This window comes from Leiobunum rupestre, chromosome 8 (genome assembly GCF_980474605.1).
Source record: "Leiobunum rupestre chromosome 8, qqLeiRupe1.1.hap1, whole genome shotgun sequence".
Taxonomy (NCBI): domain Eukaryota; kingdom Metazoa; phylum Arthropoda; class Arachnida; order Opiliones; family Sclerosomatidae; genus Leiobunum; species Leiobunum rupestre.
This window is the reverse complement of record NC_143391.1, coordinates 33,494,813-33,607,044: the sequence shown is the minus strand read 5'-3', so window position 1 is coordinate 33,607,044 and position 112,232 is coordinate 33,494,813. Positions and strand designations below refer to the sequence as shown.

General features: G+C 38.1%; 7 protein-coding genes across 13 annotated transcripts; 5 read left to right on the top strand and 2 right to left on the bottom strand.

Annotated features, from left to right (window-relative positions):
* The first annotated feature begins 9,819 nt into the window (after nt 1–9,819).
* Nucleotides 9,820–84,712, top strand: LOC149933254 (ecdysone receptor-like). Of its 3 annotated transcripts, XR_016473133.1 has the most exons (10): nt 9,820–10,377; nt 38,115–38,792; nt 73,899–74,081; nt 76,058–76,198; nt 79,568–79,612; nt 79,997–80,271; nt 80,339–80,494; nt 80,582–80,804; nt 80,883–83,772; nt 84,238–84,712. XR_016473133.1 is itself a non-coding variant. In XM_090157035.1 (9 exons), the coding sequence occupies exons 2-9, from the start codon at nt 38,357–38,359 to the stop codon at nt 81,122–81,124; spliced, it is 1,701 nt and encodes a 566-aa protein (XP_090013161.1). In that variant the 5' UTR covers nt 9,820–10,377; nt 38,115–38,356; the 3' UTR covers nt 81,125–84,712. The 3 variants fall into 3 exon arrangements, 2 of the variants coding, with proteins under 2 accessions (XP_090013161.1, XP_090013162.1); XM_090157035.1 differs by having other exon boundaries at nt 80,883–84,712; XM_090157036.1 differs by lacking the exon at nt 79,568–79,612 and having other exon boundaries at nt 9,825–10,377; nt 80,883–84,712.
* Nucleotides 84,713–85,431: 719 nt separating this feature from the next.
* pasha (microprocessor complex subunit partner of drosha) lies at nt 85,432–88,916 on the top strand. The gene is made up of 2 exons (XM_090155696.1): nt 85,432–85,588; nt 86,092–88,916. The coding sequence occupies exon 2, from the start codon at nt 86,481–86,483 to the stop codon at nt 88,527–88,529; it is 2,049 nt and encodes a 682-aa protein (XP_090011822.1). The 5' UTR covers nt 85,432–85,588; nt 86,092–86,480; the 3' UTR covers nt 88,530–88,916.
* A 1,888-nt stretch (nt 88,917–90,804) lies between these two features.
* On the top strand, nt 90,805–100,609 carry LOC149933252 (myoferlin-like). 4 transcript variants are annotated; one of them, XM_090156371.1, is made up of 37 exons: nt 90,805–90,874; nt 90,949–91,194; nt 91,263–91,453; nt 91,520–91,602; nt 91,670–91,767; nt 91,821–91,889; nt 91,955–91,998; nt 92,069–92,145; nt 92,209–92,369; nt 92,429–92,528; nt 92,592–92,770; nt 93,023–93,132; nt 93,198–93,393; nt 93,470–93,769; nt 93,828–93,917; nt 93,985–94,146; nt 94,216–94,374; nt 94,434–94,485; nt 94,550–94,627; nt 94,712–94,872; nt 94,933–95,169; nt 95,229–95,372; nt 95,429–95,588; nt 95,651–95,709; nt 95,776–95,880; nt 95,941–96,063; nt 96,124–96,285; nt 96,358–96,449; nt 96,521–96,691; nt 96,748–97,024; nt 97,425–97,513; nt 97,859–98,002; nt 98,059–98,249; nt 98,303–98,556; nt 98,628–98,737; nt 100,277–100,424; nt 100,511–100,609. In XM_090156371.1, exons 1-37 carry the CDS (start codon nt 90,845–90,847, stop codon nt 100,535–100,537), a joined length of 5,079 nt encoding a protein of 1,692 aa, XP_090012497.1. In that variant the 5' UTR covers nt 90,805–90,844; the 3' UTR covers nt 100,538–100,609. The 4 variants fall into 4 exon arrangements, with proteins under 4 accessions (XP_090012497.1, XP_090012498.1, XP_090012496.1 ...); XM_090156372.1 differs by having other exon boundaries at nt 94,697–94,872; nt 96,521–96,645; nt 96,732–97,024; XM_090156370.1 differs by having other exon boundaries at nt 94,697–94,872.
* Nucleotides 100,567–101,822, bottom strand: LOC149933251 (glycoprotein-N-acetylgalactosamine 3-beta-galactosyltransferase 1-like). Its single transcript, XM_090157249.1, has one exon. It carries the CDS (start codon nt 101,737–101,739, stop codon nt 100,567–100,569), a length of 1,173 nt encoding a protein of 390 aa, XP_090013375.1. The 5' UTR covers nt 101,740–101,822.
* Nucleotides 101,823–101,955: 133 nt separating this feature from the next.
* LOC149933250 (uncharacterized) lies at nt 101,956–103,699 on the top strand. The gene is made up of 2 exons (XM_090155427.1): nt 101,956–102,085; nt 102,225–103,699. The coding sequence occupies exon 2, from the start codon at nt 102,316–102,318 to the stop codon at nt 103,162–103,164; it is 849 nt and encodes a 282-aa protein (XP_090011553.1). The 5' UTR covers nt 101,956–102,085; nt 102,225–102,315; the 3' UTR covers nt 103,165–103,699.
* LOC149933249 (aladin-like) lies at nt 103,649–106,047 on the bottom strand. 2 transcript variants are annotated; one of them, XM_090155424.1, is made up of 11 exons: nt 105,993–106,047; nt 105,801–105,921; nt 105,603–105,727; nt 105,377–105,530; nt 105,104–105,309; nt 104,839–105,043; nt 104,395–104,768; nt 104,257–104,324; nt 104,131–104,191; nt 103,991–104,075; nt 103,649–103,922 (listed from the first exon to the last, which is right to left on the bottom strand). In XM_090155424.1, the coding sequence occupies exons 2-11, from the start codon at nt 105,918–105,920 to the stop codon at nt 103,755–103,757; spliced, it is 1,566 nt and encodes a 521-aa protein (XP_090011550.1). In that variant the 5' UTR covers nt 105,921; nt 105,993–106,047; the 3' UTR covers nt 103,649–103,754. The 2 variants fall into 2 exon arrangements, with proteins under 2 accessions (XP_090011550.1, XP_090011551.1); XM_090155425.1 differs by having other exon boundaries at nt 105,989–106,035.
* A 23-nt stretch (nt 106,048–106,070) lies between these two features.
* Tgt (tRNA-guanine transglycosylase) lies at nt 106,071–107,409 on the top strand. The gene has a single exon (XM_090155426.1). It carries the CDS (start codon nt 106,197–106,199, stop codon nt 107,403–107,405), a length of 1,209 nt encoding a protein of 402 aa, XP_090011552.1. The 5' UTR covers nt 106,071–106,196; the 3' UTR covers nt 107,406–107,409.
* Nucleotides 107,410–112,232: the final 4,823 nt, after the last annotated feature.

The window sequence follows — 112,232 nt, the reverse complement described above, 5'->3', positions numbered from 1 at the left end:
CAGGTTACTGAGTTAGTATAATCCAAAGAAACGCTTTAATTAAATAACGTCGTCCGTCCAGTCTCATTAATAGCAATAGCAAATTATAGCATTATAAAAATTATTTTAGCGACATGTTAAAGTAACGTCTGCTTGCGCCTGTTATAAGATTGCGCCGTTACTCGGGCACTTGCAACCTTTGTAATAGGTAAGTAAATTGATCGTTCTATTTTCGCTTCTATATTTTAAATCATGATTAAATTCCGAAATATTTGTTCTTAAAACTATTTATACTTTACCATGATTGTACTTTTATCTTATTTAGGGTACCCTGTACGCTATGTACTAAGTTTATATACCAAACTAAAAGCAAAGATAATTTAAACTCGTACCCTAGATTCGAAATCACTCTCCCGCGCGTTGCCGATAGCGTTTACCCACTTTCCGCTGGAACTAAGAAAAAATTCGTTCCATGGTTTGCGCCTTACCGCAACCGATGGAGCACGATTTTTCTGAGGTCACGTGCCGGAAAAGGGTAAACGCTTCGTAACAAAACCGTTAATGGGAAAGCTCTCAGTATTCGAATCTAGGGTACGAGTTTAAATTATCTTTGCTAAAAGTAAACAGAAATTTAACTCAATATTTTAAAAGAAAGACAAAAGAGTCTGAGATCGAGTCAAGAAAAATTGAAAAGTCATTTATATATACGCCACAACCAAATGCGACATAACGCTTCCATTAGAAATGTTTAAATGTGCGAAATAGCTTTATTTTTCGTAATACATATTTTAAACAAAATTAAATTTATATAAAAAAATTATTTATTTACATTCAACACTAGTTTCAACATGAAATAAAATTTTCAGACCATACTAAACTACGCCACGGACTATATTATACATATAGCATTAGTGACGTTAGTCACGTGGTCACTAAAATATCACTATACGTTATCTGTAAATTCCCAAAGAACCCCCCCCCCCCCTCCCCAGAAATGAAATCCTTGGCTTAAATGGCCTTGTAAAAAAGGGCCCCAAAATCCAAATGCGCCTAGTGCCACAATTTCCCTAAACGCGCCGCTGGTTCTCGTGAAGTTAACATATTTTTTAACATAATTGGAAAAGAGTTAAATACATTTCTCATTCGGGTTTATTAGGAACTTGTCATGTTGTCTATGACTATTTCATTTTTGAGAACAAACTTATAGTGTCGGCCAAAGGCCTTAAACACCAAAATCTATGACTATTAAAGTGGGCTGCATTAAACTTGATAAATGCAGGATATTTATCAACATTTATAAAGATACGTGGAACTTCATTAACTAGCCAGTAGGTGGCGGTAGTCGTCCTAATTATTCGGGACTACGCCTTAAAGCAAAAGCCAGCCAAAGAAGCCATATATGACAACAGCCGAGGAAGCTGCCTACTGTTCCAGGCACGCACCGGCGCCCTCCCAACGGCAGCCAGGGAGTTCGAGATCCTTGGGAACGCACCAACATGCAAACTCTGCGCTGCCCCGTCAGAAACCGTGGCTCACATCTTGGAAGAGTGCCCGGCGTTGACCCCGGAGCGACTTTTAATACGCGAGTCCGAGCAAATGCCTATGGTAGTAGCCCCATCATCCCCGGATTATCTCCGATGGCTTGGACTAACTGAAGACAAACAAAAAACAGAGACGACGGAGGCCACCAAACACCTCTTGGACAGGTGGTGGTCGCTCCGCAAACCTACAAAAAGACCAACGTGGTGACACACACCATGTCCCCCCACTGCGCCCCTTATCCGAAAGTTTAAGTGAGCCTCCCTGATTTAAAAGGGACCAAATTCGGAGTGGAAAAGTGAACTGATAACTGAACTGAACTGATATAAGCGGTCTTTTTAAATTAGAGCACCCACATAGCAATAGCGATATCACAACCTAATTAGTTGGCACTCATGCTCAGAAAGGAAAATTGGTATCTTAATTTACATAAAAAAATTAATCTTTGGTAAAATATTTAAAAACTGAATTGCCATTCTTCTATTAAGAAGCGGATGTTATTAGAATGGCAATATAGATACATCACTGTCCTTAAATTTGAAATTCAAATTCAGAAATAAATGTATATAATTTTTTCAATGCATATTAGTGTCAGCAAGAATACATTAGAGGTACAGAAGGATATTGGAGTATAGCATTAGCTATCCTCACATACTTAGTAGTTCATCTTTTTATTCTTATTGCAGCATACATTTTAATAACAAAACATAGATATCGATCATCTATGCAAAATAGAGTGCCAAAGCAGACGAACTTTCGCTACGAAGTATGCCACGATGGGGGTTTGGAACAGGGTGGGAAATAAGGATTTTTTTTTAAAGTGGACAGGTGACCAGTGACCCCCCTGGCCTATAATAAATAAACTGGACCACGACCAGTGCACCTCGTCTGCTACATTAGAATAGCGTGTTTTAACTTTTAACCGTTTTAATAGCTTGAATTGAATTCGAATTGAAATGTACCAACCATAGATATAAGAAATGTATATAAAGGTCTAGATAAATTTCGGGGCGTCTAAGCCTAACATAAAATACGGAATTGACACCTAGCAGACACCGAGGAAGGCACGTGACCAAGAGCGCGAGCTCTCTTAGCATTTTAGTACTAAGTGCTTGACCTTTCCGCAGGCCGTAGTCTTTAGACACCATCTGTTGGTGACTTTTAGTATAATTTTTAAGCAGGAGACAATGGCTCTCGCGACGATAGCACGAGCTTTCTTACCGACAGATAGCGCCTTATAAGGATAGCCTGCAGAAATTACGCGTTTCTGCTAGCTGTCACCTCCGTATTCACTCCCTTTGAAATATTTTATCTAGACCTTTATACATGTATACGTTACCTATATCTATGGTACTAACATGCCGCAGCCGCCGTTACACAGACCTTCAAATCCAAAGACTAATAATATAACATTTGGACCTACCAATTTCAAAATATTCACCTCGAATTAATTAAGTGGTCCAGTGGACCACTAACCCCCTCCGATTTAATTAATAAACTGGTCATTTGCCCACTGCCACCGCCTTATTTCCCACGCTGGTTTGGAATTTAACCCAAATTACTTCATAGCAATCCGGGCTTTTTGGTGCGAACTGGTCACATTTATCTCAAAAATATGGGTGGGGAAATATATGACCACTCCCCCTCTTTGACAACGTGAAATTTCAATAAAGCTGCGCGCAACTCATTTCTGCCACCAGGTTTAATAGAAGCTAGGGGTAATTGGCTCTAGTTACATTAAATCGAGTGCGTGTCTGCCGATTGTTTTTAGATTTAATTCAAATTATCTCTAACCTGTCTGTAGAGTAAAGGCACTGTGACGTCATGCAACGTCATTCAAGCTTTTATGGTCTTAATATGGCGTGCATGGTCAAAGCTACGGAGTGCTACTACTCTAGGCGCTTCAATAAAACCTCTTCAAGGAAATCGCCTAGAAGTAATATATCTGAGAGCCAGGACCTGCGAGGTACTGTACTTATATAGTGCTTGTTGAAATAATGGAAACTTTTCACATGTAAACAGAACGTCGTATTTTTGTTAAGCTTTATTATGTCAAAAAAAGCTACCTGGTTAAAAGGAAACACTTGTTGCATACCGTACAGGTGAAAAGTTTCCATTATTTCAACAAGCACTATATAAACAGTGACTTGCAGGTCCTGGCTCTCGGACCTGTTTTATTGAAGGGCCTATGGAATGGGACGCGAGATTCTCTGTTCTCTTCTCTTATTAAAAACTCCCAAGACCTTAATGTTCACAGCGCCTGCGCGGACCTACATGTTAAAGGAAACTTAGGTAGAGTAATTTCATCGTTGCTTTTTCTCATAGTGACCGTCACAAAACCCCCATCCAAAGAAAGCCCTTGTCAAAGCTACGGGTTGGTACTACTCTGTTAGATATTGCCGCCTTTCTCATCCATTTTGGTAAAAGGTTAGTGATAGTTGTTCTGCGAAGCGACCCTGTTCATCATTGGACGCTTTTATAAATCATCCTCTCAAAAAATCGCCTGCAAATCACTGTTTATATAGTGCTTGTTAAAATAATGGAAATTTTTCCGAGGGGTAAGACACTCTGCGAACTCGGTGTACACTGCCGTACCTTTGACAGTGCTAAATGGAACTCGCGAACTCTTGAAAATATGTACCTCTAACAGTGCTAAACGCACGAACTCGGTGTACAGATTATCTGAGACTGTCTTACCCCTTCGAATTTTTCACCTGTAAACAGAACTTTTAAAGATGCTTTAAATTTTGCCTTCACAGGCGAAACACTACACTTCAGATACTGAGGACAAACTAGTAGTTTATTTATCTTTGAAGGCAGAATGACTACCAAGTTACGTGAACGGCGAGAAATACGAGTGATCTCAAATTTCAAAATACGTTCCTTAAAATGACAGACGATTTGTTATTATAAAACCGAAATGGTCCGCAGTTTATAAGCTTATCGCGTTCGCCGCTATGCGGCTCATCGTCGTTACATGGAAGCGCCAAAATTGCATCATATTCCCGTCGATAATTTTTCCATATGTCAACGAGGGTTGTAGCCCCTTTAAAGGGAGTATGAACTAAATAAAAAATAGTCTTCTAACACGCGCTACAAGTCCTACAACTGTTTTTTAACGTAACTAGAGCCATTACACCTAGCTTCTGTTAAACCTGGTGGCATTGATGTGAAATTCGCATATCCACCATGAACCATATCAATCAAGATGTCCCATATATGAATTTATATCCTTTAAAGTGTAAATTTGTTTAATTCCTTAAAAACTGACAATATCAAAACGTTATCTACCTTTAAAAAGGTGGCTCGAGACTATGTTCTTAATTTTCGTTAGATACTACCAATTAATAATTTGTAATTTTCTCTTTAAAATCTTTAACCTTTTTGCTCTCATAAATATCTAACCTATTTTTGACTACAACTGGAAACACGTGCATATAAACTGTCGAATTAATTACTACGTTTTTTGCTATTTTTTTTGTCCGAAGACTTTTAACCCAGCACTACTGGAACCATGTAAACAATTTCTGCAAAATAAATTATTATTATTATTATTAGTGTTCCCCTATACCTCTTCAGCCAATTTGGACTTTAGTTTCGGTGTTTTCCGCCAACGCATAATGGCACTGCAAACGAATATATAGCGTGTATTCCTCCGTTATCTCTCGTGACTCCAAAAATTACACATGCACTCGGAGACGCTACACTCCATTCAAAATTCAAAACAATTCTTTAGACCCCTTTTCGTTTCTCTTTGCCCACTCCAACTTCTAGAACGTTCCTACGCCCCTGTATTGTTGGATCACCTTATTTAAAATTTCTGCCACCAGGTTTAACAGAAACTAGGGGAAATTAGCGCTAGTTACGTTAAAAACGAGTAGCGACGTCTGATAGCGGAGGATTTTTCCATTTTCAATAATCTCTTTTAATTCCATGTTCTAGTTTGATCGGTCGTGTGAAAACGGAAAGCTTATATCGCGGGAGCTTTAAAGCATTTATAAATAGCATCACTCAGTATCGGTTTCTAAACCATTATTCTGAATTATATGAAAAAAGTGTCGCTTTTTCGGTATCTGGTTGGAATCCCATCGAAGCGTATCATTTCCTGCGGATGTCGGATTGCTCGATGGGGGATGGCGGAGCTTGAAAGGAAAAATTCTGTTCCACCAAGCATCACCTTGACATCATCTCCTCCGCTACTATCCCAGAGAGGGGAGCGGGCTAAACTCTATAATAGGCCTACTATATTGGAAGGGAAAGTGAATGTTTGACAGAAACACGCCGACCTTGAACTAGGAACCCTTCGAGATATAGGAGGCGCAGGAAGAGGTTTGTTTCCTAATATTTTCGCACATGACGCTACGAAGAAGTTCCTCAGTGCTCGCGGAAGTGTTTTCAAACTAACTTGGAAACTGTTTTGCTTGGAACTTCTCAGTAGCGTAGTCTGGTGGATGGCAATTGTTGATTTTATAAAATGTCTTTACGCTTGCCCAACTTGTTGAAATGTTGCCCTGGAATAGTTCAGCCAATGCCTAAGAATGAGTTCATAAACTCTTCAGTGGGAGAGAAAACGGATCCACAGCTGAAGCGGGGAGGCAACATTTCAACAAGATGGCCAAGGTTATTTTATAAAAAGAACTATTGACGCCAAAAAATAAACATTAAACATTTTGTTCATGCAACCATAAGATACAATAAATATAACAATTTGCAAAACTTATCACCGAATTAATTTTCAAAGTTTATGCGCAATCAAAGTTGAGGTCAGCTAGGTTGGGTCTAAAAAAGGTTCGGTAAGAAAGTTAGTCTTAAAACAATAGGAATTATCTTACTTATGCTATTATGTTACTTATTACACAACCATACATATCGGAGAGCACATTTCTACTTTGTTTTGCCATGAATTTGCTTAACCTCTATATTAAATTGAGATCTTTTAATAATAATAATAATAATAATAATCAGCTAGGCTAATGCCCAAAGCACCACCTAGTGACCTAAGGCGCAATATATCGACTAGCCGATTACAATGCGTAGGAGGGTGGTAGCAAGCCCGTCATGCCACGCGAGCCAACAGCTCCCTAAACTTACTATCACCGTTAACCTCCACGAGTTTTTATGGAAAGGGGAAACTGGACAGCTTGAGGGACATGTGGGAAAAACTGGTAAAAACCGGAAAAATGGAAAAAACTCTTTTCATGCTAAATTAATCATTGATATATCTATTAAGTGACTAATTTGGTCATTGCAAATAGGAGATATGAAAAAAAGGCCAGAAGAAGAGTGAATAGAATAGAAAAATATACTGCTTTTATTATTTATTTTTTATTGAATTTTGCCACTAGAGGTGGAAAAACCATGGAAGTACAATTTTCCACACGGTTTTTAACAGGAAAACAATAGGTGGAAAAATTTCCACCCTTGGTAAAATTTGCCAACCCTGGTTTTCACCCAGTGCCACAAGCTGGACTCGAACCATGTTCCTCTCGCTGCTAGGCGAAAGTGCTATCCTAAAGGCCCGATAAACCTAGTGGGCTCTATAAAAATTATCCACCTGATTACGTAGTTCACACTACGCCGAAAACAAATTTGGTGCTGTATGTAACTGTCAGGAATTTCCGTGAGCTAATTTTTTTCTCGAGACCAAGGCCTATTGAAAATTGAAACGCTGGCGTATTGAAAACTGACGCTTACTACGGCGAAATAATAAAACATTATTGAATCGGAACGTAAAATTGGATAATTATAAACACTCGTTACGTTTCTGAATTTATTTATTTTGAAATTTGAGATAAAAAAATCGTTTTCACTAGCATTTATCGCCATCAATGTAACCTCGTAGTATTTCTACCCACAAAGGGAGAAACTACTAGCTTGTTTTCCTTAGCGGAAGTATAATGTTTCGTCTATAGGTGGTTTCTTTTCGCCTGTTTTTGGACTAAAAGTGTACTCTTCTTACCCTAAAACATTTTGTACACTTGTTCCGGAGTATTAGGGCTACTCTTTTTACTCCTTCTGAAAAGGAGGTGCAAAGATAGTAAATCGGATTTAGTCGTCTGCTAGCCAAAATTTATCCGCTAAAAAGGCCACAGGCAGCCATTTTGGAAAATTCTTTTTACACCGACTCGAACTATTCGCCATCTATAAATAGAATCAGAGTAAAATTACGTCATAATGTTACTTTTCTTAACTAATCTGAAATTCCAAAACCATCGAAAAGAAACCACCTAATGTAGACGAGGTTCAAAGGGCTACAGAATCATTTGAAAATTTAGAACCCTTATGTCCCTTTAAGAACCAAAACATTTGCGCTACTTCAAAAAGCGCATTGTCAAATTCCGGAAGATTTTATTTCATTTTAGACCCTTTTCAGACTCCTCTTATATAAAAAGTAAAAGTTAATTTTTTATACTGAAATATATTATAAATAACGAACATTTTCTTTGTAAACCCGCTTTTTTAAGAAAATGGCTGATAAGTCCCTTGAGATATTTTTGTTCCATGGTCTTCTTTCAAAGTTGTTTACAAATGATATGGTAATAAATAGAAGGATATCCCTGGACGTTGAATGATCCTTTAGTTTTTAAGTACAAAGAACGATGTTGAAATATAACGAACGAAATGTGTCTAGGAACGTATAGTCTTTTGCATAAAGCAAATGTGGATGGAACTATTTTAGTATTTAGGCGGGTCTGCGGGGCTCTCCGATTACTACAAAAGTTTAGTGTCGTCGGCTTTCATTGTTGGTCGACTACAAAAGAAAAGGTCACCCATTCTTTTCCACCGGCGCTTTTTTAGGGGTCCTTCAAGGTCGGCCGGGCTAGGGCACCTTTTTTTCTTTTGGGTGGGCTACGATTTTATAGCTTTAGCAGCTGTGGCAGAAAATGCCCGCAAAAACACGACGCAAAAACGGTATTGGCAAAATTAAATGTTAGCTAAAACACCGGACAATGTATTTTCCACCCATAATATATTTAAAACTTTCTCGGAAAATGGCGTGTTTCTTTAGGTCGTGTGAATTTGAACGAGTTCAGAGTCTTAGAAACTAGAAATTAATAATATTTCCTAACGAGTAAAGGTAAAAAAACTGGGCCTACGCGTTTTTTTTGCGAAATAGAAATGAGAGAGCATAGGACCTAAAGGCTGCCAAGAGATTTCTAAATTGCGTGAGCCGGCTGCCCTTGAACCCACGAAAAGAAAGTTCAACTTTCGGTTATTCCATCAACTAGAGTTTTTCAGATTGTTAGATCGAATACGGTGATTTTTTAGACGGCTTTAGATATATATACGTTATTTGTTACGTTCCAAAATGAAAAGGTACACTATAGTTCTGTTAAAATCATTTTGAATATTTTTTGGGAAGAATCTGCAACGTTAAAGGGAATATAACCTGCAAAGCAATCTTTATGGAAGACCCCTTCAATTTTTCAAATTTCCCTGTACAGTGGCGCCAAACATTTTTAGAGCGAAAGGCAAGAGCGGCCAGAGCTGCAAGCTTTGGTGTTCCACACCAAATACCTGAGGTTATATTCAATTTAATTTAAATTTTGTCTCAAGTTTATCTGATCCCATTGTTTCCAAGGCGAATATACTTTAGTACAATGCCTTCAATTATAAAACTAAATCGCGATTATTTATTTGTTTTTATCGCAATCTAAAAAAACAAAGTTACTTTAATTCAGTTTTTATAATTTTTACACGAATTTGGTACCACGATTTTTCTAGTTTCTTTTTGAAAACATGTTATGTTCATTATTTTATTCCAATTTCGCCATCTTGTTGACGTCAAGCGGGGTTCGATGTTACTCCGTAATTTTGACCTCCTTTAAAAGTAGACAAAATTTCCTTTTTTCCCCCGAGATTAATAATAAAATATTAATATTTGACAAACGTATTATTTCCTAAACGTTTGACATATCGATTCGCATTTTAAGACCTAGTTTCCGGAGTTTCTTTCCGAGAATTCAACGTGAGAGGTTTGGTCACGAGGAACGCTTTTAAAGCTAGATTTTTATAGAATGTGTTTCAAAATCAATTTTTAGTTTTATTGCATTTTAAAAATGTCAAAAACACTTTTTATTAGATTTGTTTAACTTCTTTGCCCTATTTCATTTTTCTTTGCTTTAAAGCACGAGTTTAATTTATTTTTTTTTAATAATATTTGACTTGCCATTTAAAATTTACGTATTCACGTATTCTTCTATATTATAAAAGGTGGTTTGTTATTTAACAATATTTCGGGGTTTTAGAATATTTCGGTTTACTCGGCAGTTCACTAGATGGCGGCACGCATACTACACTAGGAGAGTTTCTAAGCGTCTCTCATTGGCACACGCAGTCAGTAGGCTGTCTGCTACAATTTCAAGTCCCCCCAGTTTCGTACGCGGCTTTGTTCCCCCTTCGCCAAACTAGGCCATACGTTCGCGGCTTACTACACACGGTCCCGGCAGACGCCGTAGCTGACTGAAAACCCCGCGCTTGTGTCTTCGTACCGAACGCGTTCTCTTTACTGCCGAAGATATCTACAAAACTGCCAAACATTCGAGTAAATTCCCCGCACACTTGTGCAAAAATCATCTTAATTTCGCGTTATATTAATCCCCGAATTGTGAATTTCAAACCGCATCAGTGGACCCGATTCGCGATCGTGATTTCGTCGTGCACTATCGTAGTATTTTCGGGATTTTAGCTATGGTGCGCGTAAAACACGGATAACGCGTAAGCCTCGGCCTACCCGTTTCACTCGCTCACTGACTACTATTAAAGGGGTCCTAATTAGTGGCCACCGGCTACATCGACGACTAAGGACCCATCGGACGAAAAGGCGTTCCTGCGAGGGATTCATCAACGCCATCCAGCGTAAGTATACTCATTGTTGTTGTATTTTATCTTGTTGAAGCCTATGCGCGGCTCTGCTTTGCCTATCGCGATCTGGGTCAATAACTTCTCAGCTTTTAACGCGTTATCGCCGCTTGTCGCGAATTAAGCTTAGTCACAACAATTTTAATTTCTACGGAACGAGCTTGTCCACTTTCCCACGAGTTTTATTGGAATTTAATTATTGGCATATCCGTCATCAACGAGTCGAGGGATAATGAAACTTGACTGCCATTCTTATATAGTCGAAAGAAATTAATGTTATAAAATATAGTGTTACTTGGTTTCAATTTCTCAAATTAGGCCATTGAATAGATAACGTTCTTTGTATAAACTTTACACTATGACGTATTGGAATGGTAATAATCTGAATCTGGACCTTTTTAGTCGTTTTACCCAAGGTATCACAATTCCCTTTTAATTGACACTACAAAATTTATAACGTAAAAGCGTTTAAAAATGTAAAATTTGGATTAACGAAGAATTTCTAAGGAACAGAAGTTTCGGTTCCCGTAAATCTCTGAAATTTATAATTGTCATTTTCCGGTTTATTAACTATTTTACACTTTTTCGTTTTAAACAAAAGGTATAGGTAATTTTAACGCTAAGGTACTGTGTAGTCTACATGCGCCGTTTTAAAAACAACGGTTGGATTTTAAATATGGATTCCATGTATGTACGTAAAAGCTATATACGAAAAACATTCTCGGGGTGAAAGAGCTTAAAAGCCTACAAAACCGCCAGTCGTCGGAATTCAAATTGCGGCAAACAGAGAGCGAGGGCGAAGTCCTTGAATCCGCGACGAGTCAAAGATGCAGCTTATGAATTGAACGCGCCGTGAAAGGGGGGGGGGGACATTGGCCATGTGAAAGGCAGCCAAATTGCGCGTGGATCCCAACTCGTCTACGGCGGCGCCCACTCTTTCTTTCCTTCGCTCGTCGCCAAATCTCTTCCGAGCCATCCCCGGACTCTCCTAAAGGGGGCTTTTTTCGGACTGTCGGGGCTAAAATAAGCCCCGGAAAAGGAGACCTATTACGAGTGTTCGGAGTAGGTCAAAAAGTATCGCCCTTTCGATAAAACTTTTTTGTTTTTATTTGATTTCCTTTAACTTTTCCCGGCCAATTAAGACCTCTTCATTTACTCGCTAAATTTTCCGTTCCATTTTCGTCTTTATTACGTACTCGAAAGTAACTGGGCAGTGCCGCCTAAAGCTTTTTAAAAATTACGATCACCGAGTAAGATTTTCCATTTTTTTCTGTCTAAGGTCTGAACCGCTCCTAACGAGTTCTTTTTATGAAAAAAATAATTTTCTATCGTTCTCTAATACGGCCCCATTTCGCTTTTAAATCCCCCCCCCCCTCTGTCATTTATTCGTGATTAAGAAACTACACGGTAGGGGCGAAACGTATTCGTTTTAAGTATAATAATTCCCCCCTCTAGTTTTTTTAAATCATCCTCATTTTTTGTCCTTGTTTCTAGTTGCCTCTTCGGGTTCTGGGACGTAACCTAGTCCCCTGGCCCGTTTCGCTCGCGGCTCGGCGCTGCCGCCGCTTGCGTGCATTTTTTCCGAACGTTTCACTCGGCTCTTTTCCCTCCCTTTTCGGTTTTTCCCGCCTCCCGACGCGCGCATTTCTTTCGGTTACTTTTGCCACTAGCGCCGTACCACCCCCTGCCCTCTCCCCCGATAGGCCTTTTCTCCGGTTCTCTCTATTCCATTTCATTCCCTCCCCCTCTAGATTTTTTCGCGCGCGAGCTTTTTTTCTCTCTCTCTCTCTCTCTCTCTCTCTCCTATTCCTCCGTTTCCTATCCACCCTTCTTTAGTCGTCCGTGGACCAGTCCCATTTTGAATTCCGAAGGGATGGAACGTTCCGAAAACGTTTTCGACGCGTTATTTTTTGCGTTGGATAAATTGAAGCTACACGGGCGGGCCTGGGACCATAGTCATGTACGCGGTAAGAGGCAATAAAAACGGCCGTTTTCGTAGAAAAAAACCCTACCAGCAAATAGACATTTTGGTTTAGGTAGTTTCGCCAGTTTTTATTTCGTTGCGTATCGAAAAAAAATTAGAAATTTCGGAAGATTTTTAAAAATGCCCGTTTTTCTAGTTACCGAATCCCTTTATTATAATTTTTTCTGCCGCGTATATTTTGAAGGACGAACGAGGACTATTAAAAACTCCCGATGTAAAGAATTGCGGGAAATGGTAAAAAGGGGGTGGATCGGTATTAGAAAAAAAATTGTTAAAAAAGGGGAGTGCAGTGAGGGGGACGAGCGAGGAAGGAGAAAAAAGTTGGAAGTTGCCGCGCGCGTCTGTACGACGGTGACAACTTTGAGGCCAACAACAGGGTGACCTTGTACCCACATAACCCACAGCGCCTAGGCTTAGCGAAACCTAATCTATATAAAACGCTGTTTCTCGTAATGAGCGTTCCTCCTCGCCGCCCTCCCAGATCTCAAATTAATGGTGACTGAGGCAACCTTTCTTTCTACAGTCTTTTTCTCATCAAGCCAAGCTTGGCTTTAAACTTAATTACCCCTTCGTTTTCTAAAAGCCAAGGTCTGTTTTTCCGGTTATAACCTAGGACGTACATTTTGCCCGCGACGCAGAAATTGTCATAGCAAAGGCTGAGTTTAATGGTTTTTTAAATGGATTTTCGAATGATCATTTTTAGGGAAGTTTCCTGATGGTTGGGAGTCTTATCCGAAATATATATAAGTTACGTTATATCGTTTTCGACTCTCCCCGAGTTGAAGGTCAGTCTAGGCGTTCAACTTCCTGTTATCTGGGTCAAATCAAGCCGGAACCCTCCATGCCTCTCGCGGAATTTCGACCGCGCGGATCGAGATTCTAATTTACGTTTTTCTTTTTACGATCCAAGTTTGCTTGACCAAACTAACCATTTAATGAAATCGTTATGCGCGGGTTCAATTCTCTTAAGTATTTTATAGATTACTTCTTAGTTGAATCTATCATGCTAATGAGACAAGCTAAGGGTCGTAAAGATGAGTCAATAGATCTTTATATAAAATCATCTCCAACTGTCTTGCCCCCTGCCGAACACTGCTGCCAGAATTTTGATGACAACTTATACAGTATAACGAAAAATGTTGTAAGTCCAGTTGCGGTAGCACAAACTTATGGAAGTACGTGAAGAGATTACACAGATAACGTGAAAGGATACTATACTTAGATCTTTTGATCTAGCGAAAATATTGAGTAGTCTATGAAATTTCAAAAAATCATTTTATACTAAGTCTTCTCTTTTGTTGACGCGAAAGGATACTACACCTTGATCTTAGCCCAAGGATGAAATTTACTATTAAATTTGAAAAAAAATATTAAATTGAAATAAAATTAAACTTAAAAAAAATAAAATTTAAAAAAAATATTAATTTTCAAAAAATAATTTACCTATACGAAGTCACCTATTTTTTTACAGAACTAAAATTTTTCAAAACTTATGTTATGGAATTATTCTTAAAAAGAGAAAAATATAATGCTAAAATTTCGAACTTATTAGTTAAAAAAAAACAAAATATTTCGTACATCCTACATATTAATCGTGTAAAGAATTTTGTGCGTTGATCGTGGCGGTATGGCGGTAGAAACCTTAACGTGTAGGATGATGCAAATTACGCGGCGTCCTACGATGATGAAGTAATTAGTTTGTGGCATTCATTAGGCCAAATATTTTTACTCAATGATGAAACATTTTAAAATATGTACGAATAATTTGGAGGTACAGGTGACGTCATCTCTTTAATGAAAGGCTAGTGCTAAGCTCGCTTTCGTATAATTCTGAAATGGTTCTGTAATTTCCTTTTCATCTTAAATTTTTAGCCATTTTTTTAAATTACAAATAAGATAGTTCTAAAAACACGCAACAATAACAGCTCTATTTAATTTTAGAATTTAAATTATTTAACATTTTTCTTTACTAATAACATCCTATATTTTTAGCAAAATCTCCCAAAAGTCCTATAAAAGCCTATAATTTTGATATTTTGCCCATTTCAAATCCCGCCATTCAGTTAATTTGCTAGATTTAGCTATAATTACTATACCAAGTCATTCTAGTCTATACTTTGGTTATTGTTAACATAGTTAGGTGGGGTGGCGGAGTGATTAGCACTTTCGCCTCGCAGCAAGAGGAGGTGGGTTCGATCCCAGCTTGTGGCACTGGGTGAAAACTCGGAACAACTCCTTCTGCGTTAAGTTTTCTCCCCACTGGTAATAGGGGTTTTTCCCCCACTGGTAATAGGGGTTTTCCCCCGAGCTCTTCGGTTTCCCCTTCCATAAAAACTTGTTTAGGTTAACGGTAGTAGTAGGTGTAGGGAGCTGTTGACTCGCGTGGCATGCAGGGCTTGCCACCACCCTCCTACTCATTGTAACCCGGCCACCTGAATTAATGGCTTCAAAAGTCGCTTGATGACTTAGGCCTAAGGTGGTGCCTTGGGTATTAGCCTAGCTGATTATTATTAGTATATTTTTGTGATAAAATGGTTAAATAGTTTCTATTTTTTAAGTGAAAATCAAAGATTTATTTCTCTAAATATATATTTGGTTTTTAAATGCATAAAGTTAGTAAATTAAATAGCATATCCTATAATTTTGTAAAAAATAGTGTTATTATAAAGTCCTATATTTTTAGAAATATAATCCTATTTTTCCTATAAAAAAATGGAAGATTTGAGTGGGGGCCCTGGATTACACCTCGTAACATCTTGTCGGTGAAAAAGTAGCGCTATGCAAGACGCGATTGTGTCGAATCCGCGGAAAACATGGCTTCTGTTGGTAGCGGGGATAGCTAATGGTAACCTTTGCTAAATGGATTAACCCGAGATGTCCTTGCCCCCCTGTGTTGGGCAGAGGGGTTCGGCGTAGTAATCGCCCCGGAGTGGCGCACGCGCCGTATTCTCTCCCACGCCCTCCTTTGATTTTCACCTGAGCTTGCGGTATTATTTTTGGGCGGCCACTTTTGGGTCTCTTGGATTGCGCGATCCCCTGCGACTAATTTTAGAAACGAGTTTCCCCTCTCTCATTCTCTATCTTTTCCCGATTCCCCTTTTATCTTTCGCGTGCTCTATACATTGGCTTTTCGTAACTCGGAAACTATCTAGGCACGAATTTAGCGGAGTACGCTCGATCGTAAGCCTTTAGTGTGTGTATATATATATATCTATAAATGCAATTATTCGTTGCTAGTCGAATTCGTAAGCCGTACAGGCAGTCCAGTGCTCCTGTAATTCGTATAAAAGCTTATATTATAAGACCAATCCTATATTATCATGTAATTTCTTGAAAGGTCCTATTAGTTTGTTAGTAATAATATATTTATAATACCTACTTACACCGAAAACTAACGCTAAGCTCATTGGTTTTCGACTACGATCCTGAATTGAATTTATCTAGTGATAAATAAATGAAACATATTCAATTCCGATAAGGAATTAAAACTTTTGTCTAGGCTCACTGGACGTTTTACGCATCTTATTAAAATTTAAAATAATTTACGCTGAATTTTATCTAGTCTACAGGATTTTTACCTTGAATTTTAACTCTACCTGGTATGTGGGCTAATTCTAACAATTGCCACACGTTAAGTAATTTCAAGGGTTATGACTTTTCTATGGTTAAAATACACCCAAAATGTTTGACATATAGGGGGAAAAAATCTAAATAGTCTTAGGTGAAAAAACCGCTCAAATTCAAAACGTGATGTTGGAAATGAGTTGTCAGCAGTCTTGTTACTACATTCGTCTGGCGTCCATCTTGTCTACATTTCTCGTGAATACCCCTGATATAGATGAAGACGTAACAAAGCTACTAACGTAAACACTGAGCTTAACAATTGCTAGAGCTACCCGCATAATTTGAAACCCGCTGCCCGCATTCGCGAAAATAAAAAGATAAAAACACCATTTCAAATGCGCAATTTATTTTTTAACTGGGTATTTTTAGACGGCATTAGGCCTAATGCGAAATTACAATTTCTTTTCTCTCTCAGCTAAAATTTTCTCTTTCTCGAACAAGTTTTTTCCTAGCTACTCCTCCCCCTTTGCGGCCCCCTTCGTCTGGTTTCGGCGCATGCTCCGAACGCGTAACATTAAATCGCTTTTCATAAAAAGTTGTTAGATGGGGTATTGAAATTGTCCGGGGGGGGGGGGGTGGTGGAAGTGAATACTCGGGCTCTTACGTTGCCAAATCTAAGCACCACCACCCCCCTCCCGTGGGGAGTTTTTTTAGCCATGTAAATGTAATGTCCGGTTTTTTAAAAACGCTGGCTGGGTTTTGTATAAAACCTGTTCCGTAGAAATAACAGGAGAGTGAATAAAAAAAAATGTTTGTGTAATAGGCCTTTCGACGGCCACTTGATACTTGGTCGACAGTTAGGTGAGGCTACGTCTCCGAGTGCAGCGGCGATGTCAGGTGGGGCGCGACTTATTTGTCTACTCCGTCGCTCTTGTCTATCGTACTGTTTCGTACATTCCGACGCCGTGGGTTGGCCATTCGCGAATCGTTAACAAAAATAATAAAACCACGATCTATCATTTTTTTTGAAGGGTCGCTTGAACAATGCCTTCCACCCCTTTAGTGCCCTTTCCGTATTTAATACGAAATTGTTTTTGTACGCCTAATATTTCGATGATGTCTGACCATAGACCTACGAGGAAAATCTGAGGGAAAATGTCAAGGCGATTCTTTTAAGCATTCACGACTTAAAAGTTTAAATCATTTATCGATTATTCACATTTTATAATTAGCAAATCGTTTTTTATTTAAAACCAAAACGAACGGGATTAGAAAAAAGGCGCTTGGACCAGTAAAGAGTTTTTAAACTAAACACATCAATGACTCTGCAAACGCTATCCCTTATTTGCAGAACAGTTACCATTAACCGTTCGAATATTTCCATTCCGTTTCCGTCAAAATATATTTTCCATCCGTTACCGTTCCGCAATTTTTCAATACCCAATTAACCTTTAGGGGTAATTGTTCACTTTAATAATGATGTCATCATACTGACGAGTCAATGGGGTTGTGACCCCCATAGTCTCTTCTCTGTACGCGGCTGAAACGCTTTCGATTCTCGCTACAATGTATTTTTCGGCTGTAGAGATTTTATCCCCGATGAATAGTTGATTTTTTGAAGGATATGTAGAGGTTTTCCTTCCGAGTTGATTCAACCGTGTAACATTACCCGTACATTAGAACCCCGCGTTACCTTACCGGTTTTCCCCAAAAATGCTACTATCCCTTATTTAATAGATCGAGTATAGTCTAGATACGTAGCAAAGGGAACCGATTTGAGCTCCATCTATTATACCATTTAGAATGAACACGTTAAAATGGCGTGACGATAAGGTTTTCTTTCGGATCCTTTTTTCCCCCGTGAAGTTTTTTTAAACGATTTTAAAAGAAATTACTTTGAGATAAGCGTGTGCCCTTGTTCTTGCCGAAGGTCTCCTCGAGTCTGTTAAAAAAAACCGCCTTTTATCCCCCCAAGAAAGGATTTTAAAATGGCTTTTGTTTTACGCGTATTCAGCTGGTGCGGAGCTAATAAAGAACGTTCGGGAAAAAATGGAGGTTGATTGATCAAACCCCTCCAATAGACTCATTCAGCGATTCGCTAAGAAGTATTAACACTTAGAGCCTGGACGTACAAGCTACTCTTTCTAGGGTCGTTGTAAGGGCTGGTTTCGAAAGGGTAAGCGTGTAGACGCGAAAAATTCGTGGTAAAGGTTTTTTTCTGCCTGTCCCCCTTTAAATTAACTTAGTGGGGCACAAATACCCTGGTGGTAGGCCAACCGCTGAACATGTTGGCCTAATTTAAAGCGGGACCGGCATTAGAAAACTTGTGTTAGGGCTTTTGAGGCCTGAGTTTTTTGCGTCGACGCGAAAAACTCGTGTTAGGGCCTGTCGAAGATTTTTGCGTCGACCTGAAAAACTCGTACTAAGGCCTAACGGAGATTTTTGTGACTCTCGTTCAACATATTTTAGGCCTGAAACTAGCAATAAGTCCATTCTAGTTGACTTGGTTTGACAATATAGTTTGTAGTTCACTTCTTTGGCTAGCAAGGCGAATCTGGTAACCGATCAACCGGAAATATTTCATTCACGTAGAGGGGAAATAAAACCGGAGGAGGCTCTTTTATTAAAGGTCTATTTTTAACATGGCCGTTTTGTTTTTATCTAACCTCTTTCTAAAATGTAAGTCTTTTATTTGGTACGACTGTTTGTATCTTACGAATCGCTAAGAGAGCGTTTCAGATTTAATTGATGAAATCTGTTGGGGGCCTCCCTCAATTATAGTAATAGACGAGAGTTTTTAGGAAAGCCAAGTTCATTATCGTTTGACGCGAAACAAAAAAGGCTTAGCCAAGGTCTTCCGACTAAAATCTTGAGCAGGAAGTCTCTATCAAAAGGAAATGGACTTTTTTTCCCAACTCCCATACAAAATTTGTAGGTTTAAATACGCACGCGCTGCAGTGAGAAAATCTCCCCCTTTTTCCCAACTTTCATCCGTACCCTCGCGGGGCCCCCTTTTTTTAAGGTCCTGGTCCGTAAAAATCGAGAGGTACTTTATTTCCCGACTATTTAATTTGGTAGCGGGCGATATAGGGGGCCCCCTTCAACGGCGCTCCCTATTTGGGGTTGGCAAGTAAGACTGACGTCGATTCCCAAATCTCCTCTTTCACGCTCGCTCCAACCCTAACCTTCGCCCCATTCGGCGCCTCGCGCTATTTTCTGCCCGGGTTCGCCATTTTTACACTTTCACCCGGCTCTATCTGATCTATCCGCTCTCCTCTTTTTTTGCTATTCACAGCCGATGGCCGAGGATCTATTTCTCTTTGCAAACACCTGCCGCTTATTAAAGTGGTTTTTTTCCGCGTGGCTAGTTTCCGATTTTCAGGTGTTTCACTCTCTTCTCCGTCAAAATACGCCGCTGTATAATCTGATCCGACTCCCCGTCGCTGTAATAATATTACCGGCTGAGGGCTGGGCCCCTAGATTGCGTGTAATCTAAGAATCATATCAATATATGTTTAGACGAAATTACAATTAGATTGAAATCGTCGGAAAATTGCGCCCGATCACGATCAAAGTAACCGACGCCCCTGAAAACATGTTACAACTGGTGTAACCACCGTTCCTATATTTCCTATTTTTTCCTATAATTTAACGTCCTTCCTTTTTCTACTATAATTTCATTAATTTTCCTATAATAGCCTAAATTTTAACTCAAAAGTCTGAAGAAATTAAAATAGTTGGTATTTTACCCTTAGAAGTCTTTAAAACGTCTTAGTTTTTTAATATGCTTATTTCCAACACTGTTCAACGATATTTTGCGACTATTTCTATCGGTTATAAACTTCTGTTTTAATGTTATATACCCTTTAAACAATGTTGACAACAGTTTTCTCTTATTTTAGAATCAATTTTTTCTTCCTATATTTTCCCAATTTTTTTTCCTATATTTTCGTAAAATTCCTTTAGAGAATTTTAAAATGTTCTGTGGTCAGCTCGTGAATGTATATAGACTTTTATAGAAAATGTTCTTACTAAACGTTATTACATAATCATAAATTTTACTATTTAAAACCCAAGTTTACAAAAAACTTATTTCTTTAATATAACTGTTAACTCTTACGGTTTACTTTAAAAATTAACTTATTTATTAACCTGTGAATGCTATATGAAATTTCAGTCTACTGAAAAGCATTTTCTTACTCAGTGTAAATGTTCTTTAAAATGTAATTTGAATATTAGAATTTATTTACAATAGAATCAACACTATTCAGCGATTGTTAACGATCATTACTTGTAATAATGGGCAATGTTATTCGATCTAAGACAACACTAAAGTCAACGATTTTTTAAAGTATTAATAATTAAAGAAATAGAATCTTCTTAATTCTTGACTTATTACGCTGCTGCAACGAATTTATTATCATAAATAAGCTTTGCAAGTTTATTTTGATCTTTATTTTACGCGTTAAAATTCCGTCTGAGTTTCGCGGATTTTTCCACGCGAGACTTTATGCAAATGCTCATTTGGAAAAAGATATCTCAATAGCGTCTACGTAAATATTGCGAGTTGTATAGAAGAAACTGGTAAAAATACACGGGCTATTAAAATTCACTGCTCTTCTACGAGCATCGGAAAAAAATCCAAAGGTTTTTTTTATAATTTTTTATTCGCCTTCAAACTTCTTTACTTTGACGAATTTTTATGCAAATGTTTTTCGCGCAAAAATATCTTCGACGGAAGATTTACGCGGAGGGATTTAGGATAAAGTTTCAATTCTAGCGCTATTCCCGAAGTAGCAAAATAGAGAAATATTGAAAGTTTTTCCCGAGGCTTAAGAATTTTCTGGCTAGGAATTAAGGGATCCGGTGGGATTTGTCGGATCGTTAAGTCGCGACATCTATCAATACAACGTTGAACCCCGTTCTCAAGTTCGCCCATCCATTTATTGTTTTACGTAGGATAGTCCACGGTTGGTGTAATCTCGATAGATGCTTTAGACGGTAGATTTAGTTGGTCAGCCAAAAATTATTTACCGTCAGTTGCGTCTGATAGCGAAATTAACGTCTATTCTGGATGTTTACTTCCGCTGATACGTTTATTTAATTTTTTCTTACTTGACTTGTTCGTCTAGCTCGAGGACTAGAAATAATTTGGGGTTAGCCAATCAGGGTTGTCACGGTACCTGGAAAACCTGGAATTCCTGGAAAAGTCAGGGTATTTGAATATGGGTTTAAAAATCAGGGAATTTTAAGATTTAGTCTAAAAATCAGAGAAATGTCCAGGGAATTTTAAAAATTAGTCTAAAAATCAGAGAAATCTCCAGGGAATTTTAAAAATTAGTCTAAAAATCAGATAAATGTCCAGGAAATTTTAAAAATTAGTCTAAAAATCAGGGAAATGTCTAGATAATTTCAAAAATTAGTATAAAATTCAGAGAAATGTCCAGAGATATTTAAAAATTAGTCTAAAAATCAGGGAAATGTCAAGGGGAATTTAATTTCGGTTGTAAATGGGAAACTTTTTCTATATAAAATATGTTAAAAAATACCTAATCTTGGCACAAAATAAGTCGGGGAATTTGATTGTGAAAAAACTGGCAACCCTGTACCGTAAGTTGAAAGGAAAATGATCTGATAGCGAAATTCACGTTTATTCTGGATGTTTACTTCCGCTGATGTGGTTATTATATTTTTTCTTACGTGACTTATTCGTCTCAGGGTGGGGGATAGCTCGAGGACTAAAAATAATTTGGGGTTAGCCAATGGTCAAACAGGACAGTCTCTAGAGACTTTGCCAACTTCCAAGAATGACCAGAGACCATCTTTTACCACTCTATTTCTTATCATCTCTTAACCGAATTATATTTGAAATAAGCTGGTGGTAACGACTCGAAGGCAGAGTGAGATGAAAGCTTGGATAGGGCATTACTTTCCAGCGCTAGTCTCGAAAATAGACCAGGAATAATCGAACATAGACCAGGAATAATGCCATCACGAGCTGATTCTGTAGCCCTTTAAGAATTTAGGTTATTATTATTATTATTATTATTATTATTAATTTGATTTATTGATGCAAACAAAAGATACAGATCAATATTAGCAGAAGTAGTACATCGTCCCTTTACCACATGAGAACATACTCGTGCGTGGTATGGAGGTTTATTTTATTTATAATTTTTATTCATAAGCAAATGTATAAAGAAGTTATTTATAAATTTATAAATATATACAATTTTATAAAGGATGTGTTATAATAGCTACTTGTAGTTAACAAATTATAAAAAAGTGAACAAAGAGAGCGTATACAAACAAAAAAAAAACAGAAAAAAATTTAACTACATTCTAAATTAATCTAGAGTTACAAAAAGTAGTAAAAGTTACGAAAGTTAAACGTAAAATAAATTATTTAGTTCGACGTATTCAATTTTTGACAACCACTCAATTATCAGTTTTTATATTTTCGGAGATTAGTACATTTTTTAATATTTTGGTTTAATTATCCATCCTAATTTAACACTGGATTACAATTTGTGACGTTGACATCTCCAATATGTTTTGGAAGACCAAAATTTACCAAAAATGAGTTTCAGGTGTGGTGTGGTCATTTATCCATTAAAAGCTTAAAATTTTACAGCCTCCGTCCGTTACAAAATTCGAAGCCTTTCACCTTTTACTTGGTAGATTTGCAATTAATTTAAAAGATGCCTCTTCCCATTATACTAATGCAGTCCCCAGCCAAATGCGTAGTATTTTAAAAGGTGGGGTTAAAATTTAATAAATTTCGTGGCTCATCTCCCATTGTGATCACATCCAGCGTTCCAGTTTCGGTCATTGTAGTCTATGCCGTGTGCCGACACTTCTAATTATAGTCGGAGAACAACCAGCAACAGTCCCAAGGATGTTCGTCTGACATCGATCGAATCTCGTCTGCTGCAAAGCTCTTTTGAAATAATTTCGTGGAAGGATCCCCGCTTATTATGATAAACAGAACTCTCATCCTACGCTCGATCTCAAACACACCCGATCTCCATTCCCCCTCCCCAACGGACATCTAAAAAAGAACTGTTCAGCCTAATATTTCGAATTGAATTTGCGATATTTAGGTAAGAGATCTTCCGCCTGCAAGGGGGGGGGGGGATAGTTATCTAGGGCGAGGCGAGGAATAATTTTCGGCGCAAAAGAATGGTCGTCATAGCAACGCTAGTAGCTAAGTGCTACCCAATTAAATTTGGACGGCATCCACTCTTTTCTGGATGATGGAAGGCCAGGGGCGCGTAAAGTCGCGAAGAATTATCTTGGTAATTTGGTTTTCAAAGCGCAGTCGGAAAGTATAGTGATGCCTACCATTCTTGCGCGAATAGCTAAGAATTATTAATTTATAATTACAAACTTAACAAAATTATTTTTGTTAAGACAGTTTTTTTCCAAAAAACAGTTTACAAACATTGAAATATGGTAGGAATTGTAACTACAATAGGCGGTTAAATAAACCCCTCTCTGACTGTCTTGCCCCCCCTGTTGTAAAATGCTGCCAGATCTATGCATAGGAAATTCTCATCTTTGGCAGTATAAAGAGTAACCATAGACAAACCTATTATATGTCCAGTAGCAGCGGCACAAACTCTATAATCGGCTATGAATTATCTTTTATTTAAAGGCCGACTACATAAATCTTCGGTTAACTCTGTCTTTCGCTGGAAGTAGCCTGACTGCATGACACACGTGTATTACAGTAAGCCTACTTCCAGTGAAAGACAGAGTAAACCGAAGATCTATGTAGTCGGCCTTTAAAGGGCTATTACCTTCTTTGTTGATAATTAATTTAATTCGCTTGATAAAGAGCATGACGGGGAGACCTCGTACCAGAGCAAAATATAAGTTTCCATTTTGAAATTACTTTTAAAACATGGATTTTCCGATTTTTAAGGTTAAACCAATGAATGTTCAAAACCTTTGGTGTTGCGCTGGGTATCAACTATAAACGTAATGAAGTACTTAGCCGGCAGATGGCGATTTTTTATTCCGTAATCGTCTATTTAAATAAATTTCCAAATGGTCTCATTATATTTAAGCTTACGAGAGTTGGCATAAGGCGCGTAGCGAGAATAGGGCGCGGTACGTGCGGAGACGCTGGGATCGAATAGGAAAGGCTTAGCGCGACAGCGCAGTGCACGCTAGAAAGAGAGAGCGCTTTCGCTACAAAGTGGGTCACACTTCGGAATTGCCCGTACTTTTTGACCTCATCCCAAAAATCGATATTTGCCCCGCATTGAGATATCAAATCAACTGGGGCAACTCTCCCTCTTTTTTTCATACGCTATTTATGTTGTAGGCTAAGCTTCGCCTTCCCCCACATCCCATTTCTCTCGTATTGTTCGTTCGCCTTCTAATTTACCTGCACTTCGTATAAGCGAGGATGTCATATTACGACTAAAGTGGGGCAGCCACCAATTACTGGCTCGTCACTCGAGATGGCTCGTTTTGCTCTTCGTATTTGTCGCGCTACGTATATGATTAATTCTTATCGATTAATTTACATTTTCGCCTTCATTTTTCTCAGACGAAATTAACGGTCTAGACGAAACCTAGACGTCCATTGTACTTGAGTCACTGAGCATTTTCATCATCGTACTTAGTTGAGCTTTCGGTCGAAATTTTCATTGAACAGGGTTGCCATGGTACCTGGAAAACTTGGAATTCCTGGAAAAGTCGGGGAAATTTTAAAATTAGTCTAGAATCGGGGAAAAGTCGGAAATTTTAAAATTAGTCTAGAATCGGGGAAAAGTCGGAAATTTTAAAATTAGTCTAGAATCGGGGAAAAGTCAGGGATTTTTAAAATTAGTCTAAAATCAGGGAAAAGTCGGGGAAATTTAAAAATTAGTCTAAAATCAGGGAAATTTAAAAATTAGTCTAGAATCGGGGAAAAGTCGGGGATTTTTAAAATTAGTCTAGAATCGGGGAAAAGTCGGGGATTTTTAAAATTAGTCTAGAATCGGAGAAAAGTCGGGGATTTTTAAAATTAGTCTAGAATCGGGGAAAAGTCGGGGATTTTTAAAATTAGTCTAAAATCAGGGAAATGTCAGGGAATTTAATTTAGGTAGCAAATAGAAAACCTTTACTAAAATTTAGGGTAAAAAATTTAAAATTTTCGCACAAAATAACACGACCTGGAAAAGTCAGGAAATTTGAAAATGATTCCAAATGGTCGGGGAATAGTCAGGGAATTTTAAAATGGTCCAAAAAAGTAAGGAAATTTTTAAATGACCCCAAAAAAAAAACGGCAAATAAATTTTGGAAAGATGTATTAAAAATACATAATCAATATTTTTCAAGATTTAACCTCAAAACATTCATTTTTCTACAAAAATGGTCAGGGAAAATTTGTCAATTTGGTCAGGGAAAACCTAGAAATGTCAGGGAATTAAATTCCGGAAAGTTTGTACAAAAGCTGAATAAGTCAGGGAAAATGTCCGGAGCTGGTCAGAGAGAACCTAGAAAAGTCAGGGAATTTGATTGTGAAAAAACTGTGGCAACCCTGTTGAAGTAATTGCGTTTTATACGGTGGCTAACTCCGTTATTTATAGACTTTTGGTATTATTATTGCTTTAAAGACTGCTATATTTCAAAAGTTTTCATCAAAATTTTCATTTTCTCACAAAGCCATTTTTTGTACTAAGGATTTTGTTCCAGAAAAAATTGCAACCTATTTTTTGGGGGTGGTGGACTGTTTTAAGAAGTGTTTACCGGAAATAAAATCTCTGCCTACTTTAATTTGACGGATGGAGTAGACAATATCCACTCTCATTTTTTTCCTGTTTTATTTTTCCCAACTGTCGAAACAGGAAAAAAGCTTTTTATGTAACGTTAAATTTATGCCTTGCCAGTCGCGGTTTTTGGCTAAACGCGAAAATTATTCTCTCCCAAACTAAAATCTTCTTCGACTGCGCCTTTCTTCCGATATTTATTTTCGATCTCATTTTATCGTCGGCCCTCCCGTTTTACTTTCTCGACATTTTTAGTCGCGCTTATTTAGAACTTGAAAGGAAAGTCTTGAAATTGTTACCCATGTGGTGCAGTCAGTGATAACGAGTTCATTTATCTCTTTAACCATGGAAATAACGCGGGAATGGGCGGGGATCTTGTTTTCGGTTAGGGAATGGTTGGAACAGGGTTCGTACACGACCTGGAAAAACTGGAAAAGACGGAGTTTCGAAATGTTTCCAAAAAGGTCAGGGAAAAGACAGGGAATTTCGAAATGTTTCCAAAAGGTCAGGGAAAAGACAGGGAATTTCGAAATGTTTCCAAAAGGTCAGGGAAAAGACAGGGAATTGCGAAATGTTTCCAAAAGGTCAGGGAAAGACAAGGAATTTCGAAATGTTTGAAAGATGTATTAAAAATACATAATAAATATTTTTCAAGATTTTACCTCAAACCATTCATTTATTCTACAAAAATGATCAGGGAAAATTTGACAATTCGGTCAGGGAAAACCTGGAAATGTCAGAGAATTTAATTCCGGAAATTTGGAACGAACCCTGTGGAAGAGGTAATTTGGAGTTAGGGAAAGGCTTTTACTTCTGGTACTAAGACTTCGTATCGGGAATGGGAATGAGAAAATTGGTCGAATGGGATTGGTTGGAAGACGAATAGTGAAAAGGGAAATTCAACGATAATGGGAGGGAATGGTTACATTTCTGTCGAGAGGCAAGATGGCATAATAATAATGCTGAAAAGTTTTATCACGATTCAATCATTTTTCGTTTGTATACGGCCAAATAAAAGGGGGATTTAATCATAAGAGAGGGTCCCAATAAACAGGAAAGTGAAATGAAACTCGGTTTCAATGCAGCTGTCCATTCTCTGGGCTGCTTTGGTAGCTCGGTTAAAGAGTGGAATTAATTGAAAAGAACTGGAATTCGAAGCACTTTCTGTCGTGGGCGAAAAACGCTCGGGGTGTCGGGAGACAGACGCGCACCTGTTTGGGAGGTAAATCTGGAAGACTTATTTCACACTAGGTAGTTCAAATGACAGTTTTAACTCAAAATTAAATTTCCTTGTAGCGGTATAGAATAAACGCGATAACAAACTAACAAAATCTTTTAACTGAAAGATATTTACTGTCCGCAGCCAGTTAATAAATTTTAATGAATATCAAATTAAACAAATGTGTTATGAAATCGTTAGTGCTTCAGATTTTTCACGGGTCAGAGATAGATAAGGCAAGGCAACTGAAAGTAGGCCTACGAAGACCTCAAATATACGTCGAAGAGTCACCTACACTAAAATAAAAGTTAAAAGATAAAAATCTGATAGAAGTAAAAAATAAAGTTTCAAAATGAAAAAAATTGGATTTAAAAAAGGCCAGGGAAAACTTGGAATTTAAAAAAGGCCAGGGAAAACTTGGAAAAGTCAGGGAATTTGAAACTGATATGGTGGTGGCAAACCCAGTGCTTTTACGGCGGCCAGAAATTACGCCAGTCACCCTTTTCCCATGGAGAAAACAATTACCAAAATGGTTTCTTAAAGGGAGTACTGTTAAACCTCCAACTCATTCTTTGCGGAAAATTTTAGAGATTAGGCGCGCAACAAATAACTAAAATGTCAAAAGCTTTAGGAGGAAGCGGGAAATATGAGAACCACTAAATAATATATTCCCTTTGATTGAATAATTTACGTGCGTTTTTGCCTTGTGCATATTATAAGTGGAAACATTATTCGACTTTTACACAATAAAATATTTTATTTTGACACTACATGTTTCGACGTCGTCAGGTGTTAGACTAAAATTATCTCGATCGAGTTACACGCAAAACAAAATTAGTGTCCACGGTATCATGTGAAAGGTTTTTTTTGGTTCTATACCGAGGGGTAAGACACTCTGGGAACTCGGTGTACACTGCCGTACACAGTGTTCCGGGGTGGTAAATACCACCTGATATTTATTGTGGCAAATTGTGGCAAAAAGTGTCATGGCAAATAATAATTTTTAGTGACAAATTGACATATAATGGCAAATAATAGAAAAAGTAAAAATACTAATAAAGTTTTCATATGAAATACCATAAAAAACATTTTTTTTTGTAATTATAGTATGCGGGGTTGCCAATAATTGGGCTATTTTGTATATTTTTCGCATAAATATATAAAATTTTTGCCTATTTTTCTCAAGTATATATTTTTTTCCCTATTTGTCATTAAATGCCATTATTTGTCACTATATGCCATTATTTGTCAAATTTGCCATAATTTGTCACTATTTACCAGTGACATGGCCTATATTCGAAAAAAGTGACATTTTAGGAACACTGGCCGTACCTTTGACAGTGCTAAATGGAACTCGCGAACTCTTGAAAATACGTACCTTTAACAGTGCTAAATGCACGAACTCGGTGTACAGATTATCTGAGACTGTCTTACCCCTCGTTCTATACATTTTAAATAGTTTTTTACGACAAACTTAAAAAAAATTCACGTACTAATAAGTTGTAACTCGTATTAGGTCTTTGTCCAAATTGTTTGTTTCGATATCCGTGGTCCGAGCGTCGTCATTTTTCCGAAATAGCCTTGAATGAAAAGTAGGAATCGAAAAGAGCGAAAATAAAAATGTGTAAAAGGGAGTCCTCTCCCTCCGGGATAGTTTTCTGGAATCGGATGGTTGGCGGCGTAGGCAATCGCTAGATGGCGGTGTAGGAGGGGTCGGGGGGGGGGGGCGGCTCGGGATCTGTGGCGTCGCGTGCCATCGATTTGACCTCGTTTTTCGGCCTTCTAAAAGTACGTCATCCGATCTCGGCGCTGATGATATTCGAAACCGTTTTTCCCCCGCTCCCGGACCGGAAGACGAAGAGAGCGGGATCGGATGGGGTCCCTGCTAGTCCCAAGGACTTTGCGTCCCAGTCCCCTTGTCCCTTTACGGATGAAGGCGCGGAATGAGAATGAGGATACGTACTTTGGGGATTGGAATGATTTCTCTCCGCTAAAAAATGTTCTCCCAACTTGAATTTCAAATCATTTCTTCGGTATTCGTTCTTATTCTTTGTTCTTTTGAAGTCTGACCTCTCCCGTCTATGAAAAATGGCTTTACACTCGAAGATACTGGTTTTAATTTACCTAATGGAAGCCTACAATAACATTGTAAAATTTTGAATAATTCAAGAATTACTTTCCTTTGAGATATCACCGAAAAAAATTTAAATTCTCCTCCTGGAAGTTTACTTCTCCCTGGACACTAATGTTCGACCTATTTTTCACCTACTTATTTATCATTAATTTATCATTTATATTCGGCTATAATTTGTTATAAATTTATGAGCCGTGGTAGGTGTAAGATTTGAAAGTATTTTAAGTATTGAATGTCGATCAAAATTGGTTTCTATTTTAATAATAAAGAAAAATTTATATTTTTGCCTCCAGTCATATGAATTATAAAACTTTATGAAAAGTAAATCAATAGTGATACCGGGAAGCAATATATTTTGGAAACTGTACAATCGCGGAAGAGCGTTTTAGGGTCAAACAATTTATCATCCAAGTTGTTTATTTGATAAAGGCGCTCGAAAACTTGGCATTCAAAATTTGCCGCTTGTAATTGCTAAGAGTAAAATACATATCGCACTCGCCCGTAATGAAATTTGCGTAGGCTTTACAATTAATTCCGTAAAAATGGAGGGTACTTAAAGAATTACATCATATCCTTACGCGTACAACCCTACCAGTACTTTTTAATTGCCGCGGGACGGAAGTCGGGACTAAAACCATTTCCCTCTACTCGAATACAACCACGAGACGAGTGTATGAACGCGATAACGAAAATAGCCAACTTAAAAATATGAAAAGCACCCCCGCCTGATAATATTTCTAAACTATATAAATTTAATCATGTTATTTACTACGTCCCAGTTTAAACCCATATATATCGAACTTTTTAGGAACGTTGATAAAAGTATTTCAAAAGATATCCGATACACTGTATTCGCTGTATTCTTTTTTTTCTCCGTCTCGGAGGGGATAAGGCGTTGCATACATTAATAAGGACGACGCTGATAACGCCCGTGACATTTCGTCGCATCGAATTTAATGGCATTTCTGTATCAAACAGTCGAATTAGGCCTTGGTGCCTCTTCCCTATCAGTTCTTGTCGTTGGCGTAAAGGGCCTTGGGAAGTTTATCTGATACGGAGTTCATTCAACGCTGTTTTAGAATATACGCGATCTATTCTTCGAGGTTACCACTAACCCATAAATTATCCCCTCCCTACGCTTGTAGATTATAACATTGTTTAAAAAAGATTTTATTTGCATAGCGATATAGCGTCGTCTCGTATCGCTTAACTCCCAAGGTTTTTGCCGAGATCCATCGGAGTACGGGGATAACGAGACTTACCGTCATAAATTTTCTTCCATTTCTATAAAATCGACGTATTGCCGGTAAGCCCCACTTTTGTTTCCAAATCGCGTTCGAATGAAATTGGGAAAAGTGTCTCTACTCTCTGTTACGAAACGTCGTCGTAGACGCCGACTTAACGCGCTACGCGATTGTCGGGTTAATACCCCTCAACTTCTGCGGGATTATTGGTTCTGTTTGACGTTTCTAGACGGCGAGTGTTTGCGCGAAGAAAAAGATAAACCTTGCCAAGGGTTGATTTTAAGCCTCGGCGGGAAAAGGGTGGAATTAAGAAAGAAGAGTGAGAGAGGCAGCGCGAGGCGACGTGACGCGGACGGCGGAATGGGAGAGACAGGCCTCGTCAGAAACGTAATTTTGAGAGCCGCTATTTTGGTTGTTTTATTCGAGGTGTCCTTGAGCGTCGAAGCCCGGCTCGCACTGAGCGTGCGCCATCTCTCTCTCGCTGGCGGCGCAGACTCGGCTCGGGGATCGGGCTCGGCTCGCTTTGGCATCGATCCTGCCTCGGAGACGCTGTCATTGTACGACCTTGAGTTTCGGAGCGGCAGCCATAGTAGAGCGAGGGAGACTGCACTGCCTTTCCGAATGTTTGCATTCTTTTATTTCTCCCCCCACTTTGCCTTCCCCCTTTCCCTTCGATTATTACGCCAGGAGCCAGGCCCGGCCCTTTCGGCCGCGTCTCCTCGTGACCTTATGACCTTAGCGCGGCGGGTTAGTGACCCGAGGCGCCCTTGACCTCGCTAGTGATACCCTAGTCCCGCTATTCAGGGGCGCACGTCGCATTGTCGCCGGCCGTTGCGGTAAGAAACCTTATTTATTTCAGTTTTTTTTCCAAATTATTTCCATTATCAAAACCCGATATTTTTCCATTTTTTTATAGACTATTTGTTCCCCGCTTCTCAGTTTGTGGGTCTTTAGCTCCAATTTACTTCGTATTTTTGTTTTGAATCGCCGGAATATCTTTGCCGGAAAACGGGCTGGGAGCGCGCGTTCGGGAGAAACGGATGCTATTTTTTGTCTTGCCGGTGGCGCGTGAGGTTACAAACTGATGGGTGGACTTCAAACTATTCGTAAACGAAAGAGAAATCCCGGCTTTGTCGGTTGTAAAAATAGAAATCGGGACTATTTTTTCCATAAGCTCGAAGGGGGGGGGGGAGACAGTACTCTTTCCTCCCCCTCGAGCTCGTGGGGAAGGGTCGCCCAAAAAGTAGTGCCACGCAAAACGCGACTAAAAGGAAGTCACCCTCTGGTAATCCGCTGTTGGCAGAGACCTACCTACTGCGCGCTCTGCGGAATGTGTTGGCACCAGCATTCTTTTTCGAAAGACGCCATCCTCTTCCGAGAGGGAAAAAAGCATCTTTCCTTGTATGTGTACCCCTATTTGTTGTACCACCATCGCGAATCCATATTTTCGACGTTTAAACGAATGGTTTCATTCCGCTGTTTATTCTTAGCGGCATTTCTAGAAAGTAGTTTTCGAAAACAACTAACCCGCTGTGCATTTTTTAAACCATTTTTGTTAAATCACTTAAGACCGTTTTAAGTTTCTTATACCCTTAAAAATAGCTGGTTAAATTATTTGTCTTGTAAATCTTCAACGCAGATTAGGGATAAACCGAGAGGCATATCACTCCTCTTTCGGGTGTATACTTAATCCGATTAAACGTATTAAATTGTGTTAATAACGATTAAATTTTTAATCTTGATTTAATCACTATCTAATCTTTTAATCGATATAATCACGATCTAATCAGCTTAATCGATCAAGGGTGCAAACTTAATCATCGAAGTGAACTGCCCCTCGAGGTAAACAACCCAGTTAAATTATATATATATTTTTTTTTGGTGGAATCCTTATAATATAGGATTTAAACTAGGCCTATTTGGATTTGTAAAATTTCAACACAGATTTTGAGTCAATAATTGTACGTTTTTAGACCAGTTCTAATTAAGAAGATATTTAAAATGTCTTTACATCCGCAGGAATGTATTCTGGTACGTAATAATATGCGAGGACACAACCCATCCTCGCCTACTTTGTAGCGAAAGTTTCTTTTATGTGGTGTGAAAAAAAAAGCGGGCAAACTTTCGCTGCATAAGTACGCAAATGTCATCCGCTCACATTCTTTAGATATTTGAATACATTCTTTCAAATTTTGCGAAGTTTGCAGCGCAATAATTCGCCCAATCCATCGTTCCATTTTTATCCAAAACGCTCGTGTACTGGAAAACCTAATAAGGCTAGGATAGTTCTTTCTAAAACCCGCTCAATTGAATTCCCCCTAGCGGCATTGAAAGTTCCTCTTTTTAATTTCAATGACGAGTAATAATATTTGTAATCCCAATCGCATCGATCCACTTCTCCACTGGCGATGTCCTGATTCCCCCTTTTCGCTTTTTGTATTTATTAACGATCGTATGTGTAGCAGAAACAACCCCCCCCCCCCCCGCTCTATCATCTTTTGAATCGTAAATGCGAGTACCTTCAGCGTAGCGAGTCGCGCTCTACTGTTTGTATGTTCAGCCTGGCCTAATAAATGACGTCATTGGTTCTTTCTCTTTTCACTCATGGGCTCGAACGCGAATCGGGGTCACTCAACCTCTCTTTCTCTCTCTCTCGCTAATCTCGTTCGCTTAGTTGGCAAAGTCTTCGCTCTCTCTCTCTTCAAATTGCGCCTTCGCTTGCCAATGCCAATATACACGTCGACTCTCGTTCGTACAATCCCTCTTTCTGGGTTAATTTCGACGTTCGAAAAATAAGCGTTAGGCCTAATGTCCGATTTAGTTACGCGGAGTAACCCGTTAAGGCTCGATTCGCTAAAATAAATTAGGCCTTGTTAGACGCGTTTTGGGGGAAAGGTAGCGCGTTTGAAATAAATTAGGCCTTGTTAGACGCGTTTTGGGGGAAAGGTAGCGCGTTTGAAATAAATTAGGCCTTGTTAGACGCGTTTTGGGGGAAAGGTAGCGCGTTTTAAATAAATTAGGCCTTGTTAGACGCGTTTTGGGGGAAAGGTAGCGCGTTTGAAATAAATTAGGCCTTGTTAGACGCGTTTTGGGGGAAAGTTAGCGTGTTTTTAGGGACGCGAAAGGCGCTTTCTGCGTCTCTCGTGGCCGCCATGATGGGTGTCGCCTTCCCACCTCGCGTGATGTCGAAGGAGGGTGCGATTGAGGGAAGCGAATTCCGGCTCGGTGATGTCGCGGTTTGGAATTTTCCGCCATTATCGCCGTACGTAAGAGACGGTCGAATGGGTAAAGGCCGTCTCTCTTCTCTCGGTGGCTGCCACGTAATGGCGTCGGCCCAAAGAGTGAGAGTACCTTCATATCGAGGTCACGGCGAAATTTGTGTCAAGTTTCGTTTGTTTTTTTTTCTATTCTCTGACCCCTTTCTATCGAAATAAGTGGCGGCTCAACTATTATATTGTTTTGTTGTTGGCGATAAATGTTTATTTCCCGAGAGAGGTATGGACGTGGTGTCTCCCGGCGTACCATAAATCCTTTCTCATTGAGCCTCTTATCGATTACATTAGTATTTTCGAGACGTATTTGATTATACATAATTACGCGTGCATGCCTAAGGTAAGGTGCGTCACCTCCCGACATATTAATACAAATCTTTTAGCGTATTATTTAAGCCTATGGAAAAATTAAATTGATATTAAGATTCTTTTTAGGGCACTTTAAGTCTGGTAATTTTGTTTTACTCAATATCCCCAAAGGGAAGGTTTTTAATATCGTGGCGGATAGTTTAAAAAATATGAAAATTGGTTTGTCAAGTTATGGAAGTTGCGGTTGCGCTTAACATTTAATTCAGTGAAGGGGTCAACTTGTCATTCAGTGAAACCATATGTAACATAATAACTCATAAGTATGCCATAAAAGCATTTTCGGTAATGAAACCTTGTTCACGGGATATGACGTAAATTACGTCACTTACAACTCTGTGACGAAATACCCGTCATCAACTTTACTGATGGGAAACGGAAGTTAGTGAGAATTCCTGGCGCGTTTCTGGCTTTGCCCATGTCAAGTTTAGTTCATGCCTCGCGATCACATGATTTCATTTCCATGGTAACCTTTTCAATAGCGCAAGGATTATAAGCATTTTTGCATTTTTGGGTCCGCTTAATGTATGTTCCGCGTGAAACAAGGTCTCGTTGAATTTTTTTCAATGGAAATGTTATACAGAGGCATACTTATGAGTAATTATGTTACATATGGTTAAACTAATCTAAGCACCTTACAGATAGGAAACATCTCCCCCCACCTAGATAAATAATTTGTCATATTTTTAACTTTTAGATATAGAAACTCATAAGAAGGTGACACTTAACATTTAAACTACAAAAGGTTATGGCTGGGAAGTCCATGAAATTTAAAACATCACTAAAATGTTTCGTTAATATAATTTAAGTGTTGCGTTCATTATTATTAATAATAATAATAATAATATTTATTTCGCAAAAAGACAAACTTTGCAGGCAACCACAGAGGCAAAGCACGTAAATTTATCCTTACTTATACATTTTTTGATGGTATTAATTTAAATTAAATATAAAAATAAATAGCGAATTAAACGTAAAACTAAATAGATAATTAAATGTAAAAATAAATAGCGAATTAAAGGTCAAAGTAAATAGATTTAAACGTAAAAATAAATAGAATTAAACGTAAAAATAAATAGAATTAAACGTAAAAATAAATAGAATTAAACGTAAAAATAAATAGAATTAAACGTAAAAATAAATAGAATTAAACGTAAAAATAAATAGAATTAAACGTAAAAATAAATAGAATTAAACGTAAAAATAAATAGAATTAAACGTAAAAATAAATAGAGAATTAAACGTAAAAATACACTGATGCAAATCTCAGCTATACAGTATAAAAATCTCAGATTGCTATAAACTTAAATATGAAACTTAAGAAATTATTTTAATTTGTAAAAAAAATGTCATTTAATTCCATTCATGTGGCGTATAGCGTGACTGAATTAAACGACGTCTCTGCCCGTGTTGTATTTGTCTGTCGCTTTCGATCGCGTCTTTTTAATGTCACCCTCATTCGAGGCGCGCGTGCTCGCTACTTTTACCGAAAGACTTTCAGTTTGGCCCACTTTTTCGGATGGGTGACGATTAAAAAAAAAAGAACGTGCTTTTTAAAAGGCTCTCTTTTCGCTATCTATACGGGGCCTATAGAAAATAGGGGGAGGGGAAAATGAAATTCCCCCTGGCGGAGAATCGAGCGAGAATCCGACGTGTGTTGGGCCTTCATTAGAAATGTTCGGGGACGATCCTGGCCTGTTCGCCGATGTTACTTTTGGTAATGGCCTCAATTTCCCGAGCGGCGCCGATGGGAAGCGACCCTATACACCTCGACATCTCTTCGGGGGGGATTGACTCTCCCTTCGCCATCGCGCGCATCCAGATAGCCTCATTTCTGGTGTGTCCCCTCCGCCGTCCTTGCGGCCGTGCGTATTTGAGAAATTAAGCACCTAGTATGTATCGTGTAAGGGGAACGCCTATTTTATCCACTTTGTATATATATATAGAGTGGAACTATTGGTTTCGTCAGATAATTGTGAAGGGTCGTTGTTGGCGTCCACATTTGCAACACTTTCCATATCTTTTTATCCGGTAAACTAGAGGTCGGCGGAACGATTAAATTAACCGTCAATATTTCGATTAACCATAAAAAGTTGGGGATAATTTGCGGTTATGAATAAAAATTAATTATTCGATAATTTCTTATTCAAACGCCGATCTCTACGGTAAACATATCAATACCAATTTTTTAAGATATACTTAATAGGATTTCCTCTACCCGAAAAAAACAAGTTTCGCTGGTTAAAAGTAGTTAGCGGCGGTTTGCCAGCCCATTTCATCCGACCCCCCTTAAACATTTAAAAAAAAATACGCAGTCTTATAATTTTCTATCCGATTGGCTTATAAATTCCGTTTAATTTTTCATTTATATTACTGCTATACCTCTAAACTGTGTGCACGTTTCAGTTCTGTCAGGTAAACAGGGGGCGCAACAGCCCCCCATTTATTAAAAAATTAAATTATAATTTTAAATCTGATTGAGTTTAAAAATTTCGTTTCATTTTTACAATGGTATTTTTAATTTCAATATGCCCAAATATCCACATGCCCGATGTGGAACTATCATTACGGCCTTGGCTGACTTGTTTTAATAGTTTTTACAAATAACCTTATTTAGGTCATGATGAGTTGTTAAAAAAATGTGAAATTGTATCCCGCTGTAGGGGCTTATAGGATTAAATATTTGTTTACACGCGGAGTTTTATTATATCGCGTCTTACGTTTATTTAAAAAGTTGCAAATATGTCGATTTTTACTATACGTAACAATTTTGGCGCCTGTTCAAAGAGTGGATTAACCTTTAAGAAAATTAAAGAAAAACGGGCAATGATTGTCGCGGTCACTTTTGAGTAATTTTGCAGGGGAACAAATAACTTGTATTTCCTTGTAGGTCTGTTACTTAATATACACGTATTAATACTTTAACTATGATGTATCATTTCTTACGCATTCTTACCAAGAATGTATTCAAGTTAACAGAGAATGTAAGCGTAACTATAGCCTAATGTTTTCATGATGGCCGGAAGATATTCCCCGCCTACACCGAGAGAGCTTACGATCGTGCGATAATCTTCTCCCTTTTACCGGGAAGGAGGAGGGAGGGGGGGAGCGATTACACCAGGAAAGGCTAAGAGGGCGTGGTTTTCTTCCTGGGAAACACGAGGCAAACGGATCTCTGCTTAGATATTCTCCGTTCAGTTGAAAACATACTTGGCGAGAGTGAATTAAAATTGAGTTCAGTGTATTCCCATTGTGAAATTGCGTAAACCAAATATATCTTTTCTATACAACGGTAGATCGTCCTTAAAATTATACATTTTAGGTAGAATTATTTGACGCTATAGCGTTGATGGGCGAGAGAGTGAGTAAAGTCTGTATTTACGATTGAAGAGCGTACTGTCTGTCTACTGATCGCGTAAACACAGGGTTCGATAGAGTGAGCGAGGCAACTGGAAGACCTTCGATGTAGGTGCGCCTTCGACGCAGCTTGGCATTCAGTCAACACAGTGTGTGCGCGACATTAAATACTACTATATCGCGCCTTTCTCTCGTTCATTTAATCGAAGTCGTGTCGCGTGTTTTTGGGTCAACGACGTCTCCACGCTCTTTTCCGACCATTATTACCGTACGTCTACTGAGGAAAAACGTTTTTTATCGTTTTTATTCTATTGTAGGTCTTGGTTACGTTAATTATCTCGAAATAAAGATAAAATATGACCCTTAGATTTGCAAATTTTATCAAAATATGTCATTACGATCTGACCGGTTTCGAAAAGCTTAACTCGAATTCGAAACCAGTCACCGATCAATGAAAAATATATTTTTTATTAATATTATTAGTATTATTATTATTTATTATTAATCTAAGGAAGTCAAATTTTATCATTTCAATTAACTAGCGGATAGGACTTGGAAATATCAAACAACCTTAGTTAATCTTATCTATTTTCTGTTTTATTTTCTTGTTTTTATGGGCCACTCAATCTAATGGTAACCGACATTGTTCGATCATTTTGTCGAAATGTTTTTATTCCGACCATTTTACGAATTCTCCGAAACTTTTATCTTTAATTGAATCTTCGTTTTAATGAACGGCAATTACGGAGTTTTAAATGAAGTGAAGGTCTCGGGCAAATACTTGTTAGACTCGATTGTTTCTTTACTAATGTACTTGCGTTTCTTTCCAGGCTGAAGCGAGTGGTGTCAATTGATTAGCCGCAGCTCTATCAGGCCGTGTTCCGATGGCGCGGCGTCCGTGCCTCGCCAGCAGTGGCCCTTGACCCCGTTCGTCAGCTCCCGAGGCTGCCCGGAGAGACAGCGGCCGCGTCCGTTTTTCCCGTGTGTTCGGGTTTCGAGCGCGCCTCCGATCCTGTTGGGGGATCGGTCGGGACGGTCAGCGACGGGTCACCACGGGGAAGGTGAACGGGTCATGAAGGCCGTCATGTTGTCGAGCACCCTCAGGCTCGGCGACAACCCGGGAGGCGGCGCGGTGGCGGGCCACGCTTCTCCGCCGGCCCTCTCGCCCAACCTGCCCAGCATCGTCAAGCTAGAGCCGCGGCTGCCCAGCCCCTACGGCCCGGGCGACAGCGACAGCCCCTGCGACGGCCTCAATGGCGCGGACAGTAACACCGGTGGCCCCGGATCGGACGGCATGGGCGGCCGGGACTCCTTCTCGCCGCGAGTCAAAAGACAGAGACACGATGACGGGACTTGGATCCCTTCGCCGTCCCAAGTGTCCATGAGTTCCTTGTCGCCGCCCCCTTCCCACTTGGCCAACGGCATGATGATGCACCATCATCAACAGAACAGCAACACCAACGGAGTGTCTTCGCCCGTCTCCGGATACGACCCCTACAGTCCAAAGGGTGAGCAATCGCTTTTTCATATTCCCAACATTCTTCGACTTTATTCTTAATCTGACTCGATCCACTGTAGTGTTTCCTTTTTGTGTAATCTGAAAAAATGCTTTCTCCTGTCGTGCTTGAACTTTCCCCTTTTATAGCTGTAGAGTTCTTTTTTATTTATTCCGAAGCAATCATCTCTCTTTTTGAAGTATAAACATTCTGGTCACCATTGGGAAAAAACCCTTGTGTACAATTTGAGTATTTAGAAATCTCCGCGTTATTTCCGAAAATAGGGAGTTTCGAAATTTACTAACTGAAACTAGAGATTAGGTTTCACCAAGCTAGAACCTGAAACTAGAGATTAGGTTTCACCAAGCTAGAACCTGAAACTAAGAGGTTAAGTTTCACCAAGCTAGAACCTGAAACTAAGAGGTTAAGTTTCACCAAGCTAGAACCTGAAACTTAGAGGCTAAGTTTCACCAAGTTTTTAACTGAAACTTAGAGGTTAAGTTTCACCAAGTTTTTAACTGAAACTTAGAGGTTAAGTTTCACCAAGTTTTTAACTGAAACGTCTAAGTTCTTTATCAGAATTTGGTTTCAGTCGTACACTTCTCCCCCCTTGAACATTTCGTGATACTCTTTTGTTGGCGTTTTGTCATTTTTGTCTTTCGTTAGAACAAATATTGAAAATTGACTTAAAGACGTATGCAAATAGTTATACTTATTGTCATTTGTGAAGGGTTTTTTTATTAACAAGAGGGCTGATCAAACCCTGTTCAATGTATCAGCTATTTGAACTTATTTCACAAAAGATTCCTTATCGCGCCATTATTAGCTCTAGAGGGGTCGGACATTCATCCCAAACTATCGGCGAAATCGTAATCGATTCTAGAGTAAGTTGTTGAGATCGAAATCACGAAATCCGGCTCTAATTCTCCAAATCCGAAACCACGAAATTCAGGTGACTATCAGTGTTCATACAGACCCGGAAAACCTGGAAATATCAGGGAATTCGGTTGTCGACAGGAAAGTCAGGGAAATTCCCATTTTTTAATAAAAATATGGGAAATTTATGAGGGTTTAGAAAGTTGAGTACCAATTTACACCCCTAAGTTTTCTTATACAAAATGTATCTACCTTTTTGCATAATTAATAACAATATTTGACTTGATTACAATTTGTATATGATGATATGGAACCAATTTAGATAAAATGACAATCATGAAATAAGCAACTCTTTAAATCTTAGTTTTAATTGTGGCTATCTTGCACCTGGAAATATCAGGGAAATCGGGTTGCCATTAGTTGTATGAACACTGTCTATAGACTTAGAATACGTCATCTGATCTCCAAATTATTTAGTGTCTCTAAATATACGATATTATAAAGTAACGTGGCCTTCTTGTTTTAATGGCTACCTTCGATTATTCTTCCATTAGCTCTCCCACCAAAAGAGCCTATGAATTTATCCGTACGCTTTAACCGAACTATTTCGTCTTCGCATTTTAACAAGTTGGACAAGCATAGCCGACATCACGCGTTCGCCTATTCATGCAAATATAAAAATATTTCCGGAAATATGATTTCGAAATATTTCAAGTTCGATATCCGGAGAAATGATTTCGAAATATTTCAAGTTCGAAATCCGGAGAAATGATTTCGAAATATTTCCAGATTGAAATCCGGGTAAATGATTTCGAAATCCTGAAAAATTATTTACAAATATTTTTATAAGTTAGAAATCCGGAAAAATTATTGCGAAATATTTCTGCTAGTAGAAATATTTTTAAAGAATTTTAAGCTCGTAGAAATATTTTGCAATCATTTTTCCGGATTTCGAACTTGTAGAAATATTTTGCAATCATTTTTCCGGATTTCGAACTTGTAGAAATATTTTGCAATCATTTTTCCGGATTTCGAACTTGTAGAAATATTTTGCAATCATTTTTCCGGATTTCGAACTTGTAGAAATATTTTGCAATCATTTTTCCGGATTTCGAACTTGTAGAAATATTTTGCAATCATTTTTCCGGATTTCGAACTTGTAGAAATATTTTGCAATCATTTTTCCGGATTTCGAACTTGTAGAAATATTTTGCAATCATTTTTCCGGATTTCGAACTTGTAGAAATATTTTAAACCTGGTGTCCGAAACGTGCAATTAGGTGATCCATCATAAATATGAAACTTTCTACTCCCTTTAAAATTCAACAGAGCTGGGGGGTGTTTTATTTCGAGAAAGGTTTCAATCGATCGGTACGTACTTGGCGAATATTTGGTTTTGCTGCTTTTGTGTCTGTAAGCCGGGAATTTAGGTCGTCCATCTAGGTCAAAATATCCAATAGGCTTTGTCTAGATCGTCCGCGTTATACAGCGCCCGGGTCTGTATCATATTTGTATTCCCCAGAGGGCACACTGAGCCGTGTGCGAAGCCTATAGAGCTACTAATGCATTATCCCTTTAAAGGAAAAGGGGACTTCCATAAAACTGTTCCGCATCTCGAGTTCATATGTTTCTTGAATCGCTCATTTCATAAAAATTAAAAAATTGACATTTTTAAGTTAAATTAGAAATGAAACATACTTGAATTATATCACAAATTTAAGATTAAAGGCACTTGAATTATATAAAAAAATTGGAAATGAAAAGTATTTGAATTATTTCAAAAGTTGGAAATGAAAGGGACTTGAATTATTTCAAAAATTGGAAATGAAAGGGACTTGAATTATTTCAAAAATTGGAAATGAAAAGGGACTTGAATTATTTCAAAAATTGGAAATGAAAGGGACTTGAATTATTTCAAAAATTGGAAATGAAAGGGACTTGAATTATTTCAAAAATTGGAAATGAAAGGGACTTGGAATTATTTTAAAAGTTCATAAATGAAATCCAATTTAGAGTGAAGTCTACAAGTATAGGTAGGGGAAAAATAACGAGCGTAGAGAAAAATGCATTTCCATTTTATCCCTTTCTTTTCAAACATTCGAATTTGATTAATTTCAAACTTTTGAAATGAAATCCAATTTAAGCGTTAAATCATTAACAAGTAGAATAGGAAAAGCACGAAATTCTCTAATAAAAATTGCCTATTTAGAGTAAAAATATCGTATCCATAAAATGAAATTCTCTAATAAAAATTGCCTATTTAGAATAAAAAAATCGATTCCATAAAATATATTTAACCGTCATTTTCTTAATTCGAAATCTCGCGAGAAAATATAATTATGATTGAAAATAATTGAATAGTCGAGGAACGGCACCTTTTCCTCGCATAGTCGCCCTTGACATTTACTTCAATCCCCGATAGATGTCCCCTCTTTCCCTTTAAACGGCGCTCGGGGAAAAAATCATTCTCGAACGTGTCTTCGGATGATATTTTTTTTTCCCGAGATTTCGGGAGGGAGAATTCTTTCGGCGGGACGTTCTTTTCTTCGGGCAGCCATTTTTCAGCCTCCACTTTGTGTTCTGTTTCTTCTCCTTATCGGCGTGTTTTTTTCTCTCGCTGGGAAACCGGTCAAGGGAAAGGACGTCTTCTTTCTTTCGGCCGAGAAACTCGCTCCCGTTTCGCGAAGCGGAGAGAAAGTGGAACTGAATAGCAGCGCTTTCTACCAACGAGGAAATTTGCACATTTTCGCAGAAACGAATTCAACGAATAAAGGGGGGGGGGGGGTTGGACCTGCATTTTTGGTAATCGCTTGAGCGATCAAGTTGATGATTTGAAGGGGAGAGTGCTTGATAATCGTAATAAAAGAGATTTTGAAATATTTATTCTAATTTATATGGGCCCCTCGCTTAGATTTTGGTACATTTAACGCTCCATTCTAGCTTTGGACGCCCAGCCGTTCGACGCCTCGCGTTTTCGCATCCGTTCTCTGTTACGTAGCGTTTGCGGACGTTCCAAAGCCTGGGGTTTGGGCATCGCGATGGACGTCTAGCGTTTAGATTTAATGCCTTCGCGTTCTTTGTCTCGCGCATTTTATATCAACAAACCACTCGTATTTATTCGGGAGATAATTCGCGGAGATTGTGGTTGGAAATAATTCTTTGGGCTATTTCGAAAAGTTGCCACTTTTGTTCGGAGACATAATTTACGAGATAGACCCGATGGTTGGGAAGTCTAAATTCAAATTGCTATTATCTCGTATTAAGCAGATTTAAGTGATTTTAATTTACGTTGATTAATGAGTTGACTCTTAATATTCTGTTTCCGTATACAAACTATTTGGAATATAAAAGGGTTTCTATAGTTTAAGCTTTATTAGTAGAAGGAAAAATTATTGATATTTCAGAGAGATACGAGATACTCTTAATATCTTAATATGGTTAATTTATGGAGATCCTTAAATTTGGAATTTAAGCGCTGCTCTAATACTTTCGGTTATTTCAATACAATTAGTAATTATTAAAAGTTTTAAGTACACGTCTTTACATTTACGATGCATATCATCATTTTGAACTTAATTAAAATGGTTTTTGTTTAATTTTGACCTAGGAAGAAAGTAATTTTATAATTATTAATGGATAATATGTGACAGTATGTGATTATTTCTAGGTTATAACCATTTTGGTAACTTTTTTCGATATTAATTTCTTAGAGCAATATGACTTTACAAAACGAGTAATCCCTTTTTCTGGCATTTAAGAACAATTCAATAGTTTCTTATTAAAAATACCTAAAATTATATTTTTTTATCTCATTTCAAAATGTAGTTTGAAGTTCTACACTTTTTTTTTCAAATTACTAAGCCATCCAACAGGTATAAGTTATCATAATATCAAATTGAACCTTATCTCCAAACATGATCAAATCAATCATTATTAGCATAAAATTCTCTAAAGGCCAGCATTGTCACGGCCGTCATTGAGAATCACCCTTGGAAACCCATTTATAAGTTTTTCTTTTGTATTCGCGTTTTTAATATTTCCATAAATCGGGATCAGTAACTTAGTGAACTAGTGGGCCGCAAAATTGTCCTAATGGATTTTGGACGTGTTCTGGAAGCGATCCATAGAACGGGGATAAAAAAAAACTATGACCCCTGACTTAATTCATTTTAGGGTTAAAGCTAGAGTCGAAAATAAATAAACGGATAGGGCCGTACTAATGGTCGAAACTTCGGGAACCCCTTTAAATGGATTAAAGCGGCGTTTTAGTTCGAAATCTAATGAAAGTTTTCGTCTAATTGGTGAATTTTTTTTATATACGCACGAGCGTAGTTAGATTCCGTTGAATGCCCTCTCCAACGAGGAGGAGGAGCGGGTGGTGTATTTTGGTTAAAAGGCTGTCTCTGTTGACAGTGGTTGTCATGGTTACGCGTCTCCCCCCCCCTCTCTCGCTCCTTCTAATAAGACATATATACGAGTATATGTTTTATCGACGAACCCGCCTTTATCCCTGACGTATATAATAATGGTATCTACATGCAGGCTGCTTTGGTCGATATGGCTTAACGCTGCCCACGCGCCCGCCAAGCCTCAAATCTTTTTTTTTGCGTCGAAGAAGAGTGTATATATTTATATACTTCGCTGTATTTTTCTTTCCGTCGAACGGGAGGACGTAGACCCCATTCCGTTGCCGCCGATGAGCTTTGCAAAACTCTGACGATTTAAGCGCCACCCCTGTTTACCGTACACAATGCTCTCGTTTAGTATCGGTTTTCCACCCTTAGCGACTGTTTGTTTTTTAAAAAGGGGTTTTTATTTATTTCTTTTTTTTGCAGTTAAACAATTTGAGAGAATTTATTTTTAAGGCAGAGGTCAGCGTCTGTGGAAATATCGAAGGTCCGCGGTAATTTAGACAAGTTCGGCCGATTTGTTTGTTTGTGAAGAAAAGGGATCATTAACCTTGCTCCGGTCTCGCGTGCTCCTTCCCATTTCGCTTTTTTAAGTTCTCTTTTAGCCGCTTGTTAGTCTTATTGACTTTACCCACCCTCAATCAAAGCTTGACTTAGCAGACTGGTAATTGCTAAACTTAGTTGCGCGATGGGAATCAAGTGGTTTATCGTTAATTTGATAGAATATAAATTGTTTCTTTATTAACAATAGATATATTGCGTATGCAGTAGTCTGGGTTCCTACACGACCTGGAAAAGTCAGGGAATTGTAAAATAATTACCAAATGGTCAGGGCATAGTCAGGGAATTTTAAAATACCCAAAAAAATCAGGCAAATAAAATTTTGAAAGATGTATTAAAAATACATAATAAATATTTTTCAAGATTTTACCTCAAACCATTCATTTATTCTACAAAAATGGTCAGGAAAAATTGGGCAATTTGGTCAGGGAAAACCTGGAAATGTCAGGGAATTTAATTCCTGAAATTTTGGTAGTCCTTTCCATAAATTCGCTTAGATTGCCCAACTTGTTCTTGAAATAATTCAGTCAAGCCTATGGACGAATTTACTAGCTCTCTTTAGTGGGAGAGATGGAGAAGCATTGTAGAAGCTGGGGGAAAATAGTAAACAAGAACGCCAAGTTATTTTATTAATGTTTTGTACGATGTAGTGGATATTATTAACTGAAACTGTCGAAATGTAGTAATTTTGACTTTTTCTTATGATAACGATTTCGTATATATAACCTCAAAATTACGGTAATTTCTTCCCAAACTTGACCCCTTAACACTCGTAAGCGCCATAACAAATCGCGCTAATAGAATTATAATTAGGTTACAACCGCATTTCCCAATTAAATGAATATTTATTAATTAATAAATATTAAGCGATGTATTTAATACCGACTATTTAGAACGCTAATTGAAGTTGAGATACCGAGGTAGTGAAATGTTTGTCGGTCCGCGATGGCGTATTGAATTCTGTCCAAAAATATCCCCGGAGAGAATGGCCTATTTCGGCGGGAGACGTCAAACATGCCTATATCAAATGTCGTTACGTTTGCTTACTATCCATCAGAAAGAGACTCGAATCGGGTTTCGCTCTCGGCACGAATTTCTATCTCCCGGTGGCGCCGAAGTAAACAATTCCCGGAACGGTAATCCGTTCGGACGTAAAGAGGTCAAATCGAGGCTGGATAGTATTAATCCCCCCGTATAAGAGGATTTCGCCGAACAGAAATAGGCCTTTTTCACTGACTAAACGCTTATTGCGCAGCCCTCGTGGACGTCAAATGAAACTGTTTAAGCCTAAATACCCTTTCCAGTTCAGAGACTGTAATAGTTAGTGTAGGGAGCTGTTGGCTCGCGTGGCATGAAGGGCTAGCCACCACGAATGGTAACCCGGCCACCTATTTAAACAGGGTTCGTACACGACCTGGAAAAGTCGGGGAATTTGAAAATTGTCCAAAAAGTCGGGGAATTTGAAAATTGTCCAAAAAGTCGGGGAATTTTAAAATGGTCCAAAAAAGTCGGGGAATTTTAAAATGGTCCAAAAAAGTCAGGGAATTTTAAAATGGTCCAAAAAAGTCGGGGAATTTTAAAATGGTCCTAAAAAGTCGGGGAATTTTAAAATTGTCCTAAAAAGTCGGGGAATTTTAAAATTGTCCTAAAAAGTCAGGGAATTTTAAAATGGTCCAAAAAAAGTCAGGGAATTTTAAAATACCCCACAAAAAGTAAGGTAATTTTAAAATGACCCCACAAAAAATTGGAAAATAAATTGTTTAAAGATGTATTAAAAACACATAATAAATTTTTTTCAAGATTTTTCCTCAAACCATTAATTTATTCTACAAAAATGGTCAGGGAAAAGTTGGCAATTTGGTCAGGGAAAACGTGAAAATGTCAGGGAATTTTATTCCTGAAATTTTCCACTAACCCTGTTAAAGACATTATAAGTCGCTAGATGATTTGGGCCTAAGGTGGTGCCTTGGGTATTAGCCTAGCTGATGTATATTACCTCTTAAGAAAAACCTTCTTGAACATGAAAAATAGTCGTTGAGATGTATTTTCTGATTTCTGAAATAACTTTGAGATTCAAAATCCCGTACACAAACTTGCCAATGTCGGACCACTCGAACCAAATTCCCTAAAAGTCGATTACTAATTTTACCTGTTAATTGTTTTAGCTTTTCTGTTAGTAATAAAAATAGATAATTGAAGAGGTTAAGTTACCATGTTTGCAAACGTGAAGTTGTAACTTGTACAGGGTTCGTACAGAATCTGGATATCCTGGAAAACCTGGATAAATCAGGGATCTGTAAAATGGAGGAAAAATGTCAGGGATAAGTCAGGGATTTAAATAATTTCGTAGAAAATCAGGGATTTTAACACATTAACAAAGAATTTTTGACCTAAAATATAACCAAAAAGGTCAGGAATATTGGCAAAAATTGGTCAGGGATAACCTGGAAAAGTCTGGGATTTTAGATCAGAAATTTTCGTACGGAACCCTGTTGGTGGATTGTAGATTGTACAGAGTTTACCTAGGTCTACACTCAGCTTCAAGTTTAGAGGGAGACAAGAATATTACACGTACTTAGTTTTATTTCGAACATTTTAACCGATTCAGATCCCGATAAATCTTGCTCATAGGGTGAACTCAATTTCGCAACCGTTAATTCCCTGATAATCAGTAACTACAATTTTTATCCCTTCTTTGATATAAATATATTGAAATTGGAAACCCCGCCACGACTACACGATTTGCAATTTTTACCATGAAAAATGGGTTCGGTTCTTTCGCGAAATTTCAACCTCATCTCTCCTGTAAAATAATTTAAAACTTATTTTTTTTAACGATTGTTTAACGTCGAGCGCTTAAATGAGGACGTTTATTTCTCATCGTGGTGGGACATTTTTATTGTCTGGAAATCGCTTATTCATACTTTTTTCACTCCCATTTTTATTTCGAAATATCTTGTATATTTCTCGGAGGGAGGGGGGGAAATGGGTCATTGGGATCTCCGTTATAACCACTTCCCTCGTGTGATACGAGCTATTGTAAATTATCAGTTCTTGAGCATTTAGATCTATTCTCATCCTTCTAACGAAACAACCTACTCTAGATATTTATTAATTTGTTTAAGTTTTCTGCGCTTCTGTGACATTGAAAACGCTATAAATTCTTTGTATTTATAAATAGGGATAATAAATACCGGATTTTCACTGGTTTGATTTAATAAAAAAATCAAATCAATCAATTTTTTATTTAAATCTGATTTTATTGATTTTTATACAATTAATGGCTCTTTTCGTGCATAATTTACAGATATTTGCTTTGATCAGTTAGCTAATGTTGAATTGAATTAAATCCTAATTAAATTTAATTACTATTTAATATTTTAGTTTTCTGAGTATTTTAATTTTTTAAGAATTGATTTTCATACAATTAATGGCTTTTTTAACATAAATTTTTCTTTTATCAGTTAGCTAGTCTTGAATTAAATTTGATTAATATTTAATATTTTAGTTTGCTCAGTATTTTAAATTTTTAAGAATTGATTTTTATACAATTAATGGCTTTTTTAACATAAATTTTTCTTTTATCAGTTAGCTAGTCTTGAATTAAGTTAAAACCTAATTAAAATTAATTACTATTTAATATTTTAGTTTACTCGTTATTTTATTTTTTTAGAACCTATTTTTGGCATTTTTTTCCCTCCATTGAAATACATTGTGTGATTTAAATCAATGATCAACTTAAAGACGACGCCATATTTCTGTCTATACTCACAGCCATATACGTTTTAGTATTGCCTAAAACACGTTTTTATTTTCGTCATGTACCCGGGTTGTAGGAAATATTTCTAAAATATGTTAAAACTCTCTGTATCTAGAATTGTTTTCTTTAGCAGTCGGAAGTGAAAGTATTTAATTTCACGAACGTCTAGATACTCCCGTCGTGTAAACTTCTAGACCGTCTTGCTTAACCTCTCTTTTACTTGGTATAACAAAGCAATTTCCACATTTAAATAAGAAAATAACTCGGGTTTTTTAAAAGGAATTTATAATCTTTATTTGCGGTGGTCACCTATTATCTGGGACCCCAAAAGATTTTCCTATGTAAATTAGCATTTCATTTCTTTCTCAAGTTTTTTGTTGTTTACAATATAGTTGTTGGAAATTTAGGAGAAAACATTTTGCAATATTTCCACCGAAAAACTGATGAATCATGAGATGATAATTTCGCTTTGCGAGCTTTTATTTTTAGGAAATAGTGAAAAATGGAAACTGTAGGTACACGCTTAAAAGCGCCGAGTTATAAACAATTGTGAGAAGCGAGGTCATCAATGTTGTAAGTCAAGATGCAGTTAATTTTGTTCTCTTCCAGCGTATGTTACGCAGACAGTGATCAGGGTTGCCACACGTCAGGGAAAACAGGGAAATCAGGGAAAAGTCAGGAAATTTAAAAATGGGCCTAAAAAGTCAGGGAAATGTCAGGGAATTTTAAGAATTTGTAAAGATTCAGGGAAAAGTCAGGGAATTTAATTTTATCTGGGCACTTTTTGAAGGTAAATTAACTCTTGATGTATGACAAATTCCACGATTATCATTTATTTCCTTGAATGTTTGGCTAATTTTTTCAACATTGCAATAACCTTTTTACTGAAATATAAGTCCATCCAAATTTATTAACTTCTTATAAAAGTAAAATATAAACGAAAAATTTTGCCCTTAATAAGTCAGGGAAAATCTCTTAAAATGGTCAGGGAAAACAGGGAATAGTCAGGGAATTTTAATCTGAAAATTTTGTGGCAACCCTGGTGATGGCAACACGATAGCAACTGTATCTGTACGTGTAATATCGACGTAATGTTTGTGTTAAAACGGGATACACGTTTATTTCGTACTCAGTAAGAGACGGTGGTTTTTATATTTAAACTGGGTTGCCGCAGTACAAAGTCGGGGAATTTGAAAATGGGTTTAAAAAGGAATTTAATTTTGGTTACCAATAGGGACTTGAAAATTATGGCTTTAAAATGATATGGAGAAATTTCAGTAAATAGTCAGGGGGGTAATAGATTGGAAATTAAAAAAATAATATAGGAAAATCTCACAGGGTTCATATAAAAATGGAAATCAGTGAAAACCTGGAAATATCAGTGAAATTTATTTAAAGCGAAAAAGAGAGGGAAATATCAGGGAAATTGAAAATTTTCCTGAAAAATCAGGGAAAATAATTATGTATAATTTTAGTATTATACGTTCAATCTTGACTTAATTATATTAGAAAGTGTAACGGTAATGCTTTTAACATTTTAGAGACCCCTATTGTTTTAAAAGTACACCTGGAAAATATTCTAAACTACTCTGGAAAACCTGGAAATATCAGGGAAAATGGTTTTTGAAATATTGTATGAACCCTGTCTCGGTAAATAGTCAGGGAAATTAATCAGAAAAAACCATGGCAACCCTGTTAAATGACGAGTACATAAATTTTTGAAATACCGAGAGACACTCGGAAACGGAATTAAAAATTGTCTCGACTTTGTGAGATTCCTTGATATATTACAGGTTAAACGTTAATACCGAAAAAAAGGGTCCGTAGAAAGGGGTTGAATATAGGTGGTCCACCTGTTACCCCCGAGTCCCGGGTGAAAGCTCCGAAACGTATCACCCTTTCGAGCCCATAAATAAAGAAATATTTCTAAAGCGGTTTTTTCTATATTAATATACTATAGACCCGGCTGAAATATAACGAAAAAAATGGACGGAATAGACTTTGAGGCCAATCGTTATTACGCGGAACACAACCATACAACCATTTCCCTTTGTGCCCGAGAAAGCCAAAAGCCGAACGTGCGCTCTTCCTTTGCGCCCGAGATATAAAATTTATCCCCCCCCCCCCCTTCTCCTCTGCACCTTGCTTCTTCGGGGGGGGGGGGGGGGGTCTGATCTAACGAAATGTCTAAAAACAGGTTCCCAAGGAGTGGAGTTAAGAAAAGCCACCAGTTGGGGGGGGGGGGCGTTAAAAGTATATTAAAATGAAAATGAAGGGACTAGTTCAAACTCGCAGGGGGAAAAAGGGGTATCCGTGTTTTGCGCAATTTCCTAACGTGGGACAAAAATGCTCCTGGGAAGGTGCGACGAATGGAAGGTGCGGAATTGTGAAAGCGTTTGTTACCGGTACTGTACAGTGTGCTTCAACACGTTCGTTACATTTTAGCCAGAGTGTCTACACCTAATATTATTTTATCTTTTGCCGATATTTTCAATGACCTACTATGTCTATAAATGGACTATTTTTTTAATCCAGACGGTAGTTAAAAACCATAAAAGCTAAAAGCATTTTAGCTATAGCGTCACGAACATTCAAATCTATTTTACTTAAAAAAAGTACTTATTTTCTTAAGTAAATATTAGCCCTAAATATTTGATGCCTATATTTTCCTATAACTTAGACATGGTCCTCTATTTGGCTATTTTTACTTATTCCCTTTTTTCTGGCCTTCCAGAGGTCTCCCCTTTTTTCAAATATCGTTTATACCGAGATAAAAACGAGCCTAAAATATTACAATTTTTAAAAGATATACGGGGAAAAGGACTGTATATATATATAACCATACCTTAAAGGGAATATAACCTGTAAAACTATCTTAATGGAAGACCCCTTCAATTTTTCAAATTAGCCTGTACAGTGGCGCCAAAGATTTCTAAAGCCAAAGACAAGAGCGGCCATAGCTGCAAACGTTGGGTGTTCCACACCAAATACTCGAGGTTATATTGCCTTTAACTTAGTAGCAATATCAATTTGGGTAATTTCAGTTTCCGGAAACCGTTAAGGCAGGAATTGTCTAAGATGCATTAATTTATATGAACCCGATTCCCGATAGTAATTTGGGTAATTGGAGGCCCATAAAATTAGGTATTTGTTTTTATGAAACCGGTCAAAAATGGTTAATTATAGGAAATATGGAGCCCTAGTGATAAGTTTCCAAAGTTATCGAAAATTGTTTTCTGAAGTATTATATGACAAATGACAAGCGGAGCTGTGGCTGTGGCTACTGTTATGGCATATTGGTTTTCAGGGTTCGTACGGAACCAGGATCATATATTGATAACCTGGATAAGTCAAGGATTCTCAAATTGGGGAAAAAAGTCAGGGATTTTAATAATATCGTAAAATGTCAGGGATTTTATTAGTCAACAAACTTTGCATTGTAGAGAAAAATGAATGGGCGCTCATGTCTGGCACCTTTTCTCATTATGTTAAGTTTGTGATATTTGAAAAAAAGTTGTTCACTTTGTATTTTACCTGTTAAAAATTACCGGGAATATTACCAAAAAGGTCATGGATATTGCCAAAAAATGTTCAGGGATAACCTGGATAAGTGAGGGATTTTAAATCCGAAAATTTTGTACGAACCCCGTTTTTTTTATTCACAAATTTTATTTTGCATCTAAATTTTTCATTTGAAATACTCCATCTACCAAGATTAAAATATAACTAATCGTAATGGCGAAAATGACGTCACGAATTAAATTTTAAATTTAACTTAGCGAAGTAAAACAACCTGTACAAACTGTAGATTTTTTCGAAAGAGGAAAGAAAGCTGTAAGGGCGGTGGATGGGAAAAAAAGAATGTTTCTCTAACGCTTCACTGGATTCTTTTTATGATGGAATCAAGGATCTTGGAAGAGGGGGGGCATCAAATGGAGAATGGGGAGGGAAGGAAGAGAAATTTTCAGGCGAATGAACCTACCGGAGTTGGAATTATCGGTTTATACCTGCGAAGAGAAAGCTGCGCTGAGGAGGGAGGCAGGCGGGCGGGGAATAAATGATGAATATATTGGCATTACAATATTGCAGGTGGAAAATCCTGTTTCTCTACTCTGTCGGGTTTTTTTTTGGTGGCGGCGTTTGGGGCCTATGCGCGGCTCTATTATAACGTTGCTGGATATTTTTTCTCGTTTCGGTTTTGCCCCCGTCGGAGCCCCTCTCTTTCGCTAAAATCCGAAAACTTTAATATTATGGACGTCATATTACAGCTGATGCGAACGAGCGATACCAATATTTTATTTTTATATTTCCACCCCCCCTCCCCGAACTGTTATTCGGGATCTCGTATTTAGAAATGATGTATAAGCTATTTTATAATCATTGTTTACTACATTCATTTAATGTTTAATTATTTGTTTATACTAATTTTTATTGATCCGTTAAAATTGATTAATTTTCGACTTAATTATATTTCTCATTAGGTGGTTTAAATATTTATTAATTGGAATCTTAATTGACGTTTTTTAATTTTTAAATGGTGCTTAATTAAGAAGAGGTAGTCTGTAGACTGTTATTAAGGTAATTCAAAGCTTTTAAATATAGGCTTATTTTAATAAAGATATTTATTAAGGTCGAATTTTGAATTTGTCTTAACAGTTAGTTTTCAATTAGTTTTTCAGACCCCCAGCGGTGTTTTCGTGAATTTTAGATATATTAGTAGACAATTTCTGCTATTTCGATCGCGGATTCTGCCAGGGACGTTTCTAATTATTTATTAATTGTATATTCTAAATGTTTATAATTCAAAATATTATAAAAATAGTCGTTTTGTTTGGCCAATTTCATAGTTTTGTGTCTGTAGAATAAAAATTCTAAAACTCTGAAATCATACGCTATTAGCACTTGAAAACCTATAGGAGAAACTTGTAGGAGTGTAGATTTAGCTGTAATATGTACAATCTACACTCCTATAAGCTCCCCGTAGACGTTTTTGGGAGATGACTTAAACTTCCTATTATCATTTAATAATTAGAATTTAATTATGGTTTTAGTAACGTGTTCTGGCACCAGATGGGGTAAGGGATCCTTCGGCATCGCGCTGTATTATTAGAGTAACGCCCGAATAAATTGTCTCTTGCCAAAGGCTAGTGTGTACGCTTCGAAACATTATTTTAATTAATTCGTATTTCGACAGAAAAATATGCAAATTATAAGTGTTGGAACTGTAATAAATAATCTTTAAACCGAATCTACAAGACGTTATAGATATCGGGAACCATAGAAAAAGTATGACTTTTTTAATTGGCTTTTAATTGGTGCCTTGGGTATTAGCTCTATTAAATAAAAAAAATAATTAAGGTTTTAAATTGAAGTCTTTGAAACTGATCAAAAAATGACACAAATCGTGAAATGTTTTATGGTTTCTCAAATTATCACTTAATATTTATATTACAGACCGCAAAAATTTTGATTTGGAAATAAATTTAAAATATTTTGAATTCCGCGTAGTAGCAGTTTCTTATATAAATTTTAAAATTCGTAATTATCTTAATAATCTTTATGAACGTACCCCCGGGCTTATGAATATTTCATAATGTTATTCCACGTGTGTATCCTGGTTTTGGTATTTCTAGCATCCGCCGAATATCGGCAGTCGCATCTGCTTAATTATAATAACAAGCGACTCCGGTATAGGGCGCGTGATTAATAAGAGCGCGTTGTGAGTGGCTGATCGTTATTAACTCGTTTTAACCAAATACTTCGTAAACGCGAACGGGCGGATTATATATTAAGGATCAACATCATTAATTCGTAAAAGATAAGCCGCGCTAAAAAGCCCATCGTTCGAACGTCGACCTAGAACTTCCGAGCTGATAAGGGGCCCGAAAGATTTGAGATTCTCTTACGTCGAGCATCTCGCGACGAACTAAAAGAGACAGAATTTGATTATTTTTTAATGAAAAACCATCTCCCTTGTTCATATCAAAAGCCATTAAGTTGACGGTTATTTTTTCAGTCCTTCTATATTAGAGAGGTTGAACTCGCGCTCGAGAACTAGTGCGGATAACGGGTAATGAGTGTGCAGATGGTACGCGATTATACCCTTTCTCCTTACAGATTTGTGCGCAGGCTTAACCTCACTATATAATATATCCTAAATATAAAAGCGGCGGTGTATTTCAAAAACGCAAAAGTTTCAAAAATGTCTGAGTGGAAATTAATGGCTAACGCACCTTGATACGCGAATGTCATATCTGGGATAAAAATAATTTGGCTGAAATAAATGGTTTACTTTCAAATATTTATAGTCTAGACTTTGGTTTTTAACGCAATATATATATGTATATGTATATGTATATATATAATATTATATATTACACTATATTATATATTCTATTATATATTACACTATATTATATATTCTATTATATATTACACTATATTATATATTCTATTATATATTACACTATATTATATATTCTATTATATATTACACTATATTATATATTCTATTATATATTACACTATATTATATATTCTATTATATATTACACTATATTATATATTCTATTATATATTACACTATATTATATATTCTATTATATATTACACTATATTATATATTCTATTATATATTACACTATATTATATATTCTATTATATATTAAAATTTACACCATTAACGCGAAATTATCTTTGTATGACGGTTGATCAAACTTTCACATCTCACAGAATTAACTCCTTTTATCAATTTCCATGTACCAGGCTATACCAGTCGCACACCTCTTACATTTAGTTTACCAAAGGCCCGTTGCAAAAAATGCAACAAATACCTGATTAGACATTTTTAATTGTATACGCTTGGATATACTGCGGTTAAAATAATTTAGTGCATTGTGTCGACCTATCGACTTGTATGTATGTAAATAACTATTGTATTACAAATTTTCACCCTCTGGCGTGAACACCCTTGTAGGTACGTTTGTACTGTTGATGTTCACAATAAACAAACTTTTTCATTTCATTTCATTTCACACTATACAGGGTTCATACAAACCTGGAAATATCAGGGAAACTGATTCTTCCAAAAAAAAATCAGGGATATATCAGGGAAATTTTAAATATTTAACCAAAACCTGGATATATCAGGGAAATTCGTTTGAGTCTGGAAGCGCCTCAATAATAATTCGATTAAACGAAAACATACCTGGAAATATCAGGGAAATTAATTTTCCAAATGTTGTATGAACTCTGCTATATTATATATATTATATTATATATTACACTATATTATATATATATTACAGTTTATTACACTATTATATATTTTTTTTATTTATATTATATTATATTGTATTATATAAGTACAAAGATCATAATTAGTTAATTCGAAAATGTACAGGTATCTAATAACCGTAAATATAAATTACCTCATCCACTTTTTTATTCTGAATTTCATTCAATTAATTAACCTTAAATCTAGTTTACATAAATTAAATAACATAATACTGTACAAAATTTGTTATTTCTTTTCATTATTCTTAATTATATATAATTTTTGTTATTTTAATATAAAAACTGCGTATTAAGTATTCGTTAAGCGTAATTCGCTTCTTCATTCGGAATTTTAATAAAGCTAATTTGTCAAAAACGTGGGTTCTTTTTAGAACGAAGTATCAAAAAAGTGATAAAAGATGAAAAAAATCTTTCGGTTTTTCTAATGACGATTAGATGATTAGCATTCGCGAAGGGTAACGACGGTCTGATGATGTAGATGTCAGCCGGGTTCATGTCGCGAATTCACTCTACCGTGAAGAAGACACTTTGAAATGGAATTATTTAGAGACAAAAGTATGTATAATACGTTGTTCTAGCTAGTCACGGTTGCCAACAGAGCCTGTATCGTTCAACCCGTAGCCTTCACTCTACCAGTAGTTTTGTTGGCATTGTGTGGATATCGTGACTGGGGGTAGTGCGGTATGGCGGTGGGAGGGCATGTTTAATTCATCTAATAGCGCGTCGACCAGGGGTGGTATTTCCGTCTGGCGAAACCCCGTTTTTTAGGGCCCCCCACACCTTCATATTTCGTACATTAGGCCCGGCACCCGTACCTCTTTGGAAAGGTCACCGGCGTGTCATTTCTGCCGGAGTCTTTTGACCTTTTCATCTAGGAGGCGGTCGCCGTTTTTGCACCGGACGCGGTTTGATAGGAAAACAATGTAAGGTTTTTGACGCGGCCATTTTTCCCCGTCTACCTCGAAATGTCTCCTATCAAAATTCGACCACTTTTGTTTTTTCATATTTGCAAGGGTTGCCAGTCCACCGGAACCCGGCAAACGATCTTCGTCCAATAGAAGCGAATCGCTGGTTGAGGCGGACATTTTTAATGAATGTCGTCACGCGTAGTCCGTGACATTTGCGTGTTATACTGGCCTGCCCGAGTTCTTAAGCGCCGCACGCGTGGGATAATTTGCATTAATTAGAGTTTTTTATGGGCTGCTTACAGATGGTTTTGGGGCTACTAACCGATTTAATTCGCTCTTTGCCTATATTCATTATAGTACGTGATTGTTTAGTTTTTTCATTGTTACGGGACATATGGAACTAATTTTACGCGGGAATGAAATTAAATGGGACAAAGACGAACGTTTTTCGGTCACATTGCAGATTTTTGGTATTTAATTTTATTACAATCTGATATCAGTTTTTTATAATTACAGGGTGACCAGACTTTCTATATTTTTAATGCCTTCCTATAAATTCCTTTCTTTTCACCTATTTTCTTATAATTTCACGGTCTTTTGAAAATGAAAGAACTTTTTTGTACGTGTCATAGAACATCTAGTTCTAACACTGCCACTTTCGAACCAAATCTTGAAATGTACGGGCATTGTAAATCCGCTAAGTGATCCAATAATTCAAGAAAGCAGTGTACAAGAAATTATCAATATTCTATGTGATTCGAGTCAAAGTACCTATATATCGATATACAATAATTATTATTTTTCCTATAATTAACTTATTGAGTTTCCTATAATTATACTCTAAAACTCCTATTTTTCCTATAATTAACTTATTGAGTTTCCTATAATTATACTCTAAAACTCCTATTTTTCCTATAAAATTTGCAAAGCCTTTCCCTGGTCACCCTGTAATGAATTTTTTAAATATTAATTTAAAATGTATTTCACTTATTGATTAGGAAGATTTAAACGTAATATAGGAATTGTTCTTTACGTAACTAGCGCCAATTACTCTACCTTCTGATAAATCTGGTGGTAAATTCCCCTTATAATTAAAAATATAATCCTAACCAACAATTTCGTTTCTATACGAAGTTATTAAGTCGGAAAATTACCGAGGTTTTTTTCCGGAAAAATAAATAAAAGTTTTAATTCCATGATTAGTCTAATATTGTTGGCAAATTTAAATAAAGCGGTATTTTCGCCTCATTTTTTCGAAACTAAAAGTAAAACTAAACCTCTAGACTAGTTTAAACTGATTAATAGTGTAACACTATAGGGACTGGGCAGTATGACGTCATGCCGTACCTTTAGCTATGGCCGCCATGCTGGTAATCTTTTTTTTTTTCAATTAGAAAAAGCGTGGGTGACGTATTACATACGTCATGCTGCCAGGTCCGTATTAATGTTTTGTAGTATGTTTCGAGGGGCTGATCACTCCGCGTAATCGGTGTACAGAGCCGTACCTTTGACTGTACTAATGTGATTACGCGTAATCTTTGAAGTCCCTGCCTTTGGCAGTGCTAATCTAAGCGTAATCCGGTGTACAGATTTTCTAAGAGTGGTTAGCCCATCGATATTTTTACTGTTATAGTCTTAGTCGATAATTCAAAATAACGGTAAAAAACGCCGCCGATCAGTTTAGTAAAATATTTTCGGCGGCGTAATCGTCAGCCATTTTCGGTATGGAGATACAGGCCGGAAGGAAGGCAAGGCTGCCAGATTTCGATAGACTGAAAACGGCCAACTCTCTCAAATGTTTTCGTTTTCTAAACGAAAATTTTGCGGCGTATCTATCGACTAAGACTATTGGACATTTTATATCGATAAAAAGTTAAAACCATTTAAAAACCCTTAAAAAGTAATTTTTGTTTAAATTTTTTATTTTTCCGATTTGCGGAAAATTTTCCGCAATTCGCTAAACTTTTCCGCATTTTGTTTTTCCGGAAAATTAACAACTCTAAATCTAAGTAAGAGACCAGCTTGTATCATATCCGCGTTCGCTAAAATCTCGTACGGATGCCACAGTTTTCGGCGAAACAGAAATGCGAAGGTTTCAAATTCCACCTTCACGCATCTCCCGCATAATTACGCATTCGAATGTCAATGACAAGCCGTCTTGGTTTCCTAGTTTTTAAACAATGACTGAGCGCGAAATTTCTTCCAAATTGCCCTTCCTTTTTTCCAAGGAAGAAGCGGCGGCCATAAAAGTCAAACCGCCTCCGTTTCTAGGAATGGCATTAATACCCTTTTCAGCAATCGGAACGGAAAGCCTTCGCTCACTGATCCTCAAACGTTTAAAACGACCAACAGGTAGAAAATATACTGACGGGAAAAAAATAATAATTTTTTTATTTAATTTCTACGAATACCGGTCTACCTGTTTCGTGCAATATAATACAAGCTTGAAAGAGAAAAATCTTTCCCGATTCGCCACAATGAGCACGAAGGCTCCAAACTATTGCGTCTCGATTTGTAAAAAAAAAGAACCAGAAAGAACAGGGGGGGTTTCCAGAGGGGAGATAGAGAGAAAAAATTGGGATGTCGTAACACTTTTCCCCAAATTTGGCTGCACTGGCGGATGCGCGCGTTTAAAACAGGTGAATAGAACGGCAGTGAAGAGAGAGAATAGATTGGAAGCTAGTGCTCGGGGGGGGGGAAGGGGGTTGGTGGCCCGGCACGCGAGGGAGATGCGGGGAGGGGGGGGGACGAATCCTGATTTCCAGAACCAGTCTCCTACTAAACTTGCTCCACTCTCTTCCCTTGAACTCCTCGGCGACTTTCTGTACTAATCGCCGTGTTAGGTGGGAGCGCCTTCACAGTCTGATGCGAATGAAGGTTAGCTTCGACGCTAGTTTCAGCTAAGGGGGTGCCGCGCCGTCGCCATGTGGGCCAGCTTACTCTTTACTACTTTCTCGGCTTCATCGGGACAATTACGGGGTATTTTTCATTATTTAACGAGTTTTCGATTTAAAAATAGCAAATCCAAATTAGATTTTTCCTCGCATTGTGTTTTTAGGATTGTATTTATTTTCCAGGGGACTTTTATCGCGTTAATTGCTTCGGTTGTTATTTGCATTTCGTTCCTAATTGGGCTCGTCTTGGATTTAATTTTTAATTGCTCATTCCTCCATCCGATTTCGTTGTTTATATTTTCTCTTGTAAATCTAGTTAAGAAAAAAATAATTATTTGGCTTCTTATATTGCCTCGGAATTATAACTGGCTAGTAAGTTGGTGTATGCTTCGTGGTTTTAAGCCCGCGATAGAAAACGCGTAGGGTGGAACTTGTAGTAGTGTAGACGTAGCTTTATCGCGCGCAGACTGTTCACTTTTCACGGCCTTCCAACAATATTTCTCACTCGGACTTAATCTGTAGACCTATTTTTTAATCTTTGAAAAATAATTTAATTATACTAGACTATCTTTTATTACACGTAAATATCTACGCAATTTTTTATTAATTTAAATTTTTGTTAGATAATTATTGTTCTTATATTTATATTATTTTTTTAATAATACAAATTATCCATTAAATGTTTTACTTATTGACTACATCACACAGTGTTGCATAGTCTTGAGCGGCTAACCATTCCTTAAATGATGTACACACGGAACCCCAGAGATCCTATAATTCATATAAAATCCTATATTCTCAAAAATCTCCTAAAATAGGGAGTCGGCAGTGCTACGTCACAGTTTTTTTTTTAAATAATAATACCACAATGGCGACTTAGGCCTAAGGTGGCCTTGGGTATTAGCCTAGCTGATTATTATTATTATTATTATATCCTATATTTTAGCTAAATCCCCAAAAGTCTTACAATTTTGATATTTTGTCCATTTCAAATCCCGCCACTTCTTAAATTTCTAGATTTAGCTATAGGATAAATTAATATACAAATTAATTCTAGTCTTTACTTTTGTTATTGTTAACATGATTAGCTACTAGTATATTTGTGATAAAATGGTTAAATAGTTTATAAGTGAAAATCAAAGATTTATTTAACTAAATATAGATTTTGTTTTTAAGTGCATAAAATTAGTAAATGAAATAGCATATAAAGTCCTATAATTATGAAAAAATAGTATTATATTTTTAGAAATATAATCCTATTTTTCCTATAATTTTTTTTTAAAGATTTTAGTGGGGGCCTGCCGTCAAAGCTACGAGCTCTTACACAGATTACGGGTAGTGGTCAGCCCCTCGCATATTCTATATTCCTCTGTAACATATTTGCTTATTGATAATCAAACAAGCTAGAAACTATTTCGTATTGGAGTAGGTTTTCAACCCATGCCTATCTAGTTGGGTTCAAAATTTTATTATAATTATTTTAAATCCTATTCGTATAAATTCATATTTTTAAAGCAAATAACGCCATTTACGTATTATGACCTCTAAAATTTAAATTCGTTTTAGAAGCCGAAAATTTGACGGTTATTGTCATCTGGGAAACAATAGCGGCGAAATCTGCATCAGCGTCATTATTTCGCTATTCGAAAGCCATTGTATTTAGACGAGAGCCATTTCAGAATGATAATGTTCCATTTAAATCGTAGCTCCTCCGTTTTTCTGCGAATGGTGAAATTAGCCCCGTCACCAAATTTGGCGAAAGTGCACGTACCCGCTGGACCAGTGGGATGGGGGGAAAGCAATTTTTTTTTATAAAAATTAAGAAAGTGCCGGGCAACCAAGTAACCGGGGGGGGGGGGGTGTATTGTATAGAGATATATTTTGAGGATGTTAGCGTAGAGGTATTTCAGGTATGGTGTTATTATATTTGCGTTCGTTGCCGTCGACGGGGAAAGTGACCTTTTCGCGAAGGAAGAAGGGGGGCGAATCATCCAACCGGTTTAAAGCTCCGGGCGTTGTCTGCATTACGACCGTGAAGAACGTCACCTTATCCTCATTGGCCCGCCACAGTTCGTACTACCCCCGCTCTCTCCGCTAACCCCCGCTACCAAGTTGATCTGTCGGTCTCCGTTACACTGGTACCAGTGAAAGTTACGTTCCGCGGGGGATGTCCCGTCGGGGGGTTCCTCGATTGCCGGTTTTTGATCCGGTGGGGGGGGGGGGGACTCTCCGGGGAGGGGGTTGCCGAAACGGAATTGTTGCGCAACCTTTTTCTCCGGCGATGATGGTAGCGCCTGCATAGACGATGGCTTTCCGAGAGACCATGGCGTAGTGTTTTCCAGAACTCGTGTAGGAAAAAGGGTGGGAGGGGGTCCGGCGATAGAATTTTTGGCTGAACGCGTCAGAGGGTAAAGACCCCCGGTAAACGCACCCGGGATAATCACGTGATCAACAAACCCCCCCCCGTTCCCTTCCCGGTTTTTTTGGGTAATAAACCCGCCTAGCTATCTCTCGTGCAGTTACCTTTCCTATAGGTATATAGTTTTAAAAGTTTTCTATCTCATTTTTTTCATCTCTCTCCGGTTTAGGGAATACGCGAAATATAAATGTCAGGGGGGGGTATATTCCTACGAAATGTGAAAAAGGTACCGGGGGGGGGGGTTGGTTGTATGGTTCGTTTTGTTTTTTATTACGGCGGGGGTCAGTAGCGAGAAAAAAATCGGTGTTGGTGATGTGTGATGGTGGCTCGGAAGCGCAGCGGGGTGAACGTCTTTGGCCCATAGACCCGCAGACCTGTTGCGCTTGCCAGTCTTTCCCTTTCGCTTCCGAAAGCTCCTCTCCTCCAATTCTCTTCCCAGTCTGCGCAGAGTCGCGGCCACGCGCACCTGTTTCGCCACCGGAACACTTGGCGAAATATTTTTGGGAGACTCTCGCTTTTCAAATTTGGAACGAGCGCTTTGTCCCCGTGATCGACCCAAATCGCCGCCGTGGACTACATCCTCGCGTCACCTTCGTTAACTACGGACGAACCAAAAGCGCGGCCGCTTTTTCAAGGTTCCGCGAGGAAAGGAAAAACCCCAATTTTAACGAATTAATTAGACCGAGAAAGCCAACAACGAAGAATCGAGAAGAAAAAAGGGAGAAATTTAAAGTTGGTGACCGCGATTCCTAACGAACTCCCTTCGCTGGCGACTTTCGTTATTATTTTTCCGTCGAGGAAAAACTGAGAAAGGAGTACATCGTAAAAGCTTGTATTTAGAGCGTTATCTTTTTCTCGGGGCTGAAAAATAGGCCCTCGTCGCCGTCCAACGAACGCCGTATCGAGGATAGTCGTCAGCCGACGTGGACTACGCGTGGAGAAATAGCGCCCGTCGTATTAATCTCGCCATCGACGAAGAAAATAAACTTGGGAGCTTTTTGGATATGTTTTATTGGCGTTAAAGTAGATACTTTCGATCAATTTTCGTCGGCGTTCGGCATCGATCCGTTGATTCCGTCCAGCGTACGGCGACCCCGAATTCGTCGGGAGGGGATTCGCGATTCCACCCGCTTCCAAGGTCAGCCGTGTCGAAACCTTCTCCTCCGCGCGCCCAAAGTTCAGTGTGCTGCTCCCTTCTACAGCTACGCCGCTTCCCCGCGCGACTCGCGTGCTATACGTGGACTGCTGCCCTTCTCTCTCTCGCTCCCAGTTCTTTGATCGTCTCGCTTTGCGAACGACAGAAGCGGAGCCAAGTTCGCCTCCGTCAGATTCTCTCTTAACTTAAATAAGGCCTCCTTATTTTCGTCCCGTTCGCGATATCGTTTTCTTTTTAACGCTTTCTCGACGAAGAAAACCTGCGCCGTTATTTTGGGAAGACGGAGGGAGTTCTTCAAAGGAGAGACCGACCTTTCGTTTTCATCGTGAACGGCGGGACGCTGAAAAAAACGCGTTATTTCGGATCTGGGTTCCGTCTCTCTCGATCTAAAAAGTGGTAAAGAGTCGATTCCCGCGGGATCCTGCCAGCTTTCTCGATCCACGCCACAGTGCCGGATACCCGAGGAGGCCCACCCGATGACGCTACCCTTGTCATCGAGAATGTGAATTATTGCGCTTCACTTTTATCTACGCTGGAATATTCATCGAAAAGAAATTTAAAAAAAAATGATGCTTGTTTGTTTACAATGAACTAGACTCGCCGGGAAGTCTGAAATCGAATCCAAGTCGAGAACCGCTTAACTTTATTTATATTTATTGTTGTCAATTTTTGAAACGATGGATCCCGTCGTATTGTTATGGTTGAGCCGTACCAGGGCCATGGAAGCGAAGGACCCCGAACACCGTCCGAAGCCCATTCAAGTACCGGTGAGGTTGGGGCTGCCCTTGGCTAAGAAGAGTCGCGTCCGGGCCGCCAATGGGCAGAAACTGTCCCGTTGCGGGTCGTCGGGGTCGTCCACGCCCTCCATCCCCATCTCGAGGAAGAGGGCCCTGCCCGGAATCGAGAGTTCGCCGGAAGTGTCGTCGTCCAGCTTCAACCAGGCCGAGGAAAGCGAAGAGGATGACGACTCGTCCACGTCGCCCGGGAAGTCGCCGTCCAGGGTCCACCAGACCGCCAACTTGACCAACGGAATTAGCCCCGTTCCCAGTTTGACACCGTCGGACATCGGCGAAGTCGATTTGGATTTCTGGGACCTGGATATCAACGAGAACTCGTCCGCTACATGTAGGAATCTTTCTTCTTAATTATTTGTCGAGGTTGAAAGGGCTTTGAGGGATCGGATTCATTCGGGGCTGATATTGGAGATCTCTCGGGGGAAGGTCTGCGAATTGAGCCAGTAATAAGGCAATGTATTTACTCGCGACTCGATCCAGACGTATTTGTAAGGAATCTCCTCCGGGAGACTAGCGTCTTATACTTATACCGCTGAGATTGCGTTACGTTTCTCAGTTTTCTTCGCTTTTCGGACTTATTCGTGGCGGTACTCGACTAGTTATATAACACGTGTTTCACATTTATTCACAGCGCTTTGCGTAATAGATTTGCACGAGGTTCAAAGAGTGGGTTTATGGCTAATTTTCATTGATTCGATAAAGTATTCGACGAAGAAAACGCTTCGGAGTCATCTATGGGGCGAAGTTGTAAGCTCTTTTACTGGTGGGCTTTGGTTTTTACCGTGAAACAAAACCTTATGATTTTAGGCTGGAAGGTGGCGCTGTCTGATGACATTTATCCACATTATGGTACAATAGTTATAAAACGCGAGGTGGTAGTCACTCGTAAATATTTTTACACCTTATTACTGATTTTCGTAAAACAATCGAGGATTACAATTTTTCGGTGATTTCCGGTGATTATTTTAAGCGAATTCCCGTGATTACCTAGGATTTGTACACCTGGATTACTTAAGTGAATACCCCCTCGATTAAACGTTAGTTTTTTCTAAGTTAAAATAATAAAGGTACAACGCGACGTCCACAAGCAAAAAGCACGTATATTTTGGGGGACATTTTGAAAAACATTGATTTCAATATTTTAGAGAAAGGTTTTGCTGCAATATTTGTGATAAGACTGCGTAGAATTTAAAATGACTCTTTAAATGAAGAACCACGTTATTTTTGTTTCCAAGCGACGCGCTTCTGGCATTTATACGTGTATACTATAATTAGAAAGATTCTTCTCGTATGAGATGTTAGCTCGCGAAAATTTAATTTCCTTCCCAAGATTTCCCTTTTCGAAGCAAACTTTTCCCCACTTTTGCAAATGAGTGGTATACGTAACGTTTGGACAAATTATATTAAGTATATACACTTTTATATACAGGGTTGTTTCAAAAGGTTATGCTATTTTTTAAGCAGTTGTAGGGGGTGAGTTGAGAATTACGATTGTTTTTTCCCATTTTCCTACGATGAGTCAAAAGAGTGCCAGAGAGCTTCAAAGTGTGGCCTACTAGCCCCTGGAAGTAGGCTGCAACAAGTGCAAAACCAAGCAGCGGGGAAACGCGAACATTTAAGGTTTAGGTTCGTATGATAGGTAAAAAAGGGCTTTGTAAACAAATCGAGGTAACCAGCGTAAAAAAAGTAAACTTAAACAGTATTTAAAGTCCCTGCTGCTTTGTTTTGCGCTTGTTGCAGCCTACTTCCAGGGGCTAGTAGGCCACACTTTGAAGCTCTCTATCGCGCTTTTAACTCGTCGTAGGAAAATGGGGAAAAACAGGCATACTTCTCAACTCACCCCCTACAACTCCGTAAAATATTTCCATAACCTTTTGAAACACCCTGTATAATTACAACTTTGCTAAATATTTTAATATATTATTTAAAAAACGTCAAATTTCTTTTATTTGAAATTCAATATTTAAAAAATAATTAACGCTGACTTATAAAAAAATGTTTAGCCGCTACCTGTACCTTGTCTAAAAAATTTCTAATTTAAGTAAGCTAATTTAATTACACACAGGTAGGGCGTTATCACGGGGGGGGGGGGGGGTACCCAAATATCTCAACGTTTAAGTTTCTCAGTCATGAAAATCGTGCGATTTCGTCTTTGCCACTCTCTTGCGTAAATAACATTTTTCTTCGCGCACACTATCTCGGGCGCATGCGCAGTCGACGCCAGAGGTCACGGTCCGCTAAATTTCGGACTTTTATACTTGGAAGAGAGTTTATTTTTACGGTCTAGGCGAAGGTTGAAGAAAAAAGAATGAGCCATTGTTCCCCAAACCATCTTTCAGCCCCCTCCAACTTTTTCGTTTGTTCTGGCGTCTCTCGTGGCGGCACAGGTTCAAGTCCGGCGCGTTTTAGACCACCTATCTTTAAATTCCAAAGGCCCACTATTAAACTAGTCGCTTCGTCGCAACTCCGGAACGTTGACTGACGGCTCTTTCCAATTCGTACAATCGCGCCACGTTCCGCGCCTGTTAGTTGACTTCGGCTTCGACCGTGACGCGGTATTAGCTTCCTCGCTATCTCAAGATTAAGTGTCGGGACTCCATTTCAGCGGAGTCGTTGGGAGGTGTATATACAAGTTTTTACCATTGTCAAGTTATCTTGACGGAAAATTTCTTCTAGGTAGCTTTCTAGAAGCCTTAACGTCGGGTTTTTTCCCCTCTTTAACAGTTATTCGTACCTCATTCTTCATCGCGCTGACTTATTAACAAAACCAGGTATATCGACTTAGGCGTATTTCCTTTTTCCTCGAAATAGTATTTCGATCTTTAATTTAAAAATATAAAAATAGTTCTGATATAGTTTTAAACAGGGTTCGTACACGACCTGGAAAACCTGGAATAGTCGGGGGATTTGAAAATGTTTCCAAAGGTCAGGGAATTTGAAAATGTTTCCAAAAGGTCAGGGAATTTGAAAATGTTTCCAAAAGGTCAGGGAATTTGAAAATGTTTCCAAAAGGTCAGGGAATTTGAAAATGTTTCCAAAAGTTACCTCAAACCATTCATTTATTCTACAAAAATGGTCAGGGAAAAGTTGCCAATTTGGTCAGGGAAAACCTGGAAATGTCAGGGAATTGAATTCCGGAAATTTTGTACGAACCCTGTTAAAATTTAATATTTTTTTTCAAATTGGAGTTTTTAAGATTTTTGTTAAATTTTATTTTTAATATACCTTTTCTTGAATTTTAATATTTTTTAAGATACCTGGTTTTGGAATGAAGGTAGCGATCGGTGGATGAATTTTTTTGAGCTGGAATCTTTAAAGAGGAGGGGGGTTTATCCCGTTCACCTTGGATATACTTAATTTTTATCGTTTATGAAAGTATGCCTTAGTACCTCTTCAATATCGCGTAATATTATTTTCTTTGTATCACATTTTTTTTTAAATCCTTCTCTGAGTGTGATGTTGGACCCAGCTAAGGGCGTTAAGAGGGGGGGTTATAGACGGACGGTGTTTTCCTTGGTCCCATTCCACTCTGTGATTTTTTCCTCTTTTGAACTTGACCCATTCACACGACGCCGGCCCCAGAGATGATGATGCGGAGAAGTTGGAGAAAAAATTGCCGATCCCTCGGACCATCTCCGTTCATTTTTCCCAGACTTTTTCCGCAACCGAGGGGGGGGGGGGGGGGGGGAGGCCCTACTTTCTTGTTTTCTTTTCAAGCGCCGCAATATTTTCAAAGCAGAGGGGGCTAACTATAAGGCCTCATCATTCTTTAGCGGCTTAAGGAAAGCTTGTTAATTTACTGATTTCCCAACCGATGCCAACATATGAAATATTTGTTTTGAATATATTGTATTATTAGAAATAGTTTTGTTAATTTTCCGGAAAAATAAGATGCGGAAAAATTTCCATAAAATTTTCAGCAAATCGGAAAAATAAAAAATTGAAACCTAAATTACTTTTTAAGGGTTTTTAATTTTTTTTAAAACTTTTTATCGATATAAAATGTCTAATATCAGTAAACACACTACAAAACATAGTGTTACATTGTTAATCGGTTTAAACTAGTCTAGAGGTTTAGTTTTACTTTCAGATTCGAAAAAATAGGTGAAAATGCCGCTTTAATTAAATTTCTAAACAATGTATTAGACTAATCATGGAATGAAAACTTGTTTTTTATTTTTTTTCGGAAAATTTTCAAAAAAAAAAGACCTAATTTTCCGAGCGGGAAATTTTCCGACTTACAACACTAGTTAGAAACATAATTTATTCTAAATAATTCGGGGTAGCATTTATATTTTAATTTTATATTCAACACGGAACTTCAATCTGGCGCCATCTACCGCTGTTTCTCGAAAGCGGGTCTTAAGTTGCGCAGAAACGGATAAAGGAAATGAAATACTAAGAGTTTTTTTTTTTCCATAGTAGATGGCGCGCCATTCTTAAAGCTTCCGCGGACAATATTTACCAAGTACTTTGTTTGGGTGTTTGAAAATAAAGTTATTGTCAGTCGAATTATACAACGTTAAGTATTTAACGTGTATTTTCCAATTAAATATTTTATAGTTAAAATAATTTCAAGCCTTAGTACCGGAAATAAGGCTGTTAAAATGGAAATCTCTTTTTACTCAAACTTTAAATGAATAATATTACTTTTCGAAATGGAAAAATTTACAAGCTCAAAATCGAGGTAGTTTTTTGTACGTGAGATAAACGCGAATGACCGTCGGCGTAAATAAATAATCGTTCTTGTTGGCATAATATTTCTTACCGGTAATCGCGGTACATCATAACATCGTAGAAGTAGGGTGGGGTCCGTCCCCGTAACACGGAAAGTGAGGGGAAAAACGGGGGAGGGGATGAATCCCCCGAAATAAAAAGGAAAGCCGATTCGTTCCCACGTCTATTCCCCCTCCCGTGATGGTCCTCTTCCCCTCCAGTGGAGAAATTCCTCCACTGGTGCAGGAAGTAGAACTTTTTCACGTGTGTTGCGGGCTAACACGCGCATTCATCCTGATGATTTCAATCCCCCCCCCCCTCTCTCTCTCTGGGTCGCCTCTCTTTGCGGCCCAAAAAAGTAGTTCCTCTAAAGGACAGCAGGTGGCGTAGAAAACGGCGCCCCTCCGCTGTTCCCTTCCTTTCACGTGGCTTCCATAATAGGCGTTTTTGCCGGAATTTTGAGGAACCTTTTGTGTCGTCCCTCCCCGGTTCGCGCGTCCCCCTCTCGGGTCCGTACGCTATGAATAGCATCGCTCCCTACTCCTCCCAGAGTTTCGCGGCTTTTGTAGGCCAGGCTTTTTTAAATCGACTATTTCGCGGCGCTACCATCGCGAACCTAACTGGCCAAGGCCATCTGCAATTTCCGCTTCTTTAATTCTCAACGCTAAGCCTCGGTCTTTCGCATCCCCCCACTCCCGGGTCTCCTTACGAGAATTAAACTTATGAGTGAAATGTGAATGCCATATTTTGTTCTTCGACATCAAGCTCCCACTCTGTTAGTGTTGCTCAGACACGGGCCAGACTTTCACTAGGAATTATTAGCGAAGAATTTCATCTCTGCCAAGGCTTGGCAAGCGAACTTTGTAGAAGATTGAGAGCGCGACGCGAAAAAATTATTCCCGTCTCGTACGAGAGCCGTAAAAAATATATATACGTAAGACCCCCAAAGTGTATAACGTTTTTTTCGCGAAGTGGTAATTACTAGGTCTAATTGAACTAAATGTCTTTTAGTACATAGCTGGCTCAGTTAGGGTTGTTTTCTTCTTCTGGGATGTTGAAATGATAATGGACGTCTTTTTAATAACAGTATAAAAGTAGTTTTTAAATTGCGTTAAGCGGGCCTTAATCATGCTTTTGACCCGCATAGTTCAGGCACCATGCAGTTTGTGTTTTTATCAGCTAAACAGATAGATAATAGTGTTACCCCTATATTTAGAATGCCTTTTTTTCATACTTAAGTACCAGCGAAGTTATGCAAATTAATTATTTCTTTTGAGATTATTTTTGAGGTCAATCCATTACGTTACTAATTAAGAATTGTTTAAAATAGAAAAACTCTTAATATTATAGTACGATCCCTGGTAGTAGGCTTCTTCCTTAAGTATCAGATTAGCTTTTCCATCTGTTATGGCAAATCTGTCAACAGTGGTACGCCGGGGAGATAACAAATCATAACACCGCAGACCACATAGGGGGAAAGGGTTACGTAATTTTTGTAGCGTCTCGCGGAAGAACAACGATTCTTTTGATACCGACAGGCTTAGTCACTGTCTGTTTGGTACCGAAACGAAAATCTAACCTCTTCTCCGCATCACTCCCCGTTTGCGGTCTTATATTTTTTCAATCTCTTCGGTTAGGACCCGTTCCCATTCGATCAATTACCCAATAATTATCTTTGATATTTTTAGTCCTGGTTAGAGTTGGTGTGGAAAACAAATCGTGTAAATAAAGCACATGCGTACTAACATAAGTCTATAATATTGTTCGAAACTTTTGTCACTTTGGGGAATATTTTATTCCTCCTAGCGAGGCGCTGTCAAAGGCTACATGTGACGCGTTAGTAAGCTGACGCAAAACTGTGACGAAGCCCATAATGCATTCCGTCTTGTGAATAGCTCTCGGTAAAACATTTGAATTTTTGAATAGGAAGTGTCACACTTATGTTACTATAATATACACTTACGGTACTACTAATAAATATATATCACACGTATATATATATATATATATATATATATAGACACACGTTTCCAGAATAATATATACAAGTACACATACAGCAATACATTTACGGACATACATGAACATAATTTGCAGTCCCCTCAAGTGAACAGAGATTTTATAAACTCGATGGCAAGAAACAGGGGGAAAAAAGGGGGAAGCTTATAGAGCTTTTTTTTCTTCAATTTCTTGGTCCTTCACCTGCCGCTGTTTTGCGTAACGATCGGGGATTTTTTTCGCGTCCTATCCCGAATATATATATATATCCCAGAGGCCCCCTTTCTAGCAGCTCCCCCTTTTTTCCTCTCGTTCTCCGCTCAGAAAAATCTCCCCACCCCTACGGGCAGGTCTTACCCTGTTCCTCTCTATCTCCCCCCCCCCCCCTTGACGAATATCTCTTCACCTGCTCAAGGTCATCATCAACGCTTTTCCATCGTTCGTTTCGCTGGCTCCATCTGGCGGCGGAGAAAAGCTTTCTTTTTAGGTTTTTGTTTTGGTTGGCGACGCGGTAAATAAACAGGGCGATGATGAATATTATCGCGCGGAATGTAAAGTGGTTCGTTCGCTTACAGGGCTGCCACAGGTCAGGGAATTTTAAACTAAAATTCTCGTGGCCACCCTGGTTTAGGTTTATTAACGTCTTTTTTTTGTGAAATAAAAATGTGGAATTCATCGAATTTGAAATGAAGTTTGTGATCGCGATACTAACACTTGGACAAACAACTTTATTTAGAGCTATTTGCACGCCCAAAATCAATTTTAAAAACGTCAATTTACTGTGGAATTTATATAAAATTCTTTTCGGTAGTACTATCCTGTATTACAGGGAACTAACACTCCGTAGCTTTGGCTGTGGTCGCCATGTTGGGTAGATTTTTTTCAATAGGAAATAGCATGGTAGACGTAGAACTGTTAGTTCCCTATAGTATTATAATCGTTAAATAGGCGAATTATTTATTACGTTTATGCTAAAAATCATGAAATTACGGAGAACACAGAATAGTCTTAGTCGATAGCTACGCCGCATTTGAGATACTTGGCCGTTTTCGGTCTATCGAAATCTGGCAGCCTTGCCTGCCTTCCGGCCTGTATCTCCATACCGAAAATATTTTACTAAACTGATCGGCGCCGTTTTTGACCGTTATTTTGAATTATCGACTAAGACTCATCTTCATAATTAAAGGAACTAAATGAAAGCATTGTCTGCTAGTACCCGTTGCGGTTTACTTTAACGTCACTAACGCCAGTCAGCCCTAGCTTGATAAGCCTGGTGGCAGAAATGTTAAATTCCTTGATTTTATAGAGTTCTGATACGCATTTATGGAAAATAAATAATCGTAAACGCGGCGACTTTGACCCACAGTTTTTGTTTTCCGAGTGGAGATTATGTTCTGATATAGCCGAAAGTACTTTTGATGATAAAATACATTTTCGATGTGAAATAAAGTGCAATTTCGTGGTGGGATTTCGAAGGTTAATAACCTTTTTCCCCCCAGTATGATTAACCTTTAGAATATCAAACTCGTCGGGTTTTCAACCACGCGCGACAACAACAGCGCGAGAATATCGATGTCATTTGTCATCGCGCGAACTGTAAATATTCGTACACAACGATCTAGATAGAGGCGTCTTCACCCTTCGAAAACACCTGTTTCGCCGCAAAAGCTCCCCCCAAAACAAACAGTAAAGCAAAATGAAGGATTCTTGTCAATGTCGAAATGAAATTTGCTTTTGTTATTCTGGAAATTTCGACGAGTTAAGCTTAATTCCCACTTGGCGCGAAATTTAGTTTTCGCGGGTTGAATTGACGCTTGCGAATAAAATTTACTAAACAGCAAAGCTACGGCGAAAATTAAATTCAACGCGAAACTACCGAAAATTCGCCAAGTGGGAACTAGGCTGAAGACAGTAAGCTGGTCCTTTTTTTTTGTAGAAAAAAATTACTTTCTAGGACAGCGTTATCCAATATTACGTATTTTGTTTTTCAGAAAAGATTAGGTTCGTTATCAAGCCGCGAGAGATTCGGTAGGTTGCCAGATAAACCCGCCCGGTTCCATATTCCAATGGACGATAAGCGGAAAGTTCAGAACTTTCTAATCTTTCATTTTTAGACCTCCTTGGTTTTAGTCAAAAGATATTTAAATTGAATCGCTATCTTTTGTCTTATCTGAGCCTACTTTTTCTGACCCTTTTTTTAGCTTGAAATGCGTTCATTTTCCCATTTTTTGTTGTTTGTAAACATATAAAGGCAGCTTTTTATTTTGATATTTAATAAAATATTTCATATTGTTTTTGGGCCCAAAGGCTTAGTATTTTAAACTAGCGGCTATCGTTAAAAGACTTAATACCAACTTAGATAATACCGCCTGTGGTGTATGCGGGGTTTCGGGTTACCAAGTATAGTGACGTTGTTTGCAACTTATGTTTGGTTCCCTCGCTTCATGATCGATGTCTGGAACCGCGAAACCTTAGTTCTATAGAACGGAGGAGAGCGTGAAAGTGCTAGTTGAAGTTTGTTTGAATAAACGCTTGAACAAATTTCTTAATTTGCGACGTATACAAATGACACACTACGGGACTTCAATTACTTATCAAGAATGTATTTATACTTAGGGAGAATGAATATGTTGACGATTTCGTTTCTTCTAAACCACTTCGTGGTTGGTCAAAGTGAATTAGGGTCCTTAAAACTAGGAGCAACAAACACAGCACCCAACACAAGGAGATTTGGTTTCAAACATGGCCTTTATTGGCGTCGAAATAGTACAAAGTAAATAACAGAGTTAATTACGTTTACAGTAACCAGTGCGAATGAACGTAAACAATTGAAAAGATTGAGTACGCGGTTAAACCCAACACAAGGAGAACGCAACCCGCCAAAAGTCTTGCATTTTCTTGCGTACAGTTTTCATTGGTTAGACGCTTTAACACCTGCTGCCGTCGGAAGGGGAAAATTAGGATATTGTCTTCCCCCTTTCCGTTTAACGTTCAGCGTAAAGGCTCGTCCAATGAAATTTGTACACAACACTGGGTTAGCGTGTTTTTAAGGCTAGCTGCGTTCTCCTTGTGTGTGTTGCTCCTAGATGGCAGCGACCGATGGCGGCCGATTTTTCGGAGGCCACGTGCCGGAAGTAGGTAAACGCCTCGATACAAAACCGTCAATCGGAAAGCTCCTAGCTGGCATGAACTAGACCATGGTGACCGCGGATCATTATTTCTAATTTCAATAAATCTTATCTTGTCAAGTTGTCATCGCTTTTCTCTAGGCATATTGAGAACTGTTTCTATTATTAACTTCTAATGACAAACTATTTTTGAATTTAAATAGGTAAAGATGACATGAGTCCTCTAAGTAGTGGAAGCGTCAATGGCTGTTTCAACATCGACAGCTTCGGCGATCCCAAGAAGAAGAAAGGTCCAGCACCCAGGCAGCAGGAGGAGTTGTGCCTAGTCTGCGGCGACCGAGCTTCGGGATACCACTACAATGCGCTCACGTGTGAAGGCTGCAAAGGTGGGTGTCGAAATCACTAACTAACGTAATACTCTAATCTTTACTCACTTCCAAGTTTATTATTTCGCGTACCCCTTTTCTAATTGAGTTAGATCGATTCGCAAATGGCTTACGGGGAAACAAATATTTAGAGCAAAGCCCTTAGAGGCTCGATTTTAATAATCTTATGTAAAGATGGTGCTAATTTAAAGTTTGTCGAGAAAGCAACACATTCTAACACATTTTAAAGGCCGACTAATGTATTTTCGGTTTACTCTGTCTTTGACAGGAAGTAGGCTGACTGCAAGACACATGTGCTATGCAGTCAGCCTACTCCCAGTTAAAGTTTGAGTAAACCGAAAATTCATGTAGTCGGCCTTTAAGCTGTTTTACGCAAAAACTATCAAAAATAAATTCAGCAAACATTTTGCATCAAAAGCAACACGAAAAAATTAATATTTTTCGCAGTTTATCGATAATTTAATCGATTCAGACCATTGGCGCCATCTGGTAAGATTACGGGTATTTAAAAATAGGCATTTAATGGCGCCACCCCTTTGATGTTATCTCTTGGGGTACAGAAATTGTATCGTCCTATCGCAGAACGAGAGTTATATGAGTGGTCTCGTAGAAGAATGGAAATTTATACGTTTTATTTCAAAGTTAGAAATCCCCAAAGCAGTTTCTTCATCCCAAGCTCATTCTTTAGATAAAATTCCGCGCCAATTGCTAAATTCTTAGAATAAAACATAACCGTTCGTGACCGGATTTCTAAGTTAACCATGGCGAGAGATATGTTAATCCGGATTTTATATAAAAAAATCCCACCATAAACTGTCTGCCAAATAATTCTTCTAAGAAAGGTGGCGTGTATGACATCGTATTTTATGTCAAGATGACTGGAATTTTCATACTTATCATGTTGCTTTAATCTTTATGTAATTTTACAATATTTTCCTGTTATTGAAACGGGGTTTTACCACGGTAACCGGTAATTGTCGCTTTTCAGATTTCTGATGGGAAATTCAAAGAAAAAAATATATAGAACTCAAATAGAAATGTTTGCTAGTAGAAGTTTAATGGTTGGTGACCAAAGATACGTTTATACGGGCCGTTTTCAGTGACGCTCAACGGAGGGGAAATTGTTAATTAACCGTTGAACGCTTTTTTACGATTGTTGTAAAATTTTATGAAATATCGTCTGTCGTGTCGTCTGCAACTAGCCTTCTGGCGTGCTGTGACGTCACGATTGCGTTTTTCAACAAAATAACCGGCTCTTCAAGCCGCTTATTTCGTTGACTCTCCGTTTGCAAACGTGACGTCAATCCCGGAAGTGAAAAAAGTCGTTCAGTAGCGAATGCGCATTCAACGGTCCAACCGTTTGCTGTTACTGAACGCGGCCACGTAGAGCGGTAGCTACCGTAAATTAAAAAAAAAAATGTAGCAAAATTTCCGACGCACATGAGTTCCTTTAATGTCGATAATAGTTGGAAATGGAAAATATAAGATTTAATAGAAGGTATTGGATAATTACGTAACGGTAACGGATGAGAATGGTAATATTTGAACTGGGAATGGGAGAATGGTAATATTTGAACGGGGAATATTATCGTTCCTGCTTCAATCGCGGCTCTTTATTTAATAACACCATGTAAATTACTCGTTTAATTATACACTTTGAATTTAGGAGCGCCTCTAAAAATATACGAACCCCGTTAACCGCGGTGTAGTAGGCCAAAATTATGTCCAAGAATGGCTCTTGACGTTAGTTTACGCAGACAGTTGTTATTGTTTGCGTTTGTGGAAGTTATTAGGTTATTTACCCCACTCCTTCGCACTCGATAAAGTGCAAACTCAGTTTGGTTGGCCACATTTGTTTATTTACACGGCAATTATATATTCCCGGTAACGCGATATTAAGGGATAGTTTATTATTATTATTATTTTCCTCTCTTGGCCAAAGTCATTTTTTCAACTCCCTCTGTTTCTATTTATAGGATTTTTCCGGCGCAGCATCACCAAGAACGCGGTCTACCAGTGTAAGTACGGCAACAATTGCGAGATTGACATGTACATGAGACGGAAATGCCAAGAGTGTCGACTGAAAAAGTGCCTGACTGTTGGAATGAGGCCAGAATGTAAGTTTCAGCTCGAACCACGCCGAGGGAGAGATATTCCTAGTTGCGAGGGGCCGATTACGCGATTCGTAATATACTTCTCGCGTTATAAAATTACTACCCTAAACGCAGTCTGGAGTTCAAGTACTACAAACGAGATAAAATAAAAAGACTACCGGGCCCATTCATTTCTTTATAGCAAAATAAACTTAACCTACCCATCATATTTATTTTGGAATTCAGCTAATTCGCGGTTTCAGGGTGGCGGGCCACCTTGCCATCCTAAAGGTCCTATAAACCTCGTTATCACTTGATTACGTAGTTCACACAAATTCCGCGAGCTCACTTAGCGCTGAGAGTAAGTTCGAGGTTAAGATAGCGATAAATTTTTCATCCTTTGCATTGCAGTCCATAGGTGGTTCCTTTTAACATAAATTTCCTACGCCAGCTAATTTTGCCTTAGGACAAAGGCCTATTTGAGGATTAAAGCGCTTTCTTCGGTGATAAAATGACGTATAATTGAATCGGAACACAATTTATTCTCGACCGAAAACTATCGCAACGCCCCCTTTGGTTCGCCATTGAAACTTAGATAGGTAGCGGCTAAATCAGACGTTATTAGTTTTTCATCATCGTTATTCGTAAATTTGACTTTATAAATAATGATACTTACATTTTAATATCATTTTTGCATCGTTTACTTATATTTTTTTTAAATTATTTAAGAAAATTTTTATAGAACTTTTTAATTTGTCTGTTACAGACTTACAGTAGCAGACGCTAGATCTTAGGAGCTACCTCGGGGAAGCTAGCGCCGTTACGCCACCTAGACTCGTTTCGTTCGCGAATAAACACTGGCTTACTTGCTAAAAGTAGTTATTTTGGAAATTTGATATCAAAAACGCTTGTTCACTGGTATTTATTGTTATCAGAGTAACTTGGTAGTGATTCTCCCAACAAAAAGAGGTAGCTTGCAGTATATTTATATGGCCTTAAATTAGGCGACAGTCGTGACCCGTCCTATCAGTCTCTGATACCTCATAGGCTTTTTTTGCTCAGACGAATATATTAGGGTAGTAATTTTAGTATTATTTATGCTTTTATGACTTGCGCAAATTGGCAACTTTTAATTTTTTTGCGTCCCATTTATTTTGCGATAAACAATGGTTTTTTAACGCTGTTCCAAATTCTTACGAAAACGTTCACAAATAATGTTCGAATGACGCGCATTCTAACCCAAAAAACCTTAAATATTGGCGCCTTTCAAAGGTTATGTCGCCCTAGCAATTAGTATGATTTAAAAAATTCATCACTTACGAAAGAAATATTCTTATTTCTATACTGGTAATGTTCTTCGCTTGAAAAATATACCTACGCCACCTTCGACTGATTTTTTCAATTTTTTTGGCAGATAATATAGTGCCGGGAAAATACTAACTTCTAAAAAATATTACAGAAAAAATATTTTTTAAGTATAAGTTAAAATAGTTTTTACATTGCCGACGTGGCCAATGTGAAGAATAGCCCCCCCTATTATATTTCGATTTTTATTCGATTTATTGGTAGCATTTTTTACGCTGAATTTAATGGTGTATTAATTATTATCCGCAAACATATAAATTAAAAGTTATCGGGAATGGGATTTTTCAATTTTCACTGGTATTATCAGGAAATTTCACTGTCTGTTCTACCCCGAGATAGAGTAGGACACATGAAAACAAACTTTCATTTTGGTCTATACTAATTGAATATCAATAAATGATTTGGGCCAATGTGAAGAATTGAACATCAATTAACTATTTTACTTTTCCGCGTATTTGGACAATACTTGATGCGTTGAACATCAATTAATTATTTGGGCCAATGTGAAGCATTGAACACCAATTAACTATTTTAGTTTTCCGCGTATTTGGACCATACTTGATGCGTTATGGCTAGGTAATGTCCTCTAGGTCGCGTTATAGGCGGCCCATCGTGATAGCAAGAATGGGGTTGGGGTGGCGCCAATAGTCTGTTTTCAATTGCACAAGTTGAAATTCAGTCGATAAGAACTTTTCTTACCCTCGCAAATGCTTTGAAATTGTAGATTTTTCACACGTGTTAACGAAGTCCTTTGGGCTATTTTTAACAATAGGTACTTTGGTTTTTTTTTTGGTTTTGTTTATTGTTTTCGGGTTTATGATACTTGATGCGTCAGGCTTGGTGCTGTCCTCTAGGTTGCGTTATAGTTGGCCCATAGCTTTTTTTAGTATGGGGTTGGGGAGGCGCTGCGCGCCCCCAGCGCTCGAGCGAAGTGAGTGCGCGGCGCCGTTAGGCGCCAATACTTAGAGTACATTCGACGTTGTATAAGTCAACATCCAACAGAAGTCATAGTATGGTTAAAAAAAAACCTAAAATGCGTTGAAATACGAGAAAAATTCCCAACCCTTAAAAGTTAGTACTGTTCTGCATTTCAGCCTTTTCCTTTTTCGTCATCAGTCCTACGGTCTCCAAAACGTATTAAAATCTAGACATTTAAAGAATCGTCCTCCTCATCAGTCCTACGTCATCAAATAAACAAACAAATCTCGAAATATGTCGTATTTCCCGTTGTAAAAATTGCTGGCAAGTAACAATTTTACATTGATCATATCTTTTTAAACAATAAATTGCGATTAAAACTTTTTGCATTGTTAAAAAATCCCGTTCTTTGAGGTACATATCATTAACATATTCAGTTCCCTCCCAAATCCCTTATTTGTAAGAGTTAAGTATAGACTACACTACCACTACAAATTTCATTTTCAGTATTACTTCTTAGTACACACCAAACATAAAGTTTGATTTCACGTGTCCTGCTCTATCTCGGGAGAAAAAGTATAGAACTCACATTAAACTATTGTCGAAAATGCATTAAAATTGACGGTTTTCAAAACGCGTTAACTTAACTAATTATCATTTGCGGTTACTAAAAAAAATACCTTCGTACTCCTTACACACTGCGCTTTCATCTAAGAAAATAAAAAAACAATAAAAGGAGGGGGGGCTGTTCTTCACTTTTGCCAAAGACGTGCCTCGAGCCTGCGAAGTTACATACATTTTCATAACCTAACCTATGGATACTTTTTTCGTAAGATCATAAGTTCATAATATACTAGCTTCCTATGGAGCTAGTATATTATAAACTTATGGTAAGATGTATTATAGTATTTACTTTATGTAATATGTTGCTTCGGAATTGGGCCCCTTATTGCTGGGCATTATTAAGGTGACCTTGGACTGATTAAAGTATGCACACTTTAATTGATCCATGGGGTGACCACTAGTACAGATTTAGCACTTTAGAATAGGGGTTCTTGGTTTAAGTTTAATATTCTGCATTCTAACAAATGTACACATGTCTGAACCCAGTAGTTGCACCGATGAAGATGCCAAGGCTGGTTTACCTTAATAGAGGTATATGAAATGATGTCTATGGCAAAATATCTTTTAGAAAGACACTGTAACAACCATTTTGTTTGGAATATATGCCAATTTCCCTTCTGAAAACCCAATTATTTCTTAGCTTTGGAAATCTGGGGGGGTGTTTTAATGACCCTTTCAACCAATTTCTAGCTATAGTGCTTTTCTTTTACGAACCTTGCACCTGACCTACCATTTTAACACAAGGGAGGATTTTATTTCGGTTGCCTTACCATGGATTTTCCTCTCTCAGTAAAATTGGCCCAGGGGTATAAAGGTTATTAGGTGTTTTTTTAACAAGGTATCGCGTTTTGTCTGATGGCCTAAAAGACAAACCTTGATTACCCATATTTAAAAATGTTGTTTATCTATTTGCAGGCGTTGTTCCAGAGTACCAGTGTGCCATCAAAAGAGAGTGTAAAAGAGCCCAAAAAGACAAAGATAGACCTAATAGTACTACGAAGGAAGGTAGCATTGAGAAGGAAGATATCAAGCCAATAGGGATTACGCTCACTGGGGCTGGAGGACCCAGTTTAGGGGGAGGCAGCGGCATCAAGCCGTTGACCACGGTTCAAGAAGACTTAATAAATCGACTGGTCTATTATCAGGAACAATTTGAGTCTCCATCTGAAGAGGATGTAAAGAAAATTACAGTAAGAGAGAAACATTAAACAAAATTCTTTGTGGTATGGTTCAATAACGCCTCTTGATTGCCAAAAGGAATTTCCTTTGGGAACAACGGATGAAGACCATCAAAAAAGGTTTCAGCACATAACTGAGATTACCATTCTAACTGTACAGCTAATAGTGGAATTCTCCAAACGGGTACCTGGTTTTGATACTTTGCTGAGAGAAGACCAAATTACGCTACTCAAAGTAAAGCTCATTCCTAGAACCACTTTCTAATTTCTCAAACTTATATTGATGGTATACATCATGAATTGTTCTTTATATCAATTTCAGGCTTGCTCTAGTGAAGTGATGATGCTTAGGACGGCGCGAAAATATGATATAAAAACAGACTCTATAGTGTTTGCTAATAACCAACCTTACACCAGAGAAAATTACCACAGTGCTAGTATGGGAGAATCTGCCGAAGCTTTGTTTCCCTTCTGTAAAAATCTCTGCATCCTAAAGGTTGATAATGCGGAGTATGCCCTTTTAACAGCTACAGTTATCTTCTCTGGTGAGTAGCGTTGCGCTTCCTTCAAAATGATTTCGCTATTTTGTATTAATTATTACCATTTTGTTTCTTTTCGAACAGAGCGCCCCGCGTTAATAGAACCAAAGAAAGTGGAAAAGATACAAGAGTACTACATTGACACATTGAAAGCTTACGTAGACAATCACAGGCCACCTGGTAAAAACTATTTTGCCCGGTTATTAGGCATTCTAACAGAACTGCGCTCCCTGGGTAACATCAACTCGGAACAGTGCTTCTCTCTCAAAGTCCAAAACAAGAAACTTCCAGCCTTCTTGGAAGAAATCTGGGACATTCAAGTGTGAGGCAAATAGTTGTAGGAATAAACGCCTATTCCTTATATTGCTACATAATCATGTTCCATCTCAATTTTCCGATGACCACAACAACAACATCAATCCACCCTTCCCACCACTTTTTTTGCGCAATTTTCATTATATTTTCCCATTTCGTGCTCCAAAATTTTTGAGGAATTTGAAGAGACTCAATCCATTCCATGCACAAAAATTTCATGTTTTGTATAAATGTTTCTTGAAAGATTTCCGTTCTCTCATTAGCTACAAGATTCAACGTAACAAATGTTTAACTGAAATATTCAGTTACTATAAGCTGCCACTTTTTAAAAAGATTGAAACTTTAATTTAAGAATATAAAATCTTCGTGCGAAGAGTATTTTAACGACTAGCTGGTCTGGGTGTTTGAAGAGTACTTCGTAACTACAAGAACATAAATTAAAAAAAAATGGTGTTTATGAAATGATTCTCTTGAGATTTTGAATTTCTACGATCCAGCAACTTCCATGTTTTGGTGCTATTTTATACAACCTCAAAAGAAGAAAGAAGAAAATTATGTGAAAAAATCAATTGCGAAAATAAGATTTTAAGTAATTTGCTAGAAGTAAAGAAAAGTTACAAGCAATACTGGTACCCAGGGAGCCAACGAAAATATTACTCTGGTTATGAATTAAAAGGATCGTTAATCTGGAAAATATTTAGGAGTTCTGTGGCCAAGGTTGTGATTTTAAACAAAATATGAAATGAGCAGCAGTTAGACGTTTTTTTTTTTAAATTTCTATAAAGAATTGTTTTTACGAAAAAATTCTTTTGAAACGCGTTTTCTTCACTGCCGTTTTTTCTGCTGAAGTTATTCGCCTTTTTGGGAAGCAAAAAAAAGATTCGAAGCTACCGGTGATGTTGAAGGATATAAAAAGACTTGATTAATAATTTTGGCAAGAAAACATAATTTGGACCCGCAAATGATGTTGGGGCTTATACAAAAAAGCTGCTGTACCTGTATCTTCTTCGAGAAGATAAATATCCGTAATTTGAGTTATGTAGATATACATAGTAATCATCTATGAAAGGGACGACTCTTTCAAATTGTAAAAAATTGGGAGTTAAAATCATTTTCGCAGATAATTATTTTCACGGGAAAGAGTTTTATTTAAATTAAGAAAAATAATGGCTGGTCCGTGTGTAATTTAGTGAAAAGACTAAATTTATTATAAAAAATTATAACCCTTCCGAATGTTAGAAATTATTACGACCGAAGATTTTTTAAAATAAAAAGTCCCGTACACCAAGAAGAGTTTAATAATGAAATTGCACGCGTGAGTGTGAACACTCCTTTAAAACGGGAAATTTCTTGTAAATAAACTCGCTTGTGATGTGTGAAAACAAATGAAATTATGGTGCTTCAGTACTCCAACGAAAAATAAACTGCCTTTTGTTTTTAGAGACCAGAAACTGGAGATTAAGGTGACAAGGCTCTCGTTTCTTAAACCTAATATATAAATATTAATTCAATTTAAATAGAAGAACTTTAGCCAAGCGGCGTGCTGGAAAAACGTCCCTCCACTGCCGGTTTCACTATTCTCGGACAAATTTTATATCATTATTTTTAAGTGAACCCCTACGCTTGCGTGTATTAAACAACATTTGACCATTTGTTACGAATATTACGGAATGGAGATTTGACTAGAATCACCGCGCTAGGGGTTTGTTTCTAAAAATCAAGCCTAACTCAGGTTGGCACCCAGGCACACCAGATTTTAGTTTTTGAGGTACATTTATGTTTTTATTTCACACCATTAAAATGAACAGTTAGATATTAAATTTCGCGTCTCGATATTGGGCAAGTTATTATTTGTATCATTTATATTTGGGAAATAAAAATAATTTCAGCAGATTTAAAATCCGTTGTTTAAACGTTAAAAAGAACATATTATGATCTCTGTATATAGATTTTTTTCACGCGTATCGTATTTGTTGGTTAGATTGTTATATATATTAAAAAAAAACAGGTTGGTTTTATCTGCTCTCGTTATTACCAGACAATGTTATTATAGCTAAACCAATCTGAGAAGGTGTTTTGGTGTAATTTAGCGCCAATTTAAGCCCTGTAGCTCCGCGCTCGTTTTCGCTACAGTTTAGTTGAGAAAGTCTCCAATTTTAAATAAATCAAGTGTGTTAAAAATTAATGAATTTAAAAAGCTTTTTTTTCTTTAAAAACAAATCCTGTAAACATGTTGGGTATTTATTGTTTACGATGTGATATAAAAGTTTTTTGGGGTACAAATAGGGTCGAAAATAAATATTAAGCCTTAAAAAAACAGTAAAAAATGCATTATACAAAAGGGACATGGGAAACGGTGAACAGTATAATAGCATTTTAATATATCTAGAGCTTTTTACTAATGTTTAAAAAGTTTTTGGGGGCAGGGTGCGGATTAAGTCGAGAAGAGAATTTTGAATTTTCTCTCTAAAAAAGGGAGTTCACAATGTCCCCTCTCCCTGTAAAATCCTTTCCGCAATTTCTGATAAATAACTTTATATAAAGAGTAGTTTCGCAATCGGAACTTGGTGCAGGTTCATTTTATTTTCGCAATATTTTTCTTTAAATTTTCGCAATAAATTTCTTGCAATTTTTAACAAAATACGAATGATCTCTTTCGGTAATCTTATGGAAAATTACAAATAGGAAGATATCTTTTATTTTATTTTTTATAAACTCCAATATTTCAACTAATCTTTATAAAAAAACTTAATTTAGAACGACACTAACTTATGTACTTAAACGTTATCAGTAGCCAAACCTTGCAGAATTGTCAAACATTTTATTTATTAGCTGGATCATTCAGTTTTAAAAATAGTGTCTCACTAAGTTAACGCGATTTTTGTAGGTGCTAAATACTATACTGTCAGCTCACTTATGGTCAGTATTGTGAAAATCGTGAACATTGTAGATCTATAATTAGTTATTTAATATAATAATATTAAAATATATAGCCATCTAAGTCTAAAATTCCGTCCATCGAGTAAATATGACTTAACTTTTCTCTTAAATCTTTTTTTTCATCGACGTTAAGTCTCGGGTTTTACGTTACCAAAGATTATATTTTTTATTTCTATTTTTATAGGCTACTCTTTATAGCGTTTTCTGAAATTGCGGATGGGATATTTTTTATAACGTCGAGAATACTAGAAATTAATCATTCGAAATTCTCTTCTTCGCTTCTACGCTAGGCTTAGGTAGCCAGAGACCTGCTGACATCGTATAAAAAGTGCAAAATAAAACCAATAGTAAATCATTGATAGTACGAAGAGAAATTATGTAAACATAAAAAACAAAGCTTAGGAAAGAGCACCTTTATTTTTATGTTCCTGAGTGAAAAAATAGAGTGGTGCGCTCTCGCTATTTCAGTCTCATAAAATAGCCAACGGGCCCGAAATGATTGGAATTAAAAAATATATAATGATAAAAACTTGGGAACGTGAAAAAAAGATTATAAGGAGCAGAGAAAATAGTGTGACTATTATGTTCAATCTGATGTTGTACAGAAAATGTATCTTTGCAATGTTATATATATTTTTCAAATTAAAGTTGGTCAGATTTCAGACAAAATGCCATTGGTGTACTTTTATAATTACAATTAGAAATAATATATTCTTTCAGGATTGAGAGGGAAAAAACTAATTGATTGAGTAAGTACTTAGATAAATATTAAGGTGTGATTACGTTATTTTTTTAGTTAATTTTTTTAACTATTACCAGTCGACAGTAAAGTACAGCGCTAAAAGATTTCAATACCATTGATTTATAACCGAGGGGCTAAACACTTCCCGTAATCGGTGTAACCCTAACTGTAATGATTACGTAATCTTTTGTACTCATTCGTAATCCCGTAATCTTCGTACTCATTCGTAATCCCGTAATCATTTGTAATCTTCGTACTCATCTGTAATCATTATGAAATAAGGCGTACACATCTGTAATCATTTGTAATCACGCGTATTCATTGGAATTCTCCCGTACTCAATTACTCATCTGTAACAATTTTAAAGGTTTGGGTTGCCTGTACTCATCGTAATCATTCTGTACTCATTACGTAATCGGTGTACAGGCAAATTCTTACTGGTTAGCCCCTCGTTTATAACATTTAAAAGTTTATTCCTTTCGTAAAAGGAGCATACCTAAAAACACCTTTCCTCCCCATCAGATTGAAATCATGCATTTTTGGCGGGAGTTAGTTCTTCTTTTTCCCGTTGCGGCTTGTAGCGCTGATATCAAGAAGCTTTCGTTTCGCCTTTTCGGCATCGGCACGATGGGGCGGGCGGCCATTACTTGCGGTGGTTCGGACGTCACGCAGCTGCTACCCCGTTCTGTTACTGTCTATTGTTTTTTTTTAACATAAAGCTTTAATGCTGGTTTTATTCTTTACTAACGAAGATAGATAGATAGATCCAACGAAACACGGTACAAACTTAATGGTAATTAAATTTCTGTTTAAAATTTCTTATATTTTTAGGCCTTGGTGGCTATAGCTCCTTTTGACCTCCCCTACTAGGCAGGGGTGTTAAATGGAACTCTGAATGCCAAGGATAGAGCCAACGAAAAAAATATACAAGTCCGAGCCCACCTAACTTGCTCAAAGGGTTAAGAAATATATCAAAACTAAACGAGTGAATTTGTAAAGTTAAAATTTATCTGAGAACCAAAATTTATATAATTTTTAGACATAAAATGCTATCAAATTTTCTAGTTAGATAAGTTTATATTCTTAATTCTTCTTATATTGTTGAGGTTGGTTAATGAGCACTATAATTAGGTAATTTTACCCACACTTTATCAACATTAAAAGATTTTCGAACACCTACAGTATCGAGCTGTTAATTATTTTTGACTTATTACGAGTGTAGGCCAATATAATAATTTGAAATATTTTATTGCCTCCTGCCTATGTGACAGGTTTAACTTTTTTTCCATTTACTAGCATCAAATATGGAAACGACACAGGCTGTAAGAAGAGTGAAGACACTGCTATAAGAAGATCAAAGTCACTCGTCAACAAAACTGAAAACCTTAATTGGAGAAGAGCTTTATTTTAAAAATACTCTCTCAATTAAGGCGATTAAGATTCCACATAAACTCGACCATTGGCAACGAGTCACTGGGAGAATACGAACAATTATATCTCCGCGAGCAGTCTCACCTTTGACCATGCGAAGGTCCATTTTGTTAAATTAATTAGAAATGGATGGACGCAGCATGGGTTTGGTGGGTCAATAACTCTCAAACAACGAAAGATTACACCCTAGTCAGGCAAGCTAGTCCTTCAGCCATTTCGACGAAATTCTTCAATCTCTATTGTATTTAGAGTGAATGGAAAATTTGGATAAATTGGACGAAATTATGGCCGAAGCTAATAGAAAAACCGCGCTAAAGGACTCTTCTTGTAGTCCGTCTTTCAATAATGAAGATTCCGAGTCGTCCCCGGGACACCGCGAAACATCCCTAGACGCGAACCTAGACAATCAAATTGGCCAGCAAATACCATCGAGCGAAAGCAATCAAGTATGCCCCGTTTCCAAGAGATTCTTCGAAATGATCGGCTCCGATGATTCGCAGTCCTGCGGCAAGAGGGCGAGAGTCGAGGTTGAGAACGCCGACAGCGATAGCAACTACGAAGCCGAAGAAGAGTATCAGAATTTCAACGGAACGATGGGCGATTACGGGCCAGCCAAGAACGCAATGTCCAGCCACGGCAACGCCATGGAGTTCGACATTCTGGACGAGTTCGAAGGAGCCGCTGATGACGACAAGAGCGGTGCCGGCGGTGACGATGACGAGGATCAAAGCGATTCGGACATTCCCGAAGACGAGATCGAAGCCATGCTCGAAGAAGGCCTGAAAAACCCTAGTCAAAAGAAGAACGACGAGCTGGCCCACGAAGAAAAACGCAAGATTGTATTGAAGGCCAGAGGGCACGACCATTTCGACGTCCTGCCCGAAGGCTGGATAGTCGTAACTCACAATAGCGGGATGCCCGTTTATCTTCATAAACACAGCAGGTTTTGCACCATGGCCAAGCCCTACTTTCTGGGCTCGGGAAGCGCCCGCAAGCACGAGATCCCCATCTCGGCTATCCCTTGTTTCCAATACAGGAGGGAACTTGAAAAGGAACAACATATCGCCGAGAATGGTATTGAGAAAGCCGAAGAACTGCAACAACAACAAGTACCTGACGCGGACGCCACCGTTGATAACGCGGAAATTACCCCAACGTCGGACGCCGCAAAGGTTCAGAAATTACCACCGGCCAAAGTCGAAAGCGTTCGGGAGAGTCAAAAAGAACATTCGTTGGAACCTATGGCCGTTCGGGAGTACTGCGGCAAGCTTTTCGAATTCCAAACTATAACAGTCAGGAGATTTCAAACTTGGGCCGGTCGAAGGAAACATCAGAAAATGATGAAACAAGCTCAAAGACCATCGCTTCCTGATAGTACTAAGCTGATTACTTGTCCGTTGCCCTTAACGCCCGACAAAGTTCGAGTAGGGGGAGCCGGGGGCAATGGTATCAAGAGGGAGTTCATTATGAACCCCAGCGGAAAGTCCTACGTCTGCATTTTGCACGAATACGTTCAACACGCTATGAGGATGCAACCTCGTTACGAATTCAAGGAACTGGAGAACGCCAGCACTCCTTACGGCGCCACGGTGGTTATCAACGACATGGTCTACGGTACCGGTTACGGTAGCAGCAAAAAACAGGCCAAGTCGGAAGCCGCCAGAGTGTCCTTGGAGATTTTGATTCCACAGCTGAAACAGATAGAGAAAACTGGAAAAGGTGACCAAGAATCCCACCAGCAACAACAGCAAGAAGTTGCCTTCTTCGACGAAGTCCGCGTTGAGGACCCTCGCGTCAGCGAGCTGTGTGCCAAAGCGGGACAGCCATCGCCGTATCAAATCCTTTTAGAGTGCCTGAAAAGAAACTACGGGATGGGAGATACTCAAATTAAATTTGAAATGCAGAACCTGAAGCATCAAAAGAACGAATTCAAAATGGTCGTCGGCAAACACTCCGCCAGCGTCGTTTGCAAGAACAAGAGAGACGGCAAACAAAGGGCGTCTCAAGCTATCTTGCAAAAGTTGCATCCTCACATAACCTCTTGGGGCTCCCTACTTCGTCTGTACGGGAAAGGTTCGTGCAAAACCTTGAAGGAGAAGAAAGAGGAGGAACAAAGAATCACCGAGCTGCAGAGTAAAGCGTGCGCCAATCGACCAAATATTTCAATACTCAATAAACTGAAGGAGGAAATGAAGAAATTGAGGGAAAAGCGACAATCCGTTCGACCAATAGGCAAGTTCATTCCGGAAGAGATGGATTTGCCCTCGTCTTCATCTTCCAATCTCAAAAACGTCGAACTTTAATTATAACGTGCCTAATTCCAAATGCCCGGTAAAACGCTAGTGAAAGTTTTACCGGTAAAATAGATAAAATAATTCGTGCTTTCAGGAACGCGTGTTCACAAAAACGTAAAACAATTAATCACGTAACGTACAGAATTGTTGTTAAATTCTGCGTGTAATTATAATGAAATGGTCAATTTAGTTAAAAAAAATTATGAATGCAGGAATGCGTGTTCCCAAAAACGTAAAACAATCACGTAACGTACAGAATTGTTGTGAAATTCTGCGTGTTATTATAATGAAATGGTCAATTTAATTTTAAAAAAATTATGAATTTAACTATAATGAAATTTTAATTGTGAATTCGTTATAAATGTTCGCCTTTTAAATAAAATGTTTTCCTTTTCACATTCGAAGTAAAATCAATTGTGTATTGAAGGGCGTTTTTGAAAATTCGTTGAAAATCCAGTAGGTGAAAACTATTCGTAAGTCCGGAATCGTTCAAAAAACTGATTCGGACTAAACTATGATGTCAGCAAAAGGTCCTGGACAGTTCAGAACTTTATGTACGTTCTTCCTCCATGGTTTCAGAAACCCATTATCTCCAAAAATGCCATTCCGAGATAAATCTATTTTTTTAATTCTTAGGAAAAATAACAATACTACCGTATTTAGGTAACTGAAAACTAGTTGCAAGAACCCATAGACGTACTAAGAACACGTAATCATAGCTTTAGCCCGTCGTGGAGCCTCCTAATCTATATTTTCAAAATAAGTCCCGCCTTTTTATATTTTCCGTCTGTAGTGACTTAAGTAACCAAAAAAATAAGCGGTCTAAGAACTACTTAAACTAACTTAAAACCACTTAATATCAACTCTAATTTCGCTTAATGGAGGACACTTAAAGCCAACTTAAAGCTAACTTAGAGCCAACTTGAAACCAACTTAAAAATAATATGTAATTTTCTGTATAAGTAAGGGTTCGCGCCTTCTTCTTAGAATAGTGGAAGAAGACTCAATAGCTCCACCGCTTTAAAAAAAAATCGATTAGGAGGCGATCCAGCAAAATTTCCTTTCCTCTGTTCTTGGTACGTCTATGGGTTCTTGCAAGTTGTTTCTTTTAGTCCGCAATCTAAATATGACAACGACTAAAGCCAAAATTAAGTAAATCTCAGATAATTTGATATAATGCATTTTGTACGTTTATATTTGGCTAAAACTCTTGCCATAAAACTCATTATGTGGTAAATTCAGGGATTAAGTAGACCTTCACGTAAGGGAAAAAAATGCGATGGGCTTTAGTTTTACCATGGCAACCGAAAACGTGAGTAACGGCCATTGTGACTTACCATGATAATGCAGCTGAAGAAATTAAAGCAGACAAAATTATACGATATCAAAAGTAGCGTAAGACCCTAAAGTGTGTCAGCTGTACCTTAGCGCCTATTTAAATTTCTAGTGAGACCTAGTCACACTATAGACTACATAACCTACTAGTTGGAATAGTACTAGCATCATTATATTTAGTCTATAGTCTGGCGCGATTATCTCTCCTCGATCTACTCGCAAGTAGATATACGTTCTAAAACGCCTCACTCGGCGGCGCTGGTGTAACTCGATTTTGATGACGTATTTTCTGACCCCCCCTTCGTTTCCCTGTTTTACTTTGCGACAAACTCTCATTTTTGGGTCTTATGCTACTTTTGACGATATGAAGACTCTTATTGGTTAATATTGACATAATTGCGTTTCTGCATTTACCGACGGTCGTTATTGCGTTTCTGCGGAGTATTTTCGAAACTTCAATTTTATTGCGTTTTGCATTGTTACATCGGAAACTAGACCAGATAGAAGAAAACGGACTTGAAATTTAGAATTAGCCCCCTAAAATTAACGTGAGCTTTCAAACTCAAAAAGTAAAAAATGGTCGATAATGCGTTTCTGAAACGTAGGGCAGTGAAATTCCATCCTAAAAGCAGTATTGACTAGTCTAAAAAACTATTGCAAACCATTTTAAGAGAGCTCAGCCTTGGGTTCTTGATGGTCCTGCTCTCGATCAGCTACTGCTTGAACAGTTCCGAAAAGTCTATAACCGGTTCCCGCGAGCAAATAGTTTTGCGTTAGAACGGTTCGATAACTTTTTTCGGCGAATAGTTTGCGCGAGACTGGCGAATAGTTTTCATCTATTAGCTCCTCCTCTTCCCTACCTCGTGATAGCGGATGCTGCTAATTAATAATATATTCCTCGATTTTTTCGGGGCTGTCGCGCGAAACTAGTAAAATTCCGTAACGTGCAGTTAATTTTTATAGTTTTAGAAACTACTAAGCCTAATAAGATGTCATCGCTTTATCGTCGTAGATTTTATGTAGGTTCTGGTATATTTTGTCGAAATATTTGCACTATAAAACATAAAATTTACCACCGAGGTTTAAATTTAAGGTGAAATTGAAAATTATCGAAGCACGCCATTTATTCGGGGATGACGTTTGTCCTTACGTTCGCGTTGAAATTGCGGGTGACAGCCAGACCACCAACAGCGAATTTCATTCGAATAATCCTCGCTGGAATCACGTCATGACCTTTTACAGCGACATGAGGGAAGAGTGCTTCCAGAACAAGAATATCCACTTTGAAGTTCTGAATCCAAAAGCGTTTAGACGAAGCGCCCTGTTAGGGGAATTCCAGGTTTATTATTATAAATATACTCCTATTTTATCGTATAATTAGAAATTGTTTTTGTTCTTCCAACGAAGCTACCCATATCCGATATTTACATACAACCGCAACACGGATATTCCAATAAATGGTTGGAACTTACAAAACTACGTAACGGAATCGTGTGCCCATCTGGATTTTTGAAAGTATCGCTGGTGGTTTTGGCCGTTGGCGAGGAAGGCCTTGACATTACTTCAGTCTCCGAAGAAAAGGATGGAGATATTGAAAGGTTTAATAAAAAATGAAATTTGCCGCCTGGTACCTTTGTAACTTTGAACCTTCCCCGCTTTTGTAGTAATTTGTTAAGAGCTCACTACGTTGACATCAAACAAGCACGGCTTGTGGTTCACATATACAGAGCGGAATATTTACCCGAAGGTTATAAATATATCATCAACGAAAGTTTAAAGTTTTGAATTTATAAGGTGCCCCTTGTATATTTTAGTGGATTTTGGAATAGTTGAAAAGGTTCGAAGTGTAGTTACTCACCACCGAAAACCGTTAATAGATCCATACCTTGAGATATCGCTAGCCGGAACAACAGTATGTTAATTTAATAAAGCTCTAGTGCAAATGAATTGAAAGTTATATTTTAGGTTAGAACGAAGACAACACGGAACGATGATAACCCGGAATGGAATGAGAATCTAGAAATGGAATTTAGTGTTTAAGTTGTGTCTTAGGATAATGCGTGGGCTGTCTTTTAATAATAATTTAATTTGTTAAACAGTTTCCTTCAGTGGCATCGAAGGTCTATTTTACCCTTAAAGACTGGTAAGTTGAATTTTAGGCATACATTTCCTCCGCGAAAAAAATTGGCGTTCTACGGAACAATTATAACTAGGGACCGAATTCGAAGCGATGACGTTGTTGCTTGCGCTAATGTTTCTTTGGAGGACATATCTTTCTCGGGATCGTACGGTTGGGACATTTTACGGTTAATCTAAAACCGTGACAAGCTAGCAATGTTTAATAAGTTTACAGGTTTCGCTCCCACATTTGGCCCATCATGGATCAATTTCACCAGTGAGGAAATGGACGGGCAGAATGATTCAACGTATTGTTTCAGAGGAAGAGTACTACTTTCAATACGGGTATTTTTACCGGAAGACAAATTCCTAAGGCCACCGATTACTAATTTCGAGGTATATCTCAACTAGTTGCTTTATATTTTGAATCGCGCATACCAACTTTGCAATTTTAGATATGCGGAATTCGAAAAATGTTTTCATTATACGTCGCGTTTTCCGAAGCTCTTATTTTAGTCGACATTCCTGGTTCAGTGTATTTCCAAATAACTTTGGGTAGGTATCGTTTAATCCTCATAGAAGTTTAATCTAACGAATTCGAATGGTTTCTAACAACAGGACCTGTCGGTGGACCTAAATCTGCGACTAATACGGTGTACCCAATCAAGAATAATTTTGGTTACTATGGTCTACCGTGGTTTCTCGAGAAAGAAATCGTAACACTAGCATCTGAATGGGAAGATTTTCTATATAGATACGAAGCATCTATCGCGATTTGGAAAGTTGCGGATTCAATGGTGCATTTAGACTTTGTTTCAATTTATATTTCTATAAAATAAATTGAACAAAAAATATAAATATAAAATGTTTCTCTTACGTAACAAGACAGAGTTTCCGAAATTCCTCGCGACTCTATCACGCGCTCCTAGACTTGTAAAAGTAAGAGACAGTGACGTAAAAGAACCATTTAAACAAGAAAGCCAAGTTACTTTATAGAAATACCTATTTACTTCTGTTATAGTTTAATACTTATAGTTTTATGAACTTAGAACGCGCTGGTTAAATCCATTGAACGTCAGTTTAGTAATTCAACTTCCTCCCACACGGTAATCAACACATTGCCTCGAGAAGAACTGAACGAAATTCAACAAGAAATGGGGTATTTTTTTATTCTTTTGAACCTACGTTGACTACCATTGTATTTTATTTAATATTTTCTGCTAGGGCTTTGCTAGTTGAATTGACTTTAATAAAAGCTGGCGATGACTCATCCGAAACTGAGCTGGACGTTCTGTTACGACACTTGAGGCTAAAAGAACTCAAAAATATCTCAGAAAGATTGATTCAATTAGATAATAACAACGTATCCTACAAGGAATTTCGCGCCCTAAATGCGAAACTACAAGCTTTAGCAAAAGATGTGATGCTTTTGAAATTACAGCATTTACCATTTACGTCTCTAAACTGACGTTTGTTTTTCATTTTTCTAATTGCAGCCTCAACTAGATATCCCAGACATTGTCATCCAATTGAAGAGTGGTCATCGAGTTTTAGGATCGCAACATCTTCCCGTGTCGAAATTTCTGAAATTTCCGGCAAAGAAACATTGCGGTGAAAGTTGTGGCAAAGAAATATCCGTATTTTTGCAACCAGCCTCCGGGAAAAGAGAGAAACCAGAAAATAGACCCGTTGCGTTTCTCAGACTTCAAAACTATTTTGGGACTGAGACCGATTTGAAGTCACCCAATATTTGTTTCGAAAAAGACGAAATCGTCGTAAATACCCGCTTTCAAATTGTTAGTTACGATACTGTAAATTTTCAACGTTACGTTATAATTTTTACTTTCTTAATAGTTTGAAAATCAATTGTTTTTGCGCGGCTCGTGGAAATCCAGCAGTTCCGTTTTATGTGGATGGCCGGAATGGTCAAATTTAGAAGGAAAGGTAATGACCACTCCCCTGTAAAACCGTTAAGAAAAATATTACCAAAAGCTTTTGAACACCTCCAAAGGACTCTATGCCAAAGGATACGTTCAAGAATTTAAACGTAACCGGATTCAATTTCGATGGCGATTGGTATATTGATACTAATTGGCCCAAGCTTCGTAACATTTACAGTTGTATCGACACCTACTCCAACGATAATTCATGTGGAGGGGATGAAACGTCACAAGTAAAGCTAATTGAATCTATCGTAACTTCCGTATTTAAATGTTGGACTTACGCGATTATAATTTTCCAGATATCGAGCGACTCGTTGACCTCTTACGAAGAAGGTTGGCTCTATGGGGAAAGCTTAAAAAGGACAATTCGGATATGCCCCGCTTCTGGAGACAAAGCAAGACGACGATGTTGGTGCCGTAAGGTATCCGGAGACAGTCAACTCGAAAGCCAACTTCCTGTAAGTTTTTATAATTTCTATATCTGGATTTCGAACAAAAACTAAATGTAACTTTGCAGTTACAGACCTCCAAAAACCTATGTTTTCCGAGATCCTTCAAAATATATCCAGGTAGAACATTTGTACATGGCGTCGTTTAATTATTTATTATGTTAGAAAGTACACTTTATTTTAGGATTTATAAAATTTCGCGTCTTCGCTCACATATACCAAGCTCGCGACTTAGTGTCCGCCGACTCTAACGCTTTATCCGGTAAGGTTGGATTTTAGCAATCCACAATTACTCGAAGTTTCAAGATTAAGTTAGTGGTCGCGTTTTCAGACCCGTTCTTAACAGTTACCATGAACGGCGTCAGTGCTAAAACTAAGACTCTTCGGGAGTATCTATCGCCAGTTTGGAACCAGACATTAGTTTTGGAAACCGCTGTTCCGTGTAGTTCTCGGGAGGATATTAAAGAAACACCCATTTTGATCGAAGTCTTCGATAAGAATCACATAGTGAGTGTAGTTTTACACTTGTTTTTGCATTGTATGAACATTATTTTTATTGCTACCTAGCGTGGATATGACTGGTTAGGTTATACGGTTACTGTGGCCACAGCAACTTTAGTTGACGAACCATACGTCCCACCATCTCTTAATTGGATAAATCTGAAATACTCTCACTCGGAAAGGGGTCAGATTTTGGCGGCTTTTGAAATGGTCGAGATAGGCCATCTAAATACGCCTACGTTAACTCGCGATGGTTCGTTGCCCGCGTACTTATCTCCCAAAATGATTGACTTCTGCTTCGAGGTTATATCCTAGATTTCATTTTTCAAATGATGAGACTATACGATATTGTTTTTAAATAGGCTATTTGTTGGAATGTGACGTTGCACGGTATTCATATACCCCTCTTTAAACCAATTGTGGAATTTACATACGATAAGTTTTCCTTATCAACCGAAATCTTTGACAGAATGAGGAATATAACCACCATTCCTTTCAAAACCATGGTAACTTTAAAATTTATACCTTGAGTCCCACAAATGACATGTTTATTATCACGTAGAAAGTTCCGGAAACGAAAGCGTACCGTCTTCCGTTTACGATTTTACTTGGTGACAGAAGATTTTTCGGGAAGCGAACAGTAATTGGATCCGCGGAAATAGATGACATTGAGGATTTCTTTCAAAGGGATTTTGATGACCCTTTTAGAGGAAATGATCACAGTTGAGACTATTTCATAATCAGCTTATTTAATAATCATTTTTTTTAAATCTTTCATTTCCAGGTAAATTCAAGCTAAAATCAAAAAACTCAATCACGTCGAAAAACCATTTTGAAAAATGGGTGCGTTGGAATTAGAATTTATCAGACATCGAAGGTACCTATTCCAGTTTCTCTGATTTTATTTAGGATCTCGAAAATGAAGAATTAGATTGGTGGGTCAAATACGCTGCCTCCAACGGTGACGAGGACGCCAAGAATATCTTAGCATCTTTCGGATACGACGTGATTCACGTAAAGAGTATAAAACATAAGGACTCCGTAGTTTTTTCTTAATACCAGCTCAACTTTTAGATATACGACTGTGAACTGGAGAAATTGCCCCAGTATGGATATCTGAGTGATATGTTAGAATCAGTTGATATCTGGAAAGGAAAAGAAACGAACGATTCCGAACGGATATTCGGAAAACTGAAAGTAAAACGTCAAGAAATAAAGCTTTACAAATTATATTAAAACTTTTCTTCTGTACTTCAGTTCTCTTTACAAATGTACCCTATTTTGGGCAATGCCAAGGCAGTCAATGAAAGTCGTAAGCTAGAAAAAGTATCTTCTTTTCTTTGCTCTGTCACGGACGTTCTTGTAAGAGTGTACGTAATTTGCGGTTTGGATTTGGCCCCCAAAGATCATAACGGGAAGGTTAGTTAAGACGACTAAGGTTGATAACAATCTAAAATGCACTACCATTCCTAATTTTCGCTTCCATATTAGGCCGATCCTTATATCGTCGTACAACTTGGCCAGGATAAGCAAGACACCCGAGGCGAATATATTCCCAACAGCCTCCATCCAGTTTTTGGAAAGTACGGCATTAGATTTACAAGTATTTTAAAACTTAAGGTGAAACATTTTGGCGAAATGCCTTGTACTACAGAATGTTTGAAATGAGGGGCAAATTTCCAGACGATTGCGAGTTAACGATTTCAATTTGGGATCGAGACATTTTAACCAACGATGACTTCTTGGGTCAAACAGTCATAGACTTACAAACGCGTTACGGTACGAAATTTAGAGCTAGCTGCGGGTTACCAGCCCATTACCAACAGTGAGTTTTCGACTTAATTTCGCGTAACTCGAAACAATAGCTAAATATCAAAATAGAACCGGCGCTTTTCCATGGCGCGATTGCCAAAAGCCGACGGAAGTTCTCGATTCGATCTGTCAACTGTGGGATCTGCCTCAACCAAAATACGACGGAAGATCGCGTCTCCGCATTGGAACGAATAGGTTTAGTATTAAGGACATTGAAAATGTGGGTTTATCGGAGAGGCTTCTCAAAGAAAAGCTAGCGTTGCGTGTTCTTAAAACGTTTCCGTTGGTACCCGAACACGTAGAAACGAGGGATCTTTACAACCCGAAACTCCCGGGTGTGTCACAGGTAGGCTACTTACTAATGGCTCTATGACAATTGGTCGGAAACTTTTACAGTGGAAGATGATTTGGTGTAGGCTAAATGGTGGATACGACAATTTGTTGAAAGATTAATTGGATAATAATTTTTATAGTTGAAAGATATTTTGGAGAACTCGACATTTCAGTTTGCGTCTTTTCGGCAATTGGTTATGTTGATATTACGGCGGAAGAAATATAAATCTGATGCTATTTCACCCGAATGCCACGTTCACCGAAAATATGCACACCCAGATGTCACGTTCACTGAAATATCGTTCATGTAATCTCCAATTGGTTTTTCACCCAATTTTCGCGTCCACCATTTTGCCTAAAAGTTTCCTACAAATTACTTAAGTGATTGTTTAACTCTATAACTATCACTGAAGGGCAAGTTGCGAATGTGGGTTGATATTTTTCCAACATCCTGGGGATATCCAGGACCAGACGTCAACGTAAAACCCAGGAAACCACAAGGGTGTGTAAAATATAACACAGTTTTATTTTAGATTTGTATACATATTTAACCGTTACGGCGTGACATTAGTTCGAGTTTTTACAAAAAGTTATTAAATAAAAAATAAATAAATAACAGCTTTAATACTGAGCGCTAAATGGAAAAAATACTAAGTGTTCGAAAAATACTTTAGCTTCATATAGTATATTACAGTTATCACACGAGTTAATTTTTGGAATAAGCTATTTCTAGCTGTTATGTACTATGTCGGAAGTTTAATATACATCCGACATGTGTATGCGTAAAAAATACGAAGAAAAGACTTTCTTGAAGGTTTGGAAAAAAACTAAATAATTATATTTTTAGATACGTTCTGAGGGCAGTTATTTACAACACTTATGATGTACCACTTCAAGAAAAATCGCTTATGGGCGAAAGTATGAGCGACATCTATGTCAAGGGGATCTTTACCGGTACCAAGGACGTTCAAAGAACGGACATTCATCACCGGTCAGTTTAGGGGTTAATTTTTTCGTAATAATAATGTTATTAATGGCGTTAATTAGGTCGTTGGACGGGGAGGGCAATTTCAACTACCGTTTCGTCTTTCCTTTCAATTACATGCCGTACGAACAAACTGTGATTTCAGAGGAAAAAAATCATTTCTGGTCTCTGGACCCAACAGTGTCGAAAAGTAGACCGCGATTGGTCATCCAAGTTTGGGATTCTGATTTTCTGTCGGCTGACGATTACTTGGGTATGTACTTTTATACGTAAAAGGTTTGTTTGTTAAATAATACAATCAATTAGGTCAAGTGGAACTGGACCTTCTACACTTGGAAAGGCCCGAAATGAATTTGTCTGGAAGTGCGAGAAAAAAGACTGAATCGAAAGGTTTCTTCGCTAGAATTTTTAAACGTATAGCTAGTAATGGCAATACCAAAAGAAAGTCAAATAAGAAGCTTAATAAAAGGTACAAGATGGTAAATCTGTTTAAACGCCAACAAATTCGAGGACTTTGGTCTTTGAGAAGAAAACTAGAAAGCGGAGTTTTTGCATCAGCAGTAAGATTTATCATATCATATATTACGCTTTTACCGGTGTTTTTCCGTCTTAAGAACATACATTGTTTTAGGGCAAAGTCGAAATGGAATTAGAACTATTGAAAGAAAGTTACGCGAATTTAAGACCAGCTGGGAAAGGGCGTCAAGAACCCAACGCCAATCCCCATTTAGAAGAACCCCAGTAAATAAATTTATATTACTATTACCATAGGTTTTCTAATTATCTCTTATGAAAGAAGTATCCATTAAAGCAGATCTGATTTAAGCCATAAAAATTAAAAGTACCTTTCGCCAAATAACGAAACATACATCGCACCACGGCTCGAAATTTATAGCGTGTATTACTCCACTGAACCACGTACAACTACCACGGGACTTTTGTTACCGTGGCGTATTTCCTTGTATATTTTCTCCCATCTAAATCAACCTAGCGTAAGGAGATGGATACTTTTCGCGTAAGAAATATTTTAAGTACTTCTGCTATTGCTCAAGGTGATGAAGGTACTCTTTTTAGTGAACAGAAAATTTACTTTCTAATTATATATTATATTATTATATATTATATTATATATAATATCTGTGACAATTAGGATCTAAGCAGAAACTTAAGCCGCTGGTTGACGATGCGTGTTCTTAGTTCCAAAAACACGGGTCGTAAAGGCTACCAATGGAATAAATGCTGGTTGTCAAACTAAGAATGGTCCAACCGAATAATCAGGCACCAACTGCAGCACCTCTAGCTCGGTCATGCCACTAGCGGCGAAAGTTTCTTCGATCTCCATTGCCACCGAGGTGTTTCCACGCGATTTTCCAATTTAAAATTTCGTTTCCAAAACAAAAATATGGGCGGTGGAGGTTATTAAAATTCTCGCCTCCAGGTAAAATTTGTGAGATACGTTTTTCTCATTCGTTTATATTAGAACTGATTGGTAACTTCTATAAATTGTAATTGAAAATATCGGAAGATTTTCACGCGTAAATGTTTACGTTGCTAGTTAAACCATAAGTTTATATTTAATATCACAAAATTTTCACTAAGAGCCACTTCCAGAATGAAAACATATTTTTAGTGGACATCTTAATAATGGGGGTTTAAGAAGTTAAGAGACGTCTCGACTATCGAGGAATAAACCTAAAGCTTGTTTTCCACTAGCGCGCGTCATAATGCTATTTTCTTTACGCGCATAAAAACGTTTGAACGTTTCAAAGCTGAGAAACGCGTTGTTGCCCGCGCCAGTGGAAAACAAGCTTTAAGCTTGTTTTCCACTAGCGTGCGTCATAATGTTATTTTCTTTACGCGCGTAAAAACGTTGGAACGTTTCAAAGCTGAGAAACGCGTCGTTGCGCGCGCCAGTGGAAAACAAGCTTTAAGCCCCATTTTCATGGTCGCTGGTAGCGGGTAAAAATCATCAAAATTCGCTTCCGCCACTCGCAAGCGTGAAAATAAAGCTAAAATATCTGTTTGAAACAGATCGATGCGGAAAGTCAAAAAGTGTGTAGCTGAAGCGGATTTTGACGATTTTTACCCGCTACCAGCGAGCATGAAAATGGGGCTTAACGCTTTATTTTAAGTTGCGTATTTTTGTCGCTAGAGGCCCTTATATTTTTGGGGGTTATTTAAATGCTACCTCGCCTCATGCACACCACTATCAGTGGTATTATCGACCCAATTCATTACTAATTATAGACTTATGGTAAAACATGGACCTATGTTTTTCAGACGACCACCGAGTTCGTTTATGTGGTTTTTAAGTCCATTTAAAGCTTTCAAATATTCAGTATGGCGAAATCATAAATGCATGGTAATAACTGTAATTATCACCCTCGCATTCACTTTGTTCGGGCTTCTTATGATTTACCATCTTCCTGTAAGTATATTTTGTTCTGATAACATGGTAATTATTTTAGGGAAAGTTAATTATGATTACTATAACAAAATTATTTTATACCACAGGAAATTATTATTAACCGAATATTTTAGATAAATTGCATTGTTAACATTTAATTATACTATACCTCATTATCACTTGTTTTATCTGGCGTGGATAACTTATTGTACAAATATGTTTTGTGCGTTTCTGGAATTACATTTAATAATTTTATACTGGACTTTGCATCGAACAGGTTTTTTCCTATGGCTTTTTCCATGTTTACTGCTTTTATTTGATTAAAATTATCTGGGGCTTGCTCATTGCCTAGGCCCTTTAGACTATGTTTAAATATGGCCAATGAGTGGGTCAAATAATGCAAAAGGTGCATTTGAATATGAGATATTCCGTGAAAAGAGATTGCACTGTCACTGCAACTTTCCAATCCTTCGTTGCTTAAAAATAAGCTGTTGCGCCAGTAAGGATTAAAGACTGAAATAGATCCGGGTATGATCATTTCTGCGGGCGAGAAAGGGTTAAATCTTCCTCGATAATGAGCGTCCCTAGTGTCTGACACCTTTGCGTATCCTTTAAGAAAATATCCAATTTCTTCATCAATAAGCAACGATGACTTTTTGGTGGTGCAGTTCTCGTTTGACAGTTTAGTGTACAATCTACGAACAGTTTCTCGACTTAAAGCAATTCCAGCATCCAAAAGATTATATGGTATTGAGGAGTAAGGTTTCTGGACGGGATGCCCCAAATAGTAAGGCTTTGTGACATTTAAAGGAGCAACGTAACGTCTTAAATTTTCTATTATGGAGAATGTTTGATCATCAGTTAGGAATAGCCAGTCAAATTTATATTTAAAATAGATATGGTTTATCAAAGAACATAATCTGTTATCGAAAGGAAGTTCCACAACCGGCACCTCATTATCAACAAAGTCTCCCCAAAAGATAACAGAGTTACAGTTTTGGCCCCATGTTTCTTTTATTGCTTTGGCCCTTGGACGGCTTTTTGATTTCACTGAACAAATGATATTTATTTTCTCTTTTAACCAATATGCTTCCGTTTCAAGCTTAGCATGGTTGAAACTTATTTCATTTTTATAAGATATCCATTCTTCAGGCAACATTTTTCTCTCCAAAGCCTGTTGTGCTAACCAGTAATTATATTTTGCTGAAGTGTCATGTAGGCTGGAAGTAACCTTTATGGTGCGTTGCCGATTGTTGTGTTCTATATGTCGCCAAATAACTGCGACTAGTGCACCACTTAAACAGGCACAACAAAATAAGAAAAACTTCAAATTCATTTTCCGGTTTACTTTATGGGAAACATTTCTTCCCGATTTATAACTCCGCTGGTTTTGGTAACATCTTAGGACAACTTGATAACCTCCCGTCCTCGCTGTAAGTTCCTGTAACAGAATGAAAAGCAGCCGACAATTTTTTTCGTTTCTTCGAAACAGAGAGATAATCGTCTGATTTGATGTCTGTTCTCAGCCTTTTCTGCCAGTGGTCCTGTGTTTTCTTCAATTTTTTTTCATAAGCTGAGATTCTTTTTTCTACATTAATTGGACTTTTTTTTTCCAAACTACTAAATATAATATTGAAAAATCCTTTCCAGTTATTGTTTTTGGAATGTCATTACTTTTCTAGGTAAAGTCTGCTTGTTCTTCTCATGATCCTTCCATTAGAGAGATATGTTTGTGTGGTTCCTTGTGCCCCTAGATGCTCTTTATGAACATTTTGAAACTGTTATTTTTTAACCTTTTTGACATGGTTTCAATTCTTTTAGGCAAATTTTTCAATGTAACTCTGTATCAAAGGAAAGATAATCGTTTTAACGACCAAATTTCAAATACCAGTTACTTCTAAAGGCAGTTATAATGAATCGCGGGAGATCAGAAGAACTGTTTCGGCGTAAAGAAACAATTTCTACCCTGGTTAATCAAGTTATGTTCTTTATGCTCTGTGAAAGATGGTTCTGCCCTGAAGAAAGATTAACTGGCCTATACTCTCTGCTTTTCTACAATGTATTTGGATACTTAGTGTCTTATGCCACTAAGCTCATCAGTTTGCATAATTATTCGCCTATTGTAAGAGTTTCCGAGCACACCAATATCAAACATTTAGCTTTAACAGCCACTAAAATTGTTCTGGATTTCACCAAAGCCATTACCTTTGCAATAACTCTGGTCTTCATGCTCTTAGCTTTCGGTTTGGAACAAGGACTAGAACATTTCAATCCTACGTGGATGTACGTGGTAATAACGGCTATATATTTCATGTTAACTGAAAAAGCGTGCCAAGAAAAAGCTCCTGCTGTTTTAAACTGGTTTGAACTGGATTTTTTTGAAAATCTGGAGCCTTTTTGGACTCCAATTCTTGTTCGTCTCATGTCTTCCTTGTCCTCTGGCATTATGTTAACGCTTGTTTGGTTTTTCACTGATGGAGGTTGGATACTTGTTTCTGCAGCTAGCTACATAAATGTCTTTCTAACCCTCAAAGAAATGGATAGATATTGGAAAATTTTGCTTCAAGAAAGGGCCTGTCTTAGTAAATACAGATTTGCTTCCCTCAAAGAGTTGTACGAGAGAGATGACAATTGTCCCGTTTGTTTACAATCAATGAGATGCGCTCGTGTTACTCCCTGTAACCATTTTTTTCATGGTGCTTGCTTAAGGAGATGCTTGAAGGAAAAAATGACATGTCCTTTGTGTAAACATGAGCTTTAAATGGCTTTTCCTTACCATGTATGCATAGAATAGTTTTAAAGAATCAAAACAAATTTTTAGTTGATTTTGAACCAAACAAATCAAACACGCTCAATTTTTGACCCATATGTTAAATTTGGCTGCTTTAACAATTTTTAGATATTTGAGCTTTGAAAGTTTTAAAATATGAAGTGATAAAAAAAATTGTTTTTATCCCCCATTTTGTTTTAAGTTATAATAGAAACTTTCTTAACAAGTACAATGAGGCATCACAATACAATGAACCAGTAGTTTCATACACATGTATTAACCAAAGGCTATTTCACTTATAATTAATCAAAGATAATGGTGCCTTTTTCACTAGTCAAAAAGCCTAGCCACTAAAACCTTAAATATCTATTAGAAATAAGGGGTAATAAGTGTTAACTACATTGTTGTACATCACTATTTTGGGCTTTAAATGTACAAATTATTTTTATGGTGTAAAGTACTTTTATCAACAACAGCAAGCTATTGAACAATAAATTGTGGAAAATTTATCAAACTTGCATTTTATTAGCAATAAATTTATAAAGCCAAATAACGAATGTGTAAATTTAAGATACTTAAATTTAATTTACAGGGGTTGAAGTAGTGAAAAGTGACGTTTTAATGCCAATGTTTGAACGGTTGGCCCGAAATTGTGGCTCCAGCCTTTGAAGGCTTAAATTTCGGGTAGGAGAGACTTGACTTTGGATGAAAATCATGGGTATATGCGTTATTACTCCATTGGACCAACACTATATGGATAAAACAAGTGGTGAAATGCAATTTTAATTTTAATAAATTTGCTAAAGTTCAATGTTACCACTGTTAGAAGAGCTCCTGATGAGAACTTTTGGTGAAATGCTATCAGTTGTGGATGTTGTAAAGAGGGTCCTCTTATAAAACCCCTTTAAAAAAAATTAAGTTAGTTATAGGTATTTTATTACTGTTTTCACAAATTACCAAGGACTTATTTCAAATGATGGTTTAATTCTAGTACGGAAAACTGCAATTAACGGATTATCTAAAAATAATAAAATTAGTAACTACTCTCAGATTTTAACAAGTTTTAGGAAATTTAGCAAATACCTTTGAAAGATACAGCTAATCTTTCTCCAGTTTTATCCCACGCTAAGTTTTGAATACATCCACCAATTCTGTAAAAAGTAATCAAGTTAATTTAAAATGTTAAATTGGGCAATATTCTAATTACTTTTAATTATTCACCTAATATTTTCTCTGGAGTCATTTGAAAATGTAACTTCAGAAACGTCAGCTATGGGAATTGCACTCTTTGAGCCTGCAACTTGAAATGGTTCAATTTGGCCTGATGGACCAAATGAAACTAAATATAGTATTGATTCCTCTTTGGTGGCAAAAATTAGGTGGCATCCGTCGCTACTCCAACACGCAGCTTTGCAACGAGAGGCCAGTTTTTTCCATTTTTCACACGTCCAATAGTGAGACTCCCAAACTCTTAATAGATTTGATGGTGATGCAGCAAAGATACGCGATCCGTCCGGTGACCAGTGGACAAAACTAACCCCTCCCCCACTGTATCGTCTCAGAGGGGTGCATTCTTCCTTGGCAACATCCCAAATCTTAAAATAAAAGTCAAATTTTATTATATAAGTTAAATTTTGGTCTTAAGAGTTCGGAATTATGAATTACCAGCATTGAAGTATCACAGGGTGAAGAAGAGACCAAAAATTCTCCATTTGGATGCCAAGAAACGCTGGTGACCCCTGTATGTCCTTTCTTAGACAACAAAGTCATGCATGTTGAAGAGGGTCTGGTTACTAAAGAAGTGGGGTCTAATTGCCATATGATAATACCATTGTAACAAGCTATAGCTAACATCGATGCGCAATAAGGTCTGTAAAAGAAAATAATTAATACAAGTTATTAGAATTGAAATATATCATGGCAAATATACTTCCAAGCCATCGCTGTTACATCTTTTTGCATCGTGTGTTTCAAGAATGGGGTTATGTTGTTAGGCGAATTAAATATTTTAACAGAATCATCCTTCAGTGCCACAGCAAATTTCATGGTTTGGGGATCCCAAGAAAAGGCTCTGATAATTCCCTCTCTCCAATCTAATGCTTGTACAAATTCAGCTAACATTTCCTCTTGATTCATCTTTGTAAATAAATTAGTGAAATTTTATGAAGAGTGGAATATAAATATTAATAAGTGCCGTACATACAGTTAAATGAGGATATATTGTCAGTTTTATAGACTGAAGCCATTTACAAATTGGTAACACTGATCTAGCAACGTTTTTTAAGAACTTTGTACCAAAGTTTGTTTCTGGTATTTGTGTAATTTCTTGCAACATAGCGATAGACCCTTGCTCATACCTTTAAATGAAATTATCAACTAAAAAAACAACATTAACTGTGCCACTGATTGATATTTAAATAGATAATTACCATGCTTGGACAATCTTCTTCCAAATAGTAGCGTCTCTCTTTAAAAATGCACTCTTAGCACTTTCACGTGAAGCTGAAGGCCTCAATACATCTGGTGTTATTAGGACACGTGGATACAACTCTGCCTTTAAAATAAATTGAACATATAAATCTTATTTAATTTAAACTTTTTTTTTCATCGTAAGTAGGAAATCTTACTTGATCCGTGTACTTTCGTATATCAATATCTGGAGGACCATCAATAAATATGCTTTCATACTCACAAATGGTTGTTCGACCTTTTTCTGGAGGTGAAGGAAACATATCCAGGGAACACATTCTTCGAAATAAAATAATAATAAATAGTTAATTTCTCGTCTTTAATATTTGTATGTCAAATGAGTTACTTACGCGATTCTATTCTTCTCGTTCAAGTTTTAATCGAAATAACCGCTGAATTATTCTGGGTTTTTCAGTTATGCGATAGATGGCAGGATGTGTAATATAGTCAAATATTATTCTGCTCCGAAGTCTGCTAACACCTTTTCAACTACTTTTAACGTGAAAACCTAATTTACGAAATCCACGCGGAAGTTTGCTAAGTTTAAAATCAGCATGATATCGTTAACTCCGAATCCGATTACAAAGCATCCTCTGAGTTTTAAAATATTATCCCAATGTAAAACGACTAAAGCCAGAACCGCCGTTTTAACGTTACCCCACGCGACTGTCGAAACCCCCGTATTTATGCCCGTAGGGACGCAAGGTACGTTAAAAGGCTTACTACCAGAGCAAATAGAAGAAGTGGGGTGTCGCCTTATCTTGGGTAATACATACCATTTGGGAATGAGACCTGGCAAAGAGACTCTGAAAAAGGCCGGAGGTTTGCACAAATTTATGGGATGGGACAATGCCTTGCTAACTGATAGTGGAGGATTTCAAATGGTTTCCTTGATAAAACTATCAAAATTAACAGAAGAAGGTGTACGATTTACATCTCCATATGATGGAAAAGATATACTTTTAACTCCAGAGGAATCAATGTCTATTCAAAATGCCATTGGTGCAGACATCATGATGCAATTGGATGATGTGGTTAGCAGTACTGTCACTGATCTAGACCGAGTAGAAGAAGCAGTACATCGAACAATACGTTGGCTCGATCGATCTGTTGAAGCTCATCAGAGAAAAGACAAACAGAACATCTTTCCAATTGTGCAAGGAGGATTAAATTCTGAGCTGCGTTTGAAATGCATTGATAAACTCATAGAGAGGGATGTTGCTGGATTTGCTATTGGTGGATTGAGTGGAGGGGAAAGCAAGGATGACTTCTGGAAAATGGTTCACTTGAGTACTGATCATCTTCCAAAGGAGAAACCAAGATATCTCATGGGAGTTGGCTTTGCTGTAGACTTGGTTGTTTGTTGTGCATTAGGATGTGACATGTTTGACTGTGTCTTCCCGACACGTACTGCTAGATTTGGTTCAGCCTTAGTGGAAAATGGTATGCTTAATTTAAAAAATCAGTCATTCAAGAATGATTTCAAACCTATTGATGAAAAATGTTCTTGCTCAACTTGTCAAAGATACACAAGGTCCTACCTACACCACATAGTCACTAAGAATACAGTAGCGTGTCACCTTGTTTCAGTTCACAATGTTGCGTATCAAATGAACCTAATGAAAACTATTCGGGAAAATATCAAGAATGGAACTTTCCCAGAATATGTGAAAAAATTCATGTTAAACATGTTTCCAGACAAGAATTATCCACATTGGGTGGCAGATGCCCTTATTTCTGTCAATATTTCCTTAATTAAATAAGCCTAAAAAATAAATTTGTTATTTTTACGTATTTTTCAGTTTATTTCAACTTATTGACTGATTTCAAAATTACATTTTTGCGCGAGCAGTACCTTTACATTGTGAGGTGCAGCAGGCATATTTCCCTGCTTTTATACCCTAACAGCGTTTTCCATTGGCCTGATCCGAGGCTCCGAGCGATCGCGGACTGCTCGTAATTTTTTTCGTTTTCCATTGGGTAGAAAAAACTTGCTCCGAGGGCGAGTTACGTTACGTCCTCCATTGGCGGAATCACTCGCTCGCGGACCACTAAAAACTGGTCTGTCTTCAGTTACGGAGCAACGTTATTTGCTCTCACAACTCCCAAGGATTTCGCGTCGGTCCGAGTGAGAGTCCTGACGTCATCGTAAAATCCTGAGCGGTCTCCGAGCGATCCCAATGGAAAACGCTATAAGTCTTGGTTTGCACTAGCGCGCGTAACGGCACAACACTCAACTTTAGGACGTACACATGTAAAGAAAAATGCATTATGACGTGCGCTAATGGAAACCAAGCTTTACATGGCGGCGTATCGGTTCATCGTGTCTCCGTCTTTGCTGCATCTACAGGTCGCCTACAGCCACCCCAGCGTACACCAAGAAGCTCAACTCCCTCCTTAGTTGTCTGGCTGAGGGTAAATCGGATCTAGTCATCACCGGAGACTTTAACTTTCCCAGTATTACCTGGGAGACACAGACGAGTTCATCGTCGGTGGCTACGAGCTTCCTTCATTCACTTCTCGCCTCTCATCTCAGTCAGCGCGTCACTGAGCCCACCAGGGAAAATAAGATCCTTGACTTGGTATTGGTATCTGATGATAACATACTCGAGTCCATCTCTCACTTGCCGGGTGTCAGTGATCACGACTTTCTATTACTCAAACTTCGTGGGGTCCGTCCCCCGTCGCGGAATGCGCCCAGGTCGGTTCATAACTTCAACAAGGCGGATTTCGCTGCCATGGCTAACTCGCTCTCAAAACTAACCCTTCCGGCCACCACCTCTATTGAGGAGATGTGGAGCGCATTTACTGCCGCCGTTGGGTCAGCGGTTGTAGCCCATGTACCAATCAAGCATCTCTCCACTCGACACAATCTCCCATGGGTTGGCTCATCCCTTCGCCGTCTGATGCGCATCACAAAACGGCGGTATAACAGATCCCAAAAGTATCCATCTGCTGCCAATACTCAGGCTTTTAATAAGCATCGAGCTATTGTCAAATATGCTCTTCGTGCCGCACGCACCCACCATGTTGACATGGTAGCCTCGGACCTTACAACGAACAGAAAAAAAATTTACCAGCTTGTCTCCACCAAGGTAAAGTCTGTTGGAATCCCTGATCTTTCCTGCAACGGCACGAAGTACACCACGGCAGTTGATAAAGCCAATCTCTTGGCTTCTACCTTCCGTAGTACTTTCCCGGTGTACGATCTGGGTGAAGTTCCTCTTCTGGAACCCCGAGCACCGATAATGCCTGACATATTATATTCTACCAAGGGAATATACCAATTACTTGCTAAAGCCAAACCACACAAAGCACCTGGTCCGGATGGTATCCAATCTGTTGTCCTCCGCAAATGTTCTATTGCATCAGCAGCTCCACTCACAGCCATCTTCCAGTCGTCTTATGACGAGGGTGCTATCCCGCGTGACTGGAGCCGAGCAAACATCACACCAATACCTAAAGGCGGAGACCGATCTGACCCTGCCGAGCACCGCCCTATCGCCCTCCTGTCGCAAGTTCTTAAGACTACTGAGCACGTAAGTGCGTCGGCCATCTCGTCGCACTTCACCTTACACAACTTCATAAGCCCCTATCAGCACGGTTTCCGGAGTGGTTTCAGCACCGAAACTCAGCTTCTCTGCTGCATCGAGGATTGGACCTCTGGACTAGAGTAGACCGGACGAGTGGACATTATTTTTCTAGACTTTCACAAAGCTTTTGACTCGGTTTCACATGAACTTCTCAAAGCGAAACTCCACGCTTACGGAGTAAGAGGCCGCACTCTCAACTGGCTGTCGGCATACCTTGAAAATCGGGAATTCAGGGTTGTCCTTCCAGGAGCCACGTCAGACTGGCTTCCAGCTTCTTCTGGGGTGCTGCAGGGTTCTGTCCTGGGGCCGCTACTTTTCATCATATACATCAATGACGTTGGGGAAAACGTTGTCTCCACTTTGTATATTTTTGCGGATGACGTGGCGCTCTCCCGGATTATCTTCTCGCAGCAGGACTGCGCCATCCTACAATCTGACCTCGACTCTATCGGCAAGTGGAGTGAGCGTTGGCTTCTACCGCTAAATTCAGCCAAATGCTCTGTCCTTTCCCTTCGCAGGGTGGGCCAGCCAGAGCAAGTCGCTAAATATGTCCTCCATGGAGTTGATCTCCGACAGGTCCCCTCCCTAAAGTATCTGGGAGTGACGCTCACAGATACACTAGAGTGGACCACACACATCACCCGGGTTACCGCGCAGGCTGCGAGAGCGCTGGGTTTCATTCGCCGCCACCTCTCTCACTGTTCCTTCACCACGAAGTCTCTTGGAGTTAAAACATATGTTTTTCCGATCCTAGAGTACTGTTCTGCCATCCTGGCTCCCTCGACTGTTGCGGGTGTCCATGCGGTTGACCGCATTCAGCGGCGTGCCCTCCGCTTCGCTGCCAGTGTTGGCTTTTCGTCGAGTACCTCTATGACCAGAGTTCTCAAAAACTTCAAATGGGATAACATGGCTTCGCGTCGTCGCCTTAAGAGATTGGTTATCGTAAATAGTGTTGTACATCGCACTTGTGGTGCCCTCGCTCCGCTTTCGAAGGCCATCTCTGGCTGGCATCGCCCCCCCTAGAGGAAATCGTGCGGCCTCTATGGTTCTCCCCGGTTTTCGCCTCGCCGTTCGAAAACATTCTTTCCTCCCCTCCTCCATCCGCGAGTGGAATTATCTTCCGGAGCATCTGAAAGACATTCCGAGCCGTGTTCCTTTCCGGAAGGCACTCTCTTCGTACCTGGACATTTACGAGTAAAATTTTTTTAACATTTTTATTGTCTTGACGTGATGGGTTTCGACCCTTTGTTAAGCTATTACTGAACTTAAGAACTTTGCGCGCAAAATGAATTTTAAGATCCACCAATTAAGTTAGCTATCACTCTACTAAGGAAGATTGACCAAAAACCCAAAGGACTTAATTAACAGTCCCTAGCGTTTTATTTATCGACAATAGAAATACTAAAATTGTATTTCAAATTCCATCCTTGTCTACGACCAAAGTTGGCCAAACGTAGAAATTGATCTAAATTTTCATGTGTTAAAATTATCTCGCAACCCAAGGTAATTTTTTTTTAAATAAACGACCTTAGGAAATGTACAGTAACCAAATGTAATCAAAACACTGATAAACATAGCCTAACCCACTGTGGCCAGCCATCGTTTCACAAATTTTGTAGACGGCGGGTGTTGATTGATCCACTATTCTGCTGATCTGGAAGGCACCCCCAGGCAAATGTTATCTTCCTAGATTCTAGGAAGGCATTCTTTTACTGGCTAAACTACGGTGTATTGTGGGTAGCCTCCTATCTGAAAGGGCGCCATTTTCGCGTGTTCCTTACGCGTGCTTAGTCCGACTGGTCCCCGGTCATCTCTGGCGTACCATAGGGTTCCGTTCTCGAGGCCCTACCTTTCACTGTTTACGTCAATGACGTGGGCAATGGGTTGTCTCTCGGCTACAATGACGTGGGCAATGGGTTGTCTCTCGGCTACAATGACGTGGGCAATGGGTTGTCTCTCGGCTCTACGTTTACTCTGATCAAAGATAATATAAACCTCGTACCCTAGATTCGAAATAACTTCCTAACCCAATAGACGCTTCAATAAAACATCTTCAAGGACAATTGCCAAGTAATATTTCCGAGAGCCAGGACCTGCAATTAATATAGGGCTTGTTAAAATAATGGAAACTTTTCACCTATATGATATCATAAGTAACATAATTGAAATAAGTATGACACTTCCTATGGCTTTAATACAAGGTTTGTAGAGAAAATGTGCTATAGAGGTTGGCTCTTGTAAGTGGGTTGGGAAAGGAAATTTCAGCAGCTGGGTTGGAACCTTGGTTGGAAGGGGGGAAGACAGTCTCATTTCCCATAGATGCTGGAGAGAGAAAACGAAACAAGACTCCGTGTCAAAAAGTGATGATGTCAAATGTATTAAGGCAGTGTGACATATCTATTGACGCAACCAACATTGAAGATTCCAGCCAATTACAAAATACAAACTTATATGACCTTTTAGGATTATCGTATAATGAAGTGGATAATGACCAAAATATAGTTCATTTTAAAACTCTCACAAATTCCCCTTTAAAAAAGATAGCAAAGTAATAAATAGGCCACCTCTAGTAGTTTTTCGAAAATAACAGGCCATCAACCTCTCATTGAAAACACATTACCCACTCAATTATCTTTAAGTTTACCCTCTACCAGTTCTATCTCTGATAAAGAAAATGATAAAATATTAACGTCTCAAGAAGAGGGTGGGATGGAGTATCTCGCCAAAAAGTTCTACAAAAAATATCCAAATTTAAATTTAAAATCCAATCGTAATGAACATGATTATAGTGTGCCTTCCTGGGTGGAACCTAGGAGCAACAAACACAACACTCCATACAAGGAGAACGCAACACGTCAAAAGTCGTGGATTTTCTTGTGTACATTTTTCATAGGCTAGACGCTTTAACGCCTGCTGCCATCGGAAGGGGAAAAGTCGGAAATTGTCTCCCCCCCGCCCGTAAAACGTTCAGCGTAAAGGCTCGTGACGCTCGTCCAA

Excerpts from the sequence above, each read along its gene's own strand:
- LOC149933249 (XM_090155424.1), bottom strand. The coding sequence starts at position 105,920 with ATGTGTTCCCTGGATATGTTTCCTTCACCTCCAGAAAAAGGTCGAACA. Across the intron at positions 104,769-104,838 it reads CCTGTGATACTTCAATGCTG|ATTTGGGATGTTGCCAAGGA; the intron begins GTAATTCATAAT and ends TTTTATTTTAAG. Across the intron at positions 104,325-104,394 it reads GACTCCAGAGAAAATATTAG|AATTGGTGGATGTATTCAAA; the intron begins GTGAATAATTAA and ends TACTTTTTACAG.
- Tgt (XM_090155426.1), top strand. The coding sequence starts at position 106,197 with ATGATATCGTTAACTCCGAATCCGATTACAAAGCATCCTCTGAGTTTT.
- LOC149933251 (XM_090157249.1), bottom strand. The coding sequence starts at position 101,739 with ATGAATTTGAAGTTTTTCTTATTTTGTTGTGCCTGTTTAAGTGGTGCA.
- LOC149933250 (XM_090155427.1), top strand. The coding sequence starts at position 102,316 with ATGAATCGCGGGAGATCAGAAGAACTGTTTCGGCGTAAAGAAACAATT.
- pasha (XM_090155696.1), top strand. The coding sequence starts at position 86,481 with ATGGAAAATTTGGATAAATTGGACGAAATTATGGCCGAAGCTAATAGA.
- LOC149933254 (XM_090157035.1), top strand. The coding sequence starts at position 38,357 with ATGAAGGCCGTCATGTTGTCGAGCACCCTCAGGCTCGGCGACAACCCG. Across the intron at positions 79,613-79,996 it reads GCTGGTTTACCTTAATAGAG|GCGTTGTTCCAGAGTACCAG; the intron begins GTATATGAAATG and ends ATCTATTTGCAG. Across the intron at positions 80,272-80,338 it reads AGGATGTAAAGAAAATTACA|GAATTTCCTTTGGGAACAAC; the intron begins GTAAGAGAGAAA and ends GATTGCCAAAAG.
- LOC149933252 (XM_090156370.1), top strand. The coding sequence starts at position 90,845 with ATGTCATCGCTTTATCGTCGTAGATTTTAT. Across the intron at positions 92,146-92,208 it reads ATCTTTCTCGGGATCGTACG|GTTTCGCTCCCACATTTGGC; the intron begins GTTGGGACATTT and ends ATAAGTTTACAG. Across the intron at positions 94,486-94,549 it reads ATCCTTCAAAATATATCCAG|GATTTATAAAATTTCGCGTC; the intron begins GTAGAACATTTG and ends ACTTTATTTTAG.